The sequence below is a fragment of the Nomascus leucogenys genome, chromosome 5 (genome assembly GCF_006542625.1).
Source record: "Nomascus leucogenys isolate Asia chromosome 5, Asia_NLE_v1, whole genome shotgun sequence".
NCBI lineage: Eukaryota > Metazoa > Chordata > Mammalia > Primates > Hylobatidae > Nomascus > Nomascus leucogenys.
In genome coordinates this window covers 14,419,412-14,563,590 of record NC_044385.1, presented here as the reverse complement: position 1 = coordinate 14,563,590, position 144,179 = coordinate 14,419,412, and the positions used below count along the sequence as shown (strand labels likewise).

General features: G+C 41.2%; 1 protein-coding gene across 1 annotated transcript; it reads left to right on the top strand.

Moving 5' to 3' along the window:
- Nucleotides 1-31,051: 31,051 nt before the first annotated feature.
- Nucleotides 31,052-91,276, top strand: KCNK1 (potassium two pore domain channel subfamily K member 1). The gene is made up of 3 exons (XM_030812666.1): nt 31,052-33,005; nt 85,735-86,130; nt 90,058-91,276. The coding sequence occupies exons 1-3, from the start codon at nt 32,651-32,653 to the stop codon at nt 90,315-90,317; spliced, it is 1,011 nt and encodes a 336-aa protein (XP_030668526.1). The 5' UTR covers nt 31,052-32,650; the 3' UTR covers nt 90,318-91,276.
- The last annotated feature ends 52,903 nt before the right edge of the window (nt 91,277-144,179 follow it).

Genomic DNA, 144,179 nt, shown 5'->3' with positions numbered 1-144,179 from the left:
TTCTACCTGTAGACTTTTAGGAGTCCAATAGCCTTTCATTTCCTGCTGTCTCCTTCAGTCTAAGTTGGCAGTGTTTTTGCTGGTATAAAATTCTCAAGGACAATGTGAGTCACTGGTATATGTCATGGAGATTTACTCATTAGACAAGAGGCTCATCCACAGGTCTTTTCTAGATAACCCCATATCTACTTTTGGCTTCTGCTAGATAGCTAAGGAAATCCATGAATCACATGCCTACTTCCTTCAAAGATGTTTTGTTCCTTCCAAACCACGAGGGAAATGTTGTCCAGCTACTCCCCTGATTTGCCCTCCAAAGCAAGCTTTCCTGTGATTCTTTGAAGTTTACCATCTTTCATAACCTAGAATGACTGGGAATTTTCCAAATCATCAAGTGCTGATTTCTTTTGGGTTAACAGTTCTCTTTCGTCTCACATTTTATAATGAAAAGCAGAGAGAAACCAGACTGCATATTCAACACTTTGCTTGGGAATATCCTCAGCTAAATATACAAGTTCGTAACAAATTCTGTTTTCCACATAACTGTAGAATATAATTCCGCTTAACATTCTACCACTATATGACAAGGCTGTAATTTCCTCCAGTCTCATTGAATTCATTTCTTCTTGAACCCTTATTAGCAATGCTTTAGCAACCATATTTCCACCAATAGCCTGTTTATGACAATTTATATATTCTATAAGACATCATAGGTTTTCTCCACCATCCTGCTCACTTCTTGCTGAGTCCTCACTAGCAGTCATTACATTAATATTCAGAATGAAGAAACACTTACAAATGTATGTTATCAAGCTAGTATGACTCTGACACAAAACTAGAAAAGGACATTACAATAAAGAAAAATTATAATGCCAATATTCCTCAGAAATACAGATGCAAAATAACAATAAATCAAATCCAGCAATACATAAGAGGATAATTTCTTATGATCAAGATGCATTTATTCCAGGAATTCATAACATAAAAGAATCAATCAATGCTATTATGTTAGTAAGATAAAGAAAAAAATTATAGGATCATTTTAATGATACAGAAAAGGTATTTCACAAATTCAACACCTTTTCATGATGAAGTTTCAGAATAAACTAGGAATAGTTTCCTAACAGCCTGGTGAAGGCACTCTAGGCTTTTTCTATAATGTCCCTTAAAATTCCTTCATCCTCTACCCACTGCCTAAGTCCAAAGATCTCTCCATAATTTTAAATATTTGTTACAGCAGCAACACAAGTATACAGTATAGAGTATTGGTATCAAAAGTGTACAGCATTGGAACCAAGATCTATGTCAGTTTCCTATTGCTGCTGTAACAAATTACCACAAGCATAGTGGCTTGGAACAACAAACATTTATTATTTTACAGGTTTAGAGGTCAGTAGTCCAAAATAGGTCTTACAGAGCTAAATTCAAGGTAGCAGCTAAGTTGCATTCTTTTTGGAAGTTCTAGGCAACAGTTTATTTCAGTGCCTTTTCTGGCTTCTAGCAGCCACCTGAATGCTTTGGTTCATGGTCTTCTTTTTCCATCTTAAAAGCCAGCAATGTAACATCTTCCTGACCCTACTTCTATCCTCATATCTCTTTCAGTAACCAGGTTCTCTGATAATAAGGACTCATGTGACTAGACTGGAACCTTCTGGATAATGTAGAGTAGTGTTTCCATCAAAAAGTCTGTAACTTTATCACATCTGCAAAGCCCCTTTTGCCATGTAAGGCATTAACTCACAGGTTCCAGGGATTCTCACATGAACATCTTTAGGAGGCCATTGTTCTTTCTACCATAACATCTTCCATTAAATTTTTACTAGGCATTTGATGTTCTTTGATGCTACTGGAAATGTTTTTATAATTTCAATTTTCAATTGTTTGTCTCTAGGAAATAGAAATTTAGTTGATGCTTGCCTATTAACCTGGTGTCTAATGATCTTTCTAAATTCGTTTACTACTTCAAATATGTGTTGGACTTTTGTATATTCTATGTATACAATTATATTGTCTATGAATGACAGTTTTAAAGTTTATGTCATGCATAATTTATATATATTTTTCTTTGCTTATTATGCTAACTAGAAACTCTAGTACAATGTTAAATAGAAGTGCTTAATAAGGAACACCTTTATTTACATAACTCAAGAGGAAAGCATTCAATATCTTACTATTACTTATAAAGTTAGTGATGAGCATTTTATAGATAACCTCCACCAGAAGATCTTCCTGGCTGTGTCCTGATATTCCTAGTTTACTCTAAATCTTCATCAGGAAAGGTTGTTGATTTTGTGAAATACTTTCTCTGTATGTATTAAATGATCATATAAATTTTTCTTTATCTTATTAACATGGTCAATAAGATTGATTTTCTTATGTTATGAATTCCTGGAATGAATGCATCTTGATCATGAGAAATTATCCTTTTTGTACTTTGCTGGATTTGATTTGCTATTATTTTGCATCTGTGTTCCTGAGGAATATTGGCATTATAATTTTTCTTTATTGTCATGTCTTTTCTAGTTTTGTGTCAGAGTTATACTAGCCTTATAACATAAATGGGTAAGTGTTCTTTCATTTTGAATTCTCTCTGAGACAGATAGGCTGAGGAACATCACCTTATTCCAATTAGAGCTTGAGCAGGATCAGGACTGGGCACAGTTTTAGTGAGGCTCAATCCACATCAGTTTCACTTCTATTCCTTTCTTTCTTTTTTTAGAGTTGGGATCTCACTCTATTGCCCAGCCTAGAGCGCAGTGCCATGATCATGGCTTACTATAGCCTTGAACGCGTGAGCTCAAGCGATCCTTTCACCCCAGCCTCCTGAGTGGCTGAGGCCACTGTGCCTGGCCTTAAAAAAATTATTTTTGTAGAGATGGAGTCTCACTATGTTGCCCAGGCTGGTCTTGAACTCCTTTCTCAAGCAATCCTCTTGCTTTGGCCTCCGAAAGTACTGGGATTACAGGCATGAGCCTTCATGCCTGGCTCTCACTTCTTTCCCAGGCATGAACCTTACAGAATTTTGATTGAAATACTGGTAGTTCTATTTCATGAGAATCCTTCATTTTAAGGGTTTAGAGCTGACTCTTTAGTCTCTCATCTCATGTAGTACAGAATCAAAATCAGGCAAACATCCTAAAGGGATGGAGTAGGGGGTTGGTTTTGTTTTTGTCCACAATGGGACATTGTTTCTCAAGCCCAAATGGGGGATATTTTACTCCGCCTTTCCACATCAGGCTCCTAGCTTCCTGTACACCTTGAGACTTCAAAAAGCATTGCATGTAGGGAAAATAGCCAAGCATTTTTATTTCCTCTAGTGTCCAATCTGTCACACCATCCTGAAGCAACTGCCAAGAGCTTTTCTGTTTTGTCTTTCCCTATATGTTGAGTTCCCGCATGGGCTAAATCTGACCCTCAGCCCAGGCCCAGACTTGGCAAACGCCACCAGGGAAGGAAACAGCTGGTGGTCATCAGCTCACCTAGAATGGGCTCTTCTCTCCACAGGATGTTAGTTCACCTGTACTTGTTACTTCCAACATTGCCTGTTGTATTTAACAATTAATTATTGTAATTTATCAATTTTTAGTTAGTTCTTAGATAAAATGTTAGCCTCCCATGACCGAACACATCTTACCTAGAATCAAAAGTCTTATCTTTAGATATTTTGGAATTTATATACAGTCATGTAATTGTTTAATAGTCAGACGCATTGCCCAGTTTTATTTTTATATGTCTTTCTTTTCAATTCTTATACCTTTTATTTATTTTTCTTGTCTTATTGCATTCATAAGACCTCTAGTATAATGCCCTATCTCATTCAGACTATCAGATGGAAAGTTTTCAATATTTTAAGACAGTTGCATTGTACTCCTGGTGTCCTAAAATATGTTATCATTCATTTTTTTCTTAATCTTTGCACAGCCTAAGCAAAGAGACGTCTATAATCACCAAGACAACTCCAAAAATCTTAACACAATGGACGCAATTTTAACACATGAGTTTTAGAGAGTAGTGCATTTGGAATATCACCTACATAAACAGAAGTGATTTTGGTAATTAAAATCTCCATTTTATATTTAGATACTGTATTAGTTTGTTTTCACATGGCTCTAAAGAACTGCCTGAGATTGGGTACATTACGAAGAAAAAAGGTTTAATTGACTCACAGTTCTGCATGGCTGGGGAGGCCTCAGGAAACTTACAATCATGGCAGAAGGCAAAGGGGAAGCAAGGCAGGTCTTTCATGGCAGCAGGAGAGAGAGCTCACAAGGAAGTACCACACTTTTAAACCACCAGATCTTTAAACCACCAGATCTTGAGAGATCTCACTCTTACCACAAGAACAGCATGGGGAAACCTCCTGCATAATCCAATCCCCTCCCACCAGACCCTTCTCCTGACACACAGAGATTAAAATTCCACATGAGATTTGGGTGGGGTCACAGAGCCAAACCATATCAGATAGGTACACAGTCTATGTAATATTTTCCAAAAATCATGCTCCAGGTATACATTAATCTTATGTTTTATTCATAACAAATAATTAGTACAGATCTGGTATTGCTAAAAACAGATAAGGATTCTCCTGCTAACAAATACTGTTAGCGTGCCTCCTAGGCGTTCTGTTATTATCAAGTTTATAAGGGGATATGACTAGGTGAACCCCTTCTTCCCTGGACATACCCCTACAGAGGGCAAATAGATAGCACAACTGCTGCCTATTTCTTACTTAATTTTCACATATTAAATCAAATGTATATGCTTAGAGTAGGCTGCATTTGGCCATGATGTATTGTCATTGTTATATTTTCCTGGGTTCTGTTTGCTTTTTTTCAGCTTTTATTTTTAAATTAGAAAAGTTTCAAAAATATTACAGAGAGCTCATGTAAACCCTTTCACCCAGCTTCCCCTAATGTTAACAACTTACATAGCCATCATGCAATGATAAAAACCAGGAGATTATCAATTGATATGATCCTACTAAGTAAACTATGGATGTTATTTGAATGACATCAGTTTCTCCTTTTGTCTTTTTTTCTTTTCCAGCATCTAATCCAGGATCCCCCACTGCATTTGGTGGCTGTGTCTTCTTCGTTCCCTCCAATGCAGGACCCTTCCTCAGTCTGTTCTTGTCTTTTATGACCATAACACTTCTGGCAAGCACTGGTCAGCTGTTTTGGAGAATATATCTTAATTTGCATTTTTCTGAAGTTTCCTCATGATTATAATGACGTTATTTTTTTGGGCAAAAATAATACAGAAGTGATGTTGTGTTCTTTGGTGTACATGATCTCAATATGTCTCATTACCTTAGTGTTGTCCTTGATAACTTGGTTAAGTGGTGTCCAACAGATTTCATTACTGTAGAGTTACCATTTTTTCCTTTTGTGATTGATAAACATTATGAGAAAGAAACTTTGAAACCATCTTAATATCCTGTTTTTCCTCAGATTTTCACTCACTGATTCGAGCATACTTAGGAGGATGTTGCACGCCATTACTTTGGTGTATTTCTAATGGTGATTTTCTTCACCGTTTTCCCATCCACTGAAGGAAAAGGAATCCTTATTCTGTAAAGGCAGAAAGTTTAACAGAATTTTTGTGGAAAACAGAATGTGTCATGCTGAATATATAGCTCAGGAAATTTCAAAGCAAAGATTTGAAGGTGCTGCCTGGCTTCTTTTTGGCACTTGTAATATGCAAGAGGAGGAAGATAAATTGAGGAGAGAACAGTTCAACAACAATTAAAAAAAAAAAAAAGACTAGGAGATTTTGAAAATGTTCAGCCTTTCCAGATGGCATTAGGTGCTAAGTTTCAGAAAAGACTGCTAAAAGTGTGGTGTAGAGAAAAGGGGTGTGTGATTGACAACGCAACTTTTTCTAAAACCACAGAAATATCAAGAAATCACACCAAAGGCCCCATCAAGAGATGAAGGGTGTGCCCCTCAGACCCTCTTAATCAACACAGAGGGCCTCTAGCAAACTTACAGGGCTGTCCCTCAGCTATCTCAGCAGAAGCCAAAGGTAAAGAAGGGCTCACATAAAAAAATATTGGGAGTGCGGGTTTTGTCTAATGGAGTGAATCTCTGTGAAATAAATTCAGGATTCACAATGTTCTTGAGAAAATTGCTTCAGCAGAAACACTACCATCTTAGACAAAAAGGAAAAGAGAAAATATAAAATGAAAGAGAATGTTGGACACCCCCAAATTCTACTAGCAGGAAGCAGGCTGATAAATAACTCAACTGCAAATACCTGCTACATTTTATGAGTAATTAAGGATGATTCAGAGGTTTGGAGCTATGATTGTGCCACTGCACTCCAGCCTGGGTGACAGAATGAGACCCCATCTCTATAAAAATAAAAATAAAAATGAAAAAAAATTTGTATTCCAGCACAAGGGATGGAGAAGGAGTGAGACGGTGTGCAGAGAGCCTAAAGGGTGGAGCCAAGAGCTTAGAGGGCAGGGTTAAGAGCCTAGAGGGTGGAGTCAATCACCAAGAAGGCAAAGCCAAGAAACTGGGGTGTGGGGCCAAACACTACAAATGATTGTTCTCAGGCGATATTAGTCCATTTGTGTTGCTATAAAAGAATACCTGAGACTGGGTAATTCATAAAGAAAAGAGGCTTTTTTGGCTCACAGTTCCACAAGCTTTACAGGAAATGTGGTGCTGGCATCTGCTTTTGGTGAGGGCCTCAGGACGCTTACAATCATGGAGGAGAGCAAAGGGGGAGCAGGGGGGTATCATATGGCAAAAGAGGGAGCAAGAGCCATGCCAGGCTTTTTTAAACAACCAGCTCTCATGTGAACGAATAGAGTGAGAATTCACTCATCACCAAGGGGGTGCTGAAGGGAACCACCCCCAGGATCCAACACCTCCCACCAGGTCCCACCTCCAACATTGAGGATTGCATTTTGACATGAGATTTGGAGTGGACACATATCCAAACCACATCACAGGCCTTGAAAAAAAAAATCTACGTTTGCTTTGCTCTATTTCAGAACTTTATAAGCTAGTGATTGCTTTTTACCTCCCATTTTTTCACTACTTGTGCTAGAATGTCTATAATTATCCTACACAAGTCCCATCATATTATTTTCAGTGTGTTGGAGCCAGACAACTGGTCTCTTTAGTTCACAGGTCAGTGGATGGATTATACCCAGGGGACTCATTCACAGCTGGGTTGGATGATTTGAACGAATTTGTGGACTTTGAGATAATGCTATAATGGGATGAGACCCTGGGGAATCTTGGGAGAGTGTGAATGTATTTTGCATGTGGGAGGAACAGAAATCAAAGTGAAGAGAAGTGAAGATGGCTTCAGAAGGCACTTCAAAGAAAGTGGGAGTAATCCTTTTTGTTAAAAAAGTTATCAGGTGATAACTATATCAGTTTTCATTCTACTATTTTTCTTTATATCTTACACACATAAATGCTTTCTTACTTAATATTTAATGAAGACAACTTATTTTTAAAAAATCAAAAAAATTTAAAATTTCCAGTCCAGTCTCACTACTTAGTGGAGGCAGCCAGTTGTTTGTCAACATTCAGTCTTTCTTTTCTCCATAGTGGTAGATTGATAGCTGGGTTAGTGCACCTGTTACTATAAGTTCGCCAGTGGCAGGGGAGTGAAAATGAAGATGCTACTTTCAGGCTTGGGCCTTCTCACTCCTTCACCATCTCTTGTGCTGGAATACAGAATTTTGTTCATTATTATTATTATTTTATAGGCATGGGGTCTTGTTCTGCTGCCCAGGCTGGAATGCAGAAGTGCAATCATAGCTTGCTGTACCTATGATCTACTGGGCTCAAGTGATCCCCCCTCCTCCTCCCACCAAGTGACTGGGACTACAGGCACACACCACCACCCCTGCCTAATTAAAAAAAAATCCTTTTAGAGATGGGGTCTCACTATGTTGCCCAGGCTGGTCTAGAACTCCTAGGCTCAAGTGATTCTCCTGCCTCAGTCTCCTGAGTTGCTGGGATTACAGGTGTGAGCCACTGCACCTGGTTGGAATACAGAATTTAACGGAAATTCAATGGTATGGATAAGAACAATGCTAGTGCCTGGCTTTTAAATTCTTCTCCAGTTGGCAGCATCTGCATCATCAGCAGCTCCTGCTGATGCAGAATACCTGGCATCTCCACAGACCAACTGAATTAGAATCTGCAGTTTAATAAGACCTCCAGGTGATTCCTATGCACATTAACATTTGAGAAGTGCTGCTCTAGGAGATGGCATAGAAAGAAGATAAGAGGACCTTAAGTGCCTGAATGACTTCATGGAGCAGAACTGGACTGTTATGTGACAGAAATGAAATTCTTGATGTCTAAGTCACTGTATCAATGGGAGACTTTGCAATAGTGATAGGAACAGGAGGCAGAGAAATTCTAGGCAGAAAAGGGCAGGGTCCCTGGCAAAGCCCCACCCCCAAGCCTGGAACCATGGCCCAAAGTGAGAACACGCATTCCTGTTTTTCCCACTCAAATGTTGCCTTTTCCAAAACCACCATGGCCTGCCCTGCTCCCCATCCTGTACCCATAAAACTCCTGACTCCATTGCCAAAGGGCAGAGAAGGGGAGAAGAGGAGAAGCAGCTGGGCATTGGAGACTGTGGTTTGACATCAGAGAGAAGCAGCTTGACTTCAGAGAGACGGCTTGATGACGTTGCTTCAGAGAGGAGTCTGGCTGGGACAGCCGGACTCTGGGGGAAGATCACCTTCCCACTCCATCTCCCTTCCAACTCCTCTTCCTGCTGAGAGCCACATTCATTGGCAATAAAATACTTTGTATTCATCACCCTTCAATTTGTTTGTGTGACCTGAATTTTCCTGGATGCTAAACAAGAGCTCAGGTGCCACAGGTGCAGACACTGAAGGCTGTCACACTGACCCTCTGCCCTTGTGAAAAGGCAGATGGCTCACTGAGCTGTTTAACACTTAACCCATCTGTGGATGGCAAAGCTAAAAGAGCACTGTAACACACACCCTCTGGGGCTTCAGGGATTGCAGGTACCCCTCTAGGCGCTGCCACAGAGCTGCACAAAGTTTTGCTCCTGCCAGCACCCAAAAGCACTCACTGTGGCTCCTGCACCCACTCCCCTGTGGCGAGCTGAGTAAGTCGCGAGGCCTGCAAAGGGGTCAAGGAAAATTTCCTGTGTCAATAGCAGATTAGCTTCACTGAGCACGAGTGGTTTGCCTTCCATCCTCAATAGTCCCCAGCTACTCTGGAGGCTGAGGCGCAAGAATCACTTGAACTCTGGAGGTGGAGGTTGCAGTGAGCTAAGATCATGCCACTGCACTTCAGCCTGGGCAACAGAGTGAAACTGTCTCAAAATAAATAAATTAATTAATTAATAAAAAATGGTCCCCATTAGCGAGTCTAATTGAGAGACTGAATAAAATAAGTGAAAGCTGAGGCTTCCAATGTAGATAATGTTGGTTCTGAAAGTAAATTCCTCTTAGTTTTTGGAATCTTCAGGGACTATAACTCAATAGCTCACCACCTGTCTTCTTGCCATCAGAGGAAGCCAAGTAAACAGTCCTCATGTTCACATTAAGTTCCCAATCAGTATTTCTCATCAAGGGAGAAGCTTATACTGGGGAATCCTGCATACACAATTCATACCCATTATCTCAGGCTTTCTTTCTTCAACTTAAGTAGATAGTTGTATATAAAGAGACCACAGCATGAAGGAGAAAGATTAAAATAAAGGTTAAAATGGGCCCTGGGGGAAATAGATAGTGCAGAGCACATAATGTAACTGAATAAAAGCTTTTGCTCTGATACTTTGCAAGAATCAAAAGGATATTTCAGCCATTAAACAACAGCAAGTCTATGAAAACAGAACAATCAGAGAACATAAAGTTTATGTTTTTAGACATGAAGTTTATGCTTTTAAGTTAAAAAATGAGTAAAATAGAAAGCAAAGTAAAAGAAATCTCAGAAAACACAGAGCCTCAAGGAAAGTGATGAAAAAAAATTGAGTAAAAAATAGGCCTAGGAAATTCTGGATTTGAATAATAATGGGATTTCCTATTTTCATTTTTGTTGCATTTACTTTTGGGGTCTTAGTCAAAACTTATTTGACTAGGCCAATGTCCAGAAGAGTTTTTCTGAGGTTTTCTTCTAGGATTTCTACAGTTTCACGTCAAGCATTTATGTTTCTAATTCATCTTAATTTTTATATATGGTAAGAGATAGGGCCAAAGTTTCATTCTTCTGCATATGGCTAGCTAATTTTCCCAGCACCAATTATTGAATAGGGTGTTCTTTCCCCATTGTTTGTTTTCGTTGACTTTGTCAAAGATAAGTTGGTTGTAGGTGTGTAGTTTTATTTTTGGATTCTCTATTCTATTTCATTGATCTATGTGTCTTTTGCACAGCAAAAGAAATAATCAACTGAGTAAACACACAACCTACAGAATGGGAGAAAATATTTGCAATCTATGCCTCTGACGAAGAAGTAATAACCAGAATCTATAAGAAACTGGGACAACTCAACAAGATAAAAACAAACAATCTCATTAAAAACTGGACAAATGATAGGAACAGACATTTCTCAGAAAAAGGCATACAAGTGGCCCATAAACATAAAAACAATGCTCAACATCACTAATCATCAGAGAAATGCAAATTAAAATAACAATGAGATGCCATATCACGCCAATCAGCATGGCTATTACTAAAAAGTCAAAAAACAACAGATGTTGGTGGGAATACAGAGAAAAGGAAACACTTATACACTGCTGGTGGGAGTATAAATTAGTATAATCTCTATGGGAAACAATATGGAGATTTCTCAACTAAAAATAGGACTATCATTTGACCCAGAAATCCCCACTTTGGTCATCTACCCAGAGGAAATTAAATCATTATATAAAAAAGAAACCTGAACTTGTATGTTTATCACAGCACTATTCACAAAAGCAAAGTCATGGAATTAACCTATGAGTCCATCAACAGTTGATTGGATAAGTCAACCAGATAAAGAAAATGTGCCATATTTACAGCATGGAATACTACGCAGCCATTAAAAAAGAATAAAATCATGTCCTTTAAAACATTAAGGGTGGAGCCAGAGGCCATTATCCTAAGTAAAATAACTCAGAAACAGAAAATTAAATACCACATGTTCTCACTTATAAATGGGAACTAGACAATGGGTATACACAGACATGACGATGGAAATTATAGACCCTGAAGACTTCAAAAGGGACAGAGCAGGGGGAGCGAGAGCTGAAAATTTACCTATTTGGTACCATGTTCACAGTTTGAGTAATGAGTATGCTAGAAGCCCAAACCACATTGTTATAAAATATACCCATGTAATAAACCTGCACATGTACTCCTGAATCTAAAATCATAATCATAATTATAATGGATTTCCAAAAAGAGTAGATAGAATGGAGGCAGAAATTATCAAATAAACAGGTGACTTTCATTAGAGCTGAAAAAAGACCTGTCTTCAAATAGAAAGGACTTATTAAGTGCCAAGCAAGATGGATATTTGAAAAGCTATAGACACTGAGAATAAAGAGAAAAATCTTAAAATTTCTCCAAAAGGAAAACAATCACTCAAAACAGAGAAGGAGTGAGCCCTGACATCATATTTCTGATCAATTTCACTGTGTGTTGGAGAAATGGAAAAATGCCTTCAAAGCGGTGATAGAAAATGATTTTACGCAGCATTGTATGTTTTGGCCATGCTAGCAGCTCGAAGACTAAACTAAAGATATTTTCACACCTCTTATTCTTTCCTTTTTCTTTGGGAGCTACCTGAAGATGTACTCTAGAGCACCAGAAAATCACCCCAGAAAGTGGAAGGTATGGGGTACCAGAAACAGGGGTTTCTGCCAGGAGAGCAGCAAAGTCTCAGAGTGAACACTGTGCTGCAGAGCTAAAGATTCACCAGCCCTGTTTGGAGTAGGAAGACCGGAGCACCAGAGGGATTGCCAGGGAAAATGTCACTCCCCAGAACAACACGTAGTGTGATTGAAAGGATGGAAAAACTTTTTATAGTAAAGGTACTTAACGCAAGGTGGAAGAACAATGGAGAAACTTCAGGATAACAAAAACTATAGTGAAAAAAACCCACTTGTCCAAATAGAAAGCAAACTGAAATGTGGCCTAGTTGTATATAACTGATGGAGTATAAGAAAATAAAATCCACTTTACCTTGATGTCATAAACATTTTTCTTTAAGTGATTCTGGGATACTGACATTGGTCTCTTAGAGAATGAAACATTATGCTAGCATACTCCTTGGTCCTGCCGTGAACAGTATTTACAAAATCATAATAATATAAATATTATTTACTAGAATTGAACTTCTAGAACCAAATTATGGACAGCACTGAACATTTGGTCATAGTTTCAGAATGGAATTCTTCCACTGAAGGATGAAGGAACAAGTGGTTACTGTTTGCCATGTACCATCCCAGGCTTTGAGGATACAGCAATGAATAAAGATGGAAGAGAGAGAGGAGGAGGAGGAGGAGGAAAATTCCTAAGTTCATAAAGCTTAAGTATGTTAGCAGCTTTGACAGCCTGTTGTTTTTGAGCACTGCCAAAACTCCCATCCCTCAGCTGGGTGGGTCCTAGAAAGTCCAAGTCCTTCCTGGGACCTACCACTTGACAGCCTTAGCACCGCAAGAGGGGAGACAATGATTGCTATCACTCCCCTTAATGGGAACTACTGGTCACGGTGAAATTGATTGTATTTTGAAGGTCTCACTCAGCTGAATGGCTTGTCACTGAGAGGCGGAGAGGGGTAACCTGTGCCTGGGGGTGCATTGGATCAGTGTAAAGGCTGAGCAGATTGCAAGAGGGACATCACAGTCTGACTGCCCACTGCGTTAGTGAGGCAGTACCCAGAGAGGTCCTGGCACCTCGCCGATAACAATCTCTCTGTGCCGCCTTCCTTTGCTTCATTTGCTTTCTCCCTGACTCTAATAAGGGACCTTAATTACGACCCTAATTAACTCGCAACAGGGGCCACTGTGGACCACCAGGAGCTTGTCAGGTAAACATCAGACGAGAGAGGAAAAACATTTTAGCCGCCTCTAAACACAGGCCATTAAGGTTTTATTTAAAAGAAAAAGGAAGAGGAAGGGAGTGATAATCTAGTGTTTACTGGCATCCCAAGAAGAGGCTACTGCCTAGAGGCACCCGGCTGCTTACCAGTCCTTTTCCTCTCACCAACCAGAAACAGAAACCAGAATTGCTGCTTCAAGATTTAAAAGCCTAAAACAACAGCAATCTCCCATACAACAACAAAGCTACAAGTCCAAGGATAAAAAAAAAAAAAAAAGAAGAAGAAACTTAAAACATTTTCTACCAAGCAAATGTGAGGTCTAGCACATATAATGCAATGCTAACCCTAGATTATTTACTGGTTTGTAAGCAAACCCTTAGATATGGGGGGGAGGATAAAAGGTAATTAAATCAATCATATATACATATACAAAATATTTTACTATAAATATATGATAAATTCTGTATTTATAGGTCAATTAAAACCAAGTTCCCTAATTTTATTAAATTGGAAGTCCAAAATTTATATAGTGAACTTACACACTCAAGAATTCATGTAACAAAAACGATTTTAAGAAGCTCTGATTGACTTTTGTGTCTATACAACATAGTTTCTAACTTAATTTTAACATTTGCTAAACGCACTGATTGACAAAAGTTCGTGGACTTAATCAGTACTGGAACTTGAATTATAATCATACCTGGGGATCCCACTAAATGTTTAAACATGGCGCTTAATCTTAACAGGGTAACTAACCATGATATAGACAAAAGTGGATATGCCTCACTTTACCCATAGCCTTGCCTAAATTTCTCATAGTCATAGTACTCATTGCTCTAAGATATGCCATATTGGGCAGAGGTGTTCTAACATAATGACTAATACATTAAAATTAACTTTTTGGCATTTACAAATTGGCTTGATAAAACAGGACCCTGTGCACTCCCAATTAAAACAGTTAATACGGCCCAATGTAAGTTAAAACAGGACCTCCAAGGATTAAAACGGTATATATATAAAACTTAATTAATGAAGAGGTAATTATCTCCACTGCTTGTCCACTTCAATTTTGCCTATTCTCGAACTGGGAAAAATAATGAGTGCCTTAAAATGGATTACTACAACTTTAATGCTGTGGTCCTGTCCATTAGGGCCCTATACCCAATGTCCAGTATTATTAAAATTATTGATTCTATTCAATCAACAACCAGTAAATATTTTGCTCTATAGATTGGCTAACATGTTCTACTCAGTTCAACAGCCTTTCAGCTGCAGTTTGTCTCCACCTCCTAAGGGATATAATACAGCTTTTCCAGGCTATCCATGGAGTACTGCAGCAGCCTTGCCATTCCACACAATCTTTACAAACAAGATCTCAGTGACATTCACCTTCTCCAAGAGCACAGGCAGGACACTAAGTCGTCGATGACATCCTGTTGCAAGGAGGTGTATTTGATGCACTCACTAAAAACATAAGCCCAATATCCCTTAGTACTTTTGGGTTCCGGTGGCGACATCTTCTTTATTTACAAACTTTACTTATAAATTAAGATCAACAGGCACTCCTCTTAGTGCCTTCACAAAAAACACTCCTTCGCTGTAGAGGCATTGGTGATCTCTTCTGGGCCTCCTGGAGTCTCTAAACCCTGTATTATGGCCATTAGTTGCCCCAAGGCTCCTGATGCAAAAAAAACAGAAAAGAAAAGAAAGGAAAATTGTCCCTCTCAGCCTCATGCTGTGCACCATTAAAATAAATGGCTGGCCACTTTGGAGCTCTCCTGGAAATAGAGTTTTTTCACAGACCCTGAGCCTAAGGCCCTCCATGCCTCACTGTCCACTATATCTTTAATGAAAATTTGTATAGGATTCAAAGAAATATTTAATCAAGTTGAAATGGACAGCAAGAGGACAAAAATAAAAATCAGATTGAATTTAGTAAATTGCCTGGCTGAATTTCAACTCAGTTTGGTAGTGACCTGGCTGTCATTTCATTCTTTTTCACTGTTTATATTTCTATCGGATTTCCACAACAGGACATTTACACAAAATAACCATGGGTTGTCTAAATCCAGTTCCTATATAACATTTATTTAAAAATTTCTGTGGACTTGACAAATTCAGACAGGGGTTTATAGATAACAGTGATATGACTATTATTGCAGAATGAATTAAAATCATGTTCAGGACAAATGCACTTTAATGCAATAGATTGTGGTTGGCTGGAATTAAATATTTAGTAAAAGAATTCTGCTTAATATTAGTGTAATTAAAGGGCACAGATATAGGTAGGCATGCATATATATACATATCTAAGTTATATAAAGGACTTTATTAACCCTTAATACAGGATATTTGTACATACATAAATATGCTATTATCTTATATGAAAAACTACAAATCCTATTGGTTGTATTTCTGTTTATTGTTAATATTTCTAAAACATTTGGAGAAAATGTTATCACTCTTATAACGCACTCTTTGTAAGCTTCTCATGGCAGAGATGTTGTAATCTCTGTCAGTTGGTTGGTTTTAAAGCACAGCCCATGTAAATATCTGCACTAGATGAGTTTGTTGATCATAGGCTGATGAGATTTTGACTTTAGGTCCCCTGTCTTCCTTACCTTATATCACCATTTAAATTCTTTAAAAGAAAATTGTCAATCGATTGTCAAAGGTGGAATGCCAAAATCTGCTGGAAATCTTGAATGTGCACTATTCTGGGGTGAAGAATGGATATATATATATATATATATATATATATATACACACACACACATATATACGTGTAATATATATATATATATACACACACACATATATATGTAAAACCACTATTAGGAACACTATAAGCACACATTGAGGTGATGCATATTGGCCAAATATTCATGCTTTCATATGAATTATCTCTGTTAACTTTATAGAAAAATACAGATGTGAGGACGATTGTTATTGTCACTTCAGCAGTGAAAAGAATGACAAATCATACTGACAGTTTAGACTAATGTTCAACATAGGTGGTTAGTAAAATCGGAAGGTGATTCCTTGCTTCTGATGAAGAAGCCCAATTATCTGGACAAAGATACTTGCAACTGTAATTTTGCAAGTGAAAATTTTACATATATAAACTCAGCATCAAAGTTTCCATAGTGATATTTCATCAGTCTCCTGATGCATAACACATGTTTAATCATTTTTTTTGTTATGTGAACCAGCTAACCACAGTATATATTTATAGCATTTCAGATTGTGTAAAGAAATCCCTCAAACTGGGTATGATATGACGCTGGGGTGGTGGTGGTGGGAGGAGAGGAGTATTTTATTCTTGTTTACCTTTAACTCTAGAAAAAGGAACTAAAGGAGAGGACAGAGTTTGCATTGTTTACTTGACACTTAAATGACTATGGCTGATGAATAAATATAAAGCAATAATGCATTAGTTGATTATAGCTGGATTTAAGAATTTCTTGGGCAGATTTTTAGGTCTCTTAAGTGCTTTCTCCCTTCTCTCTGGATGACAGGTTTCCTCTAGGAAACGAGCTGTGGAGTGTGATCTAGATGTGGAGAGGAATGTCAGCCAAAGGATCAAGAGTCCAGGTGCAGGTGGGCACGTTGGCTCACGCCTGTAATCCCAGCACTTTGGGAGGCTGAGGCAGGTGCATCACCTGAGGTCAGGAGTTCGAGACCAGTCTGGCCAACATGGTGAAACCCCCGTCTCTACTAAAAATACAAAAATCAGCCGGGTGTGGTGATGCACCTGTAATCCTAGCTCCTGGGGAGGCTTAGGCAGGAGAATTGCTTGAACCTAGGGGGCTGAGGTTGCAGTGAGCCTAGATCATGCCATTGCACTCCAGCCTGGGAGACAAGAGAGAAACTCCATCTCAAAAAAAAAAAGAGTCCAGGTGAAGATCTTTGATGTGTGTTTGTATGAGCCTTACAGGTTACCTATCTTGAAAAAAGAATAAAAAATTGAGGAGAACTGAAGATATTTTTCAGGTAGCATAGAGGAGTGTGTATCAAAGAATGAGCTTTAACTGTCTGATATTTTAGATAAACATTACTTTGAACCATGTAATCGCAGGTAGACCATCATTCTACCTACAAAAACAACAACTTCATGAGTCAGGTGAATATTGTAAAATACAAAATACTTACTAAAAAGCCCAATAAAGATTTGGGGTCATTACAAGTTGATCACGATGTATATGCTGAATCCCTAATCGACATCTGTTTTGCTTTAAGGGATGAACACTTTGGGTATTTTTACTTCTTATTAATTCTGGCCAAGTATGTTTAGATAAGATTGAAGACAACCATGAAAACCTTCCTTCTTCCCAGATCTCCAAACATGTTAAGTGCCAAGTTCATTCTAAGAGTTGCTCGTTCAGGAAGTTTCTGACTTTTTAAAATCTGGATTGAAAAGGCAGTTACTCTCTCAGAATGATAAAAATCTTAGAAGCACTGGCTGAGGCCCATCAACTCCTATTTTTCAGAGACAACTGTCACCTTAAACAGACTTTAAACGTACTCATTGTTTCCAACGCAGCCACCACACTATATCATTCTCTTGATTGATTATCTGTCGCTGTCATCTGCGTTCATGTGGTTTTCAGAAAAGAACAAATATATTTCTCAGTGATTTAAAAGTCCTTGAAAGATGACAAAGTAATAGTGACAGGAAGCTATTATTACTAAACCCTTAGGTTTCATTTTTAAATATATCACACAACGGCATCATAATCGTTTTGCATGTTTCAGAGTAACTCTGTCAGTATGTGCTGTGACTTTGCAGTTCAAAGGACAGGCCCTTCATGACAACGAAAGAGCATTGAACTAAAGATGCCCTTGAAAAACGATTTCCCAAAATCTGAGTTTACTCATCTATGCAAATTGAATAATGCTGCCTGGCCTGCTTAGTTATTGTAATGAAATTACAATAATGAATTTGTCTAATGAATTATTTCATGGAAATGATCTACAAACTTTAAAGCATGAAATAAAAGTGAAGTTATTTAAGAAAAAAAGCAAAGAGAAAAGTGAAAGTATTTAAAAGAAAAATAAGTGCTCTGAAATTAAGTGACTGGGACATGTAGAATGAAAATTTCTAGCGTGCACACCGCATTAAGGGAATAGTAACAAAGACCAGCCAAGGTTGGTGTTTGGTTTACGGTGACATTATCTCTGAAGTTGAAAGTGACCCTGTTCTTGCATCCAGTGGGGTCTGGGGGAAGACTAGGTGAGAGGGTAGAGGACACTGGATGAGTGAGCAGAAGACACTGCCTGCTAGCCAGGTGGACCATGGCCAGGGCCACTCAACCTTGAGCCTCAGCTGCACTTCATTCAAGCTACCACAGTTGACTTTGAAACCTCGAGACCAGTTCATTCTGTGTGGCAGCATTTCTCTGTCTTGCTCACCTTGCAAAATGTAAACTCTCCATGTATCCCTCCTCTCCTCTGCTATCACCTGCAGTTTCTTCTGGGCTTCCTCTCCTGTAACTAGAGTTTCCATGGCTCCTCTCCTATGAAAAGTTTTCTATGTACCCTCTGGGACCCTTTAGTCAAATCCATTTCACCTACTTCTGCACCTACGCCTACACAGAATACCTTCTACCTCTATGCCTTCCTGAAGCTCGGTTGTCCTGGAATAGTCCTGGCATCCCTTGGAGGAGGATGCTCATTTGACTACCCCTCGGGGCTGCAGATGGGATTCGCATCCTTCTAAAGTCCCTGAATCAATTTGCAAACAATTGCCCTTCCTTTCTTCAGTAAAAGGACCCTCAATTGGCCAGGCACTCCTGACCGCAGTATTTCTTCTTTCAGCCACTGTCTCCATCATCCACTAACCTCCCGCTCATTCCTGAGACCCTGAAGATTTCTGCTCTTGGCATGTTGCCTTCCTCTCTCCTGGTCCAGGCATTGTCATGCATCTTCAACGTGGATAAACAGAACACTAGACTTGCAGCCCCTCTGGTGACTTTCTTCCCTCCACTTTGGCAATAGCTAACTGCTAGAGATGGCCATAACCCAGGACTCATCCCTCTCTTCCGAACTAAGTCGTCTCCCCTGCGACTACAGCTTCCTCTCTTTTCATCTTTCATTCCCATCTGCCAACTGTAACCAGTCTCCCACCACATGGAATCCAGCAGCTGTGTAATTCTTCCATTTCCTTCTGATTTATTAGCTCTTCACTGCCTTTATTTCCTTCTCTATGCAGTGTACACACTGTGGTCCATTATTTTAACTAATCTCCTTTTAAAGAGGCCTTTCAATTCACTAGTTCCTTTACTCTTCCCCTCACCTAGCAAATCTCTATCTTCATGTCACTCAAAGAACTGACAACTGCTGCAGAAAATGGCAAAAATGGGCTGAGGGCGGTGGCTCACGCCTGTAATCTCAGCACTTTGGGAGGCTGAGGCAGGCAGATCACGAGGTCAGGAGTTTGAGACCAGCCTGGCCAATATGGTGAAACCTCGTATCTACTAAAAAAAAATACAAAAATTAGCCTGGTGTGGTGGCGGGTGCCTGTAGTCCCAGCTACTTGGGAGGCTGAGGCAGGAGAATTGCTTGAACCTGAGAGGTGGAGGTTGCAGTGAGCGGAGATCACGCCACTGCACTCCAGCCTGGGCAACAGAGTGATACTTCGTGTCAAAAAAAAAAAAAAAGAAAACGGCAAAACTGAAGAGATGATTACCACCGCACATGTGCAGTCTCCGACTCAGTGGTGTCCTCAACACATCTCAACATTCTCTTTTGTTTCTTGTCAGTTTTCTCTCCCATTTATCTTTCCTCAAGCCCACTACTCAACCTCTTTTTAATCACTCTTAACAATTATCTCCCCTCCTGTTTCATAGATAAAATGGAAGCTACTGGGCAAATTCCAGTTTCCACTTCCCACTTGTTCTCTGTGGTAGACTTGGCTTTATATTGCCTAAATTTCTTTCCTATTCTTTTTATGGGAGCATCTTGTAAGAGATTTTCGGCCAAGGAGAAGAGATGGAGAGATGAAAAGGTGCCTCACAAGCAAGAGTCATGATGCCAAATGAATGACCGCCCTAAGCACTGCAGGAGTTGAGGTCAGAAGTGGAAGACATATAGGGAAACTTTCCTGGAGGAGGCAGGGGACTTGGACTGGGGATTACCAGAGAAGAGAAGGAATGTCTCAGCAGGAGGGAGAGTGGGAATGTACATGGAGGTCTTGAAGACAAAGAGGCCATCACTAAGAAGTGCATGGCCAGAGGATGAAAGGCAGCATAGGCAGAGGGGAAAACAAAGTAAAGCCAGCTTTGCTCCCACTGAATTCTTTTTAACTTTTTTTTTTTTTTTTTTTTTCAGATGAAGTCTCGCTCGGTCGCCCAGGCTGGAGTGCAATGGCATGATCTTGGCTCACTGCAACCTCTGCCTGTTGGGTTCAAGTGATTCTTCTGCCTCAGCCTCCCGAGCCCGAGTAACCGGGACTACCTTGCCACCACGCCCAGCTGATTTTTGTGTTTTTAGTAGAGACAGGGTTTTCCCATGTTGGCCAGGCTGCTCTCGAACTCCTGACCTCAAGTGATCCGCCTGCCTCAGCCTCCCAAAGTGCTGGGATTACAGGCATGAGCCACCACGCCCGGCGGCTCCCACTGAATTCACACTGAACAGTCTCCCCACCCCAATTCCCTCTTCCTACTCTTGGCCTCCTCCTGATCCCTCCATGTATTCATCGCACAAATATTTATTTCATGCCTACTCTGTGACAGGCACCATATACAGTGCTGAAATTCCACACTGGCAAAACAAGGCAGCCCTTCCTGTTTTGTAACTTTACAAGGGAAAAAATTTATAGAGCACTTATTCTGTGTCCAACATTGTGCTAAGTACTTTACAAGCATACCTCGTTTATCTTCCCAATCCTAAATGGTTGGTACGGTTATTATTGCTATTTTTACAGAAAGAGAAACTGAGGCTTAGAAAGGTTGTTTCATTCTACAAAGGCTGCACTAAGAGTAGGTGGCTGCAAGCGGTAGTTGAGCCTGGATGATCTGGCTTAGAATGCCAAGTTCTCAGTTTTCATATCAGCCTGTTAATTGTCTACAAAGTTTTGCCATTATCAATTGTCTGTTTATATTCTTCAACCTCTATTATTTGTTAAGGACACAGCAGACATTGAGAATTAAATGTCTAATGGAGGAATTTTGCCTTCCACTGGACTAAATAGAACGCAAAAGATCTTTTTTATACAGCTGACCCTTGAACAACATAAGAGTTCGGGTTCTGACCCTTTGTGTAGTCAAAAATCTACGTATAACTTTCGACTCCCCCAAAACTTAACTATTAATATCCTAGTTGACCAGAAGACTTACCAATAACACAGTCAATTAACACATATTTGATGTGTTATATGTATTATATACTGTATTTTTACAACAAAATAAGATACAGAAAAAATGTTATTAAGAAACTCGTAAGGCAGAGAACATATATTTACTATTCGTTAAGTGGGAGCGGATCATTTTCCTGTTTAGTAGGCTGAGGAGGAAAAGGAAGAGGAAGAGTTGGTCTTGCTGTCTTACGGGTGGCAGAGGTGGAAGAGATGAAGGAGGTGGAAGGGGAGGCAGGAGAGGTAGGCACACTTGGTGTAACTTTATGGAAATGTCTCATAATTTCTGTCTTTCGCTTTTTTATTTCTCAAAAAGTGATTCTATCGCTTGAACCTGGGAGGGTGAGGTTGCAGTGAGCTGAGATTGCACCACTGCACTCCAGCCTGGGTGACAGAGCGAGACTCCGTCAAAGAAAAAAAAAGTCTATATGGTACCAATCCTTCTTCTGCCATTTGCTTTAATTTCATTGCCCATATCATAGATGGTTCATGTCATACAAGAAGCCAAAAATGGTCTTGAATAATCAGAATGCGCCTGCCAGTTTATCTAATGTCAATTTGTTTTCTGGCACTGCACTGTTTTTTCTATGCCTTCTTTCTTATCATCTGGCACTGGTTTGGAAGCATTCATCTGCATCAAGTCATCGTCTGTTAATTCCTCTGGTGTGGTGTCTATTAGCTCTTGAGTTCCTCCAAGATCCACATCTGGAAACCCTTCACCCCTGCCCCCACCTTTTTGCCATCTCCACAATCTCTTTTATGATTTTTTTGATTGGCTCTATCATAAATCCTGGGAAGGCATGCTCAACATCTGGACAATTTTCCTCAGCATAAATGTATTATTTCAGACTTGATGGCTTTTGTGGCTTTTTCTGTAATAACAACGGCATCTCTGATGGTGTAATCCTTCCAGACAGAATAGATGACGTTCTGTCTATCAGGGCTCTCTTCCATAGCATTGACAATCCTTCCATAGAGTACTGTGTGTAATGAGTCTTAAAGGTCCTTATGACCCCTCTAATCTAGGGACGGAATTAGAGACATTGTGTTTGGGGTCAATTAGACCATTTTGATGGGAACCATGTTGAATTCAGGGGATTCTGGGTGCCCAGGAACATTGTCCAATATCAAAAGACCTTAAAATGCAGTCCCTTACTGGCAAGGTACTTCCTGAGTTCAGGGACAAAACTGATAAAACCAATCCAGAAAAAGCAGTCCCACTTTTCAGGCCTTCTTGTTATATAACCAAAAGACCAGTGACTGGTGTTTATCTTTTCCCTTCAAGGCTCAGGGGCTAGTGCCTTTATAGATAAAGGCAGTCCTGATCATAAACACAACTGTATTTGCACAAAACAGTAGAGTTATCCTGTCCCTTCCTGACTTAAATCCTGGTGCCTGCTTCCGTACTAATAAATATTCATCCTTTGTGGCATTTTTTTTCCAGAATAAGGCACTTTTATTTGCATGAAGATTCTGCTTAGGTAGATATCTTTTCTCCTCCATGATTTCCTTACTGGTGTCTGGGAACTTGTCTGCTGTCTCTTGGCTGGTAGAAGCTGCTTCTCCTATTATCCTGATCTTTTTTAAACCAAAACTCTTTCTAAAATTATCAAACCATCTTTTGCTGGCATTAAATTCTCCAGCTTTAGATCCTTCACCTTCCTTTTTATTTGTCATACAATAACATTACTTTTTATTAAGTCATATTAGACTCTATAAGTATGCCTTTCTTATAGCAATCCTGCCCCCACAAAAAAGCTGCATCTTCCTTCCTTCCTTCCTTCCTTCATTCCTTCCTTCCTTCCTTCCTTCCAACTTTCTCTCTTCCTTTTTTTTTTTTTTGAAACAGGGTCTCACTCTGTCACCCAGGCTGGAGTGCAGTGGCATGATCTCAGCTCACTGCAACCTCTGCCTCCCAGGCTAAAGTGATTCTTTCACCTCGGCCTCTGGAGTAGCTGGGACTACAGGCTTGGCACCATGCCCAGCTAATTTTTGTGGGATTTTCTCTAGAAAGACTGAGTTTCATCATGTTGCCTAGGCTGGTCTTGAACTCCTGGACTCAAGGTATCCACCCGCCTTGGCCTCCCAAAGTGCCGGGATTACAAGCGTCAGCCACTGCACCCAGCTGCTGCATTTTCAATATAAGATAAAAACATAGTTTGCATAAAATGCAAGATTTTCACACATGCCAGTTTAACTGCAGAAATGGCCTTACAAATTTCTTTTTCTTTTTTTACAATGGTTCTCACTGCTTAATTCTTTAATCTTGAAATGGTGGGCAAACACAGCTGCAGATCTCAATCTATGGTACGTATTAAGCAATTCAGCTTTTTCTGGTAATATCATGAGTTTTCTCTGCTTCTTGTGAGCACTCCCAGCATCACTAGTGGCACTTTTTATGGGCCCCATGGTGCTAATCAAGGTTTATTATATTGCACTACACATGATGAAAAATATGTGAGACTGCGAGATCACTTTTTACTGCAATATGCCATTTACTGGAGAGATGAACTGCTCACGCAGAGATGATTAGCATCATATGGCATTTTCAGTGTTTGATACTCCCAACCCTTGAGCTCACTGCAATAGCAACAGGAGGTGGCTACACAATTTTTAACTGCATAAATTTCAAATTTAACTACAAAATTTTTAATTGCATAAAATTCACTGTAGTGAGTACTACAGTGAATTGTATGAAATTATGATTTAATACTGCATCTTTACATTTGTTTACATTTCCCTCAATTGCAAATGATGCCATATATGGTCTAAGTATTGGTGTGTGTAACTTTTCATAATTTTTAACTTTTAATATAATACTTTGTATATATTTTAAGGCAGTAAGTGATAAAATAGACTAGTATCTACATGTATGTTATGCATTAATAACATACCTAAATTTTTCTTAATTGAAAAATATTTCTAGACTACGCACCTCATCTGCGAGATTTTTCAAATTGCTGTAGTTGTCTGAAAATTTTTCCAATATACTTATTGAAAAATATCTATGTATAAGTGGACCTGCACAGTTCAAACTCATGTTGTTCAACTGTCAACCGTATATGGAGAATCCTAGAATCCAATAGAGCAGAATTACTCAGCAAATAAATCATTCCCTGTCTAGAACTCCTTGGGCGTGTCCTGTGCTAAGAGCCAATTTCCTCACATTAAATACAATAACAGATATTTACGCATAAGCACTGGGTGGCTGACCATGGTTCTACAAATATTTCCCACTGAACAACACACTGCTGCCTGAGGGAAGTGTAATTATTGTGAATATTTATTAACTAAAAAATGAAAAATATTTACTGTATACGTATCACAAGGAAGAATATTATAGAAAATAAAAAGAACTAAGAGATGCAGTAATTAATCGTACAATTCAGCTTTGTTTATTTTTAATGTTTTACCTGATTATAAAAACAATATATATCCAGCGTAGAAAATTCGAAAAATATTAAAAGGTACAAGAAAGGAAAGTCATCTATATATTCTACTATTACCCAAAGACAACTGCTAGGAGCTAGTTTTATTCCTATGCAGTTGATTAATAATGCAGATATCGTTTAATTTTGTAACAAAATACAAATATTTTATATATTTGAGATTCTACACAGTTTTGCTTCAATAATTTTTAGACACATCTTTAACGTGTTTCCTCCTAAGAGTGTACAATCCAGTGGAGAGACAATACATTTGCTCATAAAAATAGCAGGCTGGGCGTGGTGGCTGAGGCCGAGGGGGTGGATCACGAGGTCAGGAGTTCGAGACCAGCCTGGCCAACATTGTGAAACCCCGTCTCTACTAAAAATACCAAAATTAGCGGGGCGTGGTGGCGTGTGCCTGTAGTCCCAGCTACTCAGGAGGCTGAGGCAGAAGAATCGCTTGAACCCAGGAGGCGGAGGTTGCAGTGAGCCAAGAATGAGCCACTGCACTCCAGCCTGGGCGACAGAGCGAGACTCTGTCTCAAATAATAATAATAATAATAATAATAATAATAATAATAACACTAGGAGGTGCATGTTAGAGACCTAGTGACTCAAACAGAGAGCATGTGTAGCATGAATTCAGATGGAGGAGAGATGGGTTTTTGCATGTTTACATTGTTAAAGGAGGTTACCTGAAGGGCCAATTCGAATGGGATCTTGAAGTAAGGGAAAGTTCCAATGAAAGGGGCACTGAAGGGGGAAGGAACAGAACTGTTCTAGGATCTAAGGGAGTTGCTAATGTAGCAAACTCAAAACTGTATGAAGTGAATGTTTGCAGATCTCATTCAGGCACTAGAATTCAGCAGGAGGAAGTGGTGAATCCCAGTGTCCCCAGATCTGAAAAATTTTTTTCTGAATACGCAGGTTCCTGAAAAGATAAAAAGCTGACCTTCAGCATCAAACTACTCTCTGCTGGCAAGCTTCCTAATGCCACACAGTGCCCTGTGTTTGTGCTGCTGACATGTGTCACATGCAAATACAGTGGTTTATGAAGTGTATTGTCCAGTGTTGTCAAAGAGCTTACAGCTCAGGTGCTGTTCATCCAGGTGTCAGCCCAGTGCCCATAAGACTCAGTGCACAGATAATAACTGGCAGCCAGGGCTAGACTGCTCCAGGAGGCAAAAAAGATCATCCACCTTTTGTGTTCTTTCTGTTTTTCAGCGTCAAGGCCACCACCCCCGATATAGTCATGGTCTGAAATCATGGTAGCAAACAAGCGTGGGTGAGCCCATTCCAAGAAGCTGACACATATGGCCTGTTTGGGAGAAAGCAATGAGGTAGCTGAGTGAATACTGAGATGACCATCTCACTTTAGCACGGGAGTACTCTGAGGCCAGGGAGAGTGGGGGAGTGCATGGCTGGGCTAGGGCCACCTTCCAAATATGCATGACAGGACAGAGCAGTGGATGGCACTGGAATACCCTCAGCTCCTCTCCCTGTCATTTGATCTGTTTCTCATCCATCTTTCTTCACTTGCTCCTAGGAGAGCCCCTTCTTCTTTTCCTTCCTCTCCTCACCTCTCATACCCATGGAGTATGTGTTGAATGAGAGATGAGCAGAGACCAATTATGATTTAACACTCACAGGTAAAGTCTGATTGGAGGGCATGGGTAAGAGATGGTGATGAAGGCAGGAAAATGATAAGCATCACTCAGGCCACCAGTGGACAGGCCACCACAGGCCTGTGTGGGGAGGAAGAAGACACGAAGGAGCATCATCTGCCACTGCTGCCTCCTGGCAGGCCCTGTCTGGAAGCTGAGCCCTGATCTGCATGCCTCAGAGCATAGCCACCTTACCACAACAAGAGGAGTTGGCAACACCTTCAGCCAAAGATAACAGAGAAGCTGAGCGCCTGCTCCGTCTGTGTTCCCTGACACCTGGATGTGACACCACTGGGGAGTTAGAGATTCAGGGCTAGAACATTCTGGGCATCCCTGCTTGTGGATCCAAAAATTTTCAGAGGCATCTCAGGGTGACTTTTTGCTTCACTTGGTTCATTTTTTTTCTCCCCCTGCCCTTGACCTTATAGATGCTGGAACCATAAAATCTCAGACTTGGAAAGAACCTTACATGACATCGGCTGAATGCTCTTCATTCTACCTCTCTAATTTGTCATTGTTTGCCTTCGGCTTGAACACTCATGAAAGGAAGCTCACTGTTTCTAGAGGCAGCTCATTCCATTGACAGTCAACTCAAATGAATAGAATGTTCTCTTGTACAGTGAATTTTAAATGTTACACCCTGTATCTTCCACCCATTAATCTTAGCACTGCCCTTTGAAGACATAAAAAATAAACTCACATTTTTTTTCCATGTGTAGCTACCAGATCCTCCTAAGTTTTCTCTTCTGAGGGAAAGCACCTGGAATCCTCCAGCCACTTCTCTAAGCAGAATTTCCAGACCCATCACCAGCCATGTGCCTCGCATCTGCGTCTGTGCCAGGTCTTTCAGGTTCCTTGTACTGTGCCCCACCTGAACCACCCAGCACTCTCTGGAAATGGTGGCTGTCTGCTTCTTCAAGGGCCCCATGTCACAGATAGAGCCTGGGAGCTCATCAGCTGGTGGGAGAGCTTCAGCTTGCTATTAATGCATGTGGCCCCTCTGTCCATCTGAATGTTAACTTTTTTCTTTTTTTAGAATTGCCATAAAATACACATAACATAAAATTTAGCATTTTAACCATTTTTAAGTGTACAGTTCAGTGGCATTAAGTACATCCACACTGTTATGCAATCACAACCACCATTTATCTTCAGAATTTTTTCATTTTGAACAATTGAATTTCCATATCCATTAAACAATCAATCCCCCTTCTCTCTTCTCCCAGCCCCTGGCAACCACCATTTCACTTTCTGTTTCTGTGAATTTCACTACTCTAGGTACACATGCAAGTGGAATCATATAGTATTTGTCTTTTTGTGAATGACTTATTTCACTTAGCATAATGTCCTCAAGGTTCATCAAATGTAGACCAGGCGTCAGAGTTTCCCTCCTTCTTAAGACTGAATACTCTATAACTGTATGTATGTATCATAATTTTTATCCGTTTATCTGTGGATGGACACTTGGGTTGCTTCCACCTTTTAGTTACAGTGAATCATGCTGCTATGAACATGGGTATACAAATATCTGTTCAAGTCCCCGCTTCCAATTATTTTGGGTACATACCCAGAGGTGGAATTGCAAATGCTAACTTTTTGTACTTATTGCTGATTGACTGGATTTTCCCAACCCTGTATTTGTAAATTTCACTTTTTGATCCCAAGTTCCTATAGAACCACTGTCTGTACAAATTATTCTCATCATCTCAACCTGTTGAGGTCATGAAGCCCATTGACGCCCAAGTATCTATCATACAACACACTAGTGATCATTTACATCATTAGCTCTGCATCCGATTAACTTGCAAGGCTCTGTGCCAAGCCCAGAGTTTGTTTCTCAGAAAGCATGGTCACCTGTCCACAAATTATGTCTGTTACAGGGAACACTGATGCAGGAAGCAGAAAGAAGCCACAGCCTCTTCCCCCACTCTCTTTACTACCCCACTCCTACTCCCCTTGATCCCCTCTTTTGTATCTCTGCACTCTGAGTTTTCTTCCATATTTCCATTCTCTTCTAAAACATGCTTGGGGATAGCGTGTGGCATGCTAGGTGGGGGTGAGTCAGCAAAAATGTCAGCTTGTATGGTCCCTTTAATCCGTGTTGGGAGGTCCAGAGAGAAGTAGCTAGTCAGCAGTGAGTTACACACAAATCTTGTGGGGTAAAGATTTCAAACTTCAGAAGAAAAAATTCTAACATTTCTGAGATTGCTAACTTCTTTGAAGACAGGAGCATCTGTCTAGAGCAGTGGCCCAGGACGAGGAAGGAAGGCAGCCAACCTCTATTATTGGAATTCCCATCAACTCGGAGAGCCAGAACCACAGAAGTCTTTGTGTTTCCCAGCCCCACATCCAGGCTCCACTCAACGTATCTCGTCCTGCAGGATGAGATCTATGCCCCTATCAGACCACTTCTGTGACATTTCCAGTTTCTGCTTGTAGTCTGAGGATAACATGATTTAAAAATATTTGGTATCCTTGGCCTAGTTGTGATGTAGAGCTGGGGCAGAGTCTCAGCCAGAGAAGTGAACTATGGAGAAAACGGCAAATTTGTCTGAAGAAAACTTCTAATAATAACTTTTAAAATTCAATGTAGTCAAGATGCATGTTGTTCCAGTTATCTATTATTGTATAACAAGCTAGCCAAAAACTCAATGGCTTAAGACAGCCGTCTGATGATATCTCAGGATTCAGGCAGAGCTCGGCTGGGAGTTCTGTTCCTAGGTAGATAGACAGAGGTAAGACACCCAGTGGTATTCAGCAGGTGGATGCCCTGGTTTGAGAGTTGAAGATGGCTGCACTCATCTATCTGCTGTCTTGGCAAGAATGATAAGGAAGCTGGGCTCACTGAGCTGTCCCTTGAAACACCTACATGTGGCCTCTCCAGCATGGCAGCCTCAAGTTAATCAGACATCTTATATGATGGCTCAGGGCTCCAAGAGAGGATTGTTCCAGTGAACAAAGTTGGAGGCTGCTGGCCTTTTATCATCTAGCCTTGGAAATTACCTAGTATCATCTCTTATGTACTCTGTCGGTTGAAGTAGTCACAAGTTTCAAGGATAGGGGACACAAACCCTACCTTTTGGTGAGGGACTGTCAAAGAATTTGCAACCATATTTCAAAGCTGCCATATACATGTTGGGGGAACCAGCCCCACACCAACCAGCAGGTACCCCGAGTCCAGCAGTGACACAGGAATTAGAAAGAGACAGAATAAGTGTTTAAAAGGCGGGTCCAGGGAACCGTTGTGTAGGAGGCTTGCTCACAACCCAGAGCTCTTGGGCTCCAACTAATTTATTGGTTTACAAGCTATTTGTTCTTAGGGCAGATGGGAGGGGGAAGAAGGGATGAGGAAAATGATTAATCAGTGAAGGCGAACTCGTGAGTCATTCAAAAAGATGTATAGTAGTGGTGGTTTCTGTGAATTTCCTTGAGCAAAGGTATGTGTCTAAACTACTTAAGATTGCGTGTGTCTAAACTACTTAAGATCTTTAACTTATTGGGACTGAAACAGGTGGGAGTGAGTTTCAGGAGGAGCCAAGAGGTTTGATTATACTCCACTGCTTCAAAGAAGTCTTATCTCCCTGAGCAACCTGTGGAATGCCGCCGAGCAGTTATCCTCTCAGGGCATAAAGACATGAAGGCAATAAGGAGACTTTCCTCCTCAGAGGTCGCCCATGGCTCCCCATGGGTGTCTCACACAGGGCAGACCAACTCAACTGGCATTCCAAAAACTCTTTTTCCCACAATACATGTATGTATATTTGAGTGTGACGGTATAACCACACCTGCACCTGCAGTTCATCACAAGTACCCCACACAATCTGGCATTCAAAGGGTCGTTTGGCTTGGGAAGAGGAACTCGCATCCTGTTGGGGAATCAGAGGTTTCATGAGTGAGACAGGTCCTGAAGGATATAAGCTGTGTTACAGACGGAGATGGCGGAAGAACTGTCCAAGCAGAAGGAATCAGGTGAGCAGAGACATGGGGAGAAAAATGATCATGACAGACAGGAGGAGAATTCTGAGGGTCTGCTATGGCCGAGGGTAGCCTCATGAATGAAGAGGTCTCTGAACAGGGCAAATAGGCAAAGATCAAGGATAGGATAGGGCAAGCAAGGGTTACAGAGCAGGACAGAGAAGGACATTGTAGGATGGAGACTTGAGGGAGAAGGAGGAATTCAAGTTCTAAAAGAGTAGGGCACTTGGTGATGGGGAAGGGTTCCCAGAGGCGGAAGGACTGAGAGTGGTAAGTGCTTCCTTTCACCTTGAAAATAAGGAGGTGCATTTTTCCTTGGGGGTAAGAGCAAAGGGAAGAAATGGATTACTGATGAGTAAATTTTGAAGTACAGAGAAGTAAAGTGGAGGGCTGGCTTCAATCTTTGGAGTAACGTAGGAGGTAAGGCTATTGACTAAAAGTGAAAAATCACTGATATATATGTTAGACATTTGCATGAATTTCTATGAAAATACAAAACATGACTTGTTTAGAGAACTTCAGTAAAGTAGGCAAATGTTCAGCTAGGTGTTGGAATGATTAATAGTACAATTCAGTTTTGTTTATTTTAAATGTTTTTCCTGATTACAAAAATAATATATATCCACTGTAGAAAATTTGAAAAATATTAAAAGGTACAAGAAAGGAAAGTCATCTATATACTCTACTATTACCCAAAGACAACTTCCAGGAGCTAGTTTTATTCCTATGCAGTTGATTAATAATGCAGATGTCATTTTATTTTGTAACAAAATACAAATATTTTACATATTTGAGATTCTACACAGTTTGGCTTCAACAGTCTTTAGACACACCTTTAATGTGTTTAATGTCTATATGGTATCCATGCTGTAAAGATGCCATAACTTATTTAACCATTCTCTATTTTGGAATGTTTAGATTGTTCTGAGTCTTCATTATTTCATCTATACCATGTGTGTGTGTGTGTGTGTGTGTCTCACATGTGTACGCACTATGTTATACAACTACATGTATGTATATATAGATATCGTCTATGACCAGTCTTTGTAAGTAAGTGCCTCTCTGATTGTTTTTTCTTAGGACATATCACTGAATCAGAACAAATAAACCCTTTCAAGGTTCTTGAGACATATCGCTAAATTGCCTTTCCAGAAAGGGTGTACCAATTTTTATTTTCATCCACAATCAGGCAGCTCGCTGACCCTCGCCCACATTTTTGTCGCTTTAAAAAGAAGTGACACTTGGGAAAGCTCAGTTTCTTCCGGCAGTTGACACATTTGGGATGTTTTTTCACCATAAAACCTAAGGTCATGTTTTAGAAAATTCGAACTCAGAAATAGGACTTCTCTGAGACTCTCCTTTTCCCTGAAGTCCTCTTTGTGAGGGGGATGGGTGGGAGAGAGGAGACTGATTCAAGGTGCCTTCCAACTCTGATATTCTGGTATTTTCACCGTCATTACTGGCACCAGATTGCTCAGTCCTTCTGCCAATAAGACAAAGAAGGAAAGTACTTCAGCCCTTGCTGTTTTGTAATACTCGCTTTGATTAGGAGAAAATAAGTGGCAAACAGGAGTAGCTCGGACAGGGGGCTTGGACGGCCAGCGCATTGCCCAGAAGCGGCCCACACTACACGCGCGCGATCACACACACATACACACACACACACACACACACACACACACACACACGCACACGCCGCGCGCGGTCAGCTAGAGTTTGGCTACTGGACCCAGGAAGGCAGGGAGCGGGAGGAGCTAGTGGAAGTCGGGTCGGGGTCTGAGCGCCACCGAGTGCCCGCCCCACCTCTGGAGTGCGCAGAAGGCGGTGCGTCCCGGGCCCCGGCAGCCCAGCCCAGGCGCTCTGGCCAAGTTTGCGCGCGGTCTCCGCTGACTCTCGGGTTACCTGAGCCGGCAACCACGTCAGCGCCACATCATCTGGGCTTTTTATATTGCAAGGAAACAGGAAAAGAAGGAAGAAAAACATCGCCCGAGAGAGCCAATCGCAGGGAGACGGCGCTGCCCGGAGGAGCTGAGCGGGCGGGCGCGCGGGGGAGAGGGCGGCGGGCGGGAGCCAGGCCCGGGCGGGGGCGGGGGCGGGGGCGGTGGGGCCGGAGGGGGCGGCGGGCCGCGCTCCGGCCGGTCTGCGGCGTTGGCCTTGGCTTTTTGGCTTTGGCTTTGGCGGCGGCGGTGGAGAAGATGCTGCAGTCCCTGGCGGGCAGCTCGTGCGTGCGCCTGGTGGAGCGGCACCGCTCGGCCTGGTGCTTCGGCTTCCTGGTGCTGGGCTACCTGCTCTACCTGGTCTTCGGCGCAGTGGTCTTCTCCTCGGTGGAGCTGCCCTACGAGGACCTGCTGCGCCAGGAGCTGCGCAAGCTGAAGCGACGCTTCTTGGAGGAGCACGAGTGCCTGTCTGAGCAGCAGCTGGAGCAGTTCCTGGGCCGGGTGCTGGAGGCCAGCAACTACGGCGTGTCGGTGCTCAGCAACGCCTCGGGCAACTGGAACTGGGACTTCACCTCCGCGCTCTTCTTCGCCAGCACCGTGCTCTCCACCACAGGTAGGGTATCCTGCGCGCCCCCTGGCCGCCCCGGCCACCTCGCCCACACCCCACACACCCCAGCCCCGGCGCCCCGGGCACCTCTAACCCTCCCACCCCACCCCCACCTTTCGCTATCCCGGCTCCTCCAGCCCGCCTCCCCTCACTGTGCTCCCGACCCTCCGACCTTCCCCTTACTGGCGTCCCCGGCCTCTGCCTCGGTGACTCGGGGAGGGCAAGCCCTGCGGAGCCGGAAGCCAGAGAGGTGGCTCCAGACGTGACTTGGTTGTTGCCGTCCGTAACTCTGGGGAAGTGGTCCCTAACTTCGGCCTGGGTGGCTGCAGGTGCTTCAGAGGAACCTTGAGTTCTTTTTTCGCAACCCACTAAGCCAAACTGTCGGGTCTGAATGTGTAGCAGCACCTGGCCGCCGGGCGGCAAGGCAGCGGGATGATGGAAACTCACCACCTTCCTCCTGACCCCATCCCAGAGTCTGAGGCTGCAGTCTAGTAATAATGCCTTCTAAAGGGTCACCTTCCGGAGTCTGCCGTCCCTCTGGACCATGCACAGATATTCCGGCTCTTTTGTACCTTGGAGCAGTTTTGGGGGTAGTCGAGTGACATCACTCTGCTCTTCCCAGGTGACCTCTGGGTAGACAGGCCGATCCGGTTTCTTTTCAGAGTAGGAGGAAAGGTGAGGGAGAGTAAAGGAACCATAGGATTGCCTAAGATCTGACTAAACGGGGGCACCCTGATTCAGCAGTTCCTTCAACTTGAGGTGTGCGAGGCTCCCCATAAACTTCGAAGCTCCACGTCCCCGTGGGGCGCCCGGCCGTGGAGGAGCGTCCTCAGGTGAAGGATGAGGCCGGGCGCATGCCCCAGGGCTCGGTCACTGTGCCAGATTAGATGAATGAAGGCCGAATTTCCCCAGCCGGACCTAGTAAGGCACATACCCGGAGTGGAGATATCAGTTGGTATTTGGACAGTGGGAGGAATCTCAAAGAGCGTTCAGCACAGTCCCTTCTTTTGATCTATGAGATCCAATCTTTGAAATAATCCATCTCGTCATGCACAAGGTCACACACTTCCTAGTTACCAGTGTCGTCCTAGAACCTGGGCCTTGTAATTTCTCTGCCAGGAACACTTTGTAACCCCCCACCCTTAACCTTTACAGGTGAATCACATCCCTTTGTGTAACTCCCAGCTCTTCCTTCCTCCCCACCCCCTCTCCACCACCCAAATTATTGTGTATAATTCCCTTTGGGCTGTATCTTGTTGACTGTCTTGGTAATTACTTGGTAATGAGTAATAATACACTATTCATGTAGACCACATGAAACAATTATTCAGAGGTCTGGGGTGAATTACTAAACTGATGTAAATCTACCCTGAAATAAACAAGTGGAATTCTAGCTTGTATTGTGAGATCCAAAAAACTGTGTTAAATGTAGCGCTAGACAAGACAGACCTGTTATCTCACTTTCCAAAGAATGCCTGTTCCCTTGCCAATACAATTTAATTTTTCTTTCCATAACTCTGCCTCCACTGTCTTTACCTAGTTCTCTGTTCCTCAGATCATTTAGATCACCATGCCTTTCCTTTGGAGTATATGTGTGCTATATTGAGAGTCATTCATTCTTCCCAGAAGTAAGTGTTTCCACGGGGCTACAGAAACCTTACAACTGGGTCACAATGTTGGGTAAACATTTTGAAGGATGATTATAGCGTGCGGTGTTTTCTTACTAATGATATCGTGAGGATAGAACAAGAATAACAGTTTGGAGGAAAAAGGTTTGCTTTTATCTGGGTGGGATTTTTCGTGACTCAAGTATAGTCTTAACATCGTATTGTCTAACTAAATGTTAAAAATTAGTTTATAATCTTGAATAGGTGAGATATTCTTCCCAGAGGAGAATTAGAAAAAGGGGTAGTTTCTGTTTAAGAAAGGGGTGGGGTGGGAATAGACGTCTTATTATTGGTATTCAGATTGCTTTTTAGTTCCTAAGAAAGTCTGTATTCATGCAAAACAAGTGTTCATTTAAGAAATCAGTGCAAGGGGCACTTAAGGATAAACTAAATGAAAAAGGTGCCTCTTGGTTTGTAAAGTTAGCACATCAATGAATTCTTGTTATATGAATACAACTATTCTAAATGAAAAGTACTCTTCTGTTGGCTTTGTACTGCCCCATTATTTGACACATTTGATATTTCTTAAGGTTTCAAAACTATAACTACCCATTTTTTTATTCATTTGATGTTTTTGAAAGTCTTCAAATTATCATAGGTGCCCTGGCCATGAATCTTATAATGGGTGAGAAATCTTTTCTTCCCTACAAGGGGAAATAAAGAGATGTTAAATTGTTTGCTGGAAACAAACAATATTTTAAATGGCTTGCTGGAAACAGACAATTTTTTAGAGTAAAGCTGATGTGCTTCATTACTAGGAAAATATTTTCTGGAAAAGCGCCAACCAAATAAAATGAATTGCAATCGCTTTTCGTTTTTTGGGTGGATATTAGACACGTTGTGCTTTTTTTCTTTTCTTTTCTTAACACTTCTAGTCCTTTTGAAGGCAAATCACTGAGATAATTGTTACCTAATTAATCAGTACAGTCAATCCTTGACTTATTCAGAATGCTAACAATGAGCATTACAAAGATGCTGTTATTGGTAGTCATTGTTGTAACACAGGCCCATGAGTGCTTTTATGTCAGAATCTTCTCACCCCAGAATGTACAAACTTCCATTTCTGGAAGGAACTGAGTAAAGTCTTCATGGTCTACTTGGAAGAAGGCTTAGGTTGGTAATTCAGCAATATTCTTCCCATTCTGTGCTTTGCCAAAGACTCTGAATTATTTCCAGCAAACAATTTAACATCTCTTTATTTCCCTTTGTAGGAAAGAAAAGATTTCTCACCCATCATAAGGTTCATGGCTGGGGAACTTATAATAAAATGCAAATTAACAAGATAAAAGCACACACATTTAGTTAATATAAGTTTTAGATGACGTAGACGCCTTTAGAAATGAAGACCCAAAGAAACAGGGAAGTTTATGTATTTTTAGGGACAGTTGTGTAGACGAATGATTGGAGAACAAAAGGATATGATCTGAACAGGCACGGTGGCTCACACAGGAACTCCCAGCATTTTGGGAGGCCAAGGTGAAAGGATTGCTGGAGCTCAGGAGTTCAAGGCTGCAGTGAGCTGTGTTTGCTCCATTGCACTCTAGCCTGGGCAACAGAGTGAGACCTCATCTCTACTAAAAGTTAACAAAATTAGCCTGGAGTGATGGCGTGTGCCTGTAGTCCCAGCTACCTAGAAGGCTGAGGCATTGAGCCCAGGAGTTTGAGGCTGCAGTGAGCTGTGATTGAGCCACTGTGTTCCAGCCTGGGCAACAGAGCAAGACTCTGTCTTGGAGGGGGAAACAAAGAGGATATGATCTAAAAAGCTAATAAACTGGAGGAATTTAGCAAGGCCTATTTGTTCAGATTTTTCTTGGAATCTCTGTGTCTTCAAAGATAGAGCATTCCTTTTCTCAAGATATAGGATGGGCTCTCTTGTAATGAGGGTCTTCTTCAAAGGAAGGGCAGAGCTTCAGGGAAGAAGGTTGAGAGGAAGGCGAGAATGACCTTCCTGCTTCTGCTGTTTTCTCAAATGCTAAGGTGCCCTGTTTGGGGGTCACATGCCCTGAACTCTATCACCCTTCATTCTAAAAGATACAGCAACATCTGCATAGGAATCGTATGAGAACGAGTGAAACACTACAATACAGTTTTGAGCTTTCCAGAAAGAAGAGTTGTATACAAAAAAAAAAAGAGGAAGTATTATAGACTGCAGAATTTCCCACAGAACTTTTATACTGTGTTATTTTTTTTTTTCTTCCCAAGGATTGAGGAAATAATGTCCAGGTGCTATTTAGGGAGTAAGAAATAATTATTAAACTTTGGTAGCCACCTAAAACTTTGGACAGTGCCATTCATTCTTAAGAACAATTTGTAATGTTGATTTACTGAAGTTTACTTCTTTATTCATTCCCCAAAGCAAGGCCATGTTATGATGACAACTGTTGGGTAAAAATACAGTTTTTGCCCAGGCGCGGTGGCTCACGCCTGCAATCCCAGCACTTTGGAAGGCCGAGGCGGGCAGATCATGAGGTCAAGAGATCGAGACCATCCTGGCCAACATGGTGAAACCCCGTCTCTACTAAAAATGCAAAAATTAGCTTGATGTGTTGGTGTGCACCTGTAGTCCCAGCTACTCGGGAGGCTGAGGCAGGAGAATGGCTTGAATCTGGGAGGCGGAGGTTGCAGTGAGCCGAGATCGCACCACTGTACTCCAGCCTGGCGACAGAGCAAGACTCCATCTCAAAAAAACAAAGAAACAACAAAAAAAAACAAAACAAAAAACAATTTTTGTATTCATGCAGTATACAAACTTTTAATACCTTTTGCTGCTTTGTAAATGTAGGATCCACGTGACAGCTTAGTTCCTGTTCCTTTTTATTTATTTTTATTTTTTGGAGATAGGGTCTCACTCTCTCACTCAGTCTGGAGTGCAGTGACACCATCGTGGGTCACTTCAGCCTCTAACCCCTGGGCTCAGTTTATCCTCCCACTTCAGCCTCCTGAGGAGCTGGGACTACAGGTGCGCACCACCGCACCTGGCCAATTTTTTTATTTTTCTTTAGAGAGGGTGGTCTTGCTTTGTTGCCTGGGTTGGTCTCCAACTTGTTGCCTTAAGCTATCTGCCACCTCAGCCTCTCAAAGTGCTGGTATTACAGGCATGAGCCACCATGCCTGGCCCCTGTTCCTGCCATTGGTAGCCCTGGTGCCTTTAGCCAAGATGCTGCTTTATCCCTGTTTATGAAGAGATGCATTGAAACTCTAGTTAAAGTGTTCAGTAAGTGAACTTAATTGGGCTTGGTGTACAGTGGCTTTTGATTAAGGCAGGTAGGGAGCTGCTACAACATAGGTAGTTTTCAAATAAAGAAAATGGGAAGAGGCAATGGGGGATGCTGGACTGATCCTTAGTTGTCAAATTATTTTCAGTAGTACAAATGTGTTGTTACCATCAACAAATACTTGTTGACCTTTTAAAATAGAGTGAAGTGGGCCAGACACGGTGACTTACGCCTGTAATCCCAGCACTTTGGGAAGCCGAGGCAGGCAGATCATGAGGTTAGGAGTTCAAGACCAGCCTGGCCAACATGGTGAAACCCCATCTGTACGAAAAATACCAAAATTAGTCAGGTGCAGTGGTGCATGCCTGTAATCCCACCTACTCGGGAGGCTGAGGCAGGAGAATTGCTTGAACCCGGGAGGCGGAGATTGCAGTAAGCCAAGATCACGCCACTGCACACCAACCTGGGCGACAGAGGGCAACTCCTCCATCTCAGCGGGTGGGGGTGGGGGTGGGGCGAAGAATAGAACAAAGTGGGCGAACTAGGGCCCCCGGACCTAATCTAGCCCACCACCTGTTTTTGTGCTGCCTGAGCTAAGAATGGCTTTATATTTTCAAATGGGTGGGACAAAAAAAAAAAGAAAAAGAAAAATAATGTTTTCTGACACAGTCAAGTTTTATGAAAATCAAATTTCATTGTCCATAAACACACCTTTATTGGTGTGCAGCCACACCTGTTTGCTTCTGTATCATTTATGACTGCTTAGCGGCTAAGGTGGCAGAGTTGAATAGTTGAACAGAAACCATGTGACCACAAAACCTAAAATATTTACTGTCTGACAAAAAAAGTTTGCTGACATCTGCTTCAGAATGATACTTGAGAGGTACACTAAGAATATTCTGAGTATTTCACTTCCTTTTGGGAAACTTCGCGTCAGAAAGTTCAGCTTTTCTGACTTCTTTATGCTATTGTTTTAAGTGGTATGCAACATTGAATAAATTATGTGTCACCACCAACCACTTTCAAAACAAATGTTTATTTCAGATGTCACTTACTTGTGGTCCAATTTATGTCACTGCTTTTTTTTTCCTTTATTGATGACAAGCTACACTTCGCACTGTGATTATCTTATCTAAAATATGCAACAAATACCATATTATATCTACTATAGAATTTACATTAAACTAAACAAGCAAACTCCGTGTCAGCCAGAAGAGAGATCCAAAATCCCGTATTCTGATGTTTGTGCTCTGTATTTACAGGTCTTGATTTTGACCCTTTACATTTAATTCTAGAAGTTTAATTATCTGGTTTTTCAAGCCTACAATACAGAGGGAAGGGCACAGCTATGGGGAAATATACATGGCAGGTTATAAAAAGATAAATAGTTAAAAAATTCCAAACTAAGATTTTATTTTAAAATAGCATCTCTATTGAACCCTTTATATGTGCCAGGCAATGTTTACACATATTCTTTTCCATGCGTTGCAATAAACTGATGAGATATAGGTGTCATTGTCTTCACTTTACAGAGGATGAAACGGAAATTTAGGTTGAACAACTTCTCTACCTAGGTCCCAAAGCCGGAAGTGACATGGTCTTGATTTGAACGCAGTTATATCTAAGAACCTGAGCTTTAGCATCTGGGCATAGGAGCTTGTTATGGGCCGAATCGTCTCCCTTAAGTTCTTATGTCGAAGTTCTACCCTCAGTATTTCAAAATGTGACTGTTTTTATAGGTAACATCTTTAAGGAGGTGATTAAGTTAAAATGAGGCCACAGTGAGAAGGTGGCCATCTGCAAGCCAAGACAGAGGCCTCAGAAGAAATGAAGCCTGTAGACACATTGATCTTGAACTTGAAGCCTCCAGAACTTTGAGAAAATAAATTTCTGTTGTTTAAGCCACCCGCTTGTGATATTTTGTTAAGGCAGCCCTAGCAAACTAATATAGAGGTACATAATAGTTTTTATTTAGTTGCACAAAAACCATACAAATAGTGGAAGACAAGAGACAGAATCTTTAAGTCTTTAGTCTTGCAACAAACAATTTTATATACCTGAATGTGGCATCATTGTTTTAGAGCACAATACAGTAATCGATGTCCTTGAATCATCAAGAAAATTATCTCAACTTGTTTCTACTTAAGAAGGCAGGGAAGTGTATAATAAATTCTAGAAACATTTCCACCCAATAATGGTCAAAGAGAACAGATGCTTAGTGTTTAAATCTGTGAACTCATACCTGTCTATAAAACATATTAGTTTTTAGTATTTTGAAGGTTTGGGTTTTTTTTTTTAACTATAAATGTGTTATTATCTATGCCTATTTTATAGCCCCTGGAAGATACTGCTACTATTATCAATAACTTGGAAGAAATGATGTCTCTCCTTTTATGACATAGCTATAAGTCCTATCAAGGACAGAATCTTTGATTGAACCAGTAACCTAATGGGAACTCCAGTGCTTTCAGAACAAGCTGTTTTATGACATTGCTCATTGGAGTGTTGTGTGTGATTGTCATTTTATAGCCCCTGGGAGATACTGCTACTATTATCAATAACTTGGAAGAAGTGATGTCTCTCCTTTTATGACATAACTGTAAGTCCTGTCAAGAACAGAATCTTTAATTGAACCAGTAACCTAATGGGAACTCTGGTGCTTTGAGAACAAGTTGTTTCATGACACTGCTCATTGGACTGTTGCTGTGTGTGGGTGTCGCTTGTCTTTGGAGCATGTGAATTGCCAACACTCAATTGTTTTGACCCATAAAAATGGCAATTCCACAAGGTTCAGCTTACTACAAGGTTGGTTTCAGGGGCAGAAATCTCATCTGCCTTATACGCTCTGACATACTCAGAGTTGCACTGTGCTGGGTTTTATTCTCCAAAGACATCTTCCAATTGTATTATTGACAAATCTGTGAAATACTAAGGTGCTGAAGTTCTCCATTGACTGTGTTATGCCCAGGTGGCTTGTTCAAGGCAGGAGATAAAGGTTGTCACTTTATTGGAAAGCAAGCAACTTTTGGGGTGTTTTATTGATTCCCATGATCCTTCTATCTCCTAGACTCAGTCTGTACTCTGACTTTCTTTGTTTCTTTTGCATAGATCCCTTATTTTTTGTTCAATCCCCAAAGTTGGTGGCCCACTCTCTGTCAGCAGAATATTGCAAGGTGATGCCCCTGATCTGAGGCTGAATGGAGGAAGAAAGAGAATGGGGAGTTGGAGGCGTAGAGTTTGTGCACCTGAAAGGACTGTGGGATTGTCTCCTTGAACTTGAGTCAGATCAGAAGGGCTTATCTGTGACTTTCTACTGGTTTTCATGTTTGCCTTCTTTAATTTGTAAAACAGCTGATTGTTATATTGACGACATTAATTTGCTTAGGTTAGACATGGGAGTGTTTTTAATTTGCTACCATCTGCTCGATCCCAGATCAGAGTCTAACTTTTTGCATTAGCTCTTCTGACTGGGATTGATGAACTTTGTGAAATAAAAGCCTGCCCACTGCTGCCTCTGAGACTCAGTTATCAGTACCCATGGAAGGGCTTTAGGCAGAAAGCTCCCAGGAAGCTCTGAGAGAGTTAGTGAAATCATGGCTGATTCATTCAGAGGACAGAAAGCCAGGCACAGAGTGTTAAATACAACATTTTCTCACCCATATGTGGAAGCTAAAAAAAGTTAAACAGTTTTTCTAATGTACTAACTTCTGGGATTATCTTTTCAAAAAGAAACAATGGAAGATAATGAAAACAAATGGAAATGGTTAGCAAGAAAAAAAAGGTTGGCTTTATAGAAGTAAAAAGTAAACCGAGCATACTAGCTTCTGGAAAGGGTACGGGGAGGGGGATGGGGAGAGATTTGTTACAGGATACAAAATTACAGCTAGATAGGAGGAATAAGTTCTGGTTGTCTATACCACTGTAGAATGACTATAGTTAACAGTAATATATAGTTTCAAGTCGCTAAAAGGAAGGTATTAAATGTTCCCAACACAAAGAAATGATAAACATTTCAGATGATGGATATGGTAATTACCCTGATCTGATCACTGTACATTATATGTACTGAGGTATCACTGTGTACCTCATAAATATGTAAAATTGTTATGTGTCAGTTTTAAAAAGAAGAAAGAGACCTTTTGTTTTTTGTTATTCAGACGGAGTCTCGCTCTGTCACCCAGGCTGGAGTGCAGTGGCGTGATCTCAGCTCACTGCAACCTCCACCTCCCAGGTTCGAGCGATTCTCCTGCCTCAGCCTCCTGAGTAACTGGACCACAGGCACATGGGCCTCTGTTTCCTCATCAAGAGAATAAAGTTATATCTAAGGTCTCTTGAATAGAAGTAACATCTTTAGTACCTTCTTCATTTTTCAGAAAAGGACACAGATTCAGACATATGAAGAAATGTGCCTTAAGTTGCTCCTTTTGAGCACCTGTTGAGTGCTTGGGGTGCCAAGTGAGGCCAAGAGAGGTGCTATGGGAACCAGGTGCCAGGTGAAGCCAGGTGAAGACAGGTGAGGCCAGGTGAAGACAGGTGAGGCCAGGTGAAGACAGATGTTACGGGAACCAGCAGGTGGAAAGCTAAGTGCTATGGAGAAAGAGCGGGAAGAAATGGAGGAGGTGCCTGGGACAACAGAACCTGACAACAGAACCTGACAACAAGTCCTGTGTGTGCCTGGCTCAGCGCGTCCTGGGGAGCACACTTTCCTGGGATAGGGCACTTCTGCCGCCTCCCTCTTCAGTGCATACTTCCACTAAAGACTCTTCAGACTCTATTCAGATGAAACGATGAAACCATTGTCTGAATAAGCCCCAAGAGGCTTCATTGAAGCAGAGTGAATAGGGGACTGGGGCATCAACTTGAGTAAATGCTTAACTCAGGTCACAGAGCCCCCCACATAACAAGGGATGACCGTCAACAACTGAAGCCTCCAACTCCAACCCTATTGATCATACTCAGAGAAATGAAACCTAACATGTTTTACTCTCTCTAAATCCCTTAGAAACATTCTACCTGCTTTTGTTTTGTTTTTTGACTTGAATAGTTTCAGGTTTACTTTCTTTTTTTTAAAGAAAGCTTTTTTGGCAAGGTGCGGTGGCTCGCCTGTAATCCCAGCACTTTGGGAGGCTGAGGTAGATCACCTGAGGCCAAGAGTTCAAGACCAGCATGGCCACCAACATGGCAAAACCTTGTCCCTACTAAAAATACAAAATGGGTTTTGAAGCTATTCATATAAAAACAATGATATCTGGGGGGCCTCACGTGTACTCAGTGCACCACAAAAGGCCCTAAGTGATGTAAAGAGAAGAGAGGCATTTATTCCTCACTGAGTATTTGTGGAGCACTTTGGTTACTAGGTACTACTCCAGGCACTTAGGGATATGTCAGGGAACAAAACCAAAAAAATCACTTTTGCCCTCCTGAATGTGTCAGTCTGGGTCAGGATCGGAGATACAATTGTAGGGGCCAAGAGAAAACTTCTCCTTCACCCTCTGAAGGTTCACTGAAAATCATCTGATAAAAAGCAGATTAATAGGAGAACAGGCATATACAGTTGCTTGATCATAGTTTATGTGACATGGGAGCCTTCAGAATGAAGACCCCAAAACACAGGGGAAACCATTCGCTTTTATGCTTAGGTTCAACAAAGTATAAACAGGTGTGTAAAAAATAGGATTGGACCAGAAGGGAATGATCTAAATCTTATAAGACCGGGCGGGGAAGCCCAGCAAGGCCTGTCTGGAATCTTCTCGGCCTCTCTCAGCATGTATTCCTTCCTTCTGGGTGTGGGGCGGCACCCTCTCTGGAATAGGGATTCTTATGACCTACAGTCAAACAAGACGGGTCATATAATTTCACTGGCCGGTTTTACATAGAAAGGCGGAGGAAAAGTTTTATGGTTTTATGGCTGGCTTTGGGGAAACGGGGCTCCAGTCTCTAGGATATACCTTGGGGAAGAGGTATTCCAGATTTTATGGCTAGCCTCGGGGAGGATGAGGGGTGAGAGATAGGAGGGCAGGAGAAGATCAGAGAAAAACTTTTGCTTCTGGAACCTTCATTTTGGGTTATCATTTTCTGAGTTCCAGCATGAACAAGGAGACAACTAAGGGAAATGCACAGGATGTTAGGTGGTGATAGGTGCTCATGAACAACAATGCAGAGCAAAGGAGATGGGGAGTGTGTGATTAGTGTATGGTGAAGGGGGCAGAGTCCAGGATTGTAGTCTTCCATAAAGTTGCCCGTGAAAGCCTCACTGAGAAGATGGCACTTACGTAAAGAGTGAGAGGAGGTGGGGAGTGCCTTATGCAGTTTTCTGGGGAGCTGTGTTCCAGAACAAAGGCCCCTGTTGGAGGTGCAGTGACTGTGTCTGGAGCTGAGTAAGAGGGGAGTGATGAGGTCAGGAAGAAGGGGAGGGGGCAGATGCTGTAGGATGTCCTAGGCCACTGCAAAACATCTGGCTTTTATCTGAGCTAGGGGAAAAGCACTGGGAGATTTTGAGCAAAGGGTTGACACAATCTAACTGACTGTTCCAACGCGTTCACTCTGGCTGGTGTGGGAGGGCAAGGCTGAGGCTGAGACCTAAAAGGAGGCTCTTCTGATTACCCAGGGGGTCACTGGACCACCGATGCCTCTCGGTGACTCAGAAAAGTGGTGATGAGAAGTGGTCAGATTCTGGATTCATATTGTTGGCCAAACCATCTGGCTTTGCTGATGGATTGGATGTGAGGGGTAAAAAAAAGAAGAGTGAAGAATGACCCCAGGGTTTCTGGCCTGAGCCCCTGGCAATGTGGTTCTTCTTTACAGACCAAAGGAAGGCCATGGAAGGAGAAGGTGTTGGATAAAGAATCTCGAGCAGGGTCCAGAACCTGCTGAACTTGAGATCCCTTTTGGGTGTCCAGGAGGATATATCTACACAAGGCACACAGTAAACCCTAATGGGGCGTGATGAGGGCCACACTCGGAGTGTAGGTGACAGTGCCTTCTGTTGGTACAGCATGCCGTGATGTCATGTTGTATCACATCGATTAACTCACTGCAGAGGCTGAAGAAGGCTTTTGGGGGGTGATGTCTGATTTTGACCTTGAAGGAAAAATAGAATGTCAATAAGTAGAAAAGAAAGGTCATTCAGACTGAGAATGTGAATTCCCTGGGCTGATCTGCCATTTAATCAATACATTTAACAACAGTGTTAAATACTTCCAGGCTAAGAAAGTGCCTAAACTGTAATATTGTTTTCTAATTTAATATTACAAAAGGTTGTTTGGGAAACTGAAAAGAAAGCCCCCAAAAGAAGTATTTGCTTCATATTTTCTTAAAATTAACAGTAGGATATTTAGTATTTGATATAATTGTTTCATAAAAATTATATTTTATATAATTCAAAGAATAAGTAAATATCTCTGGTACTCTTTTAAGGAGTAGCTAATATTAAATAAAGCCACCAAGGAATGAATCTAGGTGGTTTCTGTTTTTAGGAAGTAAGTAAAACATGATTTTTTTTCACAAACAATCTAAACATTTTAGGAGTATGTCAGGTTCAAATAAACACATTGACGATTTTTACAGTTTGTAATGATGGGAGGATTTTCATGTGACTCTCAGAAAAACACCTGAGTGATTTTCATTTTTACTGCGTTGTTGCTTTGTTGTTTGAAATGATCCCATGAGTATAACAGGGCTGGCTCCTTGCTCATTATTGATCATCTAAACATCTTCTTTATTTCCCTCAAATACTGTATTTTTTATGAAGCCACGGCTTGTAAATAACAGAAAGGGAAATAAAGTGTTTTAAACTAGAATTAAAAGGTTAAAATATGGTTGTAACTAACATTCTTCAAATGTTTGAACACGGGTTACCAAGGCACTTAATTATTTAAAGCCCATGGTTAGATGGATTAAGTTAATTAAAGAACCTGGAGAGGCTGTTCTGCAGCTGCCTACGTGTCAGACTGACTCAGAAATTCTGACTCAGAAATTCAGAGTAGCAAAGCGCCCACATCGCTACCTACCTGCCACCCAGTGCTCTGACACGAGCCATCTCAGAAAAACAGTCTGTCGCCCACGGGCCAGCTCCAGCAGATGCACCTCGCAGTGGGAGGGTGGGCGGGTGCGGATGAGCTGAGCCGTTTTGCACCCCCAAACAGCAGGGAAGAGCACTGTTGTGTGGATCCACAATCTGTCATCCATTGCTACTCCCATCTCACCCTCCCCTCCACTGCAGAGCAGCTGATGTTTGAGAATCCAACCAACCAAGATGGAATAAAGAAAAAAACCTAAAATTTTAAGAAAGTTGGGGAGCACAAAAAAGCAAATTTCTGTTAGTAGTTGATGGGACGTGACCTAAAGTGATATTTGCTCTTTCAGCAACTCTGGTGGAACACCAGAGTTATTTGTAATCTGAATGAGGCTAAAAAGACATGTTTGGCACCTGAACTTGCCTGTCCAGGTTTTCTCTTTTGCTTCACTCAGAACTACGTTTTGTGCGTTGACTTGTGTTAGTCATCTCTACCCAGATGTCTGAGCTGTGTCACATTGACCCAGTGGCAGTGGAGTGTGTGTGCCCTCGGAATTTCTTCTGCCTGTCTTCACTGTCCCAGTCTCTACACAAGCCCAGCTAAGGGCGGTGCCATCTCACAGGAGCATTCCCTCATAACCATCACTGGCTTGGGGAATGGAGCTGGCAAATCAAATTTTCATTGGTGATATCAGACTGAATTAATACTACTGAAAAGTCCAACCTCGAAGATGGAAACAGTAGGTATTGGAGAATCCAGAAGAGGGAAGGGTGGAAGGAGGGCCAGGGTCGAGAAACTACCCATTGGATACTACGTTCACTATCTGAGTGATGAGTTCATGAGAAGCCCAAGCCTCACCATTACGCAACATACCCAAATAACACACCTGCACATGTACCCCCGAACCTAAAGTACAAAAGAATTGTAACAATTTAAAAAGTCGGCTGGATGTGGTGGCTCACACCTGTAATCCCAGCACTCTGGGAGGCCGAGGCAGGCAGATCACCTGAGCTCAGGAGTTCGAGACCAGTCTGGCCAACATGGTGAAACCCTCATCTCTACTAAAATTCAAAAATTAGCTGGGCGTGGTGGTGGGTGCCTGTAATCCCAGCTACTCGGGAGGCTGAGGAGGAGAATAGCTTGAACTTGGGAGGCAGAGTTTGCAGTGAGCTGAGATTGTACCACTGCACTCCAAGCCTGGGCAACAGAGCAAGACTCTGTCTCAAAAATATATATATATATATATATATAATAATAATAAATTTTAAAAGCCCAACCTAATGTAGTGAAAAGTGAGAATCATGAATTATTTTTAGGGAAAATGTTTATGTTCAGAGATACTGAATGACCTTACATAGACTGAAGTCAATGTGTGGATTGGAAGTGTGAAAGCATTGAATTGGGGACTGGTGGCCTGAGTTCTCTTCAGACAAAAATTCCTTGTGGATTTCTCTAGATTTTGGTTGCTTCTTCTATACAATGAAAAGGCTAAGTAAGACCCCCTTCTAACTCTAACATTTTATAATCCTAGGTCTTTGGAATATTTACTGAGTACATCCCAACATGTGGGGATGCATTAAAAAGTACTGTAAAGGGATAATCACTGAAATAAAAAAGCCCACAGCCAACTGGGGAGACTCGACTGAAACACAAAAGTCCCAGAAAGCTGCATAGGATGTAGAGACCTAACTGTTGAATTGTATGAGACCCCTGGTAACATCTGTAGGACTTTGACAGGGAGATGGCTGAAGTGGTCAGGGAAGCTTTATGGAGTAGGCGCATTGAGATAAACAGGCAGTATGGTAAGGTTAGGTAGAGTGGGCCGGGGAAGAAGGCTGTTAAGGAAAGGGACATATACTCAGCACACACATCCAGAAGTGGAAGGCAGCCTCGCCTTAGAGAGACCGTGAGGGTGCCAGCCTCTCAGAGCCAAAGCTCCCTGCTGGCACACAGCAGCAGGCGACAGGCACTGAAGGTGGAGGTGAGACGTGGGAAGCAGATCTGGCACTTGAGTCAATAGAAAATGGGGAGCCTCTGTAGGCTCCTGGTCCTGCACCATGATAAATAGCCTGTCCTGCAGCCTGGCTTAAACAGGGAAAGCCGGAGTTAGGCAACAGAGTGCCGAGGCTTTCTCAGCCATTCAAACACAAGCACGGAAGAAGAGATTGCACTGACCAGAGGACTGCCAGGGTGTGACGCTCCGTAGTCGCAGGGATGAAGGAAAGCCATGGGCAAAGCTTGTCATGGGCAGCTCCTAGGTGGACATAAATGGAAACTCATTGGTCGTGGGGCACGGCGGGAAGAGGGAGACGGCCCTGGATGGCCAAAACAAGAATTTCACAACCCAAACCCGACTAGAAAGGCTGGGTGAGTAGCAAAGTTGTTGCTGTATGTAGGAGTGTAAGTTTTTTCTGGGTGTGTATGTGGCAGGAGATATAGAAGGGAACAACCCCAGTTCTGTGTATCTTCACCTCCCAACACCTGTGTGGGCCGGCCCGACCCCACACATTGGGTGTTGTGAGAGGTGGGCAATGGGAGCTGGTTCCACCATCCGAATTCTCATGGATTCAGCCGTAAAATGATGAGTAAGCTCTCAAGGGTGTACCTGTAGGATGCTGCTTGTAATTACTGTGTCAGTTAGTTACAAATGGGTACTTCTAAATAGTTTTGAAAGCGTTTGAGTAGTTGCTCCAATCGTGTTTATACTGTTAATTGGCTTTAAATAAATTATTTTTTGTCAGAGCAAACCCCAACTTCAGTTCAGTTCCTAAGTCACTGAGTTGTAACTTAACTAAGCTTTAGTTTACTCTCATCTTTAAAAGAAACAGGCATTCTTTGCATTTTGTACAATTCTTTGCATTTTGTACAATTCTTTGCATTTTGTAATTGTTCAAGGAAAGTACAATTCTTTGCATTTTGTAATTGTTCAAGATAACTTCTTAGTACATTGACCTCAGATTAAGGATGTCTGGCTTCTCTTTAATCTCTTAATATTTTCATTTTTGCTCTAGGGCTCCCAATATTACAAGTCTGTTCTTGACAAGGAAGTTGGGATGACGGAACTACTGTATGAAAACTCAGAAATGCTCAGAAGTGCAGACCTTTGATTCTGTTTTCTTCCTCATCAGATAGGAATTTTTTTTTAACTATGCACAGAATCACACTTGCAAAGTCTTCTTTTCCTTCTTGTTACTTTATTTAGAAGCTGTGAACTCAAGAAGTAGGTCCCATGTTGAACCTACATGTGCACAGGTGATTCTTTTAGCCAAGGCATTTCCACACTCATGCCCAAGTCTGGAGATACACAGGTATGTGGAAACGTTTGAAAAGCAAAGCCAGGTTGATGAGACTTTCAATCTCTTAATAACCTGTCATCTAACCTCTAAGGGTCCACTCTGGTAAATGTCAATGGCAGACATGCTCCCGCTCCAGATCACATTAGTCAAGTGCACTCTCAGAGCAATGAGAGCACCATGGAAACTTGATACACAGCTCGTTTGCAGCAAAAGAGAGAGGTAGATATTAGCATTTCCAGAAGAGCTACTTAAAACAATTATAGTAGGTTGAATATGAGCCCTATAATAATATCACCCTTACTTCTGTTCTTACCTGTTCTGACAAGGAAAACACCGTGCCTCACCTCTGGCTCTCAAAATTGTCTATCATCCACAGTCCATTTTATTTATACCTACGTGGTAACTGCTAACTCAAATAGGCGTGATGGTGACCGATTATCATTGTGTTTCCCTTTGCCACCAGGTGCAGGATTCTGACAACATCAGGATATGCCCATGAAAGGTTGTCACTCACTGAACCCCTAATGCCTGTTTAGCTGTTGGGGAAGAATGAGAATCACTGCTCTGAGACACAGAATTTAATTAGGCCTGCTTCTTTATGTTTCTCTTTAATGATAGGATTTTAAGCTCAACGGTTATCAGCTCAAAAGCAGAAAATGTTCATTCCCGTTTGTGTCCCGGTATCTTGAAGAATGTGCAGTAGGTGAGCTCGCCGTTAATCTAACTGAATTTCTCCCTGCTTGTAGACATTATGGTTTTGAAAGCAGCCTTCTAAGAGTGCACTAAAGTTACCCTCACTCCCCTTCATCTCTACTCTGCAAGTCTAAAAAGGTGGCGTGTGTCAGGGTACACAGTAAGACAATTCATTTATTTTTAAGTGTTTCCATTCTCCACTCATTTCCTCATCTGTGCAGTGAGGCTGAGCTAGAATTTAGCTGTGTGTTCCTAAAGAAATGTGCTCACTGTTTTCACACATTAGCCTTGTTCCTATGCTGGCTCTCATTACATGCTGATAGATTCTGCTTTTTTTCTAAGCAAGTAATTCTCCTTTTCCCATTAAATGCAGAGGTAGAGGGAGGAGTTTCACCCGGAAATGTCCGTGACTGAGTCTGTCTTCTAGGTTGATCCTTTTTGGCTCGAACAGAGGGATCCACTGCATTAGGCTCGACAGAGGTCTCATGGTTCAACCTGGCTGCAACCCTGAAAGTCAGTTGGACAGCAGTTGCCCAAGATGCCATGACAAAATTTACCCATCCTGTTCCCTGTTCCGCAGGCGTGCTGCTGTGCTTACTGGAACAGGAAAACATTGCGTTGTCTTCTGCTAAGTGGGAACAGGATATTTGGCTGAAAAGCTTCTTAGCATGGGCTAATATGTGCTCTGTCCACTCAGCTCAGGGAACTCTCTCATTTTATTCCACAGGCTGCTGCTTAAATTAATGATTTCTTTGATGACAGGTTCTGCATGAATTCACTTTAACATCATTGCTCTGTTTTCTACTCTTTTTTTTTCTCCCTAAAAATGTGAGCTCTAATTTGAAGCTAATAAGTTTTGACATGCAAGCAACCAAATTACTGGATAGAGCAAGGAGAATATTTTATTAGTAATTTTGACAAGATAGGATGGTAAGGTCAATTAATGAACTAATGAACCTCAAGTTTCATTTTTTCATAACCCTACCGGGACTGGATTTCTTTCTTTCTTTTTTTCTTAAGCTGCCAACAGTTCTTGTCAGGATTCAATGTAGATGCTGCTGCTGGCTGTGCTGGCGGTGGTTTGATCTCTGTTGTGTGGGCTTCACAAGGGTTTCTGGTTCAGTGATTCCAGTAATGGCTACCACTTGGTGACCACATAGTGTGTGCTGCACACTGGATGTGACTTCTTTGTCCTTCCTGTCATTGGTGCTTCTGCTGTCCACTCACTGGTCTTAGAGGTCCTGGCTGTTCTTCCTGAGGATCGTGGGTTTGTGCCTCTTTTCAGAAGGAGCCCAGTGTGCAACTTCCTGACTGGCAACTCTGCTTTCTTTGTCCTCCCGCTGTTCTCCCTCATCAGGTTCATTAGCAGTTCAGCTCTCAGGACTTAGTTTTTTGGGGCATCCCATCTCTTAGGCAGTCTTTTTGTGTAAAGACATTCGGAAGGAGAGCATCCTCTCTATTCTCAGAAATGTTTTGAAACCTGTTTTCTCAGTGTCTTGTGTCTGCCTGCAGCTCCCGACCAGATCTTCCTCCTTGGCCTTTACAAAGACGAGGTTCATTTTTGTTGACTTGGGTTTGCTTCTGTCTGTCTGCCATTTCAGTGATAACTGTGTTGATTTTTAGTGAGTGAATCGTATGAAAATAGCAACGAGAGCCTGGAGAAACATGGGGTGGAGAAGAGGAGGTTATAAGCAATACTGGTTTCTTTTGTGACCCTGAGAAATCTATCCCATACTAGATGGATTTGCCATTTGCCCTCTTCTGACAGGTATGAAATTGTCAAAGTATGTAAACAAACAAACAAACAAAAAAAACCATACCACATTTTTAGAAGAAAGCTCCATTAGAGTATGTATTATAGGGTTCTTCTGCAGAGCATTTTCATGTAGGTTAGCGTGTTAAAATAAGCTAGATTAATATAATGGTCTTGGGAAATGTTGATAGCCCAATGAACTTAATATTTGTTTTTCTGAAGGATTCAAGGAATATTCTTGAATCTGAGAATATGTGATTTCATTACACTACTAAACCACCAATTTTGTAAGGTGAAATTTGAAGTCCTAATATCAAATAGGCCTATCTCTGTAGAAAAATAAAGTCATGGTGCTGATTTGTCTAAAATCTCGATTAATGCCCTGTAAAATACTAAATTTATTGAGTGTTTAGGGACACTCTGAAAAGGACACAAGCTTTGGTATTGCAGTTTCCAGTGTCTAAAGTTCCATGTTTTGTTTCATTTTAGGAGGCATAGTTTTTGGTTGTTGTTTGGGGTTGGAGAAGAAGATTTTAAAGGAAGAGATACAAACAGCACATGATTTAAGAAGAAAACATTAAGCCTCGTTAATGGTAGGTGTTAGGGGAAAACCCTAACATTAGCCTTTAGTATAAGGAGGGACTGAAATTAACATAGTCACACATCCACAACAAAGCAGTAGTTTATTCCTTTATTAATAGCTGGGTACAAAAATTTGTGAAGATATGTGCTTGGCAATGACTATGATGAGAAGGGGACTATGAGAGATAGACACACACAATAAGAATATTTACATTTTGGGCCGGGCACGGTGGCTTATGCTTGTAATCCCAGCACTTTGGGAGGCCGAGGTGGGCGGATCACAAGGTCAGGAGTGAGTTTGAGACCAACCTGGCCAACACAGTGAAACCCCGTCTCTACTAAAAATACAAAAATTAGCTGGGTGTGGTGGCGGGTGCCTGTAATCCCAGCTACTTGAGAGGCTGAGGCAGGAGAATTGCTTGAACCCAGGAGGCAGAGGTTGAAGTGAGCCGAGATCTTGCCACTGCACTCCAGCCTGGGCAACAGAGTCTCAACAACAAAAAAAAAAAGAAAAAAAAATTACATTTTGGTATAGCTTTTCAGGTTCTTAAACTGCTCTCACAAACATCACTTCTCTTGGTAGTTAAAATGTTTATGTGCAGACAACAGGACAGACACTAATGACTCCTGTTTCACAGATGTGAAATCTGAGGCCAGAAAATGTATTAATAAATGGCTGTTTAATGTGCAGCAGTTGGAAGTGGCAGTACAGGTACTCAAACCCAGGTGCTCACACAGTCCCGGATGGAGGCTGTTGGAGAGAGTCAACGAGGTTGAGAACAGAGTTTTTAGCAAAGCAGGGCTCATGGGATTGTTATGCCCACCAGATGCTCTGCAACAGTGACCAGCTTTATTAAGTGCCCTGGTTATTCTTTTTTTTTTTTTGAGACGGAGTCTCGCTGTCGCCCAGGCTGGAGTGCAGTGGCGCGATTTCGGCTCACTGCAGGCTCCGCCCCCCAGGGTTCACGCCATTCTCCTGCCTCAGCCTCCCAAGTAGCTGGGACTACAGGCGCCCGCCACCACGCCTGGCTAATTTTTTGTATTTTTAGTAGAGACGGGGTTTCACCGTGTTAGCCAGGATGGTCTCGATCTCCTGACCTCATGATCTGCCCGCCTCGGCCTCCCAAAGTGCTGGGATTACAGGCGTGAGCCACCGCGCCTGGCCGCCCTGGTTATTCTTTAGTAATAAGGGTCACTAGGGCAACTTCTGTTGCCAATGATCATGCACTTACACTGCCTTAGAATCACTTAATGAAAAGCTGAAGGAAAAGCAAGATCATCTGTTGGGAGCAGACAGAAGCCTGATTAAGTTTTTCAGTTTGCCAGTATGTCCTGCTGAGGCATATGAGTATGAAGTGGTCATTATGTCCAGACAGAACACTTCATCAAAGAAATAAGTGTTTCTTTTCCAAGTTAAATTGATATATATTATAACCCTCACTCATACTCAAGGCTTCTACTCCTTGGCCCAGCTCCAAAAGAAAGAAGAGTGTTTACTTATAAATAATTCTCTAGTCCAACCTATGGACCGCTTAGGCCAATTCTTTAAAATAGAATTCTCCTAATAGCCAAAACAGGTAAACATCCAAGTGCTTTTTTTCTTTTAGAAACTACTTTAAGATTGTGTTAACAGCAGTTATCAATTTGTGAAAGGAAAATTATCATCTTTTTCATATAAATGTTTTATTTATGTACTTGGTTGGATGGGGAATATCCCTGAGGGAATAGTCACCACAGAAAAGCACAATAAATAATGATATTTAACTAGAAAATAAAAGCCATATTTAGTGTTTATTCAGGTCACACATATATTTTGAGTTCCACTGTGAGCCTGTCTCTGCTAGGCTTGAAATATGGTAATAAACAACAGATAGTCTTTGTCTAAAGGCAACCTGGAATCTGCCTCCAAGACCATCACATTTTTGTTGCTTTTCATGCTTTTGAATTGTTGAGTAAAAATGGAGGCTTTAAGCCAGTAGGACATCACAACTATATATATTTTTTATTTGAAATTATAATACTTCTTTACATATGATTTGGTTAATAACATGTTAATAAGCCATAAGCCAATAAATTTTTTTGTTAAAAACTAAGCTATGAATTTGCTTTTGCCTAATGAAATTTATTCAATCATTTGCTGATCCATTTATTCATACTTGGGCAAAATATTTTGGGGTCACCTACTGTGTGCCAGGCATGTTTTTAGATGCTGAGGAACATCAGGGAACAACAGACTAAAATTCCTGCTATGTAATATCTATTCCAGAAGGCAGGAATGACAATAATATAAATAAATAAAGCATAAAATATTTTACATAAAATAAGTGTTAAGAAAAAATACAATAAAGCATTGAAAGGTGATACAAAGTTTGCATCGAAGAGAACGTTGATATTTTACATACAGTGACTTGGGTAGGCTTCTCTGAATAGGCGACCTGAAGTTGGTGAGTAAGCCAGCTCTGTGCATAACAGGGGAAAGACCATTCAGGCCATGGGGGCAGCCACGTGCAAAGGCCTTGAGCCAGGAGTATACCTAGTATCGAGCTAAGAGGCCAGTGTGGCTGGAGCTGAATAAAGAGTGGGGAGTCAGATGAGATTAGAGAATTAGTGGAGTCAGATCATGTAGGACCTTATGGGCCCTGATAAGGATGTTAGGTTTTGTTGTAAGAGAGTGAAGTTGAGGAGTAACATGATATCCTTGTTTTCTTAGGGCTGCTGTGGCTCCTGTTTATGGGAGGCTGGGGCCGATCAGGGAGACCAGCTGGGAAGCTATTACTGTAATCCTCAGAGAGATATCGGTGGCTTGGGCTACAGCAGGAGAGTGAGAGTTGGTGGATTCTGAATGTCATTCAGTGGTAGAGCTAGTAAGATTTGCTGGTGGATTGGAAATGAGTGAAAGAGAGAACAAGAGATAAGTGAGGCTGCAGGATTTTGGCTTGAGCAACAGTGAGATGAAGGTGCCACTGAGTGAGAAGAGCTAAACCCCAGTAGAGCCAAGTTGGGAGGTGGTGAAAAAAATCCAGGCACTCAGCTGTGGATGTGTTAAGTTTAGATGCCTGCGTGATGGCCAAGTGGAGATACAGAGGAAGAAGGGTGTGTGGGTCTGGTCTCCCTCACAGTAGATATCTCAACGGGGAGGAATCAGATCAGAAGACTGGGGCGTGGTTAGTTATGTCATAGGAAAAACAGGTGATTGCGGTGTCCTGGAGGTCAAGGGATCACGAGAGAGGTGGAGAGGAATTGAAGGCAGCAGGGGGATCATGGTTTCTACATGTTGTCTTGCAAAGGGGCACAGGAGAATGGGCAGTAGGTGGCAAGGAAGTGGAGGATCAAGAGATGGTGTTTAAGATGGTGAGATGGAGCCAGGTGCGGTGGCTCATGCCTGTAATCCCAGCACTTTGGGAGGCCAAGGCGAGAGGATCATGAGGTCAGGAGATCGAGACCATCCGGGCTAACACAGTGAAACCCCATCTCTACTAAAAATTCAAAAAATTAGCAGGGAGTGGTGGCGGGCACCTGTAGTCCCAGCTACTCAGGAGGCTGAGGCAGGAGAATGGCGTGAACCCAAGAGGCAGAGGTTGCAGTGAGCCGAGATCGTGCCACTACACCACAGCCTGGGTGACAGAGTGAGACTCTGTTCAAAAAAAAAAAAAAAAAAAAAGATGGTGACATGGAAGAGCAGTAATGGTTATGGAAATAAGGCAGGTTCACTGAGCTGTGTTTTTGAGCAGGTGAATGGGGCTAAGACTCCATACCCAGGAAGAGAGCTGGCATCAGAAACAGAAGACTGAGGTCATTTTTATGGATGGGAGATGTGCTGGTGGGTTTTTATAAGAGCTCATGTCAGTTGACATCCATTTCTTCAGTAAGGTGAGAATGTAAGGAAAATTAGAAACAAAGGACTTTTAAAAACTCGCCAATATACATACCAATTTTTCTGCCTGTCTCTCAATTTTCACCGTCCTTTCTTTCAAGCTAGACTCTCAGCTCCTTCAAATTAAAATTTTCCATTTGGCAGTGCAAGTCTATCTTTTCTTAAAGACAGAATGACCAGCCTTTTGATGGAAGCTTTTATGACTCTGGTGTCTTCCAAGGACGTGACCAGTGATGAGGTTTTCATCTGTGTAAAACCTACAAATTGGAATTCTGCTTTCTGGTGCAACGGAATGTTAGAATGTAATGTTGTTTTGGGAACCTCAGGATTGAGAGCAAACCCAATTCAATCACTGGAGGAGCAAGAAACTCATTTTACATTTTCAATGGTTCTATTCACTGGGCTGAATAGACTCAATATTTAAAACCCTTAAGACCAGTGATTCTCAATGGGTTGTGGAGGGAGAGGGATAGGCAGTTTGAAGACTCAGTACTATATTTAATATTTACTATTTATCATGCAATTTACAGAAATGAATGCTTGACAATGTCCTGGGCTGTGGAAAAATTAAAAAAAAAAAAACACAGGGTTATCCTCTCCTGCTTCTGGTATATTTATTTTTGTTATGTTGTTTATCCAAAGGGGGCATTGATTATAACAGTTAGTAAAATACTGGTGTGGATATTCACCTTTGTTAGCTTATATGTCTTAAGTGGTAAAAACAAAGCCAAATTAAGTGTCTGATGTGAGATCCTTAAAACCAGGAGGCCTGGGAGCTCCTTCTTCCCCTGACTCCAGTATTCCTGCCCTGGACAGTGAGCCCACCTGAAGCTCTTTCCTAAGGTCCCACAAAGAAGGGTCTGATGGTTTTATCAGGAAAAAAAAATAATTTTTTAAAATTTTAAATGGAAAAAATTAAATTAATTAAAAATTAAAAATGGCTCTTTTCCTTGTTTCTCTTATTTTTTGACAACCAATACCTAAAAAAGAAAAAAAAAAACAAGAATGAAATTGTAAACTCAAGAAATGAGGGTTTTGCAGAAGGGAGAATGTTTTTCTTCCCCAGGCCTGATGGGACTGGAGCACTGCAGAGTAAACTGTGCTCTGCAGCAGCTTTGTGGAGCAAATTGTTGACCGATTGTGGAGGCTGCAGAGCAGTGATGGCCACGGTGACGCCAGCCTCAGGGCCTCCCCTTGAGGAGGCTCCCTGGGTCATCCTTTTGGGGCTGAGTGGCCATATTGCACAGGTGCAGGGCTGTGGGGAGCCAACCGAGGACACACAGCATGTGATGAACACTCCAGCTCTGCATCCATGGGCTTGATGACTAAGTGAGGCCATCCATGTGCAGGAAAATGTTTTATGCCAAAGAGTAATATTTTTGGAAAGGGAGGAACTCATGTGATTCTACTGAGCAGCTTGTTCTTCCTACGTTTGGCTCTATGGGGTAGTGTGTATGTCTGGAAGTGGCAGATACATGTTTCCCACTACCTCGGGGTAAATGTCCACAAAAAAATAACACTCACTGTTTGGGAAAATTAAAAAATAAGACTAGGGATGATTAGTTTCCTCTGATCCAAGTCTTTGGAAGTCTTCTCTCCACATTTGTGCACCCATGTGTGGGTTTGCCCTGGCCGATGGGCTCCAGTCCTAATGCACCCAAAGAACAGATGAATATACAGGGCTTGAGTTTTTCGCTCATATGATCCTGAATCAGGACAAAGTCCAAAGAAGGGGCTAACTGACCTCACACAGTGCTTGCTCTCCCTTTTCTTTCTTATATAGCATATTTTTAACCACTCATTTGGCCCCTAATATCCTGTTTTGCATTTTTAAATGTTCTTTGCTTTTTGATTCCACAAGTATATTTTTCATAAGACAAGAGCATGGATCTAGTCCTGTGTTTCTTTGAAGAATCTGCAACATTTCAAATCGTTGGATAAATAGTAGATATGTCATTGGGATGTGAATATCAGAACCAAAGTGTATTCCTGTGTATTTTGATTAGATATGAGAAGGGTTGATTTTCTGACTTTTATGTTGCCTAGCTGAATCCATTTTTCCCATAAGCAACACCTTCTTTTTCACTTCTAAGCATCCTTCTCATTTATCTGGCAAGAGTATTTAAAGTAGAAGAATCCTAACGTCTGACAAAGCATTGAACATTCTTTCTGTATTTGTATCAAATACTTGATTCTCTTTCTCGTTAATATCATAAGGGAGAGAGTTGATGCTTCTTAAGCTGTTCAATTACAAAAAACAAACAAACAACAAAACAAAACACACAACTGTGAGGCAATTGGTCATCTCATGAACGTGGCATTATGGTTTGCATGTTTGCTTATTTTTGCTTTTGTACTCCTGGCATTTATCCGGAGAGCGCCTTCCTGCAGAGTGCCTGAATGCTGGTTCCTTCTTACACATGAGCCACGTCAGAACACACCTGGTGGGATTCCTCTGTGGGGCTCTTCCCCTGCCTGTTTCCTGCTCTGGGCAGTTGGTGGTCTGGGGCATTGGGACAAATAGAAAAGAAGCTGAGGAGGAAAGGCGTTGTTGCTATTACTTCAATATTCTCATTTTTCAAGTGAGGATTTACAAAGAGGATTGTCAGCTTTCCATCCGAAGAGAGATCCGAGGTAAGAATTCTTTTCTCCAAATGAGAAAGACTGGAATCCCACCAGGTGTGTGGGAAGCTACAGTGAGAAAACCAAATAATCCTGGTTTGAAGAGTTAAACATTCTTGGTAACATTTGAATAATTGGAAACATATTCTTCTGATAATTTTTTTTTTTGCACCGTAGTTTCTAAAAGGCGTGGAAACACTAATAAGAAATACCAATTATGCAGTGTTGGTGTCAGTGTGGACTTAACTGCTGAGACTGACTTATTGCCAGGTGGGCAGTTGAAGTAATAAAGAAATAATTGGAATTCTTATTGCTGAACTCTAAAGGACTCTCAGGAAACCTAACCTTGCTTTTGACCTACTGATTAGCTTGAATTCAGCAGACTCATTATATTCTAATTTCATCTCCATTGAAAGATAAAACAGACTTGGAAGTAATTCATTATAGTTAGATATTAATGATCAAGTGAATTGACTTCAAAAGTCATTTTCATGTGAACTGATTTCCCTGTGATGGAACTTTGGTAACATTTTACATTTGTATTTTTAATCTCTTAAGTAAGTGCTCCTGTAAATTGTTCCAAAAGAAGTGGTTTTCTGGGATAACATAGAGAATGAAGGTCAGGTCTGGCTCTTGTGCTATGGTTCTGCTTTTCTCTCTCTCTCTCTCTTTTTTTTTTTTAAACAAGGTCTTGTTGTGTTGCCAGGCTGGAGTGCAGTGGCTCAATCTCGGCTCACTGCAGCCTCCACCTCCCGGCTTCAAGTGATTCTCAGGCCTCGGCCTCCCATGTAGCTAAGATTAAAGCCTTGTGCCACCACACCCGACTAATTTTTGTGTTTTTAGTAAAAATGGGGTTTTGCCATGTTGGCCAGGCTGGTCTTGAACTTCTGACCTCAGGTGATCCACCCGCCTCAGCCTCCCAGACTGCTGGGATTATAGGTGTGAGCCACACCGTCCCTGGCCAACAGGCTCTACTTTTCTCATAGGCGACGCCTGAGGGTGTTGGTCTAAATTGGCATCTCTCTTAAAATCTAGTGAGTTTATCCTGAGATGATAAGTTTCATCAGCAAATAAATGGAAGCACAGACAAGCTGGAAGACTTTCTATGTAGGACACTCTGTAGGTCCTTAGAGGATGGCTCTCACCAGGTGTTTTCACTCTACTTTCTGCCTGTCAGAGGGCTGAGTCACAATGAAGAATCTTCAGCCAGAGCACACCACCTTCTGATTAAAGTGCTGCTTTCCTCTATATTTTGAGTCCTCTCAAATTTCATAGACTTCTACAAGCTTGCTCCATGCAGAGCCCTATGCCAGGGTTTCAGGGTTAGAGACACAAATAGACTCAGTAATCAAGCAGCTCGTATCTTAGAGAAACATCTAAACTGATTATTGTAATACAAGTGATGTACCAATTAAGATTGCTTGCAGCTGCAGTAAACAAAAATCCCAATTTATAATGGCTTAAATTTATAGGAGGGACACGTAAATGTTCTCACACTGTAAGGTCTGGCAGTAAGCAGATGGGGTGTTATATCCCCACTTAACATGGCAGGGTCCCGTTGGCACTTCCTGGCTTGCCATTCCTTCTTCCTGTGCTGGTGTCAGGGAGGAAATGGAATTTCTCCTCAACCCTCACAAGTTCATAAGTTGTTGAGACAGATCCCTGTAACAAAAGATAGATTAACAAGAGAAAAACAAGCAAGTTTATTAACACAAGCAGTGTATGTCCCATGAGAGAAACCTCATGAATGGTAACTCAAAGCAGTGGCTGAGATAGCATCTTCAACAAAGAACAATAAACTCAAGGCAAGTGACAAGACAAAGGAAAAGGATTTTGAGTGTCTGCGGGGAGCAGCTTGGGCAGAAGATGAACAAATGTCAGGGCAGATAAAGATTAATTAATAAAACTTGTTGATATCAATTCCTCTGGTGTCATATCAAGTTCCATGAGGGTCAAAGCTGTCTTCAGTGGTTAGCTTTTGGTGGAGAGGTGGGCAGGATTCCTTATGTGTTTGTCAATCATCTGTCTCCCGCTTTTAGGCAAACAGAGGGAGGGCAGAGAGCTCCTCTGCGTCTTCTTATTCCTTGTCTTAAGCTTAGCAATTTTTCCTGCTTTTGAGGAGTCAGGTTCTGGTCTCTTACTCTAGCTTTGACCTCATGCTAGTCACTCTACCTCATGAGATGCCTGCTCAGCTGCAGATGTGTTGTTTGTGATAAAGGCAAGAAGAAACAAAGATTCCCCCAAACCAACTTCCCTCCAGGTTTCCACTTCTATCTCATTAGCCAGAGCTCTGTCATGTGGTCACTGCAAGCTTCCCGGGAGGTGAGAAAAGGAACTGTGTAGCTTTCCTCTGCTCCATGGTAGGGACAGACAGGGGACAAGGGCAGGTGAGCAGATACTGGCCCTGAGGCGCTTGAAGACAGGTCAGAAGGATGAAAGGGAGCAGCATGTACAAAATCGTGCAAGCGTGAAAGGGCAGGGGATGTTCTGAGACCACGTCCTGGTTCTCTGACGCAGGCGCAGGCAAGCAGTGAGGCTGAACAGATGGGCAGGGCTTGTTTGTGAGGGACACCGAGAGGACCTGCAGGATCTGCCCTTTAGCCTGTGGCCATGGGAAGTGATGCTGTGGGGGATGGACAGGGTAGAACAACCCAAACTAAGACACAGCAGTGGTGATAGAGTAAAAGCAATGAATTCGGGAAATCATTCCAAAGTCAGTGGCTCTTGGTGCCATTTGTTTTTCTTTTGAGACAGAGTCTCACTCTGTCACCCAGGCTGGAGTGCAGTGGCGTGATCTCGGCTCACTGCAACCACTGCCTCCTGGGCTTGAACGATTCTTCTGCCTCAGCCTCCTGAGTAGCTGGGACTACAGGCATACGCCACTGCACCCGGCTAATTTTTTTTTTTTTTTTTTGCATTTTTAGTAGAGATGGGGTTTCACCATGGTGGCTAGGCTGGTCTCGAACTTTTGACCTCAGGTGATCCACCTGCCTTGGCCTCCCAAAGTGCTGGTATTACAGGCGTGAGCTGCCGCACCCAGCCTCTTGGTGCCATTTTAATGTCAGTGGTGAGGAAGGAGTCAGGGAAGTAGAGCTGATCTCTGAGCCACAGCAGGTTTGAGGGGAGCTTGCTAGTTCGGTCATAGATATGTGGGGTTATAGGTGGCTATGGCACATCCACAGGTGGTTAGGAATAGAGGACTGGATTTGGTGAGAGAAGTGGGGAATTAGAGTATAGATAAGGGACTTTGAGCAGAGAGTGGGGAGGCTGTGGGTACTAGTTGAAATAAAATGGCCAGTGGGCATGTTCAGGGTGAGCAGCTGGTCCACTCACTACACTCTAACTGGAATCCATGTCTATGTATGAGCTCACGGTTTTGCATTTTCTTTCAAAGTAAAACATTTTCTGTGATGAGCTTCTATTGTGAGTGCAGCACTTTCCCTATGGTCAGTTCTCTTTAAACACTGTACCTCCTCCCAGGCAGTGCTTCTCTTTATCTTATCCTCAGGCTGTGTTTCCTGTTGTTTCCTGTTTACAGAAGTTATAAGAAGAGAGATGGAGACTTGGACCTTATAAATGGGTGTGGGCTGCCCACCAGGTCTTAGACGAAGTTGGCAGGAGGAGCCAAAACTGCTTCCCTTCTCCTTACTTAGTGCATGAATGTGGTAGGGCTGGATTCACTTATACCACCGCTGGCAGCATCTCCAGACAGGACAGCACTTAAATTCACCTAATTCCTGTCCACCCCTCTACCTGACCCCAAATCCAGCCTCCTGGTCATAGCCAACAAATAATATTTAGAATATGAAAACAAAAACAAAAACAAAAATGATATGACAAGACAAAAATTACCCAGGGTGCCACAATTCTGAGACAACTGTTGCAGTTCACATTTCTTTGCAATAAAACTGCCACCCATTTCAGGAGGGTTCATGGTGCTTCTTAAACAGACCACTTACTGTCCTGGTCCATTTGAGGTTGCTGTAAGAGAATATCACTGGGTGATTTATAAAGAACAGAAATTTATTTCTCAAAGTTCTGGAGGCTGGGAAGTCCAAGATCGAGCTACCAACATCTGATGAAGGCCTTCTTCCTGCATCCTCACATGGCAGAAGAGCAGAAGGGCACTAGAATAAACCCACTCCCACAAGCTGTTTTTATAGCAGCTTTAACCTATTAATGAGGAAAGAGCCCTCATGGCTTATGCACCACCCAGAAGGCGCCACCTCCCAACACTGTTGCACTGGGGATTCAGTTTCCAGGACATGAATTCTGGGGGACACGGTCAGACCATAGCACCTACTAATTCATATATTCAACAAATATTCGTTAAGCACATACTTCTGACTAAGCAGCTCTTAGCACTTCGGCATACAATGATACACAAGATAAACAAGTTCCCTGTCCCCATTTTAGTTGGGAAGGCAATCAGTACATAATTCAGTTAGATAGTAGTGGGTGCTACAACAAATTGAAACAGGATACTGAGCTTGAGCATGACTGGGGAGGGAGTGAGGCTATTTTAGGAAGGGTGACCAGAAAGCCTTCTCTTGGGACAGTGATATCGGTCTGAGGTCTGAGTGAAGAGAAGGTGCCAGTCTTGTGAGACTGAGTGCAGAAGGCATCAAACCAGGGGAACAGTGAGTGCAAAGGCCCTGAGCTAGGATCTCAAGCTTTTTGAAGAGTATACAGAAGGCCCTTCTATCCAGAGGGATGTGGTAAGAGGAACAGTGGTAAGATATTTGGTCAAAGAGGTTGTCAGGGCCAGATCTTGTAGAGTTCTGTAAACCATTTCAAGAAATTTAAGATTACATTCTATTTCCAGTATTTGCAATGGGAAATCATTGGAGGATTTTAATTTAAAAAGTAGACTGGGCGTGGTGGCTCACATCTGTAATTCTAGCACTTTGGGAGGCCGAGGTGGGTGGATCACGAGGTCAGGAGATCAAGACCATCCTGGCCAACATGGTAAAACCCCATCTCTACTAAAAATACAAAAAATTAGTTGGGTGTGGTGGCGGGTGCCTGTAGTCCCAGCTACTCGGGAGGCTGAGGCAGGAGAATTGCTTGAACTCAGAAGGCAGAGGTTGCAGTGAGCCAAGATCGTGCCACTGCACTCCAGCCTGGGTGACAGAGTGAGACTTTGTCTCAAAAAAAAAAGAGAGAGATATGACATCATTTTTATTGTTAAAAGATAAGCCTATAGTGTTGTAATGGGTTTAATGGTGACTATAAAAAGATGGGTGCATACCCTAACCTCTGGAAACTGTGATTGTGGCCTTCTTTGGAAAAAGCGTCCTTGTGGAAATAATTAAGTTAAGGATCTCCAGATAGGGTCACCCTGGATTATCCAGATGGGCCCTAAATCCAATGAGAAGTATTCTTATACAAGACAGAAAAGGGGAAGAGACAGAGGGGGAAGGCATGTGGAGACAGAGGCAGAGATTGGAGTTATGCAGTCACAAGCCAAGGAAGCCTGGAGCCACTAGAAACTGGAAGAGGCAAGAAAGCCTTTTCCCCTAGAGCTTTCGGAGGGAGCAAGGCACTGCTAATACCTTGATTTCAGATTTTTGCCCTGCAGAAATTTTGAGACAATACATTTCTGTTGCTTTAAGCCACCAAGTTTATGGTAATTTGTACAGCAGCCACAGGAAATGAATACCAGTGTCTCATAGGCTTGGCGTACATGAGGGGGTGGAGGATTGGAATCATGGGGGAAATAACAGAAGCTGATAGATTAATCCAAGAGAAAAATCACGGGGCTTGCATCAACAGCAGTGGGAATAGCGAGAACTGCTCTATTTAGAACATTCTGAAAGTAGAACCAACAGGATATGCTGATAGATTAGATGTTGGAGACAAGGGAAAGAAAAAAAACTTCTTGATATTTGGTCTGAAGAACTAAACAGATTGCCTAATACTGTTACCTGAAATGAGGAAGACTAGGGGAGGAACAATTTGGGCTGAGGTTTTCAGGGTGAAAGGTGATGGTGGGGATGGAGGTTGCCTCGGGTGTAACATGGTCAAGACTTCTTTCATGGACGTATTGATTTTGAGATGCCTACATCACATTCAAGATGGGATTTTGAATAGGATGTCAGGTATGAATTTGGAGCTCAGAAAAGAGGTAAAGGTCAGTAAGTTAGGAGTCATTTGTGTGTCGATCCATGATTCTCAACCTTAGCTCTATAATGGAGTCTCTTTGAAGAGCTTTCCAAAAAAAGATACCCATACCTGTGCTCCATCCTGGACTGATTAAGATGAAATCTCTAATGTATTTAAGAACTCTCTAGGTGAGGCTAGGGGTAGCCAGGGTGGAAAAACCACAGATGTAAGCACAGTATTTAAAGGCATGGGTCTGGACAGAATCACTCAGGGAGAGCTGCCTAGCGGATAAGAGCTGCCTGCTAATGTATGTCACAGGTAGACCAGACTGATCCTCCTCAGCTCTCAAGGTGGCCGCAGTTTTGGTGTTGGCACCATTATTATTATTATTATTATTATTATTATTATTATTATTATTATTTTGGTAGGCCATGAGGTGAAAGAGATAGGAAAAGCCGAGTGCAGGGTGTGAGAGCAGATGGAAGGTCTGAAGGCCAAGTCCTGGAGGGTTCTAATATGGTGGTGTCACCAAGAAGAAAGAACCAACACAGGAAACAGAAATTCTTGAACTGGGAGGTAGCAGTGAGAATGTGGCATGTGTGAAGCCAGAGGAAGACAGTGTTTCAGGCAGAACAGGGGACTCAGTTTAGTCAAGTGGTCCTTAGAAGCTGAGAAAGATGAGGATAGAATTAATTCAGGGATTTGTGAAGATAGAAGTCACTGGTGGCCTTGAGACGACAGACCTGTTTGAGAAGAGTGGCTTGGACGGAAGCTCACATTGAACCAGCTGAGGGGAAGCGAGTGCATTTTGAGCCCATAGATTTTCCCACCAAACTTGAAGCAGTGAGTGAGGCCTCTTATTGGCACACTGCTTCTGCTATTTCCCCTTAAAATCTGGCATTTCTGAGAGTTAGAAAATTTTATTCAAAATGACTTTATTGAACCACGTATTTAATCTTCTGGAATGTAGTACATGGATCCACTTATTAGTGTGTCAGTTTTATAAACGGCATGTCATCTGTGCTTCTGTTTCTTTCCTCTAAATCATTTTCTTTTGACTTTGTTCCAGATGAAATCCTCTTGGTATTTCCCTGGGTATGTGTGATTGTTTAGCGTTGCTAGCCATTCATCTTGAGAGAGGTTGTTCTGGTTTAATGAATCACAGCTGCTTCAGACATGATGTCAGTGGTGCTGTCAAACCTCATTGCCTGGTATCTAGTTGGGTCTCAGGAAACATGAGTTGAAGAAACTTAGGGTGAAAGTAATCCTGTGGTGGACACTGCAGCTGCCTTGGGGAGAGTGAGGTGAATGTTTTGAGGTTCCTTCAGAGGAGGGCACAGGAGCCATGGCTGTGGGTTGGAGAGTTTCCGCCCTTTTCCAACTCCTGTCCTTGTTACCTGCTCATCCTCTGTTGAGTCCTCAGTGCTCTCCTTAGGGCCTCACGATGCTCAACAGGGAGGGAGGGCTGCCTTGTCATTTAAGTTTTGGCTATGAATTCTCTGCTCCACTCTGGCCTTCTGCTCTGGAAGGATCCTGGTGCATCCACGGTAGTTAACAGGATGCTGGAAGTCGGATTCGGCATGTGTGGGTGAGCTCCCGTAGCCTTAGTGAAATTGCATTTTCTGGAGCACTGCACACCAGGAACAGGTTGGTAAGACCAGGAGGTGCTCCCTGGTCTGCACCCCTCCAGCCTGGCAGATGAGCCTGGGCTCTTCCAAGAATTCTGTTCCACGTTGCACAAGAGCTGACAGCTGATTTACTTTAAATCTCTGCAAACTGTACTGAGGAAAAAACCCCAAGTATATTCTCCTCCATCCATTTGGCCCCTGTGTTTTGAATTGCTTATAGCCTGGGAGTTTGTGCTCTCAAAGAACATTCCAAAAATTTAATTCTTCCATCTGAAGATATTATGGAATCATCACAGATTTGGAGGGTTTCAAATTAAGAAATCACATTTGACTATACTTTAATGTTTGTAAGTGCCATACCTCTGTATTCTAATTCATTTTCTGTTTATATGGTAAGGTATACTTGTAGTACTGTCTCTATAAAAGCAGAATTTTAAGGAGTAAAGAAAATCTAGAACTTCCTACTGAGGTTGTCCAAATGAAAAACTGTGTTCCTATGTCCATATTTCCAAGCCTCAACTTTTTAACCTTTTATTATAGTTATTTTCAAACATTTACAAAATAAGAGAGAATTAGATAACAACTACACAGTGCATACACAAGCCAGCTGTCAACTCTGTGAATCCTGCCATTCTTGTTTCATCCATCCCACATACCTCACCCACTTTCTTTTTATTTTTTTCTGGCATATCAGTACTTTTTTTTTTTTTAACCACGAGATGCTGTAGTAACATGGCCCCAAACTCTCAGTGGGTTATAATAACAAAGGTCTCTTTCTTTCTTTCTCTCTTGCTTTCTTTTTTTTTTTTTTTTTTTTTTTTTTTTTTTTGAGACAGAGTCTCGCTCTGTTGCCCAGGCTGGAGTGCAGTGGTGCGATCTTGGTTCACTGTGCAACCTCCATCTCCTAGGTTCAAGCCATTCTCCTGCCTCAGCCTCTTGAGTAGCTGGGACTACAGATGCACACCACCACACCCGGCTGATTTTTGTATTTTTAGTAGAGATGGGGTTTCACCATGTTGGCCAGGCTGGTTTTAAACTCCTAACCTCAGGTGATCCACCTGCCTTGGCCCCCCAAAGTGCTAGGATTACAGGCGTGAGCCACCATGCCCAGCCAACAAAGGTCTATTCCTTGCTCAAGTCACATGTCCTTCGTGGGTACAGGGACCCTTGCTCCATAACTTCTTTATTCTGGGACCAAGCTGGAGAGATGAGTCTCTATCTGTGGAAGACCTTGGAAGACCCCCCTCAAGGTTGTTCTGAAAGGGATCTCACATGGATTGAGCTATAACCTAGAGCCAAGAGAAGCCAGATTTGCTAGGAGAAAGTCCTGTCAGCATAGTCAGACACTTAGGAGGAGTAAAAAGATGTATTTTTCTGCATAGATTGTGATCACATTTTTATCAATTAATCTGCACCCTAGGGACAAAGAGTTAACCTTTGAAGTTTTCTAAGTAAGAATCTACTCCTCAGGGAAAGTTAGCATTTGAAAGACTCTAACTAGAAATCTACTTTCCAGAGGCTGTCTCAGCAAGTTCTTAAGTATCTAGACTAGAAAGTCCATTCATAAGCAGGAGGAGTGCTGGAAGTGATTTTTCATTGGTGAAATGGGTGGTTTTCAAGTTATGTAGATGGACTAGAGATATTTTTCTTCTACTCTTGCATGAAGAAATATGTCTTAGTCCCTTTGGATTGCTATAACAAATTACCTTAGACTGAGTAATTTATAAACAATACATTTGTTTCTTCTGGTTCTGGAGGCTGGGAAGTCCAAGATCAAGGTACTAGAAGCTTTGGTGTCTGATAAGGGCTTTCTCTCTGCTGGTGCCTTGTTGCATCCTCATGTGGTGGAAGGGGCAAATAGGCTCCCTCTGCCCTCTGATATCAGGGCACTAATCTCATTCATGAGGGCAGAATCCTTATGACCTAATCACCTCCCAAAGGCCCTACCTTTTAATACTATTGCAATGGGGATTAGGCTTTAACATATGAATTTGGAATTTGGGGGAACACAAACATTCAGACTGTAGCAGGGAATGAAATCTTTGGGCACCCAGCAAATGGATATCTTTAAGAACAGGATTCTAGGTCTAGAACACCATCCTATTCTGTGTTCTGCCACTAAATGATGGGTCCTGAGGGTTTTATCTCCTGATTTGGTTAGAAGATTGTTGAATCTGGCTATAAAAGCCTTTCAAGTGCCTAAAGGAGAGAGCTTGAACTTCCCTGAGCGTACACCAGGTGATGTGACACTTTTTTGCCTCTTGTCCTTGTAATATGCCACCTAGAAGAGAACTTTTAGGAGAGGAGACCTACAGTTCTCACCAATCTTTAATCATTAGAATTTACCAGCATCTACTAATAAGAACGTGATCTTGGTGAGCAGCTATCATAGTGGGTCTGTTTGCAATGAGGGGAGTAAGAATTTGAGAGAGAGCATTTGGATTTTTCTGTTGGGGAGTCATTGTAGTCATTCTAAGCTACAGAGTGGCCACACAGTTCCTCTATATCAGATTGGTTCCCAAGCACTGTTGTTAAGTCTTTAATTACCATCAGGGACCATTTTAATAACATCTAACTGTTAGTATGGAAGAAGGTCCCTTGAAGGACTTGGGGAATATTAAAATGTGTGCAGAGAACAGAGGGGAGCATATAGGTCATTTGTAACTAGTATAGCTAGGAAGAGTGTGGCCAATATGAAGGGGTGTACCTATTGTGGAGATAATTCAATTAGTTTTTTCTTTCCACAGCAGTAGAAGAGTTTACCTTCACGGTACTTCCTATGTGCAGCATCTGTACTAAATGTTTTACATGGATTATTTCATTTAATCCTCATAACACCTGCATGAGATAGGAAATAGTCTTCACATTTGACAGATGAAGAAACTAAGGCATCACATTTTTCAGGGAAACTTAGCTAATAAGAAGCAGAACCAGGATTCAAATTTGGCAAATGTGATTCCTCAGCCTGTTCCTTTAAATAAAGTCTTTCGAACAATAGAAAAAAAAACTGTTGACTTCAATTCAAGAATGTCTTGCTCCAAAAGGTACAGAGATTCCCACCAAGGCAAAATGGACACCATGTTTTCCTCCCGGGGGCACCAGAAACCTTAGCAAGTGGCTGTTCTGAGTTCTTGTGAATGGAGGCGCAGAGGTTTGGTTTGATTCTACAGAGCATCTAGGGTTCCCGCATCCCTTTACATAATATGAGAATTTAGGACTACTTTGCTTTCTAGTCTCAGTTAAGCTTTGGGACCAAACAAGAGCTATATTGATTATCTGCAGGTTTGGAGTGTGGAAATTCAGCATCAAGTAAATGGTGTGTCATCTTGTCATCTAGCATTTTCCCCATTACCTTTGCAATCTGTCTTCCATTGGGCAAAGTGCCCAACTGTTCTTGAAGGAAAAGAAATCTAAATCCTGAGTTGCCTGCACAGCATCTACGCCCCAGGGAAAAATGCCTACAGAATGAATTTAAAAACCTCATTCTAAAAGTGCATTACTGAAAAGGCTTTACAGTATAATAACTTTTAAACCTAAGGGCAGTGATGGCTGCAGGATAATTATGTCAAACCTGAAAGCAAACCCAGAGGAGGTGGCATGTGGAAGAAATACCACTTTGGTTAATAGATTTGCAACCTCGTTTAAAATATTGAGGGTTTAGGAAAAACTAGATTTATCCTCTCTGTTAGCTTCTTTATCTTATCTTCACTCTGTTGTCCTGTTGTTAAAATTTCTAAGAAATGGTAAAGAAAGTGAGAGGGGAAAATAACAAAAAGAAAGAAAAAGGGGCCTACTAGAACATAATATATGATTCTCCCTTTGCTATACTGTTTTATGCAATAATCGGGGTCAGGTTTCTAACTCTCTCTTCAAATGTCCCAGATAGAAAGGTGGGTCTGTGTTTGATAGACACGCAGATGGGAGCAGGACGGGTGCAGTGTGCTGACTCCTACACCGAAGTGGAGGTAGGTGCTGTCAAGGGCATGGCAGCAGGAGCTGGTGTGAGAACAGCAGGGCACGTTGATGGCATTGCCTCATCTTTGACAGGCTGCTGTCTCCTACAAGACGTTTATGTGGATTACATTCACATGAGGATGTATAAACCCTCTTATTCCTATTCTCATGGAATTGGGAACAGGAAGACAAGGGATGACCTGGACATTTCACCTAGATTAGACCAAAGGTTAACAAAGGTGATGAGGCAACAAAGGTAGCCTTTACCTGAGAATAACCCAAAGGCAAAGGCCACCATGAGATAAAAGCAAACAGGGCCAAGCAACAATCAGGCTCAGATCCAGGACTGGACAAGTGTTCTGAAGCTGTAGCTTAACTCTCACTGAAGGCCACTGGATCATGGGGGCTGAGACCTCTTTTTCCTGGGAGCTCCTGCTTGGGTGGGTTAGATCTTTGGTTGTTGTCTTAGGTCCATTCTATCTCAGAGTAACCCTTTATTCTGGAAACATCCAGGGATTTCTTTCTCCAGCTTTTATTTTCTACATTGGCCATCACCCCTCTTTGATTTTTCCTTGTTCTTCCTTACCGCTACCCCTGAGGCCAGACATAATAGATTGATAAACCCATGGTTCAAATCCTGCCCCCATCATGCATTTGCTTTCAGATCTTTGGAAAACTATTTAACCCCCTAGTCTCTTTATTTGTAAAATAGGGATATGCATGGTTATCTGAAAGAGCTGATGTGAAGATTAAAGGAGGTTATACCTTTAAAGCATAACATACCAAATGTTTTACTTTCATTTTCTCATTGGAATGCTCTTCACAGGTCTGGAGTGAGGGGGAACAAGAGTTAACAAGTAACAACCATGGGGGTGATTTAAAGGTTTCAGGAGCTCATGCTGTTCATGCCATAACTATCCATAGACCACATTCCCTGACTTTTTCCTAAATGCTTTCAAGCACGCCTCCCCTATAACTATCCAGTACACTGGATGCTTCCTGGTTTGGTTACTAGAACAAGCTCCTCAGGGTTGGGTTGGGACTGTTTCTAGGCCATGCTGGTGGACATGCCTTTGCAGAGCTTGGCTCTGGTCACACACTCCTTCCGTATTATCTTTTTATTCTGATGCTTTGACATATTGGGCTTTGCTGACCCGAAGGAACTGCCCTTCCCAGGGCTGGCCAATTCCTAAGGATAGTAAAGGACTCACCTGTGAGCATGCCTTTCCTATGCAAACTGAACACTCTGGAGCCCCATCCCCCAGCCACCTTCTTTATCAGGCTTTCACATTCTGAGCCACTCATGCTCTGCCTCTGCCTCAGTCACCCCAGAGCCTGGTGCCAGACAACTGGGACAACTCCTATATTCCAAAGCTTGCTGAAATGATTCAAACTAGCTAACCCTAAGCCTGCTTATGCTGCTTCACCCATTTATTCCTGCAGAAACCACAGTAAAGTTCCCCCCTTGATTCCTTTGTGTCCTGACCAACTGATATTTCCCTAGGTGCCCCCACAGCATAGCATGGCATGCCCCACTTTTGAAACATGAACAAGCTGTCTTTTCAATTGCAAATATCCCCTGGTCTGTTGGCCTCACTATACCTGAATAACAATAAAACTTACATTTCAAAACACCTTCCCTGACTGATGGTTAATTGTTGTGTCAACTTGACTGGGCTAGAGGATGCCCAGGTAGCTGGCAAAACATTATATCTGGGTGCATCTGTGAGGGTGTTTCTGGAAGAGATTAGCATTTGAATCAGTAGACTGAGTAGAGAAGATCCATCCTCACCAATGTGAGTAGGTGTTATCTAATTCATGAAGGGCCTGAATAGAACAAAAAGGGAGAGAAAGGGCTATTTGTCTTGAGTTGAGACTTCTCTCTTCTCCTGACCTTGGACTGAGAGTTATGCCATTGGCCTCCATGGTTCTCAGGCCTTCAAACTTGGGCAGAATTGCACTACTGGCTTTCCTGGTTCTTCTGCTTACAGATGGCACGACAAGGGACTTGCTGGCTTCCGTAATTGGATAAGCCAATTCTCATAATAAATCTCTTCTTATATATCTATATATATCCTATTGCTTCTGTTTCTTCAGAGAGTCCTGACAAATAAAAAGATTGGTACCAAGAAGTGGGAGTGCTTCTAACAAATACCAAAAAATGTGAAAGTGGCTTTGGAAATGGGTAGTGGGTAGAAACTGGAAAGAGTTTGGAGGTGCACACTAGAAAAAGCCTACATTGCTGTGAATTGACCTTTAAAGGTGATTCTGGTGAAGGCTCAGAAAGAAAAGAGGAGAGCTATAAAGAAAGCCTTAATCCTCCTAGAAAATACCTAAGTGATCAGGGACAGAACGTTGGCAGAAATATGGGTAATAAAGGCCAGTCTGATAAGGGAAATGAGGACCATGTTATTGGACAATGGAGAAAAGGCCATCAGGGGTAGGGGGAAAGGGAAGGGAGAGCATCAGGACAAATACCTAATTCATGTGGGGCTTAAAACCTAGATGACGGGTTGATAGATGGAGCAAACCACCATGGCACATGTATACCTGTGTAACAAACCTGCACGTTCAGCACATGTATCCAAGAACTTAAAGTAAAATAAAAAAATTTTTTTTAAAAAGTGTCAGAGAATTTGGCTGAATTGTGCCTGTATTCTAGTGTTTTGCAGAAGGTAGAGCAGTGAACACTGAAGTTACATATTTGGATAAGGAAATTTCTAAGCAAAGTGTGAAAGTTGTGGCTTGGCTTCTCTTGACAGCCTACATTAAAATGTGGAAAGAGAGAAAAGATTTAAAGACAGAATTGTTAATCGAAGGGAAGCAGCACTTAAAGATTTGGAAAATTCTCACCCTAGCCATATTATAAAGAATGAGATATCGGGCACAGTGGTTCGTGCCTGTAGTCCTAACTATTAGAGAAGAGGAGGCAGGAGGAGCCCTTAAACCCAGGAGTTTGAGGCTTGTCTGAGTAACATAGTGAGAGTCCATCTCTTAAAAAAAAAAAATAAATAAATAAATAAATGAGAAGGCACATTGGGAAAGAACACCAAGGGTGCAGCCAAATGACCATCTGATAAGGAGATTAGTCAACCAAGTGGAACCTATTGCTCAAGGTGATTCAGAAGTAATTGGGGCTGCCACCTCCATCACAGCTCCAATGTGCAAAAGCTTGAGCAGGCAAGCATGGGACCTCCACAGACAGCCCTTACTAGAGCAGCACCCAGGATAGCCGAGTGGTAGGAGCACCCCAGCAGCCCCAGACCTGTAGAGTCATAGACACGATTCTAGCTCTGGGAGCCACAAGGGTACAGAGCAGCCTTTGGGGAGGGAGGGCCACCACCCCCGTGGGTTGGGAAGGCAGGACCACAACCCTAGTGGGCCCTGGGGGACAGAGCATTGAGCCAAAGAAGACTATTCTCCAGACAAAATTTTGGACTTTGCTTGGGACCTATCCTTTCTTCTTTTCTTTCTTTCTATTCTTTTCTTTCTTTTGAAATGGAAATGTCTATTCTATGCCTGTGCCACCATTGTATTTTGGAAGCCCTTTAACTTGTTTAATTTCACAGGCTCACAGCTGGAGGGGAAATTGCCTCAGAATGAATCATACCTTGCATCTCACCCATCTATGATGTAGGTGCTGTTTAAATGAGACTTTGGACTACAGACCTTCAAGTAGATACTGGAATGAGTTAAGACATTTGGAACCATTGGAATGGACTGAATGCATTTTGCATGTGAGAAGGACATGAAATTTTGGGATGCCAGGGGTAAAATGTTATGGTCTGAGTGTTTGTGTCTCTCCCAAATTTATACGTTGAAATCCTAACCCCCACCCTCTCAAGGTGATGGTATCAGGGGGTAGAGCCTTTGGGAGGTGATTAGGTTATGAGGGTGGAGGCCTCGTGAATGAGACTCGTGCCTTTATAAAAGAGACATAAGAGGGACTCCTTCCTCCTCTGCCTTGTGAGATTAGAGTGAGAAGCCTATGAGGAAGCAGCCCTCACCAGACACCGAATCTGCTGGTGCCTTGATCTGAGACTTCCCAGCCACTAAAACTGTGAGAAATACATTTCTATTGTTTATAAGCCACCCAGCCTGTGGTATTCTTTTGTAGCAGCCTGAACAGACTAAGATACCCTTGGATGAAGAGCAACTGAGGTAACATGTGGAAAAAAAAAAAAAACTGCTCCAATGCCAAGGTCATACTAGACAGCTCTTTAACTTATGCTTGGTAGTTGCTTCTCATCATTTTCAGTTAACCGTAAAGCATTCTACTTTTGTGGATTTCAAGTCCCTAGGAAAGGATGCAGAAGGAAGCAACAGCTTTGTGAGACCATCAGTAATTGTAATATTGACATCTCTGCTTTCAAATGGGTTACAGGATTAAACAAGTGTCATCCAAAGGACCACCAGGATGGCTAGATAACAGAAAAGAGAGTTTCACTGGCAATACTGGTTTACAAACCTGGAAGAGAGAGTCTCCGGTGTGAACTGAAAATGCTCTCTCCGAAGAACAAAGAGAAGGTTAGAGGTTTTATAAAAAGGAGAAATGTTGCATATTGCTCTTTGAGAAGTTTCCTTGGCACCAGTAAGGGTTTGAGGAGCTGGCAAGCTTCAACTGGTAAGTGAGGGTGGTGCGTAAACCCAGTGAGAGTTGCAGCAGGTCGTCTCAGTAGTCGTTAGACAAAACTGGTTTCAGGTTACTGCAGGCAGTGTCAGCTGCCAGGCCTGCAGAAAATTTTGTTTTTTGGAGCAATGTTCTTTACTCTGAGTGCTTTTTCCCCCTGGCTTATTGATTCTGTCTTTGTTGTGTGACAAGAATGACTCAGTTCATGTGATCAGCTTTCACACAAGGGTGACAAAGCTTCAATTATTTATTTATTTAATTTGGGACAGAGTGTCTCTTGTCATCTACGCTGGAGTGCAGTGGTGCACGATCATGGCTCACTGCAGCCTTAACCTCCCAGCCTCAGGTGATCCTCCCACCTCAGCCTCCCAAATAGCTGGGACTACTGGTGCATGCCACCATGCCCAGCTAATTTATTTAGTTTTTGAATAGACAGAGCTCACTATGTTGACTAGAGTGGTCTTGAACTCCTGGCCTCAAGCAATCCTCTCACCTCAGTCTCCCAAAGTGCTGGGATTACAGGTGTGAGTCATCATGCCCAGCCCAAAGCTTCATTTTAAGTCTCTTTTATTTACTTTTTTTGGTCCTAGTCATAACACATTGTAAGTATACTCTGTTAGAGAATTAGATAGCATGTTGTATTTTAAGTCTTTTCTAATTAACCTGTTCATGTAATTTAGTAAGAAAATATTAAAGGGGAATCTTGCCCAAGAGATGGCCAGTACTGAGTAAGAAGCCCATTTGGTTTGTGTCTGGGAGAATGAGCAGTGAGGATGAGTGAGGATGAGTTTATTTTAGCTTTGGTGAGAGGGGGACAAATCCACCTTTTCACAAGAGCTGCTTTCTCATCGCTTTTTGTCCCCCTTCATCCGCAACCCCCACAACCAAGGCAGATTCAGTAAATTTTGGGATGGAAAAGCCTTAGGTGGGATTCTTATGTTTTTGAAATGTGACTGCTTGGAATTGGGGGAAAGCCGTACTAAAATTGTGAAGCAATGTGGTTATTACCCATATCCAGTAGTGGGTCATGTTCCTGTGCTACCTTGATCTGCCCACAGTAACCTAGCAAGACATCAAATCACAGTGCACAGTAGATGGTACCGTTGAACAAGCCAAGCCATATTGTCTGCAGGAATCTGGGACGATAAAGAGATTATTACAGAATTTATTTTCATAAGGAACTGTATAATTACGATGATTAGCAAAAGAAAGAAAGAAAGAAAGAGAAAAAGAAAGAAAGAAAAGAAAGAAAAAAGAAAGAAAAAGAAAGAAGAAAGAGGGAAAGAGAAAGAAAGAAGAGAAAAGAAAAGAAGAGAAAGAAAGAAAGAAGAGAAAAGAAAAGAAAGAGAAAGAAAGAAAAGAAAGAAAGAGAGAGAAAGAGAGAGAGAGAGAGAAAGAGACAGCCTGGTCTGTTACCTATGCTGTCCTACTATAGCATTTAATATCTTACTGCAAATTTTACTAAGTTATAACTTTAAAAATTTTTTTTTTTTATCACTTTGACAAACTTAGCCTCCTACAGCAGAAGGTGATGGATCAAAAGCTGGACTGTCAACCAGGTACTCACCAGCTTAGAGATAATGGAGAAAAGGAGTATAAAGAATTTGAATAATTGTATGTAACATACATGTTTCTTTTGAAATTTCAGTTTTAGGAAGCAAGGCTTGATGAGATGATCCTCATTTGTGAGATTATGCAGAGGGTGGTGTGAAAAGACATAGCAGGGATCCATATTTTTAAAATGGATGGAAAAACAGTTCTAAAAATATGAAAAAATAGGGACAAATAATCATAATTTAAGTTCTCAAGCTAAGAAAGGTTCAACACATTTCAAAGTTAAATTGTAAACAGTGTTAGGGAAAAGAAAACATACAGAAATGGGACAACAGGGATCCATTGGAGTTGGATATCTTTCATTTACTAGTTTGAGGGCCAAAATAAATAAGTATATGTGTTTTAAAATCATACAGAATGAACCTGAAAATGTTTGATGGTTAGAAAAGAAAGCATTTATAATAGAAATTTTAATTTGGCCAAATTGCTTACTTTAAAATTAGAAAATTTGATTTTTTGATTGCATAATTTTGGACACATAATAAGCACGTAGATTAAAAGGAAAAACTACATATTAAGCAAGAATCATCTAACAAAAACAGTTCTTTATATAAAAGACTGTATGCTAACTCCTAGATGCCAAGACAGAGAATGAGACTACAGTCAAGCGTCACCTAACGACGGGGATATGTTCTGAGAAATGCATCCTTAGGTGTTTTTGTCATTGTGTGAACAACGTAGAGTGTACAAACCTGAATGCTATAGCATATTGCTCTAGGTCACAAACTTGTATATCATGTTACCGTACTGAAGACTGCAGGCAAGTGTAACACATGGTATTTGTGTATCTAAATATATCCAAACCTAGAAATGATACAATAAAAATACAGTATAAAAGATTTTTTTAAATGGGACACCTGTATGAGACACTTAGCATGAATGGGGCTTGCAGGAATTGAAGTTGCTCTGGGTGATTAAGTAGTGAGTGAATGTGATGGCCTTGGAGATTACTGTTCACTACTGTAGATTTTCTAGACACTGGACACTTAGGCTAAATTCAATTATTTAAAATTGTTTCATTTCTTCAATTTATTTTCTTTCTTTAATTTATTATATTAATCTTAGCTTTTGTCACTTGTTTATAAACTTTTTAATGTTTTTAATTTTGATTCTTTTGTGATAACGTTTAACTTAAAACACGAACATGTTATACTGCTGTACAAAATATTTCCTTTATATTCTTATTTGGTAAGCTTTATTTTTTAAATTTTCAGGTTTTTTTTTTACTTTTTAAATTTTTTTGTTAAAAACTAAGACGCGAACACACACACCAGCCTAGGCCTACACAGGGTCAGGATCTTCCACCTGCACATCTGTCCCACTGGAAGACCTTCAGGGGCAGTAACACGCATGGAGCTGTCATTTCCTATGATAACAATGCTTTCTTCTGAATTCCTCCTGAAGGACTTTCCCGAAGCTGGTTTACATTTGACAGTTTTTTATTTTAAACATTTTTTATTAAAAAAAAAAGTCAAATGTAAACCAGCTTCAGGCAAGTCCTGTAGAAGGAATACAATCTAAAATAATGATAAAAATTAGTAAAAAAATTGTAACTATATAAACCAGTAACAGTCATTTATTATCATTATCAATATATATACATACACTATAATCATATGTGCTATACTTTTATGCAAATCGCAGCGCAGGAGGTTTGTTTACACCAGCATCACCACAGACACTTGGGTAATGCATTGCCTTATGATGTTACCGTGGCTACGACATTGCTAGGTGATGGGAGGTTTTCAGGTCCGGTATCATCTGATGGGACCACTGTCATATATGTGGCCCATTATTGACTGAAACGTTGTTATGTGGTACATTGACTATACTGCCGGCAAGCTCCTATTTAAGTAAACAAACACAATAAACACAAACAAACATGAGAAGTCCCGAAGAAAGGCCGAGGATGATAAGAGAACCTTCTTAGGAAAAAGAAGCTACATCAGGGCAAGGGGCCAGTTCTCACCTGGAAGACACAGTACTGCACACTTCAGCCAGATGAGTGCCATTGGAACATACACCACACAGGCACTGTGTGTGTACCCCCTGGGAATGGCCTCTGCCAGGAGCTAGTGGGTTGTTAGAGCTTTAGGGGAGTTATTTTTAACTTTCTGCTAATAAGCTGTATTTTGAGCCAAAAATTTGTGTAGTGCGTAAGGCTAGCAAAGAATATCAGAGATTGTATGGCCCATTCTGTTATACTCTTCTTACCAGTAACTCAGAGGACCTGGCTAGGCTGTCTTTGACTTGTTTCTAACAGTGAAGAATTGGAAACACTCTAAATGTCCTTCCATTGGGGGGTGGATAAAATAAGTTATGGTGCTAGTATAGAGTAGAATATTGTGTTTAAAGAACAGGGAGCTTTTCGTGTTTCAAAATGGAGCCATCTCCAGGATATACTGTTAAAAGAAAACTCCTAACAGTAACCTCTGGAGAGAACTAGAATTGAAGAGGACATGAGTAGTCAAGGGGACATTTGCTGCATCAGTGTTGTTTGAATATTTTACAATGAAAATATGTATTGAGTAATTTATAATCATAATGTACAATTTTGATTTCTACTTTTACCTGATATTTAAGTTAATGTCTTTAGAATATAACTCATTCTTTGGGCTGCTGGACATCCTATCTTACTTAGCTGGTATCTCTGCAATTAGATATTTATTTATAAACAGGGATTCCTTGAGAGTTATCATTTACATTAAATAGTTAAATAGGAAGATAAGTATTTTACTGGAATTTAGTTTATGCTTATGTCACTGATATTAATTATTGCCACAGAAACTCTACTTTTCAAGGTCACCACTAATTTGTTATGTTTCATGTTTGTTTGTCAAAATTGAGGGACAGTCTTCATTGATGACCTTACTATTTACCATAGAAGTTCATCTATGTGGCTCCAAATTCTATTTCAAGAATATGAAAGGCATGTAGGTTATGCCTACGTTCTCTGACCCTTGATAGATGTTTTGCTGACCCACCTCCTGATATCTGTAGAGTTACCCTAGGCTCCACCTTCCACCAACCAGTTCTGTGTGTGAGTTGCACGGTCCTTTGTTCATTACTAAACGTTGTTTTTGCTCTCTTCTGTCCTCTCATTTCAGTCTCACTCTCTTAGAATCAGCTTCATGGAACCACAGGAAAGACATCATTGTTCTTCTTTTGCGGGTAGCCAGTAACACCGCCCTCTCACTGAGAGCACCTAAGAAATAATGTTGGGACTTGAGTTGACTTTTGATGCATCCATGTCCTTTGTATCATATAATATATCTGGAGTGGTAGAGTGCAAAGATTATGGGCTCAACTTGTTATTTGCATGACTTTGAACAAATTGTCTAAACTCTCAAAAACTCAGTCTTTTTATTTATAGAGTAGAAATAGCAACTCTAGGATTTGGAAATTGTTATGAAGGTTCACAATTCTGCATACACTACAGCTTATACATGTAATGGCAAGTAGCAAGGTGTGGCTGTTTTTATTGGGTGTTTTGAGCCCGTTTTCCTCCTTTCCAGAACCTATCTCCTCAGACTGATGGATGCATGATGAGTTCCCCTTGCCTAAGTTATTATTTCTAATTGTTCTTTCACTGCACTGCCATTTTTAGTGGAAACTTCATTGCAAAAAGTGCAAGGTTCTCATCTGTGGCACTTGAGTTGTTTGCTGGCTCCTCTAGCTTTTAAGTGCAGTGTATTAATTTAGTCCCTCTCTCAGATGTCCACTGTAAGGTAAAGAATTGATGCCATGTCCCAACTAGGAATACCATTGCCTCTCTGTCTTTGCTTGTTAACAAGAAACCATTCATGGATGAGTAGAAACAACAATAAGCGTTTAGAAAAGTATTAAATGAATGAGGCAGTAAAAAGTGATCCCAAGAAAATCCTAGACCACTTGCACCTGCCATGACTTGTTACCTCTGTGACCTCTTACCATCTGTGACTCCTTGGTCACGTGTATTGACTGTAGCCCACTTTCATTCTGTCAGCATTTCTCTTCAGTCTATTTAGAGCTCCCTTGAGCCTTCTCTCTCTGGCAAACTTCTTTTTATAACTTAAGCAAAATAACGGAAGATGTACATGCCTTGTTGTGTGCATGGCATGGATAGGAAGGATGAGCAGAGTTTATGCATGAAAAGTATGGCTGTCAAAAAAGGGAATTATGAACACCTGTTGTATGCAAGATATCTTGAAGTTAACTTTTTAAAAATATGAAACAACTTATTTCCAGCAAAGTGCAAAATGAAAATCACAGAAAAAGTCAACCTGACCTGAAGCTTATTCATTACCGTGCAATGAGTTTCACCATACAGTGAGTTTCTGACCCACGTGACACTGAAGTCACTAACAGCACCGGTGTTACCGTTCACTGTAGATAGGACAGCACTGTGTTTGGGGATCCTGGAGAAATTTAAAGTAGGAGAGGATGTGGTCTACCTCCAGGGCCACACAGTCCAGTGGGAAAGAGATAGTTAATAAGCTGAAGTCCAGGACTGCAAAGTAAATTCTGTTTTACAGAAGGGGAAATATTGCGACTGATTTCAGTATCTCTGCTGAGGTGGAAAGGCTGAGGTTCTTCTTTTGTAGCTTCTTCTCTCTTCTTCTTCTGCTCTTCTCTTCTTCTTCTTCTCTTCTTCTTCTTCTTCTTCTTTTCTTTTCTTCTTTTTTTTTTTTTTTTTTTTTTTTTTTTTTTTTTTTTTTTTTTTTTTTTTTTTTTTTTCTTCTTCTTTTCTTTCTTCTTCTTTTCTTCTTCTTCCTCTTCCTCCTCTTCCTCTTCCTCTTCCTCTTCTTCTTCCTCTTCCTCTGCCTCTTCTTCTTCTTCTTTTTGCATGTATCAAGCTAACTTAAGGGAGAATGTATACATTGTTCCATATCATACTAAATAACGCAAATAAGTGATACTGTTACAGACTCAGGGTCACAGCGTGGGGCCATTGTAAGCTACACCTTTCTCAAATGCATCTGCTGTATGTGAAGAAGTTGCCTATCAGTGACTTGCTCTGATATACTCAATAGGAGCCCACAAAGGTTCTCTGTCTTGGCCCTTATTAAGGAGCATTTAAATACCAGAAAAGTCTAGTGAAGCATGGCCCCTGATTGGATATTAGCCAGCATAGTGTCAGCGCTGTTGTAATTAGAGTAGCCAGATGGGAAGGCAAATTTAGTAGGAGACTGTCATCATTACAACCACCCATTATACGTATACTCATACATGCCTCACAGGTGCAAGCTCATTACAGGAAACCCAGCAGTTGTGGAGTAGGAGGCTAGAATACAAGAACATTAGTGAGTGAGAGCTTTGTCTCAGGATTGTAACTAATTCTGAGGTCAGTTTTTTCAGCAGTCTTTGTTATGTTCACTCTTTTGGTTCCAAAAATTATGTGATGACTGGCCTTAGAAAAATGTAACCAAAGTAAGCCTGGTCTACTAACATTTTGCTAAATTCTTTGTGGTTTGTAATGGAGTTAAATATGATTATAATATTTAAAAATATAAATTTTGCTTCATGATTTATCTGAAGGTTCAATTGACTGGACTTGAGTAAATTATTCACGACTTCATTAAAATTCAATAGGACTAAAAGTTTCCGTCAGATGCATTAAGCTGTCTACTGCAAACGAAGCGCTGTGTTGTAGTTGGTGCAGAGGGTGGTTTACTCAATGTGGCCTGTGCTATGTGTATGGAATGCAAATGAGATGTGAATTTTATATTTTACTTTCCATTACCAAAAAATTATTTATGTACACGTCAGGAGAGGAAAATTACTTTCAGTAAGGATCTGCATGGTGGTGATTTTTAATCTCTTAGTGGGAATATATAATATTTTTACAGTACTAGCATAAAAATGCCATTACTGCAGAGAGAGGTCTTAGAGTCTTATAATGATTATCTTTATTGCTTGGAGATAACATTTTAGTAAATGAGATTTAGTTAACATTCTAATGAAAAGAGCTATCATAATTTGAGAGAAAATTCCTAAGCTAAAATATTTTTAAACTGGAAGTTTGTTTACTTTTTTTTCTCTACTAGAACCTAAATTATGTAATTTATTGCAACAGATGGTATGGAAAATTTGGATTGTGTGTTACACTTTTAGTAAAGCTGATTTATAAAAATTTATAAAAAGGCTACCAAAAAAAGTAATAAAATCATAGACTTAAAGGCCTTCGTGGAGTACAACTGACTCAGCTGATCTTATGTTTTCTCAACAAAATCAGTGCCAAAGCTAAATTCATCTCTTGCAGTTTCTGCTTGACCCTCTGGTCATGTGAGCACTATTATTAATATCTCCTAACACTTTCAGTCACAAGCTGGTAACTACATTTGTGAATCGCTTTCCACTTGGCTTTTTTTTTTTTTGGAAACAGAGTCTTGCTGTGTCACCAAGGCTGGAGTGCAATGGTCCAATCTCAGCTCACTGCAAGCTCTGCCTCACGGGTTCAAACGATTCTCCCGCCTCCCAAGTAGCTGGGATTACAGGTGCCCGCCACCATGCCCGGCTAATTTTTGTATTTTTAGTAGAGACGGGATTTCACCATGTTGGCCAGGCTGGACTTGAACTCCTGACCTCGTGATCCACCCGCCTCGGCCTCCCAAAGTCCTGGGATTATAGGGGTGAGCCACCGTGCCCGGCCTTCAGTTGGCTTTTTTGTGGTTAAATAAAGTTCCATTTTCAGATTCTATTTCCAGATCTCTGCAATCACTGGAACATCCCTCCTTGGTGCCTCACTGAAGTTGTAGCTCCCATTAGTTCAGGTGGTTCTGTGACATCAGCTGCTTTCCTCAGAACAAGTCTCATTCTTCCTTCACATATTTTTTTTCTGAAAATGAAACATTCAAAGGCTCCTGCTTCCATATGTAGCATGAACATTATTTGGCACCATCCTTCATGTTATTTTCAAGGCACTCTCCAACTTGCCCATTTCCCTCTTTCAATATCATGCCCAAAATTAGTCACCGCATTCCAGGAGCAGTTGGGTGTGCAGGGACCAGATGGATTCAGGAACCGACACTCAGAGCAAGGGTAGTTCTTAACCATTTGAGGACGCATACCCCTTGTGAGAATTAAAGCCCTGGAATCTCTCCACGGGAAAGTGGATGTACAATCCCAGAGGATTCCTGGGCCTTGCTGTAGTTCATTCATAAACTGTGCACCTTCTGGGACAGTGGGTCAAGAACCCTGCCTCTGCGGTGGTGAGGCCGTACATGGGAATAATCAAGGAAGCTTTTTAATAACCACATACACTTGTATAAGCCTTAGGTATAAGGCAGAGAATTTGGGACATTTGCAGCTAAGGAGTTTGTTTATTTTTAAGCTGAGTGTATTTTAAAGATCAGATTTTGAAGCTACTTTTCAATTATCACCTATGTGGATTTTTCTCAGAATCCAATTTCATAAAAAAAAATGTATTTAGCTGGCTTTTTCCTGAATTGACTTGTTCAGACATGTTAGTTCTTTTAAGATGAAGTGCTCATGAGATTTTAAAAATAGCCACCAGGCCCCATGCCCAGCTGGGTTCTCTGTTGGCGTTGGTTGGATGAAGAGTCCCCTGATTAGCTTGATTTGGGAAAAACTTCAACCTGGTAGAAAGTAAAACAGATGTGTTTCAACCACTGGTCCTAATGTAATTTTTTCAATGTTTGTGGAATTTATGACATCTTTGAAAATACAGAAATGACAAGGGGGGTGGGGGAAATGTGCCAGTTTATGAATGTGCCATTTAACCAGATAACTGGGCAAAATATTTTACAAGAAGTATTCTCATGAGCGCTACAGAGTCAGAGATAACCACGTCCATGCGTATTTGTGCCTTTCCATAGTGTCACACTTTTACTGATGCTATTTCAGTCACAAAAGCCAGGAGCTGCATGGAATTCCAAGGAGGGAATTCTCCCTGGTACCTCCTGTTACCACTCGGTAGTCAGAGCTGCAGGCACACAAGCCACTTCACAAGTCAATTGATTGCAAACCATACATAATAGTATACTTAATCAATAGATAAGTGTTACAGATCAAACATTTCACAACAAACAAAGTAACATATAACATCAAGAGAAAAGGGACAAGAAGAAGGGTTAACAAACCAGTCCAGGGAGACTGGGAGAGCAGCAAAAACCCAAAGAATCCCCTGGTCGGGGCCAGGCGAGTGGTCCACAGGTTTTGCAACGAAGAGTCTTCAGTGGGGGCAGAGCCTTCCCAGCAAATGCCAAGTGCTAATCACAGTTGACAGCAAGACAGCGTCAGTTGAGATGGCCATTTTGAGCTACCGATGTCCTGTTCTTTTTATGGCCACGGAGTCCTCTGGCGACGACTGATAGTGACAGAATGTGCTTGTTTTTGCCCTTATCTGGTTGGAAGCAGACTTTATTTATTAAGCATAACATCTTGTCCCCGTTGGCAAAGTGCTCTATGAAATGTAAGATGGAGTCTTTTTCTAAGATGGAGTTACTCATGTCAAGGGTGCTATATACAAGTGCTTGATCCTGTGACATGGCATGCTTTAATCTTCATTTTTCTTCCTCTTTTTGATATCTCTATCTTCATTGATTCTACTCCACCCTCTTACTGGACTCGTATTATCTTGGTTCTATTCACACACCTTTATTTGTCAGTCGTTCCTGTTAGAACATTCTGAGTAGTTTGGGAGGTGAGTGTAGACTGAGGTTTAGACACTGAGGATCTTTGGGGAAAGTGAAGTGAAGGGATGGAGGGGATAGACCGGCCCTGGTGAAGCGGGTAGCCTCGGATGAGTTTCTCCTGACGGTCTAAGATGGGTGTGGGCCTTAGCTCCTTAGCACACAGAACTTGTGTTTGAGCCTGATAGTGAATTCAAGACCAGAGACCCTGATGTGTTGGAATTGCTGGTTGGATTTTACAAAGAATGGTGGACTTTCAAACTTATGGTGACCACTGTTGAATTTTACTGGGACATGACAATTATGCTAGAGCCTCTAAAGTGGCAGACCTGAAGTCTCGCTGTTCTCTTTGGTTTGAGGGGAATAAGGGCAGATGATAGGCATATATTGTTTAAAAATGTGTCTGCCACTTCGTCTCTTCCTCTTCGCCTCAGTGACCTTGTTCTCCTTGCAGGTTATGGCCACACCGTGCCCTTGTCAGATGGGGGTAAGGCCTTCTGCATCATCTACTCCGTCATCGGCATTCCCTTCACCCTCCTGTTCCTGACGGCTGTGGTCCAGCGCATCACCGTGCACGTCACACGCAGGCCAGTCCTCTACTTCCACATCCGCTGGGGCTTCTCCAAGCAAGTGGTGGCCATCGTCCACGCCGTGCTCCTTGGGTTTGTCACCGTATCCTGCTTCTTCTTCATCCCAGCCGCTGTCTTCTCCGTCCTGGAGGATGACTGGAACTTCCTGGAATCCTTTTATTTTTGTTTTATTTCCCTGAGCACCATTGGCCTGGGGGATTATGTGCCTGGGGAAGGCTACAATCAAAAATTCAGAGAGCTCTATAAGATTGGGATCACGTGTGAGTATTACAGCTCCCTGGCTGCTCCGTCTCCATTTTTTTTTTTTTGAGCCCAAGTCTCACTCTGTTGCCCAGGCTGGAGTGCAGTGGCGCCATCTTGGCTCACTGCAACCTCCACCTCCCGGGTTCAAGGGACTCTCTGCCTCAGCCTTCCAAGTAGCTGGGCTTACAGGCTTCTGTCTCTATTTTGCCATTGCAAGCTCCACTTCACCTCCCAGTGAGGGGTCATTCATAAAAGCACTGATTGCTTTCTTCTCATTGAGAAGTTTTCCGAATTTACCACCTTCTCAACCATTTCATTTTATGGTTTCCTTCAAAACTCTTTATGCAAAAATCTTACTACTGAGTTATTTTTCGCAACACCTTAAAATTACAGATGAATTTCTTACTAATAATGTAGGCATTATAAATGACAGTGTAAAAATACATCATACAGAATGTACTTGATAATCAACTGTTAATTAAAAAAAAAAGATTGCTCTACTTTATTAAATATTTTAAGGCCAAGAAAACTAGGCCTCGGATAGAGTGTGTTATCAATCATGTTCTTTAATTTACCAGAAAAGTCTTAAAAGAGCTGCTTACCTCATTTATCCATCTGGTTCGTTTTAGAAGAAGTTAGCCTCTATTAACTGTTTCCAGAATTTTGTGTGTGGAAAATAAAATGGGCATTCAAATTCAGATGGTCAGGGATTTATAATTTTTTAACAGTTTTCATTTTAAATTCAATGTAATATCATAGAAAACTTAACCATCCATTTTCAAGAAACTGTTCATTTCTGTGTGAGCCTTCCTGTCCTTTTCAGGATGCACAGAGTTGTAGTTATAATGTACCTACTGTTTTCATTTCTGTCTTGCCTTCTTAAGAATTTTTCAATTTATGACTCGGCTCAGGTCACGTTTTCTAGGAAATCATAGTAGATACTCAAGCAGCCAGATGCTCTGTCTTGGCCCTGTCTCGTAATTCTTAACCCTACAAAATGCTTAGTTGAATTGTGTGTATTTTGACATTTCCTTTAAACCATGGGCTCAGCCAAAACAAAGACTTTACTCATAAATCCCTAATGCTTTGAACAGTGCCTGGCTACTATACAAGTTCAATAAATTTTTTTTTTTTTGCCAAATGGTTACTTAGGATAATTTTATATTTCCTGGTGGCAAAACCATCATCCAATCATACCTCTATTGCTCACTATTTAGCTTTCTTCTAATTCAGGGGTATTACAAATGACACTGTAGAGAATTTCCTTTTATTTTATTTTATTTTTTTTTTGAGATGGAGTTTCATTCTTGTTGCCTAGGCTGGAGTGCAATGGCATGATCTCGGCTCACTGCAACCTCCACCTCCCAGGTTCAAGCGATTCTCCTGCCTCAGCCTCCCAGGTAACTGGGATTACAGGCACCTGCCACCACACCTGGCTAATTTTTTGTATTTTTAGTAGAGACAGGGTTTCACCATGTTGGCCAGGCTAGTTGTGAACTCCTGACCTCGTGATCTGCCTGCCTCAGCCTACCAAAGTGCTGGGATTACAGGCGTGAGCCACTGCGCCTGGCCAAGAATATTTTTGTATATATACACATTTCCTCCTCTGATATTCTTCCAAGAAATGAGATTAGTGGTGCAAAGTGAATACGCCTTTTTGTGACTCATAGAACACAATGACCTGGTGCTTTCCAAATGTTGTTATGAGTTGACACATCACCAGCATTATCTGAGTGTGACAGTTTCAGCACTCCTGGGGTGGTGATGGCCAGTAGCATCAGAGATGTTTTATGTGTATGTGAGTTTAATAGTCAAATAAACATTATCTTAATTTTCTTTTCATATAATAGGTGATTGTTTTATTTTATTTTATTTTATTCTGTGACTTGGAAAGTAGAATGTTTCTCTAATTATGTTTGCTAGCTACAATAATTTTCTCTTATATAAATTGTCTTCTCATAAATTTTGCCCAACCACTTAACTTCTTCAGTGTTTCATATAATACTAAATCCTTGCATAACATTTTATCCCTTCTTACAATGTGCATCTTTTTTTAAAAAGCAATCTACATAGAATTAGTTTATGTTTTGAGTGTCAGGAACCTGAGTATCTAACAAATGAATGTTCCAAAGATATATTAGATGTGGGCAGGATAAAATACCACTGTTTTTGTCTGAAACCCCATGGATATTTTTGTCAGCATTCAAGAGTTTGACAAAATAATTATAAAGGAGGCTGGGCACGGTGGTTCATGCCTGTAATCATAGTACTTTGGGAGACTAAGGCAGGCAGATCACTTGAGGCCAGGAGTTCGAGACCAACCTGGCCAGTATGGTGAAACACCATCTCTACTAAAAATACAAAAATTAGCCAGAAATCACTTGAACCTGGGAGGCGGAGGTTGCAGTAAGCTGACATCGTGCCACTGTACTTCAGCTTAGGTGACAGAATGAGGCTCTGTCTCAAAAAATAGTAATAATAATAATAAAGGAAAAGACACAGATTCATCAATTAGTCTAACAATGTCATTACTATTTTTAAAGTACAGGAGAGAACACTGAATGCACGATATTGTTTTCAAAAGTTATAGTCAGATTCTGAAGATACTAAAACTTTGTATTCTTGGTTTAATTAGTTTCCTTATTCCTGTTATGCTGCCAATTTTAGCTTCCCTACTTCATACAGTTTTGAAAATCCTTCTCAAATGTTTTACCACTGGGACATAAAATCAGAATTTTTGTTGTTCTTGGAGTTTTCATCTTCACATTTCTGTTCCTTTTTATGATGATTTTTTTTCTGAAACTCATTTTTAAAATGATGGAAGGAATTTTAAATCACCATTTCCCGTCACAGATTCCAAGCAATACATTTTACTTGAGTCAACAGTTATCCTTTAGTTTCCCAGTAAGAAACTGGTAATGTTGGCCAGTGAATAGTCCACATGTCCAAAAACAACTGGGAGATAATGAAGAGCTTGGCTTTGTTGCTGGATTTAGGTGCAAGTGTAGAGAGCCATGCACAACGACCTATTTAATATCAACATACATTCTTAAATTTTTGATTTAGTTTAGTGTATTAGTCTGTTTTCACACTGCTGATAAAGACATACCGGAGACTGGACAATTTACAAAAGAAAGAGGTTTAATTGGACTTACAGTTCCACGTGGCTAGGGAAGCCTCACAATCACGGTGGAAGGCAAGGAGGAGGAAGTCACGTCTTACATGGATGGCAGCAGTCAAAGAGAGAGAGAGCGTGTGCAGGGGAACTCTTCTTTTTAAAACCATCAGATCTCATGAGACTTATTCACTATCATGAAAACAGCAGGGGAAAGACTTGCCCCCATGATTCAACTACCTCCCACCAGGTCCCTCCAACAACACGTGGGAATTCAAGATGAGATTTGGGTAGGGACACAGCCAAACCATAGCATTTAGATTGCAATTTCTATTACTAAACTCTTATTCTGTAATAGAAATTGTAAGAGTATTGAGTGCTTAAAAAGATATGAAGCTTTCTTCCGAGCACCCCATGATAAAAACTTTTCTAAAACATCACTGACTTTTTGTGAGCCACTGATTATAAGGCAGAGGTGGCAAACCCTCCTTGCATAAAATATCACACTTGGGTAAGTGCAGTATGTTATGTGTCTTTAATAATGCCACGTCAGCCCCAAGTATTTTTTTTTCTCAAAAATTGCAGCCTGTGATTCTAACTAATCCAAGTTCATAGGAGGTTAAATCATTCTTCATTATCTTTCACTCTTTAATAATGGGTAGTTCCTCTTTGAGCCACGAACTTAAAAACACTTCTAAAAATTAAGAAACTGGCAATGTGTTTATTCCTTAACAAACACTGTGTTGGCATGAGGTGGGGAGGTAAATCACCACTACTTGATTTATCCATGTTGAGATCATACTAAGACAGTGTCCTGTTTTTCACACAGGTTACCTGCTACTTGGCCTTATTGCCATGTTGGTAGTTCTGGAAACCTTCTGTGAACTCCATGAGCTGAAAAAATTCAGAAAAATGTTCTATGTGAAGAAGGACAAGGACGAGGATCAAGTGCACATCATAGAGCATGACCAGCTGTCCTTCTCCTCGATCACAGACCAGGCAGCTGGCATGAAAGAGGACCAGAAGCAAAATGAGCCTTTTGTGGCCACCCAGTCATCTGCCTGCGTGGATGGCCCTGCAAACCACTGAGCGTAGGATTTGTTGCATTATCCTAGAGCACCAGGGTCAGGGTGCAAGGAAGAGGCTTAAGTATGTTCATTTTTGTCAGAATGCAAAAGCAAAAATGATGTCAATTTAAGAAATAGCTACTGTTTGCAATGTCTTATTAAAAAAAAAAATGGAACAAAGAAGCTGTGACCCCAGCAGGATGTCTGATATGTGAGGAAATGGGATGTGCACCTAAAATTCATATGTGACAAACTTATCTAGACCTTACATAAGAGGAGAATACTTGAAGCAGTATGCTGCTGTGGTTAGAAGCAGATTTTATACTTTTAACTGGAAACTTTGGGGTTTGCATTTAAATCATTTAGCTGATGGCTAAATAGCAAAATTTATATTTAGAAGCAAAAAGAAAAAGCATAGAGATGTGTTTTATAAATAGGTTTATGTGTACTGGTTTGCATGTACCCATCCAAAATGATTATTTTTGTAGAATTTAAGTTAAACTTACTATTTATAATGCATAGGTAACCATTAACTATGTACATATAAAGTATAAATATGTTTATATTCTGTACATATGGTTTAGGTCACCAGATCCCAGTGTACTTCTTAAATCAAGACTATAGATATTTTGTTTCTTTTGATTTCTCTTTATACTAAAGAATCCAGAGTTGCTACAATAAAATAAGGGGAATAATAAACTTAAGAGTGAATAACCATAGTATTCTGCTGCAATAAATGTTTCTACCCTCTTGCAATAGAATGGTGTCAGATGTCTAACATGTTTAAAAACATTTTTTTGAATTGAACAAGTTATGAATAAGATTTATTAAAAGGGTAAGATACTTTGTTTTGAAAGTACATTGTGATTTGCAGCCACCTAGCACTAAAGCACAGAACTTAAACGCAAATCCCTAAATGAACAGATTGTTACATTAATCTGAGAATTTTAAATTTAGAAGCTAAAATAAATAAAAATCACATCTGGTTGTAATCCTGTGCTTTCATATATCACAAGTGTGCCTCTATGTAGAATATATATATATGTATATGTATATGTATATTTATATGTGTATATATACATGTGTATGTGTATATATATATATATATGTATATATATATATATATATATACTCCTTCATAGAAAACATAAAGGTCACATTTAGATGATGTACACAGGATACTATTCTATTAAGGATTTTAGAAAAGAAAATGAGAAAGCCCCTGTGTGATAATGAATGCCCACTGACCCCCGCAATGGAGCCTTACCTTCCATGGGTAGCCGCCCAGAAGGTGGTGGTTGAGGGGCTGGTAAAAATCAGTGCAAAATCAGCGCCCTCTGATGAGCCAGCCAAGCACTGTGATCGTGGGCCAGTCTCCTGACAGTGGGTCACTCACTCAGTAACCTTCTACCTTCTGTACCATGTGCTGCCATGAGCAAATTATTACCAGCTGCAGGGCAAAGCAAAAGCTTCCCCTTTCCCTTCAGAAGGTTTGCTGAAAAATCAACTCACAAAAAGGCAGATTAATGAGAAAAGGCATACACATTTATTACTACCGTGCACACAGGAAGAATTACAGAGTGATTGTCCAATATCTCAATGGGGGTTCAGATGCTTAAATATCTTACTGATTAGAGGACAGGGAGATGGAAAAATGTAGGTGATTTTAGAGGGATAGTGTATGATTTGCAGAGGAATCCAAGTGTGCTGCCCTGTAAGCATATTTCCTCCCTGCTGACCATGTCCCTGCAATGGAAGACTGCTGTTATGAGGCCAAATCATTGGTTAAGGGCAGAATAGAGAATCCTTGGAGAATATAGGCATGCATCCTGCCATAACTGGATCTGCAACATTTCCGATGGTCACAAGGCTTGGTGTGGTGCAGAGTCCTGAGATGCTGATGAATATAAATCACAGAAGCTGGATTACACTTGGAGAGTGTTATTCTATTTTATGCAATGCAGGAAAAAATAATGGCTAGTTTGCTACAGCTGCTTGGCTCTAACATGAGAGGGAAGTTCAAAGTCCAGAAAATGAGGAAGTACATGAAGAAAAACTTCTGAATCAGATGTGATTAATAATAGAGTGTAGTACTTAATTTTAGGAACTCGTTTGAATCCGCAGAGAACGCATTAAACCTTAATGCCCTTCAAATTGTTGTTGTTAATGTGAAGGGCAAAGTAGAAAAGTAGGAGCAAGTTTTGCCTCGGCCCCCACCCCAGCAGGCAGGAGAGTAAGGCAGGATGTCTTCCCCAGGGTCTCTTTTTGTCTTTGGCCGATGATGCTGCCCTTTGGTCCCCAGGGAGAAGCGAGCTTGGTCACCCAGGAGGAGCTCTGGGTCAGCCTCTCAGAGAACAGAAATTCAGCTTGCTGCAGGCATGACAAGGAGGTGGAAGATGAACAGTGTAGCTCAGCCAGAACTGACCTTGGGAACCCTTTAGTTGGAGGCGAGAGAGTGGGAAGTTGGAGGTAAAAGTGACTACTAGAGGATTCTGGGTGATGAGTACAAGCTGAACTCACTTGCTTAGCTTGAGCCTTCAAAATTGAATTCCTAAGATGCCTGCGGAATGCCCTCAGGGTAGAACAGCAGCAGAAAGCCTTATCATTCCAGGACATGGTCCTGTGTGTGAACTTAAATGTGACACGTGTCTGGTAGGGATGTTGATTTCGAAGTAGCAGATACACTTCATGTGAGGAGAGAACAGAAAGTATCTCAGAGTGGGAGTTCCTAAGCTCTCAGAAATCCAAGGGAGGAGAGACCAAGGGATGGGAGTAGTCTCTAAATGAATCATGTACAAGATTCCCACCACAGATAAAGTTTAGCCCAGATCACTCCATTTATGACACTGGTTTCTTTCTATAGTAATCATGCCACCAAGATATTTTTTAAGTATTTGTTCAAAAGTTGAAGAAGACAAGTGGGAGAAAAAAGAAACATTTTCTGAAGACAGAAATTTGGTCTGACTTCAAAAAAAATCGAGTAATGTTTAGATTACTAACATGGGGTCACTTTTTTTTTTACCTGAAAAAAATCACACTTATATTTTCTCCAAACCAGCTTTACGGGCCTTTTGGAAAATGAATGAGGAGATATTTACAAATCTGGAGACCTCAAGATAACGGAAACAGGCAGTGCAAAACCTTCTCAACTCTTTAAAGTACACTGACCTCTTACTAAAAACAGCTATTTGTTTCAAAGAAGAAAAGTTTTAAATTGGCAGAAGCACATGTTGGAGAATTAGAAAAGGATTATCTGTCTCTTATTCAGAATTCAGTGAGAGCAGAGCCTCCTGATTGTGTGGCATAATACATTTATTTTGGTATTTGTTGTTGTCAAAGCCTCCATGCTGAGAAGAGCTGTGATAAATACTGATATCCTCAATTTAGGAAGGCAGTCCCTTTAGGATGCAGTTCCAGCCATGTATATATGGCAAATTTAGAAACAAAAGTTTCTTAGCAACTTATAGCTGAAATTGAAATGAGACAGTATACCATTTACTTTATTTGACTATGCCAAGTAACGTTTTAAATCTGTCTCTGTAGCATGTTTAAGATTTTCCTATGGTGACTTTATTTTTATTTTGCAAGGGTTTTACGTTGTGGAAATTTGGTGCATCCAAGCCTTTTGTGTGAGGCAAGATGTAAAATTGCTGAAGTCAATTTTCCTAACATCTCTCTTATCTAATATGTACTGTCAGGCAAACTCAGCTTTTTGGAGTGCAGTAAAGGACCCAGAAGTAAATAAAAATGCTTTTTAAAGTATTTTTCATGCCCTGGTAGGAAAGCACATTTAAAAAGAAGTAAGCCCTCTCTTTGCTTCACTCAGGGCATACACATATTTACTTTGCACACAGTTCTAATAAAAGTATTACTCTGTTTTTCCAACCCACAGTAAATAAAGGAGAGAGTTGTATTAAAAGGAAAATTTAAGACAAATTAATTCAACAGAGTTTATTTGAAATTAAAGGATTCATGAATTGGACAGCATTCAAAGCCTGAAGAGGTTCAGAGAATTTCACTGTAGCAGCAAGAGGTGCGGGGTTTTATAGGCTGAACATGCAAGCAAAGCAAAGCAATTGCTTGATTGGCTACAGCTACATATTTGTCTTAATTGAGTATGATCTACTGGAAAATCCCTGGGCTCGTTGGTGGTTTCTGACTGGTAAAGGTTTTTGTTTGTTTCTTTGTTTTGTTTTTAACTGTTTATGTTAAATTGGGCTTGGTTGGATTTGTTCACCTAGGAAAAAAATGGCTCTGGGGCCATCTCAGCCTAATGGCCTCTCAATTATTTTAACAATTGCTACCCAAATTTTGTGTCAACATAAATGACATTACAATTTTTGATGACACAATAAAAAAATTTAAAAGTCTCCATATGCAACTTGGCAATAATTACTGTGCAATCGCTTAGGCAGCCTTAAAATAGTAAGAAGTCTCTCAGTTTCTGTAAAAGCATCCACAGTACTTGCACCATTCCCTTAGCATCCTATGGTACTCAGCATCTGAGTAGAACAGTCTGACCACTCTATTTTATACTGAGAAGGAGAAATGGTCACACCCTCTAGAGACATGACAACCTGTCTTACTGAAAGCAACTTTTAACTAAGTCTGGAGCCTCACTTACATGTTAGCATGGCAGCTAACCTGCTGCTCTCAAAGAGGGGTGCCACAGTGTACTCAGAGCCACAAACCACACACAGGTGGCCCAGCAAATTTTTACCAATGTGGAAAATCCACATTTTAAGCCAATGACGAACGTACTCAGGTCAATATGATTACAAAGTATGAATACTTAACTTGTGGAAAAAAATGGATTTTCATAATGATTTCATTACTTTGATAAGATTTTCATTATTTTCATAATGAAATGTTATTAACACAATTTTCATGACAGCATTAAACTATGTTTACAGACACAAAGTAAGTGAATAGTATTTCCATGCAAAATGATTAAGATTTGTTTTAAGATGTTTCCTTTTTAAGTGGTAATTCCCTTTGTCTAGAAAATTCCCTCAGGCTAAGCATCTTATCTTCCACCATGAAGTAACTTGCTGTCTACATATGAAGATGACACTACTGCTAAAATCTTGCATAAATAAATGTCTATATTATTAATTTTAGGTGAAGAAATTAGCTAAGTTTTGAGAGTTTTTTTCATCCTCTTGGTTTTACTATTTATATAAATGACTGTAAGCCAAAAAGTATCTGACAGAGGTTCAATCAATGCAGAAGGTTATTTTGTCAAGGTTAAGGACATGCCTGTGACACAGCCTCAGGAGGTCCTGACAACATGTGTCCAAGGTGGTTGGGCTGCAGCTTGCTTTTATACGTTTTAGGGAGACATAAGACATCAACCAATACATGTACGATATACATTGGTTTGGTCTGGGAAGGCAGGACAACTCAGGATGGGCAGGCTCCCAGGTCATAGGTGAATTCAAAGATTTTCTGATTGGTAATTAGTTGAAAGAGTTTATCTAAAGACCCAGAGTCAATAGGAGGGTGTGTTTGGTTTAAAATAAGGGGTGAAGGAGACGAAGGTTCTTATTTTGCAGATAAAGTCTCCAGGTAGCAGGCTTCTGAGAGAATAGATTGTAAATGGTTTCCTATCAGACTTAAAAAGGTGCCAGACTTAGTTAATTCTCTCCTAGATCAGAAAAAATACCCAGAAAGAGAAGAGGATTCTCTATAGAATGTAGATTTTTCCCACAAGAGACAGCTTTGCAGGGCCATTTCAAAATATATCAAAGAAATATATTTTGGGGTAAAGTATTTCTATTGCTTTTCTGCTGTCATGTCAGCATCTTATTGCTACAGAGTCTGTTTTGTTAGACTTAAGGTCTCTGTTTGAATGTTCATGCTGGTCAGTTGTGTCTGAATTCCTTCCATGGAGACATGTCCAACCACTCATTTCCATCACAGCCTGAACTAGTGTTTCAGGTTAACTTTGGAATGCCCTTGGCCGAGAGGAGGGATCCATGTAGTGGTTGGGGGGCTTAGAATTGTATCTTTGGTTTACATTCCATGTGTAAATGCAAACATAAACATTTTCACCCACATAACTCAGCATTTAATTTTCGCTTCTAAGCAATGACAAGACACCCTGAGCCCATCAGCCACCAGATATTCAGACCTTCCAGTGAGCTCATGGGTGTTCAAAGACATCAGCCTAGTTGACCCCAGACTCCTGCCTTACTTTGTTCTTGCCCTGCATAAACATCTTTGGTTTAAATTGCTGCATTCATTTGGGATAAGTGCCCTTTTTTATGTTCTCCCTTGCATAACGAAAGCTTTCCTCTAAGTGGTTGTTACCAACTTAGTTCATGGTGTGATGCATTGCAATTTAGGACAGTGTGACCTTAAAAACTGGAACCAAACCTATTCTCACCCGTTCAGCAGTGACCAAGCTAGATTTTAAAGGTCACTGTAATTTATGGCACGTGCTATAGCTGGCAGAACTCTATTAAAAAGTAAAATAATAGACTGCCTTTTTGTCACAGTCTATCATTTTTCCCTCAGAATTTGGGGAACTGAAAAGGAGATCAGGCTGCCCCAGGGACCCCTGTCTTGGGCGAGTGAAGCAGAGCCCAGGGCATGGGCACAGCCAGATATTGACAGCACACATTTCTGTTGGTGACTCCCTCCAAAAGGGGCACTGGCTGGAGAAGGACGACAAGCACAGTGGGTCAATGTGGAAACCTAGCTGTGCCACCTGGAACACTTCTCGGGTCGCCATGGAGGGTCTTAAAGAGCCTAATCACTGCACTCACATTTGTTTTCTTTCCAGCTGATCATCTGTGTTACTTACATCTGTAGATTTCAATGTTCCATGGCTATATCTAAGGTAAAAAGAGGAGAAGTATTTTATGAGTGTTACGCAGAATATCTGGCTGAGTGATTGTGAAATAGCTTTTTACCCAAGTTGTAAAATGAGAACATCCTGTGTATTTATTTCCCTTCATACAAAATATTTAAAATGTCCAGTTGCAAGATCCCACTCAGACCCAGTGAAATCCACTGAGAATGGCAAGACCCCATCTTTACAAACAATTTTAAAAATAGCTGGCTGTGGTGGTGCACACTCAGGAGGGTGAGGTGGGAGGACCACTTGAACCCAGAAGGTCAAGTCTACAGTGAGCCGTAATGGTGCCCCTGCACTCTAGCCTGAGCAACAGGGCAAGACTTTGTCTCAAACAACAATAAAATAACCCCACAAATTAAAAAAAATTGACCCAGCATAGTGACATGTGCAGGTAGTCCCAGCTAATCGGGAGGCTGAGGCAGGAAGATCACATAAGCCCAGGAATTCAAGGTGGAAATGAGCCATGATCATGCCACTGCACTCCAGCCTAGACAACAAAGCAAGACCCCATCTCTGAAAAAAAAAAAGAATTAAAATAAACAACCCACTGAGAAGAGACGGATGTGAATATGATTTTCCTGACAATTATACCTGTGAACCAAGGAAAAAGAAAAAGATGCAATCAATGAGGCTAGAGAAAGAATGTAGAGTTCACTGAATAAGTGAACACTTTTTAAGGAACATTCTAAAAAATTCAATTTAAGCTACTACATTCATTTAAAAGCCTGGGCTTATTAAATTTTTTTAATTCTAAGCAATGACTAAAAATCAGTATTCTGAGACAACTATAAATAACATAACAGTGAATCATTATCTTTATGGGCAAATAGAATCTCTGTGCAAACAATTCAATGTAATATGACACCATTTGCACACTTAAGTTATGGGCTGTCGCTCCCAGTTCCTTTGAATGTGACTATATATTTCCAGACCCCTCAGATCAGCCATGGAGCCCCTAGTCAGCTGGTGGAGGCTGTGAAGGGGTCTGCGTTAAGTGCTATACCCCCATCTGTTCTACGACAGTGGAATTAAATGGTTTCTAAAGGGAGCTTAGTTCTTCTGGAAACAGGTAAATCCAAGCGTTGCCTAAAAGTGTTAGAGCTCAAGTGTTAAAAGCAGAGAGCTTTTCTAGGGGCAGATTGTAATAATGAATGCAAAGCAATCAGTTTGCTAACTGGTGCTTAGCAAACACTTTTCACAATTGTTAGCTGCTACTATTAAAACCAATTTTAGTCATTTTTCTAAAACACAAAATGATACCCGCTGCTGTGGAAGTGAAATGTGGCACAGATCTTCAAGGAAATTGCCCATTTTTTATTTGGAGTATAAACACACACCAATTAGCAACACAGGGTCATGAAATTCCAGTGCTAGTTGGTGTCCTGCAAGGAGTCAGCGAAACAATAAACTCAAGGGAAGGGGAGGTCCCTGAGGGTAATGGTGGATAATGTCAAGGCCAAAGGAAAACTTCTTCTCTTTCCAAAGTTTTGTTGAAAATCAGCTGACAAAAGCAGCTTAATAAGAGAAAAGCATACACAATTATTCAATCATAGTTTTATGTGACACAGGAGCCTTCAGAATGGAGACCCAAAGATACAGGTAAAATTGTCAGTTCTTATGCTTTAGTTCAACAAAGTATGGATAGCTGTATAGAAATATAATTGGACCAAAAGGGAATGATCGAATGCTAATAGACTAAGAGGGGAAACCCAGCAAGACCTGTCTGTCTAGATTCTTCTCAGCCTCTCTGAGCACGCATTCCTTCCTTGTGGGTGTGAGGCAGCGCCCTCCCTGGAATGGGGGTCTTATGACCTACAATTAACTGAGATAGGTCGGGAAATTTATTTATGTCCAATTTTTACACAGAAAGACTGGATGGGGACACTAAGTCATATTTTTCAGTTTTATAGCTGGCTGTGGGGAAAAGGAGTTCTGGTTTCTATGACCTGCCTTGGAGAAGAGGGATTCTAGTTTCTATGGCTAGCCTTGGGGGAGATTGGGATTGAGAGACAGAAGGAGTCCACAAATCACACCATCTCCATGTTTTCACGTGAACGGGAAAAGAGTGGTAAGAGAATAAGAGGTATGCTGGTGATAACAGCATAGGCCCAGTAGAGAGCCCTGAGATCAAGAATCTGAACAGACTTGCAGGGTTAGCAGTAAGGGCTAAGTAGGTCAGAAACCAGCAGCTTGATGTTGAAAGAAAGGGAGGATAGGACCTATTTATAGAAAAGTAGAAAAGCCAAACTAAAGTCAGTATCTGACTGCCTCTTCATAGGCTTAGCCATGTTCCAAACTGGGCTGATACTGGCCCATTTAAGGGTGAGCAGAGTAGTGAAGTAATTCCAGCCAATCCCTGGAAAACAGATTATTAGCAGAGCATGCCAATAGTTTTGGTGAGTTCTGTTCTGGGTCAGTAAACAGTACTTAAGAATATAAAGGTGGAGTGACCAACTGCCCCAGTTTTCCCTGAACTAAAGGTTTCCTGAAATGTAGGACTTTCAGTACTAAAACCAGGATAGTTCTGGGCAAACCTGAATAGTCGGTTGCCCTAATTAGGGGTCACAGCAAGACTGGATTCATTTATTATTATTATTTTTTTGACTAACACTTACTGAGATCCTACACTGTGCCAAGTACTACACTAAGCCTTTATAAAACAAAAAGTTCCTCGAGAAGCTTGCAATATGGCGGTTGAGTAAGGCATTGACTAAATAACACAAATGCTGTAGTGCACCCTGCAGTGGACCCCTTCAGGACCAAGGCCCTTCCTTCCCTAGTTGATGGGAGTGTTGCCTACTAATGGCTCACTGCTGAGTCTGTTCTAGTAATCACCCTCTACTGAAGAAAGCTTTCCTGCTCAAGGTTGTATCTCCTACCTGGAGAGTCTTGATGCAGTGATGGCCAATGTGAGTTACAAAGGTCCAGCCCTCCTGTTCCATTCCAGGCAACTTCAAGGGCCGTTCTAGCTCCAGTGCACCCTATTGGCTCATGAGATGCCTGCTTCAACTGCATCACAGTTCAACTCCTCCTTGTGCCTGTCTCACACACATTGATTGTTCCTAGGATTCCTCATCAACATACCTCTTATAAACAAACTTCAGAGTCCCAGAGTCAGTCCCCAGGGAAGCCAACCTATGACCAATGTCTAACATTGCAACTGTGCCAGGTGCTCAGAGGGAAAGGTGCCTAGCACTGTGGGAGCCTAAGAGAGAAAGAGATCTGACCTAATTAGCAGATCATGAGTGAACAGGAATTAACTAGGCAAACAAGAAAGGGAATATGTTCTAGCCACAGCCAATAGCATGAACAATGGCCCTGTAGTGGAGAAGACTATTATGGTGATGAGGAGGGACCGAATGTGACCCAAGCATTGACAGTAATAGCAGCAGGCGGGCTAAAAGCTAAGGCCACAGAGGCAGCCCACCAGGTCAAGGGATGGAGGGTTGTCTATATCCTAAGAGCAATGAGAGGCCAGTGAAGGGTTTTAGGCAGGAGAGTAACAGGACCCTATAGATCCCCAAGTGTAGGGGATGAAATTTGCAAGATGCCACAGTTACCTTAGAGCCAGTAGCAAGCAAGGATGATAGAATGCTGGACACTGGCCCAAGTCTTATGCACCAACCCCCTCCCCCGGCCACTCCCCCAATGCCTAGGGCCTGTATCAGCCCAGTTTGGAACATGGCTAAGCCTATAAGCAGGGGGTCAAAGAGCTTCTGCCAAATCAATTAAAGCCTGGAAGGAAAGAGCCAGCATGATAATTATAAGAAAACAGGATTTTATACCATTTTATACCATCATATCCAAAGAATGTGTTTTGTTTTTAAGGTAAAGAAAAGAGATGGGGGTGGGGGAATTCTCTATTATTTGACATAAATTGACACCTCCAATGGCCCTTCCCTTGTCATCTGTCTCTTTTGCTTTGCTATTCCCTCTCACCCTTCATTTCTTCATTTAATATTTATTTTGTGAATGTTATACGCCAGTTACGGGGTGATGAGCCTCTGAGGTCCTACCCTTCGTGGCGTGAAGCTGCTTTGCCTATTCCCCTGACACCCCACGTAGGGCCACTGCAGAGCTCATGAGCAGGTCTTACATGGTTTCTCTGCAGCCTCAGGGCTTGGAGCCTCACAAAACATTTTCCTCTTCTGGATGGTGCTCAGGCACATGCAGTCTGAGTGGACATCACTACTGGTTCCAGTAAATTTTGAACGAGAAAGGGAGCCGAGTGCACTGAGGGTGGGTACAAGGCCTGTTAAATCATCTTGAGCTTGAAAACTCATGTGATCCCTGAGACATCACCTCTAGAGCCCACCACTTTGCGGGCACATAGATGTTTGGGACCGTCTCCAAACCCTCCCTGTGTCAAAAAGCCGTGCTGAGATCCCTTACCCAGGAAAGCAGAAAGCCTTGCTGTAAAGAGAGGGCTATCGTGTGTGTGTGTGTGTGTGTGTGTGTGTGTGTGTGTGTGTGTGTGTGTGTGTGTGACAGAGTCTTGCTCTATCCCCCAGGCCAGAGTGCAGTAGCATGATCTCTGCTCACTGCCACCTCCGCCTCCCGGGTTCAAGCAATTCTTGTGCCTCACCCTCCCAAGTAGCTGGAATTACAGGCTCCCACCCCTATACCTGGCTAATTTTTGTATTTTTAATAGAGAGGGGGTTTCACCATGTTAGCCAGGCTGGTCTCAAACTCCTGACCTCAGGTGGTCTGCCCCTCTCAGCCTCCTAAAGTGCTGGGACTATAGGCGTAAGCCACTGCACCTGGTCAAGAGGGCTATTAAGTGTGAAGAAAGGTAAAGTAAGTTTGCCATTGAATGTTTTGCTAAGAGTACTTTCCACAGAGATGAGTCAGTTTGACTTTCTGTTTCTGAAGGGAAAGAGCTGGGAAGTTTTACCCTTTTGGGTCTGGAAAGATCTTAGTCCTCCTGAGAGAAGAGAGGTGTGTCAGATTGGGGCACATAGATGTCAGAGAGACAAAACTGTAGAAAGAAATGCAGGAGCAAAGGATGGCGTGGTTAAAAAATAAGTAGGAATGTTTTTCTGGACCCAACCCTGTCAGTATTTAAATTGTTCTCATCCTGATATTGTATTTGTTTCTGTGGTTTTTTTTCTAGCCATCACCAGGAGATCTCAAAGCAACTCACAAATATTCGATTTTCAGGTATGAAACAATTGTAACTTAGGAAACCAAGACAAAAACAAACAAACAATAAAGCAAAAAAATATGTTGTCCAAAATACAATTAGTGACATCAATAAGCAGAACCAAGTTTTCTGTTTGACATCTGGTCATCCTCTATATAGCACTTGACTTGTCACCTGGCTGATAAAAATCATGTGCAGATGAAGAATTATTTTTTGCCCAAATCACAATTAAAATTGAAGCCATATTACATCACAGAATGCAACCTTTATTATATGAGAATAAGAAAAACAACCTCGGGTCTAGGTCTCCTTGTGAATGGTAAGTACATACTTCACATACACTTTATTTAAATTAATGCCCACAGGCTGGGCGCAGTGGCTCACACCTGTAATCCCAGCACTTTGGGAGGCCAAGACATGCGGATCACCTGAGGTCAGAGATTTGCGATCAGCCTGGTCAACATGGAGAAACCCTGTCTCCACTAAAAATAACAAAAATTAGCTGGGCGTAGTGGCACATGCCTGTAATCCCAGCTACTCAGGAGGCTGAGGCAAGAGAATCTCTGGAACCCAGGAGGCGGAGGTTACAGTGAGCCGCGATCGTGCCACTGCACTCCAGCCTGGGTGACAGAGTGAGACTCTGCCTCAAAATTAATTAATTAATGCCCACAAACTTTCCACGAGCTAAGTCATTGTCATTATCTCAGGAGTAAAGGTAAAAATGTTCCAAAAAACACAATATGTATTTAATTTTATCCATAGAGATAAATGCTTGTGTGGTACTGGCTTATTCCAACATTTTTAGAGTAAGCAATATTTTTCTTGAGAGCTGCTTTCCTTCGGCATCCTTGACGACATGGCCATCTCCAGGCTGAAGAAACAGAATCTGACTTTTCAGATCCTCCATTCAGCTACTTCCAACCAACTGCATGAAAAAGCTGTCTCCTTTTGTTCTCTTCAAGTGAGGCATTATTTTATTTCTCTGAGCAGCTCTCTCACCTCGTTACCCTTCATACTTCTTTACAACAATATACTTTGCAATAAAATACAATTAAAACATCATTTGAGTGCTCCTACAGTAGGTCTCTCAGCCTCTTTAACTGGATGCTTTCCTTAGGTAAAAGTAAAAAATGCATGCCTTTTATTAATTAATTTTTTTTTTTTTTTTTTAAGCTGGAGTCTTGCTTTGTCGCCAGGCTGGAGTGCAGTGGCATGATCTCAGCTCACTGCAACCTCCGCCTCCCGAGTTCAAGCAATTCCTCTGCCTCAGCCTCCCAAGTAGCTGGGATTACAGGCATGTGCCACCACGCCCAGCTAATTTTTTGTGTTTTAGTAGAGACAGAGTTTCACCATGTTGGCCAAGATGGTCTCGATCTCCTGACCTCGTGATCCGCCTGCCTCGGCCTCCCAAAGTGCTGGGATTACAGGCATGAGCCACTGCACCCGGCCAAAAATGCATGCCTTGTAAAGTGCAACTTGAAGTTCAAACTGTATTATCAGGTCTAAAGATGAATAAGAGCAATGGGGCAGAGAGCATGTTTGCTTCCCAGCCACAGAAGCTTCTGTGAGATTCCAATATCCTGCCAAGGGGAAGAGATGTTTCCTCAGCACCACAACCCACTGCTTCACCCCACTTTAGTGAATTCTGAGGAGTACACTTTTCCACAGGTCATTCAAGGAGTGTTTATTGTCATGGTTTTCTATTTTTTTAAAAAAGAACTTCAGATGTGGCAGGAAGGAAGGCTTAAGATTCCATCTGTCGGCTCCTGAAACCGCGTCATTTCTATTCTAGGACTAGACTTGGAATGGTTATGGCAGCTGCCAAAGGGTGTTTGATAAGGGGAGCCTATAACCTCAGCTCTTTATTAGCCTGGAAAGCCTGGGGTCTTGGAAGCTGTGAACTCACTTTGTTAGCTAACCGAGGGGACTCCAAACACTGCCTGGTCACCTCAGATATTTCTGTGACCCAGAGATGGGTGCTACTGGATTGTCCCCCTGATTAACTCTGTTCCTGACTCAAGTCAAAGGGGTCTAACGTAGGGGAGAATCTCATTAATATTATGAAGACCTAGAGAACCTTTTGGGAATGATGTACAGACAATATCTGGGTAAGGAACATGCTTGTGATGTGGCTACAATAATCTAAAAGCTTAAATGTGGAGGAGATGTTGCAGGGCAAAGTCTTTTGAAATGTCAGGGGGCTCCCTCCCCGTGACTTCTGTCTACTCTTCCCTAGTGTTGGCTTCTAGTTAAAGAGCTCATTAACCATATATTTGATTTCTCAAACACGAATAAATCCACTTAGCAGCTTGCTTCCTCAAAACCTTTGTTGTAACTTTCTTTTCTCAAATTTAGACTGTCTCCTCACCTACTGAGAAGTTGTGACACTTTCATAATGAGAAGTGTGACTTAAATTTAGAATGAGGCACAATCTTAAGATACAGCGGATTCAATTCAGGCTTTGCCACAAGCTCCATGGGTGGTCTCACTATTTAATTTTTATTTTCCTCATTTCCAGATTTGTCTTCCCCACTGTTTTTGTTATGGCCTTTCACAGTCAATTTAGAATTCTGCATCCAGGAACAAAAATTTTATACAAGTACAATCATCCCTGGGTATACTCAGAGAAATAGGTCTGTGCAGTTCAAAACTGCTCTTTGAACAACAAAGAGCAACCGTACTTTTCCCTCTGTTCTTTCCTCTAATTACCGCCCTGGATGTTAAATATGAAATAAACATAAGAAGACGTCTTAGATGTGGAAGGAGGAATGCAGACCAGCTATGGAACTCAGGGTCCAAGGAAGACACATCAAGCAAACACCACAGAAAAAACTCTGGTCCTACAGCGTCCATGATAGCAAAGACTGAGTGGGGAGCCTAGACTTTGACCCTCACTAGGCTGTAATGAGATACCCTAATGTCCCTGTCTGGGTGGTATCAGAGAAGGCCAAATAGAGAGCTGGAAACTACTCACCATGTGGTAATGAGTCTCCACTTTCACCCCAGGCTACCTCCATACACACACGGTGTCGGTGCAACCTGACTTCAACTCCAGAAGCACCTTTTCCTCCTGTTGCGATGAGGTCAGAGAAGGCCTAGCGGAGAGTCAGGACTTTCAACACTGCCCAGTGGTAATGGGACCAATCCCACCACAATGTCAGTGGGGAGCCATAATTCTCACCCTCCACTAGCAGTAACAACACCTTCCCCTGGGGAAGTGATGTCAGACATAGCCAACTAAAACAGAAGATTTAAATAAGATGCAGTTTCATGACATAAGATTAAAAAAAACTCATACCAAATGCCAGGAAGAGCTTAAACTGAATGAAAAAGACAATCAATAGATGCCAACACCAACAAAACAGATGTTAGAATTGTCTGAGAAGGATGTTAAAGCAGCCACTAATTCAAAGTTTTGATGAGCAGTTACGAACATGCCTGGTCATAACTGAAAATGAAAAATAGAAAGTCTTAACCAAGGAGGAAACTGCCTCAACCTGATAAAGAGCATCTATAATAAGCCTACAACTAACAGTATACCTAATGATGAAAGACCGAAAGCTTTCCTTCTAAGAGTAGAAACAAAGCAAGGGTGTCTGCGCTCACTGATTTTATTCATCATAGTACTGAAAACTCTAGCCAGTGCAATAAGGCAAGAAAAGGAAAGTAAATTCATACATACACAAAAGGAAGAAATAAACTGTTCATATTTGAAGATGACATGAATGTCCACATAGAAAATCCTAAAGATCACAAATGACATAGAATCTTCAAACAAAAGAACAAATTTGAGCCCTTGTCTTACCCCATATACTAAAATTAACTCAAAGTGGATCAATCTAAGTGCAAGAGTAAAAACTATAAAACTCTTAGAGGAAAACACAGGGGAAAATCTTCATGACACTGAATTTGGCAATAATTTCTTGGATGTAAGACCAAAAGCATAAGCAACATAATAAATACATAGGTAAATTAAACTTTATCAAATTTCAAAACTTCTGTGCCTCAAAGGACACTATCAAGAGAGTGAAAAGACAACCCAGAGAATGGCAGAAAATATTTGCAAATGACATACCTTATAAGAAATTAATTATTCAGAATATATTTAAAAACTCCTACAACTCAATTACAGAAATATTATAAACAATCCAATAAAAAGGGAAACGCAGTAAAAACCACAATGAGATACCACGTTACTTTTATTATGATGGCTATTATTTAAAAAAACAGAAAACAATAAGTATTGGTGAAGATGTGAGGAAATCGGAACTTTTTTTTTTTTTTTTTGTGACGGAGTCTCGCTCTGTCGCCCAGGCTGGAGTGCAGTGGCGCAGTCTCGGCTCACTGCAAGCTCCGCCTCCCGGGTTCACGCCATTCTCCTGCCTCAGCCTCTCCGAGTAGCTGGGACTACAGGCACCCACCACCACGCCCGGCTAATTTTTTTGTATTTTTATTAGAGACGGGATTTCACCATGGTCTCGATCTGCTGACCTCATGATCCGCCCGCCTTGGCCTCCCAAAGTGCTGGGATTACAAGCGTGAGCTGCCGCGCCTGGCCTGGAAATTGGAACTCTTAATGGGAATATAAGACAACATAGCTACTGTGGAAAACATTATGGCAGGTCCACAAAAGATTAAACATAGAATTACTATATGTTGCAACAATTCCACTTCTGGGTATAAACCCACAAGAATTGATAGCAGGGACTCCAGGAGACAGCTGCATACCCATGATCATAGCAGCATTATTCACAGTAGCCAAAAGGTGGAAACAACCCAAATGACCATCAACAGATGAACAAATAAACAAGATGTGGTATATCCCTACAGTGGAATATTATTTAAGTTTAAAAAGGGATGAAATTCTGACACATGCTATGACATAGGTGAACCTTGAAGACATCATGCTAAGTGAAATAAACCAGTTATGAAAGGACAAACACTGTATGATTCCACTTACATGAGGTACTTGGGATGGTTAAATATATAGAGATAAAAGGTAGGATGGCAATTACCAAGGGCTGGGGTGAGGGCAGAATGGGGAGTTATTGTTTAATGGACACAGAGTTTCATTTTAGGGTGATGCAAAAGGTCTGGAGATGGATAGAGATGATGGCTGCATAAGGCATTTATGTACTTAATACAACTGATTTGTAAACTTAATGATTATAATGATGAAATTTATCTCATATGTATTTTATCACAATAAAAAAACAAATGAGCGAGCTCAGCAAAGTCACAGGTTACAAGATAAACATACAAAAATCAATTTTATTTCTATATATTAGGAGTGAACACGTAGACAATAAAATTTTTAAACAATACCATTTACAATTGTTCAAAATATAAAACGTAAGTATATAAGACTTCTTTTGTTATACATGTATAACAAAACATGTATAAGGTTTCTCTGCTGAAAACTAAAAACCATGATGAAATAAATTAAAGACAATAGCTATAAACTGAGAGATATACCATATTCATTGATTGGAAGATCAACATAATAGTAAAGATGTCAGGTCTTCCCTACATTGATACACAAATTTAAAACAAATTCTATCAAAATCCTAGCAACATATTTTGTAAATATAGATAAGATTATCCTAAAATATATATGGAAATAAAAAGAAACTAGAATAGCTTTAAAATATTTTGAATATGAATAAAGTGGGAAGAATTCTACTTTATTGTAGGATTTATTATCTAGCTAATCAAGAGGGATAGATATAGTGATCAATAAAACAGAATAGAGAATCCAGAAATAAACTCATACAAAGATGCCAAATTGACTTTTGACAAACTTATAGGAAGAACTCAGCAGAGGAAAGATAGGCTTTTAAACAAATAGAGCTGGAGCAATTGACATTTATAGAGAAAACAACAAAAACAGATAAATCTTGACCTTAACCTAAATCTTACACATGGACTCAAAATGGATTATAGACTTCAGTGTAAAACATAAATAATGCATTTAGAAAAATATTTTTTTAAAAGATACTTGGGATCTAGACTAGGCAAAGCGTTCTTAAATTCAACCTCAAAAGCATGATTGATCCATAAAATTTAAAAATATTGATACATTAGATTTTATCAAAGTAAAAAATTTTGCTCTATGAAAGACTGCTAAGAGGTGTCTCTTTTTCATATGCAACATTAGAAGGAAATGTGCACACATTTAAATAGAACAGACAAAAGTGGAGTTGAAGATTTTTATACACGGAAAATGGGTGTGGGACTCAAAGAAAAGAGCCCTTTATTTATTATACATCCCAGCTTCGCTAAGAGTTCCATAAAGGATCTTTGCAGAAACTCTAGAGCCCTAGAAAGAAAAGGTAGAAAACCTCGGTATGGGGAGAGAGTAAAGTAAATAAAGTGGTGATGTATTAGCCTGTTCTCATACTGCTACAAAGGAATACAGAGACTGAGTAATTTATAAAGGAAAGAGGTTTAATTGACTCACAGCTCCGCATGGCTGGGGAGGCCTCAGGAAACACAATCATGGTGGAAGGGGAAGCAACCACATCCTTCTTCACAAGGTGGCAGGACACAGAAGTGCAAGCAGTGGAAATGACAGACGCTTATAAAACCATCAGATCTCGTGAGAACTTACTCTCACTGTCGTGAGAACTTATTCCCATGGTCATGAGAACAGCATGGGGGAAACCGCCCCCATGATCCAAACACCTCCCTCCAGGTCTCTCCCTAAATACGTGGGGATTATGGGGATTACAATTCAAGATGAGATTTGGATGATGACACAAGGCCTAACCATATCAGGTGGAAAGGCAGGATTGTACAGAAACATTAGAAATGAAGATATATAAAAAGTAGGTGTGATCATAGTCAATACAATTAATTCAACTATTAAAACACATAAATTCTTTAGCATTCATTGGAAAACAACTCTTCATGAATATTTTCACATTCCTGTACAGTCAAAACCTAGTGAGCAAAAATTTCTGGCAACATAGGTTAAAGCATGATTGAATGGCAAATGTGCCTTAGAAGTTATACATTGTATATTTCCCTGTCGGAATTTAAAGTCTTGTCTTCTCCGGAGACATCTGCTAGGGACATTCCTCTTCTCTCTCCAGAGAGTATTTGTTTACCTTCCAGAGCGGAAATCTTTTTCTCGCTCTTCCCCACACTCTGGAGGAATGGAAGGGCAGATGTGTCAGTCACCTACAGCAGCTCAGAGTTTAATAAGTTTGGAGTTCGGCCAGGCGCGGTGGCTTACGCCTGTAATCCCAGCACTTTGGGAGGCCAAGGCGGGTGGATCACGAGGTCAGGAGATCGAGACCATCCTGGCTAACACGGTGAAACCCCGTCTCTACTAAAAAAAATACAAAAAAAATTAGCCGGGCATGGTGGCGGGCGCCTGTAGTCCCAGCTACTAGGGTGGCTGAGGCAGGAGAATGGCGTGAACCTGGGAGGTGGAGCTTGCAGTGAGCGGAGATCACGCCACTGCACTCCAGGCTGGGTAACAGAGCGAGACTCCATCTCAAAATAAATAAATAAATAAATAAATAAAAATTTTGGAGTTCCTCTCTGTGCTGCATCCCCTGAACATGCAAGTACATCTGGTCCTCAACCTGCCATCCCCTTGGGCAACTGGGGCATCAAGAACAATGCTATGAAGGTGCTCTGTGAGCAATAGTCTGTTCTTTGATCCAGACACTTCGTGTTTCCTGTCTGAATAAAGATAGAGATAAAAACTTATCTTGTAAGACAAGTCTTACTTTCTGACAACAATCCTATTTTTTAACATTTCAAAGGTTAAACTTCTCTACCAGGTTGCAGGTTCTCACCCATTATGCACAAACTGAAATCTACTTACTGCAGACCTTCTTCTACCTTCCTCTCATTTCTTTGGAGCACTGGCACACTAATCTCTGATTTATCCCACACAACAGATCTGCTCCTTTAAAAAATCCTATTATTGATACACAGCTATTTGATTAGGGGATCCTTGCATTCCTTTAGAACTTGCTTAGTGCTCAAAAAAGCCATAATTTATATTCTTTTGTTTATTCCTTCAAGATATTTGGGGGAAATACAAGCATGTTACTGGAGGGGGAAGGAACCTGCCCTGTAAGGACTGTATCTATTACTATGGAAGAGTGAATGCAGGGATTAATAAATGGGTCTTAGACTACATGTTCATCTGTCTAATTTTAAATTTACTGCCACTTCAGGTTCTATTTGCTTTCTCCTTTATTTTCTGTCATTATTGGCACCAGCTCAGTGCCCATTTGTCCTGACTGCAATCAGCTGCTGTTCTAATAGCCTAATCCTATTCCAGTGCCAGCTTTCACCTCGCTGTCTGTGCTAGTGCCAGCCCTGCCCCTGCTGTTTCTAATTTTCTCTTCCCCCCGCCTCCTTTCTACCCCACCACCTGCTATGTACCCACATCATAATCATTTCCAGATTCTTTCATTGTTTCAAAGCTGCTCCCTTGAGTCATGCTGTTCAACTCCAATATTTTCTCTTAACCCCTTCTCCCACAGGGATTGGCTACATCTCACACTATGTCTTTCTTTTTTGTTTTGCCCAGGTGGATTTTAATATTTTTCTATTAGATGATTCGTCAAGCCACTAAACAGGAGCCCTTTCTCCTTATTTCTTGTGTCCAGCAAAAGTGAGCTGAATATACACCAACACAGGCAGGATACATGGTGAGCAGAAGCGTCTCAATGTTAGGTTCACAATGAATGAAATACTGAAAATGGGGATTGGGAATTAATATTTGTGTTATCAACAAATATGTATTGAGTTCCTACAATGCAGCATATACAGTTTTAGGTGCTTGGGACCCAGTAATGAAGAGAAGAGACAAAATTCTTGTTCTTAGGAAGCTTACATTTAAGGGGATACATACTACAGGCTAGGCTCAGCTTAGATAATGTACATGAGTTATCTAATTAAATCCTCACATGAACCCTATAAGGTGGGTGCCACCCCCAAATAACATTGAGAACCTCTTTTGTTGCCTGTTTGAGTCTTCACTTTGTCATCTGTGATTGGCGGCCAATGCCTCCCTCATAAGATAAATGTCAGGGGAATACATCGATAATTGTTGAGCACCTACCATAGCCTGGCGGTTTTTTCCAGGTGTTTTATAAGCTTTTCCTCATCAGCCCTATGAAATGAATTGGCTTCTCTCAATTTTCAGGTGAAAACCCTAATTACCAGAATAGTAGAATAACTTGTTTAAAGTCACATAGCTACTAAGCAGCAGAGGTGAATTTAAACTCACTCCTTTCCAATTCTGCTGCTAGCTCAGAAATGAGTTCAGGTGGAAGTTATTTTTTATTGAGTATCCTTCATGTAAAATGTAATATAACACTACTGAGAAATAGTTACTCTGAAGAAGATAAAGTTCTTGCCATTAATAACAATATAGTCTAGTGGGGGGTGAAACGTTTCATCCCAACTGTTATAATTAAAATGATTTGCTAGACTGCAGAAAGGTGGGATACAGTCCTGGTGAGTTGATTTAGGACACATGGAGATTTGTCTTCCACCTTGGGGCTGATGCATATTGGTTTGGAGCCTTTGGGACACATTTAAAAGTTGATGGCCAAAAGACAATGAGGGGCATGGCTGTAGATTCCAGGTATGAGACAGCAAATCTGTGGTTATGGGAATTGAAGCTATGGAGTGATGGAATTGTCCCAGACGGGGTTGCAGAATAGTGAGTAAGGAATCTGGCCCAGATAGAAGAACCCAAGGACACCGATATTTAAGGCAGTGGTCCTCAAATTTCACTGCGCATAGCAGTTGCCTAGAGCCTGGCACAGTGGCTCGTGCCTATAGTCCCAGCAACTCAAGAGGCTGAGACAGAAGGATTGCTTGAGGCCCAGGAGTTTGAGGCTGCAGTGTGCTGTGATCGTGTCAGTGCACTCCAGCCTGGGTGACAGAGCAAGACTCCATTTCTAAACAAAAAAATTTAAATGAAATAAATTTTTTTAAAAAGTTACCTAGGACAGTGTTTCCTAGTCTTTTTCACCTCATGATATTCACAGAACTGATCCTGCGGGTAAGGTACCTGAGAGAAATGAATGAGGCAGTTCACGCAGGAAGACAATCAGCCCAAGGCCTGTGGCTTTCTTTGCCACAAGCCACTAGAAAGCTCAGGGTGTCTATTCTTCTTTAATTCATTTGTGGCAAAATCATTGGGAAGTTCTTACCTAAAAAAAGTCTGCTAAAAATTCAGATTCTCAGGCTATCTCCTCAGCAATTCTGGTTTCATGAATCCAGGATGCTACATTTTTAATTAGCCCTGAAAGTGATTTTGATCCAGATAGAATGAGGATCTTTCTTTAAGAAACCTGATTTTAATAGCTTTAAAACAAAATTAAATTTTAAGAAAAGCAATGCCTAATAATCAAACATTATAACTGTGTATCTACTTGGTGATATAACCTCATAAAGAAGAACCACTTCAAGAGAATTTAAAACATATCAATATTATTGTTCTTATCTAGTAAAATATTCTCTACGGAAAAAAGTGTACCCCCAATAAGAAAATATTAAAGTGCTTGTAGATATTACCATATAATGCTGATGGTACTGTTTTTCTGAGACTCTTATATGTGTATTGTGGCATAATCAAATGAGTAATTACAATGGTGTCACTGAGAAATGAGTTTTCTGGCAATGCTGAAAGTAAGGAAAGACGTAAGATTGATCAGGTTAATGGGCATGCTTAGCACCCAGAATGTTGCATCTAAATACATTTCTCACTGAATGGTTCCAGAGCTCTTTGGAGAACTGGCTGTTTCCCAGTATGGGACAGGAAATTATAATCCTGGAACATTTTGTCACAAAAGGGATACCATCAAAGACAACTAGAGTCATGTCAAAGTGACCCAGAAATAACATGAATACACTGTCACAAGCCAAAGGCAGGAAAATTTGATTATTAATTGGAATAACTGCAAGGGATTGAAACAGATTGACTATGTTTAATCCCTGAGCTCATAAAATCATCAATAATTTTTTAAAAAGTCTTTTGAAATCTTTAGATAATACTAGGGGACTACTTTTATTATTTTGAATACTAGTTTAAAGAGAAAGTATCAGTAGGTTATCCTGTTTTTCCTATACAATCATAACTCAGGACAACCAAATACACGATGAAAAAAAGTTTCTCTTTTGGAATAATTCCAGAAAAGAAATTTATTTAATGATTGGAGAAGATTACCATATTCAGTGGCTGTTAGCATCACAAAAGGAGAGATAAACCAGATGGGTACCTTCTGATGGAACTTCACACAATCACCTATGAAGGAATCTTTTTACAATTCCACCTAACTCTGATCAAACCTCTAGATATAACCAATAATTTCTAGAAAATACAAGGAACAGAGATGCATGTTAAATGATGTCAAAAGGATGCCTTCACCAAATTGCAGACCCTGTGAAATTTTATAAGACAAATGACCCAGAGTTTTCAACTGAATCAAGATAAAATGCAAGGAGAGGCAGGGAATATAGTAGGAGAGCCTATAAATTAAAATACTCAAGGGATGTGTCAATGAATCTTTATCTCTGTATCTTATTTAGATTTCAATTCAATGAAATTAATTTTTAAAAATCTACAAGAGAAGAAATTGTGAAAACAGGATTGTTATTAGACTGATAGTAAGGAATTATAACAACTACATTTGATGAGATTATAATATTGTGATTATCTTTTCTTTGAAAGAAATTCTCACTCTATATAGTGATACAGATCTATACATTCTCACATATATATGATGAAATATTTGCAGGTTAAATAATATAATGTCTGGGATTTGATCCAAGTCAGGGAGCGGGGAGAAAATGGATGAAGTATAGAAAAAGTAATATGGGTGTATATTGCACTGATAAGATGCAGTCATGTGTATATCTAGTTCATTATACTGTTTTCTTCACTTTTATGCATGCTTGAAAATCTACCTGTCAAAAGTTAAGATATAAAAAATAAAGAAAGAAACATGATTCTTTCTTGATTCAGGGTCAGCGGGAAAAGGAGGAATGTTAATTCTCTGTAAAGCGGTGTCCAGGAAAGGAAAAAGAAGTAGAAAAGGGTGATATTGTGAAAGCCAAGCAAACAGTGTTCCAGAAAAGGAGATGGCGAGTCACGAGTGCTGTCGAGAAGTCAGGGAACATGCAAACTTAGAAGTGTGCTTTCAGTTACCGGCAAGAGGCAGTGACTACAGCTTTCAGAAGCTCAAAGAAGTAGTGCTCACTACACAGGAAGAAGAGAGCTGCGGGCAGGGTGGTGGGGAGTGGCCTTCCTATGGTTAAATCAAGGGCTGTGCCTTGACTGTTTTTAAAGATGGAAGGCAATTGAACAAGTTAAACGTATGAGAAGAAACCAGTAGAGGGGAAGTGATTATAATATATGAGAAAGATGGGGCAATCTGAGACAGAGAAGCCTCTGAGAGGATGAGGAATGGGGAGAGTCGGGAGGGGTAATGCTACTTAGTCCAGAAAATAGCTGTCCTCATTTTAGGAGGGCCATTCAATGCTGCAGTTCCCCAAATGAGTCATCATCAGAATCACTGGGGAGCTTAGAGAAATCCAATTTCTCCTCTTCCTCCCACCTTGAAGATGCTAACTTTGTATATTTGGAGGTTTCAATATAATAAAAATACAGTAACTATATTACTTAAAGCCCTCTGAAGAAGTCAGCTAATTAGCCAGGCTTTCCGACTATTAACTTTAATGAGCATTAAATTCATGAAAAAAGTACTTTTTCTTTGTATTTCTCAGAAAAGAGACATTCAGACTCTCTCTTGGAGTGAAAACAGTATGTTCTGGGTCTGAGTACCTGGGGGAGGAGAACAGGCTCAGTTAATCTTTGTTCAAACAACACTTAAATACCAAGATTGATCTGTTTCCAAAACATAGCAACAGCCTTTTTTATTGTGGGGCACAATGATTCTAAGCATGCTTGTATTTTGTCATTTATGGTTGTGGGAGTATGGGAGATTAGAAAAATCTATTTAAGAAAGTACAGCATGCAGATGAGGTTATCCTTAATTTCACTACAGAAACCCAAATTGAGCCTGGGGATAGGATAAAGACAACAGGAAAATCAAATAACCAAGGGCTTTAGCATTTGGAGCAAAGAACCAGGGGTGCAACTGTAGAAATCTGGTTCTAATTCCAGTTCTGCCACTACCTACACATGTCACTAGAGCCTGACATCAGTTTTCTGATCTACACTATTGTGGGTACTAGTTTCAATCCCTAACTGCCTTCTGGGAAGGTCACAGCATGAACAGGACATAACAGATGCAATGGTATTTGGTATAAACATGCTGTGTAGACACAATTATTGTGCTGGTCAATGGCCTCAATGAAAAATTTATCATTCTAAACAATTGGAGAAATTAAGCTATAAATTTTGAAAGAACTTGGCTTTGTAGATAACATACCATTTCTATCTACTTCCTGTCAGAATGAAAATGATGTAGAAGCATTTTCTGCCACTTTAACACTTTACTGATTATGGTGACATAGTATGCATATGACATAAAAATATGTATTAAAAAAAGTTGACCTTATTCTATTTATTCAGCTATTAATTTCAGGGATTTCTGGTTTCCTGATGGATATGGAGCAAAAGTCTTGAAAAACTTTGAGTTTTCACTGAATCTTAAGTCTCCTTTTAATCCTCCTTCTCTTAATTGTCACTTAACATATGTAAAATATGTCCGAAATTGACATCTTGGCAACCTGAAATCTCTCCTATCTCAGTAAATGGTATCATCACCCATTTTTAATTAAACTAAAACCTCAAGATTTATCCTTTCACCCCCCTGAAACCTCATACCTTTTTCTCTGTCATTCACCAACTATAAACATATCAGATTCTTTTCAGTTGCTTAGAAAAGCACTTAGCTTGTTTAACACTTCTGGGCTTTTGAACTAATATATTGATGCTAAGGCATGTATTTTAACATATTTTAATATCATTATTATCAAAATGTGTTTTACAATCAATTTTGTAATTTCCAATTTCCAATTATAATTACAGTGTTTTTTTTCTTTTAGAGGTACAATAGTGGTGTCTTAAATCCAATAAAAAACCAAAAGCAAAATGGTAGCGCCCTCTTCCCCTCTCCAGATCTCCGTGTGGCTGGCTTAGTCCAACAGTCTTTTCTGTTGAGCTCAGCTCACTCACCCTCAGTCCAGCTTCATGCTCTGATGCCACCTTACCTGAAGTTCTCCTCCCCTCATCTCATCCCCCTACTTGTTTCCTTTTTAGCACTTTTGCCACTTAAAAACATCCATTTGCTTGCTTGTTTATTTTCTGTTTTCTCTACAGCCTAAAGCTCCTCAAAACAGCTTTGTTTTGTTCTCAGCTACACCCCCAGATATGGTGCGTGATCAATGAGTATTTGTTGAAGGAATTGTATGGCAAAGGCATCTCTTCCATAGACATTTATGTGGCCCTTCCCACTATCTCAGTAGTGTCTGAGATGAGCAGCTCCCACCTTATCCTCAATGTTCCCAACCCCAGCCCCGCCACCACCACAAGCAATCACTGTTTTAATCTCCACCATCGAAGAAGTGGCAGGACTTCCAGTGTAAGGGACAAAGGCCATGAATAGAACTTCCACAGCGAAAGGCATTTGGCAAAAAACCTACTATTTGAAATGTCTCTAGTCTTAAATCCATCGTTGGGATGAAGGGCAAGTATATTAGTCCATTTTCACAGTGCTATAAAGGAATACCAGAGACTGAGTAATTTATAAAGGAAACAGGTTTCATTGACTCACAGTTCCACATGGCTGGGGAGGCCTCAGGAAACTTAGAATCATGGCAGAAAGGGAAGCAGGCACCTTTTTCACATGGCAGCAGGAGAGAGAAGAGAAAGCAAGGGGGAAAGAGCCTTTCATGAAACCATCAGATCAAATGAGAACTCACTATCATGAGAACAGCATGGGGGAAACCGCCCCCATAATCCAATCACCTCTCAGTAGGTCCCTCCCTAGTGGACCTAGCAGCTGATGGAAGCAGCTTGGAGTTGCTTAGTTCCAGGAGGAGGCACTGGTTCCTGTGTATTCTTCACTTTGTCCTTATCTCCACCCTCCATGTAGTCCAAACTGTCTCTCCAACTGATTGTTCTGCAGTGGTCACGTATTGCTGTGCAGGGAGCCAGCACTGCTGCAGCTTCCGGTGAGATATTTCAGTTATGTGGAGCATAAGCAAGGGAGATAAAGTAAAACCCCTATGCTCCTGACAGCATTGCACGGGGCTTCCAGAATGTCACAAAGCTAGCTGCTGGCACTGTTCTCAGGAGAAAAAAGACTTCTCTGGAATGGCTCTTGTGGTGTAAGGCCTGGTGGCACATTAATAAATCATACACTTACGGTTTAGATTAAGTAATATTTGAATGAGTCATTTCTCTATACAACTCTCCACTCCCTGTGTCAGCAAGGCTGATGCGCAGAGGAGGCTGAATGTTGGCAGGTGGTGTTATGTGATCAAGTGTTTTTACTTTAATGCCTAAGGAAGACGGTGCTAGCCAGGTGCACAATAGTCTGCCCTGTTGGCCTTGGCTAATCTCATCTTAGATACCCTGTGTAATTGGGAAAGAAGGAGAAACTCTGCAATGAGTCATCCAGCAACTTGGTCCCCTGGTTTGTTTTTCATTTTGTTTTAAGATGGGCTCTAAGGTCAGGAGAATTAAGAAGTTGGATGTCTGGAAGGGGAGACGTTTTGCCCCAGAAAGAGCTGCAGAGATGTTTGCTGGGCCTGACAGCCAGCTGTGGTCAGCCAGAGAGACACATGACAAGTAGAACTCAGGCATCCTTGCCTTGGGAGACCAGGGCCAGGGCTTCTGTGACATGCACTCACTTGGAGTCCCATTGATCCTGCTGCCCCTCTGGTAGTAGTCCTGTCTTCAGCCCAGATGAGGACTCCCAGAGTTATCCTTGGAAGCTTCCTACAGTTAGCAATTACTCTGCCTGCTGTCCTGAGACTAGACAATGCCTCCTAACAGGTCACCCGTCTGAGTCCAGCTCCTCCTCACTTCCTGCTCTTTATTAAGAACATTTATTTGTTCCAAAGCTCTATAAAAGGAGGCTTATAATCTTAAGAGTACCTCTAAATCACCAGCTTTTAATGAAGATAAAATTATCTGTACAGAAAGCAGTGTAACATCACCATTCATTCTGCAATTCCAGATTTCTCCATTGTGTTGCCATTAAATCCATATTACTATGCTAATAAGTTTAAACATTTTAGAAGGGGCATAGAAGAAAAGGGAAATGTGTCATAAAATTATTAATAACTTCTTTATCACCTTGGCTACACAATTTATAGTGATAATCTCCTGACTATAAAAACAGTAGATGGCCGGGCATGTTGGCTCATGCCTGTAATCCCAAGCATTTTGGGAGGCTGAGACAGGAGGATCACTTGAGCCCAGGAGTTTCAGATCAGCCTGGACAACATGGGGAGACCCTGTCTCTACAAAAAATAAACAAAATTAATCAGGCATGGTGGCATACGCCTGTGGTCTCAGCTATTTGGGAGGCTGTGGAGGGAGGATCACTTAAGCCTGGGAGGTGGAAGCTTCCACAAACTGAGTTCATGCCACTGCATTCCAACCTGGGCAACAGAGGAAGATCTTGTATTTAAAAAAGAGAGAGAGAGAGAAAAGAACAGTTGTTGCAAAAACTTATCTTAGATACATACATAATGATAACATCAGGGATGATGACTGAGTTTGCTATGTTTCTATGAAGGAACTAGTTATAGTTGTTATTTGTCAAATTCTACACAACTTGCGGTACACAGTCATGGAACTCATGCCTGCCCCTTCTCTTTCTCCCTCCCTCCATTCCTCTCCTTTCCTATCCTGTCTTCCTTGCTTCTTTTTTCTATCTTACTTTTTATTACAAAATATCACTTTACTAAGTGCTTGTAAGTTCCTCTAAGTAGGGAAGATACCTTTTTTCCACTTCATAATTGTGGCTACCCCCTGCCATTGACAAAGAGAAAACTTGGCACAGGCCATTCACAGTGGCTCACATCTGTAATCCCAGCACTTTGGGAGGCTGAGGTGGGAGGATTGCTTGAGGCCAGGAGTTCAAGGACCCAGTGAGCCATGATCAAGCCACTGCACACTAGTGTGGGTGACAGAATAAGACCCTATCTCAAAAAAAAGATAAAGAAGAAAATTTGACAATAAGGCATATTTGCATTTACCTATATATTAAAAACTAAACCTATAGAAGAGTATCCAGTGGGAAGAAGCCAATTTTCCTCCATGTTTCCTAACTCTCCCAATATCACTTACCAGAGATAACCATTATTAACTTTAAAATATATATATATCCTAACATATTATACATATATGTGTGTATATATACCTATTACATATACATACATATGTGTATATGTATATATACCTATTACATATACATACATATGTGTATATGTATATATAAGAATATATGTATACATATACATACTTTTAATATGTATATGTTAAATATGTATGTATGTATCTGTACATATATGTATAATGATAGAGATACATATTTGTGTGTTTATATGTATATGTAAGGATACATTTATGTATGTGTGTGTACATATAAGGGTAGATATATATTTTAAAGTTAATGATTATTATATAGCACTGATGTTTTTATCTAAAGCTATATTATGGTTAGATATATATGTGTGTATGTATATGTAAGGGCAGATACATATTTTAAATTTAATAAAGATTTTTATATAGCATTGATGTTTTTATCTAAAGCTATATTTTGGACTTCTTTCCATTCTTCATAATTGTTGCATAGTGTCATTGTATGGATATACCATAATATAGGCTGCTACTCCTTTTTTTAAAAAAAATTTCCTGTTAACAAGTCACTTATGTTCATCATTGAAAACCTGGTAACACAGGCACGAATTATAGAGAAAAATGTATTCATGATGGTGTATTACACTTTAGGACTACCTGATAAGGCTGTCCAATGGAAAGCTGTCTCTAAGAAGACCCATTGTCCAGCCCTCGAGAGAGAGAGTTGTTGATGAGAGCTTATCTCAGGGGCTCAGATGGGCCTCTAAAATACCATTCCACCTCTGAAGTCAGTACAAACTGTAGGAGTGGCAAATGTCAAGAGAAATTATTAAAAGGCATATCAGGGGATTGAGTATTCCTTTGGTTTAATCAGTAATAAATTCCCTCCCGAGTACTTGAGGTGGTGGCTTGGGTTTTTCAAAGAAATACTGTGTGGTATAACAAAAAAATATATTTGATCTTTGTGCCTGGTTATTAACTTGAGCTTCAAAAACCCTTAAGCTTTCCTGACTGACAGGAGTGCTCTTACTATGCTATTAAAGGAACTCCTGATGGGCCCCCTACGTTGCTTCAGGATGGGGGCAGATTCCCAGAAAGATCAGCCACGTTATTAGGAGATTGACACTTTGGACCAGCTTGATTAATTTAATCGTTCCTGCCTCAGTAATGAAACCCCAGTAAAAACTCTGGTCATTGGGGCTGTTTACCCACATTCCATCTCCAGCATAGACCCCAAAATCCTGTGTATGTAAACTCTCTTATTTCTGGGGTGTTTAATATGGGTGCTTTATTACATTTCTGCAATAACACAATCTCTGTGAGGCTAACTACACAAAATTATGCTTCCTGTTAGTGTTAAAAAGTATAATGGGAACTAGTAGACCTAGATTCTAGTCTTTTGCTATTAACAAGGCATGCACTCTATATAATTTACTTAATTTGCCCATGCCTTAGTTTTGTCATTCCCAATAAAGGGGGGGGGGTTTGTACAGTGAAAACTGAGGAACAAAATGAAGGAGTGTGAAAAGTGCTTTGAAATATTAAAAAGTCTCCATCATCTTCAGTACTCAGATTAACCTAGTGTTGGCTCATTGTGATGGATATCAGGACATGACAACTCTCTATTATTTGTGTTTGTATTAATCTTTTTCTGAATGTACATCTAGCTAAGGTTAGTGAGTGCTTAGTTTTTGCTAGGTAATTTGCTGTGGAATTTCTTTGTAATTTTGTCTTATATTTCACAACAGATCTAAAAAATAGACACCCTTATGTTCCCATTTTATAGAGAGAAAAATGAAGTTTAGCACAGAGAAAAGTCAATTTCTCAATGATATGTAACCAGGGAGTGATGGAAACCAAGGTTGTCTGCCTCCAGCGCCCTTGTCCTTGGACGCAGTCCTCTACACCTTTCAGCTGATGTTCCAACACCCCAGATCTCTGCTCTTGTAAATGCTCAAGGAAGACAGAGAAAAACAAGCTGGTTGCCAATCATGCTATCCTGATGTTCTTTATTTTCATATTTGTCCCAGCAATAATCTATTATTCACAATATGTTGTTATTTTGCTGTGTTTAAGCACTTGGAAGTTTATTTTTAAGGAGCTTTTCCTTAAGAAGCATTATTAACCATTTTGGTTACCAAATACCTTTTTTCTCAAGGCATCAAAATTATACTTGATTGTATTCATTTTAATTCATTGCACAGATTACATAATAGTTCATTATCTCCTACTCTATCTGAATTCCTCTGCAGAGGCTACTCTCTGTTATTTTCATGGAATGGACTGTATTAAACAGAAAGTCTATCATTTACTTAGTAATTCCTATGTTACCAGCAAAATAAAATCTATAAATCCTATACCTATGTGATCTTAGAAATTACCCTTGATTTGTGAAGGGAATTATATAGGATGAAATTGTTCATCATAAACATTTTTTGGCTTGTATATGTCAACACACTTTCAAACGTAATAGGCCAATTTTGAGAGAGCATTAGTTTCCAGATGCTGGCTGAGCATACAATATGCTGGGGAGAGGTGCTGTGGTACACTCAGTAGATCCACATTCATAGTATTTGCATTTAGCAGTGTCATTTGAAATAATATAATCCTTTTCTATTCTTCTGGGATTATAAATCTTCCCACCACAATTATCAGAAGCAGAAAAGAGAAGTAAAAAGTCATTAAGTTTAAGAAGATGAGGGATTTGCTAGGGTCCTGTATTAGTTAAGGTAATGAAAGCTTCTGTGCAAATAAATCTAAAAATCCAGAGGTTTATACAATAGAAGTTTAAGATGTAGCAGTCCAATGTGTGTTGAGTGGGTGGCTTTTCACATAGTGATTCAAGATCTAGGCTCATTCCATTTTGTGACTCCACTCTCATGTAAGGCTGTAGAGTGTTTCATTTCCAACAGAACATAATAGTATTTTAAAGAATATAAAAATTTGTCTTAATGTCAATAGAACTTGAATAATCAGTGGATGGCTTAGGGAGAAAAGAAGGAAAACAAGGGATGTTATTTATGTAATATGAATATTCAATGTCATCAGGCTCTGAAAGCCTGTTATGTTCACCTCCACAGCAGGGATGTATAAAGGTAGAGTGAATCTTCTTTCTGACTGTGATGGTTAATTTTATGTGTCAACTTGACGGAATTAAGGGACGCCCAGATAGCTAGTGAAACATTATTTCTGGGTGTGTCTGCAAGGGTATTTCTGGAAGGTGTTTCAAAATAAGCATTTGAATCAATAGACTGAATAAAGAAGATCCTTCTCACTGCCCAAAGTCAGTGAGCACAATCCATTGAGTGCCCAGATAAACAAAAAGGTGGAGAAAGGGTAAATTCTCTCTTTTCTTAGCTGGGCTATCCATCTTCTCCTGCACTCAAACCGAATGACTTCCTGGCTTTCCTTGTTCTCCAGCTTACAGACAGCATGTTGTGGGACTTTTCAGTCTCCACAATCATGTGAACCAATTCTTATAACCTCCTCTTATATATCTAGACATATCCTATTGGTTTCTGTTTCTCTGACTAATAAGCAGACATTAGTTGGATGGTGATATGGTTTGGCTATGTCCCCACCCAAATCTCATTATGAATTGTAGCTCCCATAATTCCCACATGTTGTGGAAGGGACCCGGTGGGAGATAATTGAATCATGGGGGCAGTTCCCTCCATACTGTTCTCATGGTAGTGAATAAGTCTCACGAGATCTGATGTTTTTATAAGGGGTTTCCCCTTTCACTTGGCTCTCATTCTGTCTTCTCTGCTGCCATGCCTCTTTTTCTTTATCAATTACCCAGTCTTGGGTATGTCTTTTATCAGCAACGTGAAAACGGACTAATACAGATGGACACTGCCAACTTTGAGACTCTCCTTTTTCTCTGCATCCTTGCTACCCAACTCCTTCTGACCCAGTCTTTTTTTTTTTTTTTTGGTGTTTGTTAACACAGGCCTACCATGTTTAGTAGGCTGCATGCAGCATTGATTAAGGATAGAGGTTATCAGCATCACTCTAAAGCAAGCACTAGTTCCATGCCCATCTCTTCCTTCTTGGCAAGGACTCCCTCGACACACTGTGCTCACATTAAGTAGTTAGGGGGATATGGGTCATGTTCTAGAATTAAGTAGATCCATCACAGCTATGGGCTGAATGCTTGTGTCCTTCAAAATTAATATGTTGAAATTATAACCCTCAAGGTGATGGCATTAGGAGGTGGAACCTCTTGTAGTTGATTCAGTCCCTGGGATTAGTGTCCTAATAAAAGGGACCCTGGAGACTCCCTCATCCCTTCCACCATGTGATGGCACAGTGAGAAGATAGTCATCTATGAACCAGGAAAAGGCCATCACCAGACACTGAATCTGCTGGTACCTTGATCTTGGACTTCCCCGCCTCCAGAACTGTGAGAAATAAATTTCCCTTATTTGTGAGCCACCCAGTCAACGGTGCTTTGTTATAACACCCTGACCAGATTAAGAGAATCACTAAAACAATTCTAAAGAATGCAGGGAAGATATAGAAATCAGCCAATAAACCTTTAATGGCATTTATATTGTATATACCATATAATAAAATGCTGTAAATATTGTAGATTCACAAGATTTATTAATATGTATCACGAGTCTGTTTAGCACTGGCTCATTAAGTTTTCTATTTCCAGGACCACATGCCCACTTCTCAGTGGTTATGTCAGGATGTGCATTTCACTTTCAATAGGTTCATCAGCCATAGATCTCAGAGCTCTCTGTCTCCTTAACAGGAGCTTATGTATCCCTGCTGTGATACAGAGGGTTTATTTCTAAGTACTTTAGGCACCTCACTGTTGCCCACTCTCACCCCTACTCTCAAGAGACTACAGGTGACTTCAGTAATTATTTGTTGTCATCATTAATGATGATTTATTGCAACATTTAATAAGGTATTCTATGCCCAAGAAAAAAAAATACTCTATAAATGCTACTAATGGGAAATTAAGCAGTTCTGTGGAAAATGGCTGAATTAAGAGTCATTATCCATGAAGTTAGTGCCATGGCATTGGACGATGTTTTGGGATGACCCTGGGAGAGTGAACAGCTTCCTGATTTGAATATTTTGGGAGAAATCAAAAGACCCAGCTGCCTAATCACTTCAAGCTCTGATTAAACAACTCTCAGTGCCTGAAATCTACCCTATTGAGCTCAGCTCTAACTGACCTAAACTATTAAAGTGTGAGTGTTCTGCATAGTTAACAATAATTGGCAAATCTAATTAACCCCTTAGAGTCCAGCAGAAAGAAGGAAGTGAGATCACAGACACGACCATTTTGAAGACTAAAGGTCTGGTGAGGAAGAAAGCATTGGGCTTTCAGAAACTGATCTAGTTCATTTGGCTAATTGAGTTGGCTTGCGTTTCTGGTAAATGTGGGTAGCCTCTAGCAAAGAGAGGAAGGTAGGGTTTAAATATCCCTTCCCCGATAATGTTGTTTTCAGACAGTAGATTACAATGAAAGCAAATGTTTGATCAAATTATGCCAAGTGTACAAACACTTTCAGCAAGCAGTTGCAGAAACCTCAGGCAACCTTTCTTGGAAGCTCAGTAAAGCTCTATTCTGTTTTCAGACACTCCAACAGGCACCTGGCATCAATTGTTTGCTCCAAAGTCGAGGCAATAATACTCTGAGGGCAAGGTCAGCCAGCCATAGAATCAGATCAGGTGACAGAGTCCTCCAAGAAGTGGAGGGCTCTGACCAATGGGAGCACCAGGAACTTACACTTCAAGCCTGCTTTGAACATATAAGGCTGCTGGGTCTGTCCCTTGTTTAGACCTTGATCTTCATGTATAAGCAGGGGCTGGAGAATCTTTTTAGTCCACCAAATATTTTCAGTACCACTTATTTATCAATATAAAAATTATTTCTAAAATCCCTTCCAATTATCAAATCCCTGGATATGATAGCCATATCGGGAGGTCCTAAGTAAGCACCTCAAGTCGTGATCAGTTGTGACCAGACCATGAGCTTTACTGAGGCAGGTGCTTTAACCTGTTTTGTCTCCTAGAATAGTGCCTCAACAACTTTAAGCAGTTTGTACATATTTGACAGTTGAATGAATGAACGAGTACATGTCAATGGATGGTTAAGAAACTTTGCATGCTAACTAAGCACGTTTCATGTTCAGATTAAAACTAATTAGCACACACATCACATGTTTATTCTAAAGAATTTTTAAAGTAAGTTACCATACTGACAATGTAACAGGAGCACTGTTGGGGAATGGCCACAACATAATTGGGTAGGGAAATGATACTGGAGGTGAGAGAAAAAGCTCTATGAATTTGCACAAGTATTATAATTTTATTTATGTATTGAATGTCTGATATCATTCACCAACTCTATATGGATACATTTTAATAGTTTAACAACTAAATGGATACACTTTAATAATACTTCATTTAATAACTGTACACAGTTCCTTTAAGTACTCTTCAGATTCTAAGAATATCTCTGCCCACCCCAATTAATCACTTCAGCTCTCCATTATCCATGTGTGCTCACATTCAGCAGATGGCCGATAACTATCACTTTCACCATTGTTAGTTGCTAGAAAGTTTTATTCTGCACCTAGTTTTAATACAAATGCACTTTATTCCTTATATCCTGTGCTTGGGCAAAAAAACTCTTCAAAATCACCTGGGGAAAATAAAGGTGGGGTATGCTTATCACACGTATTTGCTTTTCTCCACCTGCTGCTGGCAATTACTCTGGGTGTCTATCAAAGAACGTTTCTCTCCCAAGTGCTCCATCTCTCCACTTGCAGCTGAAAAGCTAGTCTCACTACTCCAATGTTCCAGAGCCACTTATTTTATTATATTTTAAGAGGACACATACAAACTGAGCAGCAACAAAGTCACACTGAAAATGAACCGAAGCTTAACCAAAGTGTAGCCCAAGAGAAGGCCCCCAAAGGAACAGCAACATCCACTACAAGTAAACTAATGGGTTCCTCTATGCAAGGACTTAGCAATAACCACTAGGCTCTGGGTCTATGTGAGTCCCAGACTGTCTGGATCTTCTGTCCCAAACCCCATATCTCCCCATCTCATCAGCCAGAAGCCCCCCTCATTAGTAAATTGTTAGAAATGTGCTGACAATAATGAATATTAATAGGTGATCATTGCTTTCACTCATTTATAGGACAAATATTTTTTATCAACTACAGTCATGAATGACATAATGATTTTTGGCTAATGACAGATAGCATATACAATGGTGGTCTCATAAGATTATAATACCATATTTTTGCTGTACCTTTTTTTTTTGGAGACAGAGTTTATTGCCCGAGTTGGAGTACAGTGGCATGATCACAGCTCGCTACAGCATTCATCTCCTGGGCTCAAGCCTTCTGAGCAGCTGGGACTACAGGTGCACACTACTTCACCAAGCTAACTAAAAAAAATTTTTTTGTAGAGACAGGGTCTTGCTATGTTGCCTTGTTGGCAAGGATGGAGAGAAATCAGAACCCTTGTGCACTGTTGGGGAATCCGAACCCTTGTGCTCTTGGGGAATGTAAAACAGTGGAAAACAGTATGGAGGTTCCTCAAAAAATTAAACATAGAACTACCTCATGGTCCAGCAATCTCATGTCTGGATATGTTACCCCAGAGAACTAAAAGCAGGATCTCAAAGAGATACTTGTACAACCATCCTCATAGCAGCATTATTCAGAATAGCCAGTAGGCAGAAAAAAACCTAGATATCTTTGCCTAATATAAGGTCACAAAGATTTTCTCCCAAGTTTTTTCTATAAGTTTTATTGTCTTAGCTCTTACTTTTTGGTCTGTGATCAATTTCAAGTTGATTTTTCTATATTCAGGTAAGTGATGAGGTTCTATTTTGCATACAAGTTTCTGGTTAGGTCTCAATTTTCTTGTCTACCAAAGAAGAGTAACATTATCTACCTTACAAAATTATTGTGAGGATCAAAATAATTGCAGCTCATAGTTACTGAGTTTGAGTTCTTAGAATATTTCACATGCAGTGACTCATTTCATTCTCACAATAACCCTATCAGTTATTATCTTCATTTTAAAGTTTTAAAAATTGAGACACTCAAAAGCTAAGTAAGTTTTCCAGGGTTGTACAAATGACAAGATTTAGGGGTGAAAATTAATTCCAGACAAACAGGCTTCAGAAACTATATTCTTAACCAAAATACTGTATCAAGAAAGCACCAGTATGGTGCTAAAAACATTTCTAAGGGCTTGATAATTGCATTATCTATTGCTGTGTCACAAATTATCTGAAAACTTAGTGGCTTAAAACAACAAAAACATTTATTATCTCACAGTTTTTGTGGGTTGGATATTTGCGTGCAGCTTAGCTGGGTCCTCTGCTCGAGGTTTCTCACAAGGCTGTTGGCTGAAGTTGTGGTCTCATCTGAAAGCTTGCCTGGGGAAAGATGTGCTTCTAACTCACACATGTATTGTGAGGATGTGCTTCTAACTCACACATTATATTGTGAGTCGTTCTACTGAGAGACCTGCATATCAAGGAATTGATGTCACCAGCCAATAGCTAGCAGGTATGCTTCAGTTACTCACTGGCTATTGGCTGGTGACATCAATTCCTTGATATGCAGGTCTCTCAATGTAACTACTAACAACATAGCAGCTTGGTTTCCATAGAGTGAGGATCAAAGAGATATACGAGGCAAGCGGGGAGGTGGCAATGTGGAAGCCACAGTCTCTTTGCAACCTAATGTGAGAAAGCACATCCCATATGCCTTTTGAATAGTCAGCAATTTTGTCATATTCTGTTTATTACAAGTGAGTCCCTAGGCTCTTGCCCACACTCAAGGAGAGGGTCTTGCTTAAAGGCATAAATGTCCAGAGCCAGGGATCACTAGGAGTCCTTTTAGAGGCTCTCTATCATGATAACAATTGATCTCTTCCCCTACTTTTTATTTTTAATTTATTTTAATTTAATTGAATTTTTTTGAGATGGAGTTTCACTTTTGTTGTCCAGGCTGGAGAGCAATGGCACAATCTCGGCTCACTGCAACCTCTGCTTCCCAGGTTCAAGCTATTCTCCTGACTCGGCCTCCTGAGTAGCTGTGATTACAGGCATGTGACACCACGCCAGGCTAATTTTGTATTTTTGGTAAAGGGGTTTCCCCATGTTGTTCACGCTGGTCTCAAACTCCCAATCTCAGGTGATCCACCTGCCTCAGCCTCCGAAAGTGTTGGGATTACAGATGTGAGCCACTGTGCCCAGCCTCTTCCCCTATTATTATCTCATAAATAGGTATTAGGTTTTTTAGAATGATTCTGTTTTCTTTAAATATACTTTTGAGGACTAAGAACTTGATTATCAGTTTTTCCAATTTCGAAGGAACTAAATTTATAGATTTCTACCTCTAGTACTTTTTAAAAAAATATGAAGTATGGAGCACTCAAGGATTTACATGCATAAAGATTTGAGCAAAGTTCTTTATAGATCTCAGCAGAGTATATTTCTCACATCCCATCACTGAGACTCTGTCACCTTTTGATGTCAAGGCTTTAAAATGACATTTCCAGCTTTTTAGAGGTTAAATAAAATAAAATAAAGCCAAAATAAAACTCTTTTACCAATTAAAGGAATAAAGAAAGAACACTCAACTTCTTGGTGGGATGAAGAAGAAAGCATTTTAATTTGCCTTAATCCTTGAGCCCTCTGAAGAGTCAAGCTTCTTGATGATAATTGATGATAATTCAGCTCCTAAACAACGTTAACAATCCCTCCCTCTTATTTATGATCCTCTTCCAAAGAGAATCTCAGCTAACTTTAGAGGTGTGGCAAGAGAAATCACTTGATCAACAGTATTAACAGCTTAAACTTTGAAGTTCTTTCTGTGGATCTCTCAATACTGGCTGGGATGCCTGCTGTGCTTCAGTGTATATATTTATTTCAACTAAATAAGACTATTGAATGGAGATTTTGTGTCCCTAAGAACCACTTTCAAGCAGCCCCAGAGATACCAATCCCCATAGAATGTGGGTGGTCCCTTCCATTAGGGGCTAGGAGTCACTACTCCAGGACTGCTTGGCTGCTGGCTGTGTCTTTATTGGTGACTGTTTTTAGAGGCTCAATATCTTGCCAAAGAAAATTTGAACCACCTGAGTATCTACCTCAGTGCCTTTTGAATAGTCAGAACTGAATAAGTATTTGTTGGCCGAATGAATGGATGTCCTACGGGTTCATGCAATTGTAGTCCTATTCGGGATACTGTATCTAGGTTCCTTATCCTACTTTTCCCGACACTGTTTCAATGAGTTAAAGGAACCTCCTGCCAGGAAGGCTCATTAACTACCTTATTTGATCTGATCTTTGTTCTGGAAGGCCCAGAGCAAAGGACAAAACCTACAGCTACCTTTGCATAAGACTCGGATACCATTAATTCTGTCTGCCCCGAAGTGCCTACAGTCACATGTCAGCCACACTGTGCTCAATCCAAGGACTCATCTGCACAGCCACACTGAACTTCCTGAGGGCTCCTCTGACTCCCATCACTGCTGTCACTAAAGTGTCTAACACATCAAGGGAAGGACTTGGGACATACTTATGAAAACTGTTCAAACATTTGGCACTTGGTTCAAAGACAGAAACCTGGCAAGCACCAACCTCTATTCCTTCTGGGCATTCATTGGGCCCTAAACATCTGAGCTTTGGCATCATCTGGTTTGTCCACCACAATCTCCTTGAAGTTCTCTAGGAGAGAGGAACCAGGCAATAGCAAGTTATGGTTCAGTATATGAGACAGCCTGTTCCATTCATACAAATAAGAGCAACATTTTGCCAAGTACACCCAGTACACCTGCACCCCACAGAATCTGGTTGTGCTTGCCTGAGGGATGACAGGGCTCTCCTGGACAGCTGGCCCTGGCTTCCGGTCATGAGTGAGTGCTGGAATTCATAAGTGAATGCAGATCATGGGTGAATTCTTTCTGTGCCTGTCCCTGTCTGTACAATTCTGCACAACTAAGGTCTTCAAATTGTCCTATGCTCTGTGCATTTAGAATAACAGCTGTTTATCCATGATTTACCACATGCCAGATACATTTCTGAATACTTTGCACATTATTAACTGACTTAATCTTCAGTGCAACCCTATCTACGAATGAGCATTCTTTTTGCCTCCCTTTTTCAGATGAGGCATAGAACTTAAGTAACTTGCCCAATGCCACCTTGAAAATGAGAAATGGAAATGAATTTGAACCTATTCAGGCACCAGAACTCATGCCATAATAAAATCTTGCCTCTCATATTTCGTATCTGACTCAGTTATCTTAGCAAAAATATGGGCCAGGCACAGTGGCTCACGCCTGTAATCCCAGCACTTTGGGAGGCCGAGGTGGGTGGATCATCTGAGGTCAGGAGTTCGAGACCAGCCTGGCCAATGTGGTGAAACCCCATCTCTACTAAAAATACAAAAATTAGCTGGGCATGGTGGCGGACGCCGATAATCCCAGCTACTTGGGAGGCTGAGGCAGGAGAATCACCTGAACCTGAAAGGCGGAGGTTGCAGTGAGCCAAGATCATGACACTGCACTCCAACCTGGGCGACAGAGTGAGACCCTGTCTCAAAAACAGAAAAAAAAAAAAAAAAGCAAGAATATGCCTGTGCATATTTCTTTGTACATAATTTAGTACAATGACACAAGGATAGAAGCATGTGGCAGATTTTTATTTTGATGAAAAGCAAGCTTTGTCTATCTTGTTAAAGGCGTTTGGATATGATGCAATTCCAAATCACACTGTTCTCTTTATCCATATGCCCAACTCACCTGTGGAGACCTCCGAGGAAGCTCAGCTCATTGTCTTTGATTCAGCAACCAGTTTTCCTGATTTTGGAGTAGGAGTCACATGACAGGCTAGGAGGTAAAAGCTGTATCATAGAGAAATAACTCCTTGTCAATTTCCAGTTTCTGCCATTACCTAAAAGGGACCTGACTGAGTGACACTGTGTGGCCTAGAATGGCTTTAGCTGAAGAGTTCACTTTACTGGCTTCTAGGCAATTTATTACCATTATGTGTTCATGCCCTTTTTTTGTCATGCTCTATCATTTTGTAACACTTTCTCTTCTCATAGCAACATGCTCTTCCCCAGGATGCCCTTATATGGCAGCTATGCCCAGGGCAATGACACTAGCTCACAGTTGTTGTTTTCCTTGTGCAGGGGTGAGCAAGGAAAGCTTTCCCCTTCATTCTCTGAAGGTTCATTGAAAATGAACTAAAAAAAGGCAGATTAATAGGAGAAAAGGGCATACACATCTATTTTAACATGTATAGCATGGGAGAATTGCAGGAAAATGATTATTCAATAATCCAATGGGGTCCAGGTGCTTACAAACCTTTCTTCATAGGAGAAGGGGTGAGGGGAATGCAGGAGTAAATAAATTTTAGGGAGAATGAATGCACCCAATATTCAGATAGTGATAACTAAATAATTATCTTAGGGAATTGAATGGGACTGGAGAACAAACACAGTTCAAAGTCTATCTGAGCTCTAGGTTTGGTGTTTAATTTTTAGTCTTTTTCTCTGTGATGAGTTTTAATCTTCTCTGGTTAATGAAATTTCAGGGAAGGGATCGCAGGCAGTTGGATTTCTCTTTGGGAGTCCGGTTTCTGGGTAGATAAGGGAACTTCAGAGAATAGCCTCGTCATCTGCTTTGGGAGAGACAAAGGTGTGAGAGATGGGGGTCGGGGGAAGGTCAGAGGGACCTTGAGACTTTTTGTTTAGTTCCATATTTTGGGAAGTCATTTCCTGAGCCCCAACACTTTTTTATAAAACCAGATTAGTCACTCCAGCCTGCTTTCAGGGCTGCTGTGAAACAGGGATAAAAACAGTTATATTGGTCACCTGCAGGGAAATTATGCCAGGAGGCAAGATGCACATAATTAGCCATGGCAATTTCCAAAGATATGCTACAAATAATCTTTCTCAATTCCATATAGGCCCTTGAATCCTCAGATAGTCCAGTCAAAGCTGATCCTTTGTCCTTGCCAGTGACCGGCAGGTCTTTCCAGACACTCAGAGCGGCCAAGACAGCATTTTTAAAAGCGCCACTCTATATTTAGCTGTCCAAACTGCCTATGGCTTCACTCTCCCTTTGTACTTGCATCACCTAAAAAAGCTCCCCTTCACATGCAAGGTCAAAGAGACGAGGCAGACATTGATTTCTGTTGCCTGTAGAACCCAGAATAACTCTACTACTGAAAATGTTGCTCTAGGGTGGAAACTGAAAAGAATGGATGCTATTCAATTCAACTTTGGCAAAGTGCAGAGGCAGGAGAGAATTTTAGCAAGGTTAGTGCACAGAGGTCCTGGCTTCCCGTGTCCAGAGAATTTCAAGTTCACGTCAGGCCAGGATGATGCCTTGGGATCAGAGGGTTGGCACAATGCCCTGAAGTTCCCACTCTTTCCCTTTTACTTATTTTCTCTTCTTTCGTTCTCCCCTTTCCTCCTCCCTTCTTTCTTTCCTTCCTTCCTTTTTTCCTCCCTTCTTTTCTCTTTCTTCTTCCTATTTGAGAAGAAATAGGAAGCTTTCGAGAAAAGGAAGGCTTTATTGCAAAATCATCAAGCAAGAAAACAGGAAGTAGGTTCAAATCTGGCTCCCTGATTTGGGATCTGGGAAAAGTTTTAAGGGATGAGAGGCTAGGGATAGAATTTAGGAATGTTGACTTGACAGGGTCTGATTGAAAGTATGTTGAGACAGATTTTAGCACAAGATCTTCCAGGCCAATGAAACTTTTGCTTCTGAAAGAGTTCCAGTATTCAGGTTCTGGTCATATCCTAGTCTTGGTTCTGAGAAAATTGGCTGGTTACGGACATTAGCAGAGGTCAAAGCTTTTTCCCTTGAGCATCCTTGGGCTACATGACATGCAGTTATTTCGCTCTGTTATACCTACAAGGTAACTTGACATGTTGTTATCATCAGAGTAGGCCCAGCTTGGGCTGGTCTCACAGTTACATTATTAAATTTTGTGCAGTGTGCAAGGCATCAGGATTATTAAAGTTATTAACAAAAATCGCTGACTTAAAAGAGCTCACCTATTAAAGGGCTGAACAAACAGGCCATCATAACACAGTGTCATACTAGGATGACAAAGAAGGAGAAAAGGCATTCAGCTAGCCTGAGAGGTGCCAGGGAAGGCTGCCCAGTAAGGATAACACGGAGCTGTGTTACTCTTCATCCCACCAGATGAGAGCTGGCCCTGTGAAGAACATGCCCCTTATTTCTCCTCTTTTAAGCTTGCATGGCAAATAAGAAAGCCATGTCAGAGGCACTTCAGCCTGCTGCATTCTGCATCGAGCTCCTGTCTGATTTACCACCTTAGCCTCCTTTCACCGTTGGCATTCTCATTCCCCTGGCCTATGGTTATAGGGTCACACCATCTTCTTCGAGCTTAAGAAAAGGTCTATAAATAAAATAAAATCTCAAAAGGTAACTAGTAATCCTGCATTACATGAGGTAAATATATTAAAAATGATCTACTTTTTCTTTCTTTTTTTTTTTTTTTGAGATGGAGTTTTGCTCTTATAGCCCAGGCTAGAGTGCAATGGTGCGATCACAGCTCACTGCAACCTCTGCCTCCTGGGTTCAAGTGATTCTCCTGCCTCAGCCTCTCTAGCAGTGAGAGGTGAAGCCAGCTGGGTTTCTGGTGGGGACTTGGAGAACTTTTCCGTCTAGCTAAAGGATTGTAAATGCACCAATCAGGGCTCTGTGTCTAGCTACAGGTTTGTAAATGCACCAATCAGCACTCTGTGTCTAGCTAATCGGGGTAGGGTACTTGGAGAACTTTTGTCTCTAGCTAAAGGATTGTAAATGCACCAATCAGCACTCTGTGTCTAGCTAAAGGTTTGTAAATGCACCAATCAGCACTCTGTCAAAACGGACCAATCAGCATTCTGTAAGACGGACCAATCAGCACTCTGTAAAATGGACCAATCAGCTCCCTGTAAAATGGACCAATCAGCAGGATGTGGTTGGGCCAAATAAGGGAATAAAAGCAGGTGACCCCAGGCAGCACCAACAACCTGCTGGGGTCCAGTTTCAGTGTGTAGAAACTTTGTTCTTTTGCTCTTCACAGTGAATCTTGCTGTTGCTCGCTTTTTGGGCCTGTGCTAATTTTTATGAGCTGTAACACTCACTGCGAAGGTCTGCACTTCACTCCTGAAGCCAGCGAGACCACAAACCCACTGGGAGGGACGAACAACTCCAGAGCGCCAGCTTTATGAACTGTAACATTCACCGTGAAGGTCTGCAGCTTCACTCCTGAAGCCAGCGAGACCACGAACCCACTGGGAGAGACAAACAACTCCAGAGCGCCAGCTTTATGAACTGTAACATTCACCGTGAAGGTCTGCAGCTTCACTCCTGAAGCCAGCGAGACCACGAACCCACTGGGAGGGACGAACAACTCCAGAGCGCCAGCTTTATGAACTGTAACATTCACCGTGAAGGTCTGCAGCTTCACTCCTGAAGTCAGCGAGACCACAAACCCAGCAGTAGGAAGAAACTCCAGACACGTCTGAACATCAGAAGGAACAAACTCCGGACATACCATTTTTAAGAACAGTAACACTCACCGCAAGTGTCCGCAGCTTCACGCTTGAAGTCAGTGAGACCAAGAACCCACCAATTCCGGACACAGTAGCTGGGATTACATGCGCCTGCCACCATACCCAGGTAACGTTTTGTATTTTTAGTAGAGACGGGGTTTCACTATGTTGGCCAAGCTGGTCTGGAACTTTTGACCTCAGGTGATCCACCCGCTTCAGCCTTCCAAAGTGCTGGGATTACAGGTGTGAGCCACCATGCCCAGCTCTCAAATTATTTACATTTTCAAGGAATAATAGTGTTGGGAGTTAACGGTGTGTCTGGTGGTTGCAATAAGTCAAAAACTGCTGCAGGCTGGGAGCGGTGGCTCACACCTAGCACTTTGGGAGGCTGAGGCGAGTGGGTCACTTGAGGCCGGTGTTGTAGAAGAAAAAGCTGGGTTCTCCCAGCTACTCAGGGGGCTGACGCAGGAGAATGGCGTGAACCCGGGAGGCGGAGCTTGCAGTGAGTCGAGATTGCGCCACTGCACTCCGGGCTGGGCGAAAGAGCGAGAACCCATCTCAAAAAAAGAGGAAAAAAAAGCCAGGTTCTTGTCACACGACCAGGAAAAGTTAGGCACACAGACACTTTGAAGGGGGAGAGGGAATGGAATTTATTGGGTGAAAAGGAAGAAAATCTCTCAGAAAAGTGAGAGAAGTTCCTGTTAACAGGCCCCCATTTCACAGTTTGAATCCCAGGTTCTACCCAGGAACAGAAGGGGCCAGGCTCCCCCGGTGCAAACAGCGCAAATTTTCCGAGACTCCACCCCATCCCTCCGTCACGCGGGCCGGTGGGAGATTCTCTGGGGATGTTCACCCCTATCTTCCTCCTGCAGCTATCATTCACCCCTCTGAAGAAGTACATCTCACTGCCATCAGAGTAAGGATAAGGATGAAGATCAATCTTAACTGCTTCCTGCTGACTGGGGGTGCTGTTCTGAGGAAATGGTAGTCAGAGCTCCCTCAGGCCTATGTAAGGGTCCTTGGCAGAAGGGGCCAGCATCCAAGGCTTCAGGTGCATGACCATTTGGAGTGGGATGGACTGAAGGCTAGAAGAGACAAACCGGGTTATTAGAAAACATGTATCAAAATGAAATAAGGTTTGGGCTGGGGGCGGGTAATGACAACTCAAAAATCCTGAGGCCTTTTACCAGTTTGCACAGGGAAAGGGAAGCCAAAGGCCCGTTTGGGAGCATGTCAGGTTTCTGGGTTCTCTTCCCCTGAGCCCAGTCCTAAGGCAACCAGTTTAAGGTTTGGGAAGTTAACTGTTTGCAGCTTGGAGGAAGCTTCTGAGGGGAGTGTCCTGTAGTATGGAGACACAATTACTTATCAGTAAAGAGCAGACAGAAGAGGAGGAAGAAAAAAAAACACTCGTTTTCAAAGGAGTCCCAGGGGTTCAGGATTCATTTGAAAGCAGTACAGACTGAAGATGAATGGCTACTCGTCTAGAAAGAGTGGTGCAGGTGACCCTGGTTTCTTTCTCTTTCTAGCAAATACCTGGGGCATGTGAGGGAGGGAAAGTGAGGCCTTCCTCTTACTTTGTTCTGACCTTGTATCCCTGAGTCCTGGTGACTGCAGCAGGGTGCCACACATAAGTGTTAAAGCAGCTTTCACCATATTAATCGGGGGCCTAGTAGGTGGGAGGATCTGCTCTTACCCACATATGCCCTATATCCTCTGCAGTCAATAGCCTTGAATTCCCTAGCCTTCATTTATGGATGAAGTGTGATACTAGTGTGACTTTTATCCATGAAATGGGAAGCTTGGCTTAATGGGCAGGAATCAGCCACGTTCACCTGTGTTGTGCATTTTAATTTCTGTTATTATCTGCCTCTGGATCCCTCAGATCCAGTTTTCTTTCCTAGAGCTTTGACTTGAAGCTTGACATTGAGTTTGGGACAAAAATTTGTCTCGGGGTTTGCGTGGACTCCTTATCATAATCCAAATGCTAAGGTGAGCTGTGGAATTGAGTCCTCCTCTAACAAGGGAGAAAAAAGGATGTCTCGTGACATGCCCAGATAACTGGTGGCTATAGTTATGCTTTCTAAGATTTGGGTGCGTGATGCTTGGCTTTGGTTAACGCTCCTGTTCGTACTTTCCCAAAAGAAAAAAAAAAAACACAAAATAAAAAAAAAAAACTCCAGGGATGGGCATCCTATTTATTCCCATCACCTGATAGGATTTGCAGGATAATTGCTTAGAACTAGAATATTGATCCATATTTCTACATTACCCATCCCTTTTGTTCTTTCTGAGCTGCAGCCAGAGATTGCTGGCTGGTTTACAGAACCAGGCAGGGTTAGTCTAAAATGCAGGCAAAAACTTAAAAATAACGAATGAGTTTAGAATTTAATGACAAATATGTGATAAGTTTTGAAACATAATTTCTATCTCTCAGGTCCTCATTTTTGTTAAAAAAAAAATGATAGGACTGAGTTGTTCGCAAAATAAATTTAGGCTTATACTTGGCCTGATTATTTGCATAAAGTGCAGCAAGAATAACTATTTCTACATAGGCCTTTTAGATTGGCTTTGATGAAACTCTGTTCCACAAGGAATCTCAGATAAGACCTTTTAAGCTGAGCCTAGCCATGGGTTTATATGACCTTTGAAGCCAAGGCCAGCCATGGGTTTGTATCCTCAAATACCTGTAAGTTGGATGATCCTCTCCTCTAAAGGTCCCAAAATAAACTTGGAGCTCCTGGGCCTGTTAGAAAGTGACATGCTTTACTGACCACCAGCCAGGAACCCTGTATAGGGACTGTGTAGACAAGGGTATGAGGCCAGTTTTCCCAAGGGCCTTTTATTGGCTCTGCAAGTTGAGCTTGACTCCTTAAAGGGAAGCATACCCTTCCAGTCAAAGCCTTGGTAAAACAACCAGTTTCTCTAAATTGAGTTTTTCTCTAAAAAGAGAAAAACCAGTTTCTCTTGCAAAAGAAAATGGATTCTTAATTGCATTGATGCAAACAACTATATTGCCATAAATTAAGAATACTCACGATAGTTTCCAAATTCTAGAGGAACCAGGCAGAGAAACAAACATACTCCTAAGTTATCAGAATCATTATCAGAATGTCACCATCTAAGTTATCAGAAACCTGTATTTGAGAGCACCTGTCAGAGTCCTATAACTTACTATAAACCATCTTTTGCAAAGGATTAAAACAAGACAGTGACTTTCTGTGAATAACAAAATGTCCAGGGTAGTTACAGTTGGAAACACAATTGAAAAGGAAGTTTGGTTATCTCTGTAGTTTACAATAAATTAACATAACCTTAATCATGGTTAATAGTATATATTTTAGACATTAGAATTTTAGAAATCCCATACAATTTTGGAACTTACGTTAATATCATTCACCAAAATTTAACCTAAAGATAATTGAACACCACTTTGGCAATCCCTTGTACCTAAACATGTCAAATAATCCTGTTTGCCTCTCTTTTGGATACTCCAGGGGCCCTCTGAAGCATCCAAAAGCCAGGGGTGAGGAAAGACAATTTTGAAACTGAGGTTTGATTTTGGGAAGCCTGTTAAGTGTTAGATTTAAAATACTTGATGTTATGAAATAGAATTCTAGATTATCATAAATTATTTATTTTGCCAAAATGATGACTCAGAAATTTATAAAAAGCAAAAACTTTTTATAACCCTTTAAAAATTTTGCTAGCACAGATTAGTGCCTTAAGAGTACCTTGTGCCTTTGTTTCAGTGTTCAATTTACAGAAAAGCCATATAATACCTTTTTGAATTTAGTCAATATGTTCACACACAGAATTTTTGCAAGATTAATTTTGACAATCTTGCCACCACTTATTCAAACTTTTAGCTTTATTCTATCTAATTGAAAACAATCCTTTAACCCTAGGCAAGAATTTACATTTCCATGCCTTCTTATAATCTTTCACTAAAACACATTTTACTGTTCCTGCACACCTAGCATGTAAATTTATTTCCAGTAGTTTCAATTACATGTTAAAATGGTAACTCCTAGCAATTTTTAACTTTAATGTAAAACTTGGCAAGTTGTTTTGATTGTGTGCTAGGTGCAGCGAAGGTTTTAGTCCTTCCAGCATAATTAATTGTGTGATTAGTTCTGTGTGTCCTCAGGCCTTACCAAATGTGGAGAAGGCAAGTCAAACAGTTCTCAAAACCCAAAAAACAGTTTATAACCTTAAAACATTTAGCAAACCCGGCACCTGACCTGCATAATTTAGCCAATCTATTTATATTTTGACAACATCTGTGTTTAGCCAGTAATCTTTAATACTGTTTTTATTTCTCAAAGATTAAAGTCACATGAACTGAAAGGTACCACAGCTTTTTATCTTCCCTTTAAAAAATATTTGATCCAAGCACTTAACTTCCTTTAGGTCAATTAATTAGAAGTCTTTTTATAGACATCACACACAACACATATATAGCTACAGAGACAGGCAGAAGAAAACCCAGTCACCATAAGATCTTTCATTTGCCAATCTCCTAATTGTATTATTGGCCTCTGGGTGGAACGTTTTAAGAAACATGGCTGGCCGGGTGCGGTGGCTCACGCTTGTAATCCCAGCACTTTTGGAGGCCGAGGTGGGCAGATCACGAGATCAGGAGATCGAGATCATCCTGGCTAACACAGTGAAACCCCATCGCTACTAAAAACACACAAAAAAGTAGCCGGGCGTGGTGGCGGGCACCTTATGTAGTCCTAGCTACTCGGGAGGCTGAGGCAGGAGAATGGTGTGAACCCAGGAGGCGGAGCTTGTAGTGAGCCGAGCTATCATGCCACTGTACTCCAGCTTGGGCGACGGAGCGAGACTCCGTCTCAAAAAAAAAAAAAAAGAGGAAACAGGGCTAGGAAAACATGCAGCTGCTAAGGCCTAATAAACAGCCATAAATGGGGCAAAAAACGGATTTTGAGAGGTATCTATCCACTTTTAATTCCTGGGCTTCTGTGAGGAAAACAGAGTTCTCTCTTCTCTCATGTGTGCATTGAGAGTGGCAAGGCAAAATGGAGAAAAATAATTCAGTCGACTGAGAAAAAAAACCTCTTTGCAGCAAAACAAGATCCAAGAAAAGAAAAACGTAAAGGCCTTTTAAATATACTTATGACTTATATCCACTTATAATTAACTTGGGTGCTTTTTAAGAATATCTTTTTAACTCACTTATAAACTTAATTTAGCCATGCCAGGGGGCCAATATTTCTGGCTTTCAAACTTTATTAGAGGCTCAGAGAAAGGAAAATCCAAGGCTGCTTGTGGAGGGGAAGAGAACAGATAGCAAAGGTTGCATAGATACCAAACCAGAAAAGACTCATTCCCTACACCAGGATTGAACCCCAGGCCACCATTGTAAAATGGCGGAGGCCAAAACAAAACCATTGTCACGTGGTTATAGGCCACACTCCCAAAGATGTGAAACAAGATGGAGGCCTGCCACAGAGTTTGCTACAGACTATACAGAAAGACATGGAAAGCACACCAGATTGGCTACAACTCAAGACCAACCTCGCAAATCCTTTTTCATAATTAAAACTTTACAGAGAATATAAACAGTGATCTCTATTATTTTTGGCACAGCAAAATGTCTTCCAAAAGGGAAAAAAACCTCACTTAAAAGTCAACTGCTGACAGGGTAGGGAAAAGAAAAAAGATGCCTGGGGAAGAACCTTTTATTCTTATGCAAATGGTTCCTCCACTAGGGAGAGTAACTTAATTGCTGTCCAATGGAATGGGACCCCTTGGCTGGGGGAGGGGAAGGCTCTGTGGCTGTGTGGCAGGGAGCTGGCCAGCCTGCCTTTGGGCACCCTTGGGCCATGCATTCCAGCCCTGGCTGGGATGGGAGCAGGAGAGCCACCATTCATTGATCCATCCCATGTGCACCTGCAGCTGTTGCGGTGGGGTGGAGTACAGTTTCCTCTATCCTCAGAAGAGGTATGAGGACAAAAAGGCTTAGAAGCAAAAGAAAAAAATGATCTTTTGGTTTGCATGATACCCTCCCTCACGCCCTATGTCTGGATGCCAAAAATATTGTAGAAAAAAAAAAATGCGTTCTTGTCACATGACCAGGAAAAGTTAGACACGCAGACACTTTTAAGGGTGAGGGAGAATGGAATTTATTGAGTGAAAAGGAAGATAAACTCTCAGCAAAGTGAGAGGGGTTCCTGTTAACAGGCCCCCATCTCACAGATTGAGGAGGAACCATGCTCCTCCCCCTGCAAATGGCAGCAACTTCCCAAGGCTCCACCCCATCCACCCAGTGGGCAGGCCAGTGGAAGATTCTCCAGGCCCCCTTATCTTCCTCCTGTGTCTCAGGAGTTTGAGACCAGCCTGGCCAACATGGTGAAATCCCGTCATTACTAAAAATACAAAAATTAATAGGGCATGGTGGCACATGACTGTAATCCCAGCTACTCAGGGTGCTGAGGCATGAGAATAGTTTGGACCTGGGAGGTAGAGGTTGCAGTGAGCCAGTGAGCTGAGATCATGCCACTGCATTCCAGCCTAGGCGACAGAGTGAGACTCTGTCTCAGAAACAAAAACAAACAAAAAACCAACAAGACACTGCTGTACAAGTGAACTGAGATACCTAATACAAAATAAGCTTTGGGCCAGGTGCAGTGGCTCACACCTGTAATCCCAGCACTTTGGGAAGCTGAGGCGGGTGGATCACCAGAGGTCAGGAGTTCGAGACCAGCCTAGCCAACAGGGTGAAAACCTGTCTCTAGCAAAAAATATAAAAATTAGCTGGGTATGGTGGCATGCATCTGTAATCCCTGTTACCCAGGAGGCTGAGGTGGGAGAATCGCTTGAACTGGGGAGGTGGAGGTTGCAGTGAGCCAAGGTTGTGCCACTGTACTCAGGCTGGGTGACAAAGTGAGACCCTGTTTCAGGGAAAAAAAAAGAAAAGAAAAGCAAGCAAGCAAGCTTTGTTTATCCTAAGAAAGGCTTTTAAATAAGAGGGTTTGCCTTTGGTTAAAAGCTATCTTAAAAATTAGATCTTTTAGTTTATTTGTACAGTCACAGGTTAGATCTGATATTGGTAAGACTGATCTGGGGCTGAAGTCTCCTGTATCTTATGAATATCTTATGATTTCTGTGAGTGAATTCTGTGTGAATGCTGATATATGTAGATGTCGACAAAAAGAGCCAAACTCTGTAAAACATTTGAAGAGATTTATTCTGAGCCAAATATTAGTGGCCATGGCCCAAGGCACAGTCTTAAGAGGTCCTGGGACATGTGCCCAGGGTGGTTGGGTTACAGCTTAGTTTTATACCTTTTAGGAAGACATAAGACATTAATCATTAATACATGGTTTGGTCCAGAATGGCAGAACAATTTGAAGTGGAGGCTTACAGGTAGATTCAAAGATTTTCTGATTGGCAACTAGGCGCGGTGGCTCATGCCTGTAATCCCAATACTTTGGGAGGCCGAGGTGGGCAGATCCCTTGAGACCAGGAGTTTGAGACTAGCCTGGCCAACCTGGTGAAACCTGATCTTTACTAAAAATACAAAAATCAGCCCAGCATGGCACATGCCTGTAATTCCAGCTACTCTGGAGGCTAAGGCATGAAAATCACTTGAAACCTAGGAGTCAGAGGTTACAGTGGGCCAAGATGGCACCACTGCACTCCAGCCTGGGCAACAGAGCAAGACTGTCTCAAAAAAATAACCAAAAAACACACACACGCAAAACCAAAAAATTTTCTGATTGTCAATTGGTTGAAAGAATTAAGTTATGATCTAAAAGCCTGGAATCAACAGAAAGAAGTGTCTGTGTTAAGAGAAAGGGTTGTGGAGACCAAGGTACTTATTATGTAGATCAAGTCTCAGAAGTGGCCACTCTTAGAGATAATAAGTGGCAAATGTTTCCTATTCAGACCTGTAAAAAGTGCTAGACTCTTAATCTCTTCAGGATTAGGAGGGTCTGGAAGGGAAAATATTTCATTGTGATAATAGATTCTTTACAGGATGCAAATCTCCCCCCAACAAAAGACGACTCCACAGAATCATTTCAAAATATGGCAAAGAAACATATTTTGTGTTAAAATATTTTGATTTCCTCTTTATCTGTCATGTGATGTGATGCCAGAGTCAGGTTGGAAAGTAAATATTATATAGGGTTAAATGAAACCCATCTGGCAAGATTTTATGGTGTGTAGAGCATGACTCCCAGGCTGCTTAGATAGAAATTCAGGCAAAAGGCCAGGCACGGTGGCTCACACCTGTAATCCCAGCACTTTGGGAGGCTGAGGTGGGCGGATCAGAGGTCAGGAGATCGAGACCATCCTGGCTAACACGGTGAAACCCCGTCTCTACTAAAAATACAAAAAATTAGCCGGGCGTGGTGGTGGGAGCCTGTAGTCCCAGCTACTCGGGAGGCTGAGGCAGGAGAATGGCGTGAACCCGGGAGGCGGAGCTTGCAGTGACCCGAGATCGCATCACTGCACTCCAGGCCTGGGCAACAGAGACTGTCTCAAAAAAAAAAGAAAAAGAAAAAGAAAGTTGGGCAAAAGAGAAAAAAAGGACAGAGTTCAGTTCTCATAGAGATGGGACTTTTTTTTGGAAAATGAACTTTTCTTAGCTCCAAAGTTCCCACTTAATTCTGCCTAGGAAGATTTGGTTTCTTTGGTTTAGAAGTACGTCCCATTTTGGGGTAATTACTCACTCAATCCAAGCTTTAAACTTAAAGTTCAGATTCTCTATCAGTTCTGTTGTATATTGCCTGTCTCCTAGGATGGCATCTGTGAACAGCAGGGTTCACGTCCTGGTGCTGTCCTCTGGGTCCTACCAGCTTTGGTCTGCATAAACTCTTTATCCTTGTAAGGTGATCTCTAGTCCTTCTGCACCTGCTGCAGATCTCCTTGGTCCCACCTAGTCTTCCAGAGGGGACAGTGCACCTATTGCTGATATCATTTTTTTTTCTGTCAGGTGTGGGACCACA

Bases quoted from the DNA above. Each gene is read 5' to 3' on its own strand.
- KCNK1 (XM_030812666.1), top strand. From the start codon at position 32,651: ATGCTGCAGTCCCTGGCGGGCAGCTCGTGCGTGCGCCTGGTGGAGCGG. The intron at 33,006-85,734 runs GTAGGGTATCCT...TTCTCCTTGCAG, and splicing joins CACCGTGCTCTCCACCACAG to GTTATGGCCACACCGTGCCC. The intron at 86,131-90,057 runs GTGAGTATTACA...TTTTTCACACAG, and splicing joins CTATAAGATTGGGATCACGT to GTTACCTGCTACTTGGCCTT.